Below are 144179 nucleotides of genomic sequence, written 5' to 3'. Positions count from 1 at the left end.
TACGACTGAGCGTCTTCACTTTCATTTTTCACTTTCATGCATCGGAGAAGGAAATGGCAACCCACTCCAGTGTTCTTGCCTGGAGAATCCCAGGGACAGGGGAGCCTGATGGGCTGCCATCTATGGGGTCGCACAGAGTCGGACACAACTGAAACGACTTAGCAGCAACAGCAGCATCCAGTTTTCCCAGCATCACTTATTGAAGAGACTGTCTTTTCTCCATTGTATATTTTTGCCTCCTTTGTCATAGATTAGTTGGCCAGAAGTGCATGGGTTTATCTCTGAGCTTTCTGTCCTATTCCATTGGTCTATATTTCTGTTTTTGTGCCAGTACCATACTGTCTTGATTACTGTAGCTTTGGAGTATAATCTGAAGGCAAGGAGCCTGATTCCTCCAGCTCCATTCTTCTTTCTCAAGATTACTTGGGCTATTCAGGATGTTTTGTGTTTCCATACAAATTGTAAAATTTTTTGTTCTTATTCTGTTGGGGAAAAAAAAAGCTATTGATAATTTGATAGGAATTACATTGAATCTGTAGATTACTTTGGGTAGTATAGTCATTTTGATAATATTGACTCTTCCAACCCAAGAACATGATGTAGGTCTCCATCTGTTTGTGTCACCTTTGATTGCTTTCACCTTAGAGTTTTCTGAGTACAGGTCTTTTGCCTCCTTAGTTGGTTCATTCCTAGGTATTTTATTATTTTTGATGTGATGGTAAAGGAGACTGTTTCCTTAATTTCTCTTTCTGATCTTTCATTCTTAGTGTGTAGGAATGCAAGAAAATTTCTGTGTATTAATTTTATATCCTGCAACTTTACCAAATTAATTGATGATCTCTTTGCTTTCTGGTAGCATCTTTAAGATTTTCTATGTATAGTATCATGTCATCTGCAAACAGTGATGGTTCTACTTCTTTTCCAATTTGGATTCCTTCTATTTCTTTTTCTTCTCTGATTGCCATGGCTAGGACTTCCAAAACTATTTTGAATAAAACTGGAGAGAGTGGACATTCTTGTCTTGTTCCAGATCTTAAAGGAAAAGACAAATGTGTGAATAGCACCATTAGTGTGTAAAACTAAACCAGAGGATTGAGGGTGGGAAGCACATTGAAAATGTCGATAACCAGCCAAACAGTGCAGACTTATTGAAGTATTTGACAAATATAATGGTTTCCTCATTTACTATGAAGTTTGAGAGGACCTCCCAAGTAAGGCTAATCTTTTCTGAAAAGACTTTAGCCACAAAAGAGTCAATAGCCTCTCTGTAAGGAAAGGTTTCTCAGTCCAGCGTGAAAATGTACAGATGATACTAAAACATATTTGTAGCCATAAGATGGAGAAAGTTGTATGAAATCTTTTTGCCAGACTATGAATGGTTAAGTAAGCAATTTTAAATGTCCAGGAGTAGCAGAAACAGCCTTCCCTGGATTGTATTGTTGAACAAGTGAGATAAGTCATTTTTGCATCATTTTTAATGTTCTCTCAGCAATACTAACTCACGAATGCTATCATTTTGTCAGTAGACCAATGGTTTAACGCACATAAAATGGTGAGAAACAAGAATTTTAGAGTCTCCAGTTAGGAGTGGATCCTTTTGGTTCAAACCTGAGTTTTCTCTTTTTATCAAACCAACAATTGAATTTCCAATCTTGTTTTTCCTTTTCTAAGGCCAACTGTTGGGCTTCTTTAGCCAGTTTTTCTAAGTTATCATTTAAAGAAATATCCCTTTGCACCATGACAGGTTTTCCTGATGTTGATCCATTTAAAGATAGCATTCCTTGTGAAAATATCAGCAAGGCATATTCCTTTAGCTTTCAGAGAGCCAAGTTTAGAATTCACCAGAATCTTAATACTGGATAAAGCATTCAGTAAAATATCGCATCTAATAATTCCTGACCAAAGAAACAATTTTTAATTTTATTTCTTCTGGAAGTAAGGAAACCACGTTGTTTCCACAATATTCCAAAATCCTGAGGTACTCCAAAATCATAACTACTATCAGTATAAATATTGGCAGTTTTGTCCTTCACTAAAGTACAAGCCTGTGCTGTTGTTTTTGTCATTTAGTCACTAAGTTGTGTCCAACTCTTTGGGACCCATGGACTGTAGACAATTGGCTCTTCTCTCCATGGGATTTTCCAGGCAATAATACTGCAATGTGTTGCCATTTCCTTCTCCAGGGGCTCTTCCCAATCCAGGAATCAAACCCATATCTCCTGTAAATCTCCTGCTTTGGTAGGTGGGTTCTTTTGCCACTGAGCCACCGGGGGAGCCCACAAGCCTGTATAGCAATGTATAATTCAGCTTGTTGGCCTTAAGTAGCTATAGGTAAAATGCAGCCTCAACAACATCAAAAGGAGCTATAATAACATCCCTTGCCCAGTACTGTTCCTTTAAATAAGAACCATCAGTGAACCATGAGAAGTCACTGTCATCCACAGAAGCCTCTTGTACATCACCATGAGGAGTCAGAGGTTATCTGCCATGAACAGGCTCGTCATATTTTTGTGAAGAAGTCTAAATTTTGTTTCGATCCACAGGCTTTGGAAAATCCCAACAATTGCCCAGTGAGGTCGCTTGAGCCTCATCATAAAAGTTAGCGGGCAGGTCTTTTGGTTGTAGTTCTAGACCTTTCATGATATTCACCATTAGTGGTTTTCTTTTTTTTAATAATTTTATGTACCTATTTATCTTTGCCTTCGCTGGGTCTTCACTGCTGTGCTGGGTCTCTGTGGCCGTGAGGGCTTTTTTCTTGTTGCAGAGAGCAGGGGCTATGCTTTGCTGCAGTACACGGGCTTCTCATTGCAGTGGCTCCTCTTGTGGAGCACAGGCTCCAGGGTGCGTGGACTTGAGCAGTGGTGGTGCATGAACTCAGTAGTAGTGGTTCCCGGGCTCTAAAGCACAGGCTTAGTAGTTGTGGTGCATGGGTTTAGTTGCTCCGAGGCATGTGGGATCTTCCTGGACCAGGGATTGAACCCGTGTCTCCTGCATTGGCACACATATTCTTTACCATGATTTACCAGGAAATCCCCATTAGTGGTTTTCATCAATTACTTGGGCTGGCCTTCACTGACAAGCATATAAACTAGCTGATATATGTCAGAGAAACCAGGTTGATAAACCTGAATAACTATATTAAATTCCTCAGTAAATCTGTAAGGATCTTTTGTTACTTTGGGGAAAATTGTGACCATGGCTAGAGTTTAGCTTTAGTCCTGAGTATAAGAAATCAAGAGTTCAGCTTCTGGATCCTCAGAAGTCTTTGTTTTAAATGACAGTCTCTGATAAATTCAGGGGACTTGCAAGTGGGAAGAATTTCAGATAAAAAGTTCAGGGAGAGAGTTAGTAAGGGGGAACTAAAGGTATAGAGGAGGGTTAGGCAGCATAGAAAACAAAGAAGATGGCACCAGAGATGGATCCTTAGACAAAGAAGCTAACGAAACAGTCTGAGGTTTCAGGATCCACTTACCTTTGTTAGTTTGTCTCAGGTAATCTTAAAACTTTATTTTGCATAAAGGCAATTTTAGGCTTTAGATAAGTTTGTAATTTTCAAAATACCAATCTAAATAGGTACTCCATTCAGTTTTGGAAATTTTAGAACTATGGTGTCCAATTCAACTTTAAGAAAAGTAAATTTAGGGGATTTGGAAATTTCTCCATAATGGCCGTTGATATGTTAGGGTGGTCCATTTAATTAGAAATGTGCATTAGAAAGATTGTGGTTATTAAATATATAATGCTAATGCTATGCTATGCTAAGTCACTTTAGTTGTGCCCGACTCTGTGTGACCCCATAGACGGCAGCCCACCAGGCTCCCCCATCCCTGGGACTCTCCAGGCAAGAACACTGGAGTGGGTTGCCATTTCCCTCTCCACTACATGAAAGTGAAAAGTGAAAGTGAAGTCACTCAGTCGTGTCCGATTCTCAGCAACCCCATGGACTGCAGCCCACCAGGCTCCTCCGTCCATGGGATTTTCCAGGCAAGAGTACTGGAGTAGGCAGCCATAAAGTTAAAAGACACTTGCTCCTTGAAATAAAAGCTATGACAAACCTAGAAAGCATATTAAAAAGCAGAGACACCACTTTGCCAACAAAGAGCCATATAGTTAAAGCTATGACTTTTCCAGTAGTCGTGTATGGATGTGATAGTTGGACCATAAAGAAGGCTGGGTGCCAAAGAATTGATGCTTTCAAAATGTGGTACTGGAGAAGACTCTTGAGAGTCCCTTGGACTGCAAGGAGATCAAACCAGTCAATTGTAAAGGAAGTCAACCCGAATATTCATTGGAAGGACTGATGCTGAAACTGAAGCTCTAATGCTTTGGTCACCTGATACAAAGAGCAGACTCATGGAAAAGACCCTGATGCTGGAAAAAATTGAGGGCAGGAGAAGAAGGGGACAACAGAGGATGAGATGGTTGGATGGCATAACCAATTCAATGGACACGAGTTTGAGCAAACTCCAGGAGATAGTGAAGGACAAGGAAGCCTGGCATGTTGCAGTCCATGACTTAGCGACTGAACAATGACAAGGGTAACTGTGGAAGGGGGTGCCCTCAAAATGTTTAGATAATTAGGATCCCATTTTCAGCAGATTTTCTCTTCAGTAAAAGAATAATTTTCAAACAGATTAAATAGCTTAATCTCAGTTTAAACAATTCAAATAGGGAAAATACTGTGCAACTCCAATAGTTCAAACACACTTCAGGCTTAATACCAGCCGGTTATAAGGGAACAGCTTGGTCCCAGAGCCAGACTGACGTTTTCTAAGCCTGGTTCCCATAGACCAGCCCCTATTACAAATGAATAGGCCCAAGACTGAAGTTGCATAGTTCCAATGAAATAGCCTCTGTTCCTGAAGGAATGGGTCAAAGGCTAGCCAGTTCCAGTGAAACAGTCTGATTTCAAAATCAGACCAAATTGCCAAACATGTACTCACATACAGAACCTAGCCTTAACCAGAAGATGAAATCTAAACCTGGAGAATTCAAAACACAAAGAGGCCAGATGCTCAGCTTCAGGAAAAAGATGAACCTTTCAACTCCAGAGTTAGTGTGGAAAGCAGGAGCAAAATGAGCTCAGGGTGAGTACTGCACAAGTTTACTCACCAGTCACAGAATCATTGGCTCTTCTCTGGATCCCCATACTGGCCATCAAAATGTTGACCTAAAATAAATAGACTGCCAGTTTTTTCTTGCAGGAAAAGTGGGTTTATTGAAGATTAGCAAGGAATTGCAACTCAGTGTCTGCAACCACAGTGAGCCATGAGCAAGTCTCCACACAGCCAGGGAAGGAGAGCACTTTTATAGTGGGGAAAGGAAAGTTGAGAGGGCTACAGTAAGCAGGCAGTTCATGGCTTCTTACCAGAAGAGCAAAGGAGTCTTTCTTTCTTCTTCCTAATGGTTTCTGCTATCATCACAGGGTCTCCTGACTCTATTTACTTGAGATATCTCTTTATTCATTTCTTTTAAAAAGGTTATATGGAAAACTCATTCTCTTGCTGCTTTAGTTGTGTGTATTGTAGGATACTTCATGGTAAATAGAAGGGGGAAAAGTGGAAGCAGTGACAGATTTTATATTCTTGGGCTCCAAAATCATTTCAGACAGTAACTGCAGCCATGAAATGAAAAGATGCTTGCTCCTTGGAAGGAAAGCTATGATAAATCTAGATGGTGTATTAAAAAGTAGAGACATTGCTTCACTAACAAAGGTCCATATAATCAAAGCTATGGTTTTTCCTGTAGTTATGTATGGATGTTATAATTGGACCATAAAGAAGTTCAGTTCAGTTCAGTTGCTCAGTCATGTCCGACTCTTTGCGTCACCATGAACCGCAGCACACCAGGCCTCGCTGTCCATCACCAACTTCTGGAGTCTACCCAAACCCTTGTCCATCGAGCCGGTGATACCATCCAACCATCTCATCTTCTGTCATCCCCTTCTCCTCCTGCCCTCAATCTTTCCCAGCATCAGGGTCTTTTCAAATGAGTCAGCTCTTCGCATCAGGTGGACAAAGTATTGGAGTTTCAGCTTCAACATCAGTCCTTCCAATGAACACCCAGGACTGATCTCCTTGAGGATGGACTGGTTGGATCTCCTTGCAGTCCAAGGGACTCTCAAGAGTCTTCTCCAACACCACAGTTCAAAAGCATCAATTCTTTGGCCCTCAGCTTTCTTCACAGTCCAACTCTCACATCCATACATGACCACTGGAAAAACCATAGCCTTGACTAGACAGACCTTTGTTGGCAAAGTAATGTCTCTGCTTTTGAATATGCTATCTAGGTTGGTCATAACTTTCCTTCCAAGGAGTAAGCATCTTTTAATTTCATGGCTGCAGTCACCATCTGCAGTGATTTTGGAGCCCAGAAAAATAAAGTCTGACACTGTTTCCACTGTTTCCCCATCTATTTCCCATTAAGTGATGGGACTAGATGCCATGATCTTAGTTTTCTGAATGTTGAGCTTTAAGCCAACTTTTTCACTCTCCTCTTTCACTTTCATCAAGAGGCTTTTGAGTTCCTCTTCACTTTCTGCCATAAGGGTGGTGTCATCTGCATATCTGAGGTTATTGATATTTCTCCTGGCAATCTTGATTCCAGCTTGTGTTTCCTCCATCCCAGTGTTTCTCATGATGTACTCTGCATATAAGTTAAATAAACAGGGTGACAATATACAGCCTTGACGTACTCATCTTCCTATTTGGAACCAGTCTGTTGTTCCATGTCCAGTTCTAACTGTTGCTTCCTGACCTGCATACAGGTTTCTCAAGAGGCAGGTCAGGTGGTCTGGTATTCCCATCTCTTTCAGAATTGTCCACAGTTTATTGCAGTCCACATAGTCAAAGGCTTTGGCATAGTCAATAAAGCAGAAATAGATGTTTTTCTGGAACTCTCCTGCTTTTTCAATGATCCAGCGGATGTTGGCAATTTGATCTCTTTGAACTATAAAGAAGGTTGGGTGCCAAAGAATTGATGCTTTCAAACTGTGGTGCTGGAGAAGACTCTTGAGAGTCTCTTGGACTGCAAGGAAATCAAACCAGTCAATCCTATAGGAAATCCACTCTGAATATGCATTGGAAGGACTGATGCTGAAGCTGAAGCTCCAATACTTGGGCCATCTGATGCAAAGAGCTGACTCATTGGAAAAGACCCTGGTGCTAGGAAAGACTGAAGGCAAAGGGAGAAGAGGGATGCAGAGAATGAGATGTTTAGCTAGCATCACTGACTCAATGGACATGAAGCTGAGCAAACTCTGGGAGACAGTGAAGGACAGGGGAGCCTGGCATACTGCAGTCCATGGGGTCGCAAAGAATCAGACATGACTTAGCAGCCGAATGTCAACAATTGTAGGATACAGGTGCTGGTGGAAATGAGAGGGGATGGAGTTTCAAAAACTTTGGAGCCATTAAACACGACATCTGTGTGAAGTTCTTTTCTTTGAAACATTCAGACTCCAATCTTTTGGGGTTCTATTGCCTCTGTCTCTGCTATGTTACCCCATGTTCCAAGAAATTTCCAGAAACAAAAACACTATTGGTGCTATTTTTAATAGATGAAGAAAAGAAGCTGCATTTAATTAAAGTCTGCCCACATTTAGTGGCAGATAGAGTCAAGGTTCTAATTCAAGTTGAATCCAAGTGAGTTTGAATCTGACTCCAAGGCCAAATTCATCCCTCTTTAAACAAACTGCCACAGTCCACGTATTACAAAGCTTATAGCAACCACCGAATATCTCTCCCTTTGCTTCTCTTAACCCACTCACATCTCAATGATTTCCAATCCTGTGGTTCTTGAAAATACCTGAAGCTGAATTCCTGAGTGACAAGTGTGGCAAAACTTCTTACTCATTGTAAAGATGGGAAAGCAGACGTCTGTGGTAATGGGTGCTTGCTTAATTATTTAAGAATAAAGTCTAATCCTGAAAAAAAAAAGAAAAGCAGGATGAATGAACCCATAAGAAGTGTTAAGCATAGAAGTAAAATAAGCTGGTAGCTCAAGATGTAGACAAAACACATAGGAAGTATCAAATATGGATCATGGGTAAACAGGGAGTTTGGAGACAGAGAAACAGATTATATTATGCATTAAGTTATACAGTAAGTTTACAAAGCCAGGACATGGAAGCACCGACAGAGAAATGGATAAAGATGGTGTGATACATATATATGATAGAATATCACTCGGCCATTAGAAAAGAATGAACTAATGCCATTTGCAGCAACAGGGGTGGACCTAGAGATTGTCATGCTGAGTGAAGTAAGTCAGACAGAGAAGGAGAAATACTGTATGACAATCCTTATATGTGGAATCTGAAAAGAAATGATACAAATGAACTTACAAAACAGAAAGAGACTCACAGACTCACCTGCCATTTCCTTCTCCAGGTGATAGGTGATTGGTGATACCCTAAATCAATGAGGAAAAGATGGATTGTTTCGGATATTGTGTTGGGACATCTCATTCAAGTCATGGGTAGAAATAAAGATTGGCTAGCACTTTACACTATAAACACTTTCACTGAAGAATTGATGCTTTTGAACTGTGGTGTTGGAGAAGACTCTTGAGAGTCCCTTGGACTGCAAGGAGATCCAACCAGTCCATTCTGAAGGAGATCAGCCCTGAGATCTCTTTGGAAGGAATGATGCTAAAGCTGAAACTCCAGTACTTTGGCCACCTCTTGCGAAGAGTTGACTCCTTGGAAAAGACTCTGATGCTGGGAGGGATTGAGGGCAGGAGGAAAAGGGGACAACAGAGGATGAGATGGCTGGATGGCATCACTGACTCGATGCACGTGAGTCTGAGTGAACTCCGGAAGCTGGTGATGGACAGGGAGGCCTGGCGTGCTGCAATTCATGGGGTCGCGAAGAGTCGGACACGACTGAGTGACTGAACTGAACTGAACTGATAGAGGTGGAATCCAGATGGCCTAAGAATGCAAATAGGAGAGGTGAAACCATAAACTTACTAGAAGAAAATGTAGAAGGATATTTGTATGGTATAGAATTGGCAAACAACTTGAATAAAACATAGAAAAGGATAAGCCACAGGGTTAAAAATGGTACGTACTGGTTACATAGAAATGGAGAATTTCTGCTCAAAAGAGACACCATAGAAAAATCATCAGAAAGATAATAGTCTCAGAGAAAAAAACATTGATGTCTGAAAATAACAGGAGTTGTCCAGGATACATAAGGGATTCCTGAAACTCATCAGAAAAAACAGAACACACTTGCCTAAAAATGGGTAAAAGATGTCATGGGTGACTCACAGAATGGAAAATATAAATGCTATGTGTATATGAAAAAATATTCAAATCCATTTTAAATAAAAAATGTAAATTAAAACAATAGTCAGGGACTTCCCTTGTGGTCCAATGGCTAAGAATCTGCCTTTCGGTGCAATGAATGAGGGCTTGATCCATGGTTGGGGAACAGAGATCCCACAGGCCATGGGCTAATTAAGCCTTCGAGCCATGACTACTGAGCCTGCACTCCACATCTAGGGAGTCCATGCACCAATTTGAAAAGATTCTGCATGATGCAGTAAAGGTCCTACCTGCTGCAACTAAGACATGACACAGCCAAAGAGGTTAAAAAAAAAAAAAAAAAAACTCAGTGAGAGTTTAAAAATATAACAAAGTGAAAACAACAACATAAAATTAATGCTAATTTAAAAATGGGGCTTCCCTGGTGGTCCAGTGGTTAGGACTCCACCTGCCAATTCAGGGGTCATGGATTCGATCCTTGGTCTGGGAAGATCCCACATGCCCGAGCAACTTAGGCCATGTGCCACAACTACTGAGCCCATGTACTCTAGAGCCTGTGTTCTGCAACAAGAGAAGCCAGTGCAATGAGAAGTCCCCTTGCTGCAGCTAGAGAAAGCCTGTGTGCAGCAATGAAAACCTTGCACAGCCATGAATAAATAAAAATACACAAACAATACAATGTGTTTTATAAGGCATAAAAATATGTATTCATGGACATATTTCAAAATACTTGGGTGAGTGCCTATGGGAGAGGAAATAGAAACGGGGAATAGTAGAAGTAAAAGGGAACAAATAGATAAAACAAGCAGGAGACCATGTAAGGATGGATGATGGTTTGCTGTGAGCATGCATGCATGCATGCTAAGTCGCTTCAGTCGTGTCCGACTCTGTGAGATCCCATAGACTCTGGAAGCCCACCAGGCTCCTCTGTCCCTGGGATCCTCCAGGCAAGAATACTGGAGTGGGTTGCCATTTCCTTCTCCAATGCATGCATGCATGCTAAGTTGCTTCAGTCGTGTCCGACTCTGTGTGACCCCATAGACGGAAGCCCACCAGGCTCCTCTGTCCCTGGGATCCTCCAGGCAAGAATACTGGAATGGGTTGCCATTTCCTTCTCCAGCTGTGAGCATGGTCTCCAACTGAAAACATTCTTTAGATGTAGCAAGCAGGAAGCTGAGTTTCGTGAGGGTCAGGAGGCTCTGAGCAGGATGGCCAGCCTTGGATTGGAACCTGGGGCACGTGAAGCTGGGGCACATCAGGATGGGGGGCGATGAGTCATGGACTCTCAGAAACTGCTTGGTCTAACTGCCTTTTTTTCCCAGAAGGTGTCTGTGATCTGGGGACTTAAGGGTCCCATGAGTGGCAAAGGTAGGACCTGAAGCCAGCTTCTGCTTCCCACTGCTTCTGCACTTCATCTCTTCAGCCACAGGGGAATGCTTTCATAAGGATGGAGGCAGAAGGATGCTGGAGGCAATTCTCTGTCTCCCTACTTTTAAGGATGGTGGATGTATTAACCACATAGACAGCCCCATAGCTGCTTAAAAGAGTAACTGGCAATGGTGAGATGGGCTAATAATCCACCAAGGACTATATTAATAAATAAGCAAAGCAACCAATAATATCGATTGAAGTAATAGGCACACAGCAGTAGAACATCTTTGCTGGCAAATCTGTACTGAGATGTGACACAGTAGAAAAATATGATGGTGGCACTATCTATGCAGGGCAGTGGTTAAGTACTAGTTTTACTGTAAAACACAGGTGGCCTTGGGCAATGATCTACCTGGCTCGATAATGCGTATTGAACACCTGTCACCCACAAGGAATTATCCTATCACATGGCATGCATCTGTGAATGAAGCCAACACTAACAACAACAAAAACTCCTTTGCCCTGTGAAAGCTCCCATTCTAGCAGGTTCCTGAACAGTTGGTTCACATGGAACCATCCCAAGTCGGGGATACCTTTTCAAGTTCTGGAGTTGGACACTGAGTGCCTGGAGGTGTCTCCTGGACTAGACACTTACCTGCCAAGGAATATGTGGCAATGACTTTGAATTAGTCACTGGTGGCTTTTGATCTTAATTACAAATCCTTTACAGATGTGGTCCCATGAGTTGACATTTTCCCCTTAACTTGACAACACCTAGTTTCCTGAAGACATTTGCTGCCCCAAACCTACCTCTTTGTTAACTTGGACAGCACTATTTCCTCCTAGGTTTTGGCCAGCTTTCCTGGGGCTCACCTAGCCATTTGGGATATCTGTTAGAGCCATCCCTGGCCCTCTGACTTGGGAGCAGTTGGTCTTCTTCATTTGCTCAAGCCAAACAGTTCTTCTGACATTTATCCTTGCATATTTTCTTTGAAGAAAGACACCATTGTTAAGTCATTCTTTGAACCAGAAGCGTGTAGTTTGTTGGCCCTGATCACTAGGCCTCCACCATGGGAGGTAGATGGTTGGTTCTGGGGATCTAACTTAGGATGAGAAAGCAATGCCTAATTCATTGTACACGTTCAGTTAAGTGTCAGAGTCATCAATATAATAGCTTCGTCATCATTGACATCATCATTTAACTTGGACTTTCCCTTGAATTCATTAGGATCTTTATTGTGTTATACGGGTGAAGCCAAACAAATTCCAGGGAGTTTTAGGTGTGCCTAAAACTCTATGTTCATTCAAATGGAAGAGTGCAGGGCCTCCCGTGGTGCTTGTCCTTACTCTCAGCTCCTCCTTCTAGCACTTTCTTGTTGCTCCTGGGGGTCTTCCATGTCCTCTCCTTCATTTTCAGTCTCCAAACTCTTTGCCTCTCCTTCTCCCTGTCCAGTAGGCCACCCTCCACAGAGTTGAGTCAATAGGGATAAGCTAGTATTTATAATTTTAATAGTAATATCTCAAGTATGGAAGAGACAACTTCTGAGAAGCATTTGAAACATAGTAACAGTCCCTTAAGGATGACACCACCATTATGGCAGAAGAAGTCGTGCTCTGTAGATCAGTCGAATCCAACTCTTTGAGACTCCATGGACTATAGCCCTCCAGGCTTCTCTCTCCATGGAATTCCCCAGGCAAGAATACTGGAGTGGATTGCCATTTCCTTCTCCAGGAGATCTTCCCAACCCAGGGATTGAACTTGAGTCTCTTTTCTCTCCTGCATTGGCAGGTGGATTCTTTACCACTGAGCCACCTGGGGATACGGCAGAAAGTGAAGATCAACTAAGGACCTTCTTGATGAAAGTGAAAAGAGAGAGTGAAAAAGCTGGCTTAAAACTCAACATTCAAAAAACTAAGATCATGGCATCTGGTCCCATCACTTCATGGCAAATAGATGGGGAAACAGTAGAAATAGTGACAGACTTTATTTTCTTGGGCTCCAAAATCACTACAGATGGTGATTGCAGCCATGAAATTAAAAGACACTTACTCCTTGGAAGGAAAGTTATGACAAATCTAGGCAGTGTATTAGAAAGCAGAGACATCATTTTGCCAACAAAGTCCATCTAGTCAAAGCTATAGTTTTTCCAGTAGTCATGTATGGATGTAAGAGTTGGACCATGAAGAAAGCTGAGCACTGAAGAATTGATGTTTTTGAACTGTGGTGTTGGAGAAGACTCTCACAAGTCCCTTAGACTAAAAGGAGATCAAACCAGTCCATCCTAAAGGAAATCAGTCCTGAATATTCATTGGAAGGACTGACACTGAGCCTGAAACTCCAATACTTTGGCCACCTGATGGGAAGAACTGGCTCACTGGAAAAGACTCTGATGCTGGGAAAGATTGAAGGCAGGAGGAGAAGGGGACAACAGACGATGAGATGGTTGGCTGGCATCACTGACTCAATGGACATGAGTTTGAGCAAGTTCCAGGAGTTGGTGAAGGACAGGAAAGCCTGGAGTGCTGAATTCCACGGGATCACAAAGAGTTGGACATGAATGAGTGACTGAACTGAACAGAACAGTCCCTTTAAAAATTATAGAATCTTTTAAATAAATGAAAATGTATATGGCATCTTGATGTATAAAACAGAAAAGCACAGTTGTCTGGTTGAAGTAAAGAGAGAAGGTCTATCTACTTAGCATCTGCCTTGAACCCATGGTCTATAATCATCAAAAACAGCTGTCAAGGACAAGGTGAAGCTGGTGGCATTTATTTCCATGTCTACTTATAGAAGACCAAAGTTCTTTTCTGTTTAAGTCTTGGGTCCTTGCCTTTGGGCTTTCGTTGCCACCAGCTTTCTCTGTAGCTATCTAATCAGTTACTGGCCAAGAGTTTCTGGCTCTACCATTAGATCCCCCGTCATCTCCCTTTCTTCACTCCTTCATGGATGGATAGACAGTCACACTTGAGGTTCCACTGCCACTTGGTGGCAGTGTACTCCAAACAACAGGTTTAAATAGCTAAGCTAAGCTAAGCTAAGTCACTTTAGTCGTGTCCGACTCTGTGTGACCCCATAGACGGCAGCCCACCAGGCTCCCCCGAACCTGGGATTTTCCAGGAAAGAACACTGGAGTGGGTTGCCATTTCCTTCTCCAATGCATGAAAGTGAAAAGTGAAAGTGAAGTCGCTCAGTCATGCCCGACTCTTAGAGACCCCATGGACTGCAGCCTACCAGGCTCCTCTGCCCATGGGATTTTCCAGGCAAGAGTACTGGACTGGGGTGCCATTGCCTTCTCCGTTAAATAGCTAAGCAGCACATTTTTGAAGGTTGACTCTACAACCTTAAACTAGAGATAACAGCATCAAGATGATAGATAGAATGAGACACAAACAGATAAGTTTTGGCAAAGGAGACAGTGTATAGAAGAAAGAAAATTTCATCACCTGAGGAAAGGGCCAACTTTGATGGAGGGAACCCAGCTGACTAAGGGGCAGCATATAAGCATAAGAAAGAAGGCAAGTGAAAAAGTTCATAGACAAGTTTGTAAATCACAGTCTTAATATCAGCCACGAGTACAGTGGGTTATTATCCTGAGGCAATAGTAGGCCCAAATATTACCAGGTAAGGAATTCTGAAGGATACTGAACAGAAGGGGTCACAGACCAAATTAAGATGGTCTAATTCCAAGGCTTAAGTCCATTTAAAAAAGCAGCAAGAAGCATGGGGAGTAAATTAGCCCATGTAAATTAAGGTTCCCAGGCTTCCCAGGTGGTGCTAGTGGTAAAGAACCCATCTGCCAATGCAGGAGACATAAGAGACGCAAGTTCAATCCCTGGGCCGGGAAGATCCCCTGGAGGAGGGCATGGCAACCTGCTCCAGTATTCTTGCCTGGAGAATCCCATGGACAGAGGAGCCTGGCTGCCCACAGTCCATAGGGTCGTGAAGAGTCAGACACGACTGAAGTGATTTAGCACACACACAAAGGTGCCAGAGGATGGAAAGTTCATACTTGCTCCATACTGGATTATGCAATATTGGCATGTCTTCTCTCTGTTGCATGCACCTTCCCCTCTGTAATGTGGCCAAGAAGACCAGAGAGGTTCCAACAGATAGAGGGTATCTGGAACCAACTCACATACTTGCTTCATCAGAGAGACAGAGGAACATGTATACCTGGCCACAGCAGTAGCTCACCTATTAGCCTGCTAGATATCTAAATTTTATCTGCATATTTTGGGAAATGACACGTAGGGCCAGAATGGGGCCATACTAGGTGTTACCAATGGGTGATCAGTTTAGAATGACATGGCTGCTGTGTACACATGGCGTGCTCATGCCTTCTGACTTAGTCTTTGCATTACTTTCTTTCTTTAAGAGGTACTCTTAAAGTACTCCTTAATACCACATTTGTTTCATCAAATGTTTTATTTGCCTACTCTTTTTTTTAATATGGTATACAGTTACTATCTTACTGTATACCCTTTAAATATTTTTTAAATGTTTTAAACCTTTTAATTTTGTACTGAGGTATAGCCAATTAATAATGTTGTAATCATTTCAGGTGAACAGAAAGGTACTCAACCATACATATGTATCCATTCCCCCAAAAACTCTCCTTCCATCCAGGCTGCCACATAATGTTTAGCAGAGTTCCATGTGCTATAAGTTCTTGTTGGTTATCCACTTTAAATATAGCAGTGTATATGTGTCCATTCCAAACTCCCTAACTGTCGCCTCCTCCATCCTTTCCCTCCAGCAACCATGTTTGTCCTTTAAGTCTAGCAGGCTATAGTCCATGGGGTCGCATGACTTGGACACAACTGAGCGACTAAACCACCACAACCACCAATCATCTACTGGGGCTTCCCAGGTGCCCCCAATGGTAAAGGATCTGCCGATCAATGCAGGAGATATATGAGACATGGGTTTGATCCCTGGGTCAGGATGATTCCCTGGAGAAGGGCATGGCAACCCATTCCAGTATTCCTGCCTGGAAAATCCCATGGATAGAGGAACCTGGTGAGCTACAGTCCATAGGATCACATAGAGTTGGACAAACTGAAATGACTTAGCATTGGACAAACTGAAATGACTTAGCACGTGCACACACAGTCACCTATTGAGTCTTTCTCTAAGCCCTTTACTCTGCCCCATGGGTCTATTAGTTCCTACACTGGTGTCACGCTGGTTGTATGACTATGTCCTTCCTTTGTAGTAGGTTGTTATGGTCAGGTAGGAAAAATCCCTCCTCTTTACTCTTCTTGCTCTGAATTGAGCTAACTATTCCTTCCTAATTTCCCTTTCTTGATGATTTGGTCTGCTGCTGTTGACTCCAAGGTATGGAGGTCAGTTCAACTTAGCATGAAACTCAAATAGGAAGACCTGAGCCCTTTCTTCCCTCCCACACATTCCTAGCTCATCAGCATCTCACCCAACGCACTCCCTCTCTTATTCAATAAATGGAAGTAGGGAGTCACACTCCTTAATAACCACTTAGCTCATGGTAGACTCTGGAAAACAAAGAATAATCAATAGATTCAACATCAAAAGAAAAAAAAAAAAACTAAGATCTTGGTATCCGGTCCCATCACTTCATGGCAAATAAAAGGGGAAAAAGTGGAAACAGTGACACAGTTTCTTTTCTTGGGCTTCAAAACCACTGTAGATGGTGACTGTAGTCACGAAATCAAAAAGACACTTGCTCTTTGGAAGGAAAGTTATGATAAACCTAGACAGTGTGTTAAAAAGCAGAAATATCACTTTGCCATCAAATGTCCATACAGTCAAAGCTGTGGTTTTTCCATCAGCCATGTATGGATATGAGAGTTGGACCACAAAGAAGGTTGAGCAACAAATTTGATGCTTTCAAATTGTGGTGCTGGAGAAGACTCTTGAGAGTCTCTTGGACAACAAGGAGATCAAACTAGTCAATCCTAAAGAAAGCAACCTTGAATATTCATTGGAAAGACTGATGCTGAAACTGAATCTCCAATATTTTGGCCACCTGATGCAAAGAGCTGAATTATTGGAAAAGACCTGGAAGATTGAAGGCAGGAAGAGAAGGGGGTGACAGAGGATGAGATGTTAGATAGCATCACTGACTCAATGGACATGAATCTGATCAAACTCAGGGAGACAGTGAAGAACAGGGAAGCCTGGCATGCTGCAGTCCATGGGATCACAAAGAGTCGGATATGACTGAGAGACTGAACAACAACAATCGGTAGACTCAGCCCTATATCCTAGAACCAGGACAGTACCTGACATACCACATGCAGTCCATAAATATTTGTATGGTTGAAAAGAGGGCAAAAATAAATAGCTTCATTCTTCTGTCAAAGCTTCTATTTATTTTCTGCCTTTGAGCTTTTTGCATAAGTATCTGAGCAGAACCACATCTAGGCTTCCTCTTCCAGAAGATGTTTTACAACTTCAATGGGCTCCATTGCATTCATTAATGAGAGTGTAGAATTAACATCAGACCTATGATGGTTATAATACAAACTGATGGAGGAACCAGCGCTAGGTAAAGGAAAAAGGTCTAAAGTAAGTTCCCAACATATGCAAGAGTTCCACTCTGAGAGTGTGTTCGGTAGTCCAGTTTGTAAATCCAACAAAGTTAGCCTAGGTACCCAACTAACAGAGTCGATTTACATAGCACTGTACTATAATAGACTCATAATACTTTTCACGCAAATAATACATAAAAACAAGCACAAAAATCAACAGTTTTAATCTTATAGTGCAATACCTTGAGAAGTATAATAGTACAGTACCACAGCTGGCATACACAGGCTGGCATCGAGTTACTGACTGGAGGAGGGAGATGAGGGAGATGATGGAGTTGAAGGATCATCAGCAATAGGAGACAGAGGGCATGTTGCAATTTCATGCATGCCTGATGATGACACAATGTCCTTGTTGGAACCAGATGCATGTTTCCATCTTTGAAAGTTCTCAGCTTGAAGGTTCGTTTGTACGGGACTTTCTGTATTCGTAGGACACAGCCCTTTCTAGAGCTGCTTAGAGCTTGATTGTTAAAATAAAGGTTTAAAAGCTGATGAGAATTTCAAAGTAACTTTGCTAATTGCTGGTGGGGACAGGGGAAAGAAAGATCCAAAAGCCAAAATCATCAAAAGCTGATTCTGTCAGCAAGTCCAGGTTTTTAGAGCTGTATGTTTGAAACTATCTGTTTTTGAAGACCTCTGTTATTAGATATACCAGAATGGCTACACTTTACATTTCCACCAGCAATGAATGAGTAATCCAGTTTCTCTGCATCCTTGGCAACATTTGATTTTATCACCATTTTTTATTTTAACTAACATGATGGAAGTATAGTAATAGCTCATTGTGATTTTGTAGGTGTTTCTGCTCATTTAACAGCCATGACATAATAAGAGGTGCATATATAGTATATATAGTACATCATCCCAGGAGGACACAGGCAAATAATTCCACTGTTATACATATTGGGCTTCCCTAGTGGCTCAGTCAATAAAGAATCTGCCTGCAATGCAAGAGACTCAGGTTCAATCCCTGCGTCGGGAAGATCCCCTGGAGAAGGAAATGGCAACTCACTTCAGTATTCTTTCCTGGGAAATCCCATAGACAGAGGAGCTTGCCAGGCTACAATCCATAGGGTCACAAGAGTCAGACACAAGTTAGTGACCTAACCACCACCATTACACATATTAATACTTCTGCAGCTAACCTAAGAACATTCACATAAGACAGTAAACAATGTAATAAGGATTCTCATCCTAATTTCAATCTGAATATGCAAATGAATGTTTACCTAGTACAAGTTTGTTCTGCTCGTTGCACAACAAGTTAATTAACTGAGAAACAAGGTGTTGAGGCAAGAAGTGTTGCAGTGAAAAGGAAAAAAAGAGAAATGAAGGGTTTTTTTTCCCTTTCCTGAGAACAAAGAAGATAAAGAGAACAGTGAGCAAGAAACTTTCTTGGGTTTTTTTTTTCACTTTAACTGCTCCTAACTCTGAATGTCTGCAACTAAGTATGCTTTTCTGCCCCCTAACTCTGCAGGAGCTACACTTTGCACCTATTTTCCTTTGACTCTATGCAAAATATATCCTGTATCTGATGTGTTCCCTTACAACACCCTTCCACTTGTAGTTACATATTAGAAAGAAGGTCAAGAGCCACTGAACTGCCAGACTGAATTAATGGGTTACTGATGCCAGCCTATGACTGTTTTTGACAAGATCCTTGGTTCCTCATCACCAACTCCTGACTGTGAGCCCCCTTCTTACATAAGCCCCTAGATCTCTCATGAAGAGGAGCACAATTCTTGAGGCATAAGCTTATTGTGTTCCCTGCTTCACCAGCTGAGAATTAAGGCCACCTTTCTATTTCCTCCAAACTCTGTCTCTATAATTTTTATTTGGCTTTGGTGGGCAGAGAAAGCCAAGATTTTGGCCAGCAACAGATATACAACTTTAAAGTCAGCTGACCAAGATGGCAGACTAATGGCTCAAAATAACCACCCTATGGGAGTCTGGATGCTAGGTTCTTTTATAGAACAGAGATAGGGGAGGTGAGAAAATAAAGTGAAAAGGTTGTTAATCTTGGAAATGTCTCTTCAAATGGAAAGTCCTAGGGAGGGATATGTTAATGTCTTCCTTCCTATAGCTACCCACAGGTGGACAGGGTCCCAAACAAACCACTTTGATTTAATATTCAGGCAGAGGGGCAGGGTTCCCTGAGGCAGGCCATTATATATAAACAGTATCCTTTTAGTGAACAAAAGCAACCAGAAGCAAAGGTTAAAGTAAAAGAAACAACTAACTGGAGTCAGAATTGGCTCTTCTCTGCAATAAATAAGCTGAGGTCAAATAAATACCAACAAGTTGTGAAAAAATTCTGTTTTCCCAACTGTCTGGATATTGGAGTTGCAAATAAGGAATTTTGGACCTGTTAATAAATAATCCTAAATGGCCTAATTCCATTAAGGCATCACTGGAATTGAATCAATAGACAGTAAAGAAGATAAACTTGGAGAAGACGCTGTTCATTCATTCTCTTTTCCATCTGTTGGAAAAATGCTTATTGAGTACCTACTATATGCCAGCAAGGGAGCCTCTTTCTATAAGAAGCTGAGAAAGGGAAGCACCCTATCCAGGCTCTAGGATGCCCCCTCCCCTCTGAAATAGAAGAAGTTGCTTCTCTGGGTCTGGGAGACATGACCTTGGGTGGGAACAGCCTCATGGGTATAGTACAGGGTCCTTTTTATTCTCACACTGTCATGTACAAAATGGACAAATCTGGGCATGAAATGAATTCCCAACTTCTCTAAAATATACCCCTATTTGAAATCTAGAAAAATGGTACAGATCATCTTATTTGCAAAACAGAAACAGAGACACAGACATATGGACACCAAAGGGAGAATGGGTGGTGTGGGAGGAGCTTGGGATTGACGCATATACACTATTGATACTTTGTGTAAAATAGACAGAGGCTTCCCTGGTGGTTCAGTGTTAAAAAATCCACCTGCCAATGATCCCCGGGTTGGGAAGATCCCCTGGAGAAAGAATTGGTAATTCATTCCAGTATTCTTGCCTGGGAAATCTCATGGACAGAGAAGCCTGGTGGGTTACAGTCCATGAGGTCGCAAAAGAGTCAGACACTAAACAACTAAACAACAATAACAACAGAATAAAATAGACAACTGAGGGGACGATACTGTATAGCAGGGGAACTCTAGTTAATGCTCTGTGGTGTACTAAATGGGAGGGAAGTTCAAAAGGGAAGAGATATACGTATATGGCTGATCCATTTTGCTGCGCAGTAGAAGCTAACACAACATTGTAAAAACCAACTATACTCTGTTAGAAACAAATTTAAAAAATAAATAAAATATGTCCCTGTTTGAAAGCAGGACAGAGACAGACTGTCAATTAGTTGCAGGATGAAGGATTCTCTTCACTCAGCTTGTACTGCCTAGTTCAGATTGAGGCAGATTGAGGAGACACGGGTTCAGTCTTTGGGTCGGGAAGATCCCCTGGAGGAGGAAATGCAACTCACTCCAGTATTCCTGGGCTTCCCAGGTGGCACTAGAAGTAAAGAATCCGTATGCCAATGCAGGAGACTAAGAGACAGGGGTTCAGTCCCTGGGTCTGGAAGATCCCCTGGAGGAGGGCATGGCAACCCACTCCAGTATTCTTGCCAGGATAATCCCATGAACAGAGGAGCCTGGTGGACTACAGTTCATGGGGTCGCAAAGAGTCAGACAAGATTGAGCCACTGTGTATAAGCATGAACTTTTCACGTGGTTTCCCATCTCACTCAAGGAAACACTAAATGCCTTAGATATACTCAGGTGGTAGTGGTTTAGTCACTAAGTCATATCTGACTCTTACAACCCCACGGACTGTAGCCCACCAGGCTCCTCTGTCCATGGAATTCTCCAGACAAGCATCCTGGAGTGGGCTGCCATTTCCTTCTCCAGGGGATCTTTCCAACGCAGGGATCAAACCCAGGTCTCCTGCACTGCAGCAGATTCTTTACCAACTGACCTACCATGGAAGCCTAGTATAGCCGTAGGGCCCTACACAATTCCCCACCCGCTCATCATTCCCTCCCTGCCCCCTACTCTGGGACCGATTCTGTCCTAGCCAAGCTGGCCTCTTTGCTGTTCCCCAAACACACATGTGCCTTCTGGACCACTCTTCCCCCAAGATGCTCATGAGCCTCACTCCCTCACCTCCTCTGGCAATCCCTCAAAGTGCCACTCCTCATCAAGGCTGTCACAGGCCACATATTTGCAGTCCCCCGCCTGCCTTTTCTCTTCCACGGCACCTGGCCCCACCCAGCACATGGGCCATGGTCTCCCTTAGCTGGCTTCGGAGAGCACCCATTAGTTGTCCATCTATCACAAGCAGGTAAGCTCCATGAGACTTGTATCCTTTTCATTCACCATTGTGTCCCTAATACCTTGAGCAGGGTCTGGCCCAGAGTATGGGCTCTATACATATTTGTCAAATGATATACAACTCAACTGCTCTACATTCATATCCTGGAAACTTGTGTGAGGATTGCATTTAGCACTGCCCTTGGCTCAGGAAATATGCAACTTCATTTTCATTAAAAAAAAAAAAAAATAGGAAAATGGTCCGTGTTTTCACTTTCTTTCTCAGGTTGTCCTGAGGACAGAATTTTTCCTACACCTAGTCCCAGGATTGGGCTATTGAGGCCTCAGCCTTCCTGCCACTTATTTCCAGATTACCCTTCACTTTGCCCTACATTCAGCAGAGTGCCCCTGCAAAGAACAGGTGCCTGATCCATACATGCGTGCTAAGTCGCTTCAGTTGTGTCTGACCCTTTGCAAACCCATGGACTGTAGCTCACTAGGCCCCTCTGTGCATGGGATTCTCCAGGCAAGAATACTAGAGTGGGTTACCGTGCCCTCCTCCAGATAATCTTCCAAATTCAGTGATTGAACCCGTGTCTCTTACGTCTCCTGCATTTGCTGGCGGGTTCTAGCACAGTTGGTAAAGAATCCACCTGCAATTCAGGAGACCCCCGTTCAATTCCTGGGTCAGGAAGATCCCCTGGAGAAGGGATAGGCTACCCACTCCAGTATTCTTGGGCTTCCCTTGTGGCTCAGCTGGTAAAGAATCTGCCTGCAATGCGGGAGACCCCAGTTTGATTCCTGGGTTGGGAAGATCCCCTGGAGAAGAGAAAGGCTGCTCACTCCAGTATTCTGGCCTGGAGAATTCCGTGGACTGTATAAGATGGGGATGCAAAGAGTTGGACACAACTGAGCGATTCTCACTTCCACTTTCTTTACCACTAGCTCCACTTGGGAAGCCTGACCTGTTTATGATAAAAGATTATTGTTGTCTTGTTCCTTGATGATGACCAAGGAAAAACTGTCACCTGGAGAAAGGAGCAGCCTTGGTATAACTCTCTCCCCTGCAGATCCCTGACCTTATAATTTGTAGGGTGTCTCCAAGGCTTGTCTCTGCCTTACAGGCAGAGGCTTTGGCAAATTCAAAGTGTCCCCATGTTAAGTGTCAGATTCATACCTGAGGAGATCCCGTCCCCGCAGGAGTTGAGTCCTGTCACCTTGTCCCCAGGGGAGGCGTGCTAAATCACACCATCCTGGTCAGGAGATGGCTACAGGGGGTGAAAAGCCTGGAAGATTGGGAAACCTTGTAAAAGTTACATCAGATGGTCTGTGACTCTTTACTCAGTTGTCAAATCAGAGATGGGAGAGCCAAGTTCAGCCTGAGTAAGAAAGAGCAAACCCTGGTGATGCATTCCACTTCCCCATTCTCACCTTTCCTGTCCCACTGACTTGATCTTCTTGGGTTAAGGAATTGCTTCCCACTTATTTCTATATTAACCAGGTATTTTATTTTCTGTATGCTGATGCTTTGACCTCTGACCCAACAGGTCCCCAAACGGGACCTGCTGACCCAACAGGGAGCCCAGCCCCCAAGTTAGCCAGTTGCAAAAGATGGTAAACACTCCCCTGTGAGCAAGCTTTTCAGATGCAAACCAGCCCATCCAGAGCCCACACCCACCAACCACCTCTTCAAAACAGCTTCAGGGTCTGGACCACTGCCCTCCTGCCCCAACCCAGCCCTGGGTACCAAACAACTAGGGGAAGCCCCTATGCCCCAGAGGCCACTGAAATTATTCAAAATAGCCAATTCTAAACCTGCTCACCTGGCCTGACCTGTTCCTTCCCATGAAAACCACAATAAAGGCTCTGGCTCATCATTCCTCCATCTCCTTCTGCCTCCTGATCAACACCCACCCCCTCAAATCCGGATCCAGCTGTCACACTCCAGGGGCCACTATCTTTCCACCTTAAGCACCAATACCAATGCTTCCTCATGTGGACCAAAAACACTACTTTGTCCCCCACACAGAGTGGGGGCCCACTGTGACCAGTTGACAAATAAAGCCTTGCCTTAAGTCCAGCTCTCAGGGAGCCCCATTTGTCCACAGACTCCGGCACTTGTATCCCTGATTCCTGAATGTTTGATTGGAATGAACTCCCTAGGAAACTGACAGAGTCCCCATGTCGGCTCTCTGACCAAAAAGAGGGGGTCAAGGGATAGGAAAGGCTCGTTGGAAGGTCTTGGGTCTTCATCTCCCTATCAAGATAATAAACCACATCCCACAGGGAACTGGAGCCATAAAAGACATGAAAGAAGCACCTATCACACCCCAGTTAAACTCACAAACCCAGAAAGATTTGGGGAGTGGATGATCCTAAACTTCCTCATGCGGTGACTCCAGTTGCAGCTGCTCTCCCAGCTGTTCTTCTGTACTGGAGCACATCAATGCAGCCCCTCGTGTGGATGCAACCTTTTTCTCCATAGTGGTCTGTAAGGGATACCGGAGCCATTTACCTTTATCCGGTAGTGTCAACAGTATACTTTCATGGTCTCCCTTCAGGGCTTTGTCGAATCTACTTTTGCAGGAAAGCACATGGCATGTGGGTAGATAGATATTGCAAAGGTATACAGTGTGCAGAGATCACGATCATGACAGTCATGATCATGATCCACTACATTGACGACATTGTACTGATTTGACCATCTGGGCAGAAAGCAGCACGTAAGACTTTATATGCTGTGTTAGTAAGGGTTAGTCAGGGCTTCCCACGTGGCTCAGTGGTAAAGAATCCGCCTGTCCATGAAGGAGCCATAGAAGACACAGGTTTGATCCCTGGGTCAGGAAGATCCCCTGGAGGAGGAAATGGCAACCCACTCCAGTATTCTTGCCAGGATAATCCCATCAATGATATCCAGAGGAGCCTGGCAGGCTACAGTCCATGGAGTCACAAAGAGTCAGATACAGCTGAGCATACATGAGAACCCACACATAGTCAGGGTCCAACCAGGAGACAGAGACAAGGAATCACAGATGTAATGAACAACTGCTACTGCTAAGGCAACTATTCTTGTCTTGAGAATTCCATGGACAGAGGAGCCTGGCAGGCTACAGTCCGTGCAGTAGCAAGAGTCGGACATGACTTAGCAACTAAACCACCACCATCACCCCTAAGGCAAGATCCAGACTTTGCTTTAGAGCCATAGCTTTAGCTAACTGGAAGGGGTGCCATGGAAGACAACCATGGGAAAGTGCCTTGTTAGTAGCATCCTGCTGTAAACTGCCTGAATTGTAACAAAGGATCTGCTGTCCTTTGTTGGGTGTGATGGCTGCTATGTTCTGTGGGAGCCAGGCACTGGAAAAACCGTTCACTGCAGAACCCCTTTGCTGGAGAAACTGCTGCAGGAGCCCAGTGCTAGAGAAGGCAGAAACCGCGGAAGTCTGGCTAACAAGAGCACACTGAAACCAGGAAAGGACTCATTCTTTTTCACTATTCCTCCAGCGCCCTCTACTGACAAATATTAACATTGTTAGAGACGGCAAAGGAGAAACAGGTAGAGGGCATGTTAAGAAGTGTGAAATAGGTCTGAGGTTTTATCCTACTCTCAAATCAACAAATTAGCCTGCCCCCATTTCATGGACGCTGTCAGAAAACCTAGGATACCTTGCTCAATTCAAAGACTTTTACTGTACCCTTCTTTTTTTTTTTTTTTTTTTTGCCACACCACAGGGCATATGGGATCTTAGTTTCCTGTGTGGGGGTGTATGTGAGTCTGTGTGTGTGTGTGTGTGTGTGTGCGCGCGCGCTCTCAGTCGTGTCCAACTCTTTTGCGACCCCATGGACTGCAGCGGAGGAGGTTCCTCTGTCCATGGGTTTATCCTGACAAGAATACTGAAGTGGGTTGCCATGACCTCCTCCAGGGGATCTTCCCAACCCAGGGATCGAACTCGCGTCTCCTGCAGCCCCGACATTGCAGGCAGATTCTTTACCGCTGAACCACTGGGGAAGCCCATTGAGCTGGCTATTCTTTGACTTTTGCCTCTTCATATAAAATTCAGAATCAATTTGTTGACATACACAGAGTAACTTGCTCATACGTTTTTGGAGTTGTCCTTGAACCTATAGATCAAGTTGGAAATAACCGGTATCTTGAAAATATTTAGTCTTTCTATTTATTCATGAACATGGAATATCTCTCTCCATTTATTTAGCTCTTTGACATCTTTCATCAGAGTTTTGAAATTTTCCTCAGATAGATTTGGTCCATATTTTGTTATTTTCATATTTATGTATCTCATCTGGGGGGAGTAATTTAAAGTGTAGTATGCTTTTTATTTCAAATTCCTCTTTGTTCATGGTGATGTATAGGAAAGCAATTGACGTTTATATATTAATGTTTATCCTGAAATTTTGCTGTAATTGCTTATTAGTTCCAGGTTTTTTCAGTTAGTTTTTTCAGATTTTCTACATAGAGAATCATGGCATCTGTGTACAGAGACAGTTCTGTCTCTTCTTTCCCAATTTATGTCCCTTTTATCTCCTTCTTATTATCATAATGCATTTGCTTTAGGACTTGCCATACAATGTCAAGTAGCCATGGTGAGATGTTCTTGGCTTTTTAGATCTTATGAAGAAAGCTTCAAGTTTCTCACCATTAAGTGTGATGTTAGATGTAGATATTTTGAAGATTTTCATCAAGATCTACAAGATGTTACCCTCCACTCCTAGTTTGCTGAGTCTTTTTTCATGAATGAGTGTTAGATTTTGTCAAATGCTTTTTATGCACCTATTGATATGATCATGTGATTTCTCTTATTTATCCTGCTAATGTGATGGATTATAATTATTTACTTTTGGATGTTGAACTAGCCTCTATCTAGGAAAAATGCTTCTCAATTCTGGTGTATAATTCTTTTTACACATTTTTTGATTCAATTTTATAATATTTTGTAGAGGATTTTTTCATCTGAGTTCATAAGAGATAGTAGTTGTTTGGGGGGAATTAGGGGGAATTTTGTAATGTCTTTATCTGGTTTTGGTATTAGGGTAATGCTGGCTTCACAGAATAACTTAGGAAGTATTTCTTGTGTAATGTTGCCTTCACAGAATAACAGGAAGCATTTCTTGTTCTTCTATCTTCTGGAAGGAATTGTAGTGAACTGTATAACTTGTTACTTAAATGTTGTATAAAATTCACCAGTAAAGCCATCTCAGCTTGGTGCTTTCTATTTGAAAGGTTATTAATTTAATTCAATTTCTTTAATTGATATTAGCCTATTCAGATAGCCTATTTCTCTAGTTCTCTTTGTGTGAGTTTTGGCAGCTTACGTCTTTAAAGGAATTCAATTCATTTCATCAGGTTATCAAATTTGTCAGCATATAGTTGTTTATTTGTTGTTGTTGTTTAGTTGCTAAGTCATGTCCGACTCTTTGCAACCCCAGGAACAGTGTCTCACCAGGCTCCTCTGTCCATGGGATTTCCTAGACAAGAATATTGGAGTGGGTTGCCATTTCATCCTTTAAGGGATCTTCCTGACCCAGGGATCCAACCAGCAACTTCTGCATCTACTGCATTGCAAGCAGATTCTTTACCACTGAGCCACAAGGGAAGCCATAGTTGTTCATCCTTTTAGTATCAGTGGAATCTGTAGTAATATCCCCTTTCTTTTCTAATGTTAGGAACTTGTGTCCTACCTCTTTTTTTCTTAGTGTGGCTGGGGGCTTATTTATTTTATTTATCTTTTCAAAGAACTAGTTTTTGTTTTCTCTGTTGATTGCCTACTTTCAATTTCATTTATTTTGCTCTAGTTTTTATTATTTCTTTTCTTCTTCTTACCTCGGATTTAATTCCCTCTTCCTTTCCTAATATCCTAAGGCAGAATCTTAGATTATTGATTTTAGGTCTTCTTTTCTAATATGCATATTCGGTTGTATAAATTCCCCTCTAAACACTGTTTTCACTGCATCACACATATTTGATAAATTGTATTGCTATTTTCATTTATTTCAAAGTACTTTAAAAATCTGTCTTGAGATTGATCCTTTGATCCATGTCAAAGGATTTTGGAGAATTTTTTAGTCATTATAGCTTCAAATTTTGCTTCCTTCCCTCTCTTTTTCCTTCTGGCCTTCCCATCACACATATATTCGTTGCCGTTGTCCCACTGTTCTCAGATATTCTTTATAAACATGTCTTCAATCTCCAAGTATTTGGGGACTTCCCAGCTGTCTTTCTGTCGCTGATTGATAGTTTAATTCCATTGTGGTCTGAGAGCAGTCAGTGTATGATTTCTATTCTTTTAAACTTGTTAAGGTGTGTTTTATGGCCCAGGATGTGGACCATCTTGGTGAATGTTCCATGGGCAAGTGCCTTACAAATGTTTCTAATTATGCTCTATTGTCCCTTGTATCATTGCTGTCATTCATTTCACTTACATATAAGCATATGTCGGATAAGGCAATGGCACCGCACTCCAGTACTCTTGCCTGGAAAATCCATGGACAGAGGAGCCTGGTAGGCTGCAGTCCATGGGGTCGCTAAGAGTTGGACACGACTGAGCAACTTCACTTTCACTTTTCTCTTTCATGCATTGGAGAAGGAAATGGCAACCCACTCCAGTATTCTTGCCTGGAGAATCCCAGGGACAGGGGAGCCTGGTGGGCTGCCGTCTATGGGGTCGCACAGAGTCGGACACGACTGAAGCGACTTAGCATAGCATAGCATATAAGCATATGTAATTAAATATATTATCGCTTTTTAAATTTTGAACAAATTGTTATCAGTTAGATCAACTATGATTAAGAAAAATAGGCATTTTACCCTCACTTATTCATTCTGCAAGTCTCTTCCTTTCTATATGTAGATCTGAGTTTCTTACAGGTATAATTTTTCTTCTCTCAAAATTAAAAAACAAAAACAAACAAAAAACTTCTTTTAACATTTCTTATAAGGCAGGTCTACTGGCAACAAATCCCATCTTTTTTTTTTTTTTTGTCTGAGAAAGTCTTTACTTCTCCTTCACCTTTGAAAGGTAATTTCAGAGTATGGAATTCTAGGTAGATGGAGTTTTTTTTTTCTCTTAATTCTTTAAATATTTTAATGCATTCTCCCTTTGTTTACATGATTTCTTAAGAGAAATCAGATGTACTTCCTATCTTTGCTCCTCTATAGGTAAGGAATTTTCGCCCTATACCTTCTTCAAAGATTTTTCCTTTGAATTTGATTTTCTGAAGTTTGACTATGATCTGTCTAGGTGTATGTTTGGGGCATTTATCTTTCTTGGTGGTCTCTAATCTTTCTGAATCTGTAGTTTGGTGTCTGACATTATTTGGGGAAAATTTTTGTTTCAAATTTTAAAAAAAAAAAAATTGTCCTGAACCTTCCAAATTTGTTTTCTTATCCTTCTGGTATTCCTGTTACATATATGTTATATCTTTTATAGTTGTCCCACAATTTTTAGATATTCTTCTTTTTTGATATCCTGAGAAAAATATAATTCAAAAAATACATGTACCCCAATGTTCATTGCAGCACTATTTATAATAGCCAGGACATGGAAGCAACTTAAATACCCATCAACAGAAGAATAGATTACGAAGGTGTGGTACAGGTATACAAAGGAATATTACTGAGCCATAAAAAAAGAATTAAATAATACCATTTGCCGCAACATGGATTGACCTAGAGATTGTCATACTGAGTTAAGAAAGTCAGACAGAGAGGGACAAATATCATGATATCACTTATTTGTGGAATCTTTTTTTTAAATGCTACAAATAAATTTATCTACAAAATAAAAATAAAGTCACAGGTGTAGAAAACAACCTTATGGTTACCAGGACAGGGAAAGAGAAAGAGATAAATTGGGAGACTGGGATTGACATATATACATTCTACATATGAAACAGATAATTAACAAGATCCTACTATACAGCATAGGAACTCTACCCAATATTCCATAAAATATTTCCTATATGGGAAAAGAATCTGCAGAAGAGTGGCTAGATTTATATGAATAACTGATTCACTTTGCTGTACAGCAGAAATGCAGTTGGTAAAGAATCTACCTGCCAATGCAGGAGACAAAAGAGATGTGGATTTGATCCCTGGGTCAGGAAGATCCCTTGGAGAAGAAAATGGCAACCCACTCCAGTATTCTTGCGTGGAAGATTCCATGGACAGAGGAGCCTGGTGGACTCCAGTCCATGGGGTCATAAAGAGTCAAACATGACTGAGAGACTCTCACTCACACTAGACTAGAAGAGCAGTGTCTTTGCCCAGCCTTTAAACAAATTGTTGGGTAGAACGATGAGGGGTGGCCTGGATGAAAGGGATGATCTCTAAAACCCATCCCAGACACATCCAGGAGAGCTCACAGATAAGCTACAAAATAACCACAGAGGCTTTTCCAACCCCTGTACATGCCCCGTAGGCACAAAATAACCAAGGAGCTTCTTAAGTAACCTTACGCATCTAGGGGCCCAGTTGTGTCCAAACTCTTTATGACCCCATGGACTGTATAGTCCATGGAATTCTCTGGAGTGGGTAGCCTTTCTCTTCTCCAGGGAATCTTTCCAACCCAGGGATTGAATCCAGGACTCCTGCACTGCAGGCAGATTCTTTACCACCTGAGCCATAAGGGAAACCCAAGAATACTGGAGTGGGTAGCCTATCCCTTCTCCAGCAGGTCTTTTTGACCCAGGAATTGAACTGAGGTCTCCTGCATTGCAGGCATATTCTTTACCAACTGAGGTATCGGGGAAGCCTTCATAAAGATTCTACCTCTGATTATAACAGACTGAATTATGGGAAGACATATACAACACTGCCTGCTGTTATATAATTTGCAGTTGTCGATTGGCCTTGAGCGTATGTCCATTTGCATTCCCTTTCATTGACTGGTAGTGGGTACAAATCCGATTACGCACAGGGCATAACCAAGAGGAAGAAACTTATAAAAAGGGGGAAGCCAACAGGGAGGAGTAGGACTTGTTTGGGGTCAGCCTGCTCCCATGTCACAGGACTGTCTGTCTAATAAAAGATCTGTCTGCTTGAGCTGAACTGAGCTGTACCTTGTCTGTTATTTTAAACCTTTCAACCCACTGCTCTAGATTTTTGTTGCAATGAGACAAGAACCAAGGAAGAGAAATAAACTGGCATGACAGAATCAATAATTTTGACTTTTTACTTATCAAATGTTCTGTTGTTATGTGTTTAGCTCTCTGGATCCTTTGTATGCCCACAATATCCTGTAAGTGCTCCTGGATGTAATTTTTCGGTAGATCCTTAAAGGCACAAAATGTCTTCAGAAGATTTTATTGTTCTTGAAGTTAATAAATACTTGCAAAAAAAGTCTGGTGGTATGATTTCCTTCTCCTTATCAGACCGTGATTAATACAAGAGCATAGAGTTCACCATAAAAATAGACTAAGAATAGACTAAAGACAGGTCCAAATTACTGCCCTCTAGGGAACCAAATGATAGTTACGTGGTGGGAATTAGGACCAGGGAGAAATGAGGACCTTTCCTCGGGAACCCTATGGGGAAGAGTCTCAAGAGACAGTCCAGAACTGTCATCACTAGCACCAGAAATTCAAGCCAATGGCTGCAGAGCATCCTGTATTTCTTAGGCAGAGAAGTTTTCCATCCCCTTCCCTCTTTCCATCCCCTTCTGGATATACCTTTTGTGGTAGACAGACTCTATAGGGGCCCCCAAGCTCTCCACCCACTGGTGTTCACATGCTTGTGTGATCCCCTTGTACAGGCAAGACCTATGATTTGCTTCTAACTAACAGAATAAGAGGGTTTCTCTGGTAGCTCAGCTGGTGAAGAACCTGCCTGTAATACAGGAGACTCTGTTCAATTCCTGGGTTAGGAAGTTCCCCTGGAGAATGGATAGGCTACCCGCTTGAGTATTCTTGGGCTTCCCTGCTGGCTCAGACAGCAAAGAATCTGCCTACAAGGTGGGAGACCTGGGTTCAATCCCTAGGTTGAGAAGATCCCCTGGAGGAGGGCATGGCAACCCACTCCAGTATTCTTGCCTGGAGAATTCCCATGGACAGAGGAGCCTGGCGGGCTACAGTCCATGGGATGAAAGAGCAAGACATGATTGAGCAACAGAATAAGGTGGGGGGTGGGGGTTCCCAAGCACTGCAGATCTACCTGCCAGTGCAAGGAGACTTAGGAGACGCAGGTTTCGATCCCTGGGTCAGGAAGATCATCTGGAGTAGGAAATGTCAACCTGCTCCAATATTCTTGCCTGAAAGATTCCATGGACAGAGGAGCCTGGCGGGCTACAGTCCACGGGGCCACAAAGAGTCAGACATGACTGACTGAGCACATGCACACAACGGAATAAGGCAAAGGTCACAGCATATATGTGATAGCTTTTGTGATTACATTACTTTAGAATTTAATGGCTATCTTGCTTAAGTCTTTCTCCTTTGCTCACTTTAAGGAAGAAAGCAGACCTTTATGGACCACCTGGTGGTCCAGTGGTTAAGAATCTGCAGTGCAAGGGACACGAGTACCTTCCCTGCTCTGGGAAGATCCCACATGCTTGGAGCAACTAAGCCCGTGTGCCACAAATACTGAGCCTGTGCTCTAGAGCCCGAGAGCAGCAACTGCTGAGCCCACGCACCTAGAGCCTATGCTGTGCAACAGGAGAAGCCACCACAGTGAGAAGCCTGCGCACAACAGTGAAGAGTAGCCCCTGCTTGCCACAACTAGAAAAAGCCTGCATGCAGCAACGAAGACCCATCAGAGCCAAAAAATATAATATAGAAATCAATTTTTAAAAAAAAAAGAGGTAGAAAGCAGCCATTTGGGGAAAATTCACGTGCAAAAGAAACTGTGAGTGGCTTCTAGAAGCCAATAGTGGCCTCTAGCCAACAGCTAGCAGGAAACCGAAGCTCTCTGTCTTCAACTTCAAGGAACTGAATTCTGCTAACAAGCGGACTAAACTTGAGCCTCAGATGAAATGACAGCCCCAACACCTCAGTTGCAGCTAAGTGTCCATTCTCAGTGTCCTGACCCACAGAAACTGGAAGATAATAAATCTGTGTTGTTTAAGTTCATGACAGTGCTGTTACACAGCAGTAGGTAATTAACACACCTTTCCATCAAAGCTACTTACATATAGCACATAGATCATGATACCTGTCCATGCTCCCAGGAGCCCAGTCCAAAACTGCCTGTGTAGATATCTGCACCTTTTGCAAGGATCCAAGGCACCAATAAGACTCCTACCTCCATCAGTCATAGCTGAGGTCCTTGACACCAAGAGATGCTATAGCTGCAGAGAAGAGGATTCTTCAACTTTAGCACTTGGATGGGACCAGACAGCAGGGAGGCCCAGTGCTATTACAAATATGGCTAGGAAACACGAACCCAAACTAATGTGGACTGCCCCCAACATGCAATACAAATATTCTCTTCCTATTCTCTTCCTCTTTTCCCTGCAAGCAGAGAAAGTGGTATGGGCCAAGTGAAGGCAAGATTCTTTGTAAAAGTGAGACCAAGATATAAGTTCAGTAGAGAAAGAAGGCTGACATCTTACTGCTTTAGGAAATGCAGTTTCCATATCTCAGATGGCATACAGAGATTCCCAAGATAGCCCTGGCTCTAAGACCCTGCCTTTTGATAGCTAGTGACCTAATTTTGGAATTCAGATCAAAGACTTAAGCCCAGGAGAAGCCCCCCGCCCCCAGAGCCCACCCTTTTCCTCACTGCCTTCCTCTTGCCTCTTCTCACCTCTCCCTTTCTCATAAGCTCCTCTAAAATGTCCCTTTGCTGCTGCTGCTGCTAAGTCACTTCATTCGTGTCCAACTCTGTGCGACCCCATAGATGGCAGCCCACCAGGCTCCTCCGTCCCTGGGATTAGTCCAGATCAAATGTGGTTACGCTGAGGGCAGAGTTTTGTTGCAACAGCATCTCTCAGGCCAACTGGAATCAATCTGTAAACAAAATGTTTGAATTTGGCTGATGAACCTTTGGCCCCAGGAACAATTAGTTGCCCCCTCCTCCAAAGGAGATGTTAGCCCCAAGCAATACTTCAGCTTTATGGGTATATACCCATCACGGACAGTTGTCAACATTCATTCAGCAGAGGTCTTGTGTGTCAGAGTGTTGAGAAACTTTAAAGGCATTTTTTTTTTCTCCATTGAGTATTTATTTCACTTGAATGAGAAGGTTAGAGAATGTTGCTAGATCCAGAATTGAACACTGTTGGCACTGAAAGGAAACAATTTGGATTTTCTCAAATACTAAGCATGACTGTTCTTAGCTTCCTTCTCACCCTTCCCTTGCAGAGTAAGCACTGACTGAGAATCTCTTGTAGCAGAATCCATAATGGCTATGCCCTACTCAGAGCCGCAACCTTACATTATGCTCTTTATATAACTGACTATAGCATTCATAATTTTCAGGGAGCATGGGAAAGAGAACGACTTCTTATCAAACAACATCAGTGATCCATGAAAGCCATCCTCCACATGGTACCACTTCACAGGGACCCCCTGATCCTCCAAACGCTTCTTATAGAGCAAGGCGTCATCACGGAGCATATCATTCTCACAGCTCACCAGGAAGGCCTCCGGAAGCTGGCCTATGATCTCATCATCCCTTACAAGGGGTGAATTTTCCACATCTAACAAGTGTTTGTTTTCTAGATAGGCAGCCCCATTAAAAGGGGCAGGAAACACAGGTTGGCAGCCTGTCTTCTTGAACCTGTTGGGTAGGTTGTCAGTGCTGAGCCACTTTCGGTACTTCTTCCAGACTTTGGGGGGAATAAAACCCCGGTCACGATGGCATCCCACCAGGAGGAGTCGATAAGCAGGTATCTAAACATGCAAGTTATCATGAACTTCTGGGTGAGGAATGGAATGTGTGAGTTCTGGTGAAAGGATGGCAGTTGAAAATTGATGATTTGGAGGAGAGGATAAATCAGGACCTGGGCCCGGATTTGAGGAAGATCCAACCTGCCCACCAAGATCTGGGAGATCAAGGCCGCTACTCCTGCCCCAACACTGTCTCCACAGAGCACAACCCGGGAGGAATCCACCCCATATGTTCCCAGGGTCTTCAGGAAGTGAATGGAGGCATTCAGGCAATCATTGGAAATGGTATGGTAATGGTGATCAGGAAGCTTGCAGTACCTGAGTAAGCAGGGGACAGAAGCACACCTGTGTGAACAGGGGTCGCTGGGAAGCCATGTTACTTTCCACTCCCTCTTGCAATGGTGTTTCTAATTACACCTTCAGAATGGCCCTCTGAGGTAAGGGTGCTTACCCCTACTTTTTGCATATGAGGATGTGAAGAACCTTTCCTTAACTTGTGGGCAGGGATCCTTGATTCCAAAACTATGCTCTGTCTACTTTCCATAGATGGAAACGCTCCATACAAGAATGTGCAGCTTGTGCTATGCAGCACAGGGAGCCCTGCCTGGCACTCTATGATGACCTAGAGGAGTGGGATGGGGGGTAGGGGGGTCAGGGGAGGAGGCTCCAGAGGGAGGGGATATATATAATTATGACTGATTCAGGTTGTTGTATGGCAGAAACCAACACAATACTATAAAGCAATTTTCCTCCATTTAAAAAAATAAGAGATTTGAACAACAAGGAAAAAACGTGCAACTTAGAAAGCTGTTCACATCATAAGTAAAACGACCAGCAGTGTCGAGAAAGGCCGATGAAGCTGCTGCCACTCATGAAAGAAAAGGATAGGAGAAACCAAAATGAAAGTCAAGGGCAAGTTTCTTTCAGGTAGAATTTTTTTTTAAAGAAGAATGTAATGGACCAAGGTTTGTTCCCACCAATGACTCAGAGTTGCCTTCTTTTATGGGGCTGCAGGAAGGGAAGAAGGGGTTTGGGAACTGTTCTGACACTGAAGGTATAGCGAAGGTAGGCAGTCAGAAAACAGACACAACTGGGGCTGTGGCAGACCCAGTGCCAGAGACTGATGGTCAGCGTCCTGGATGTCTGTCTAAGCCCCCAAATGTGTCTCCTCACAGGAATTCAAGGGCACAGAGAAGGAGCTTTAATATGGACTTCTAGATGTTCCAATGGTGTGATCACTGACCTACAGCCAGACATCCTGGAATGTGAAGTCAAGTGGGCCTTAGAAAGCATCACTATGAACAAAGCTAGTGGAGGTGATGGAATTCCAGTGGAGTTATTCCAAATCCTGAAAGATGATGCTGTGAAAGTGCTGCACTCAATATGCCAGCAAATTTGGAAAACTCAGCAGTGGCCACAGGACTGGAAAAGGTCAGTTTTTATTCCAATCCCAAAGAAAAGCAATGCCAAAGAATGCTCAAACTACTGAACAATTGAACTCATCTCACACACTAGTAAAGTAATGCTCAAAATTCTCCAAGCCAGGCTTCAGCAATATGTGAACTGTGAACTTCCTGATGTTCAAGCTGGTTTTAGAAAAGGCAGAGGAATCAGAGATCAAATTGCCAACATCCGCTGGATCATGGAAAAAGCAAGAGAGTTCCAGAAAAACATCTACTTCTGCTTTATTGACTATGCCAAAGCCTTTGACTGTGTGGATCACAATAAACTGTGGGAAATTCTGAAAGAGATGGGAATACCAGACCACCTGACCTGCCTCTTGAGAAATCTGTATGCAGGTCAGGAAGCAACAGTTAGAACTGGACATGGAACAACAGACTGGTTCCAAATAGGAAAAGGAGTTCGTCAAGGCTGTATATTGTCACCCTGTTTATTTAACTTATATGCAGAGTACATCATGAGAAACACTGAACTGGAAGAAACACAAGCTGGAATCAAGATTGCTGGGAGAAACATCAATAACCTCAGATATGCAGATGACACCATCCTTATGGCAGAAAGTGAAGAGGAACTAAAAAGCCCCTTGGTGAAAGTGAAAGTGGAGAGTGAAAAAGTTGGCTTAAAGCTCAACATTCAGAAAACGAAGATCATGGCATCTGGTCCCATCACTTCATGGGAAATAGATGGGGAAACAGTGGAAACAGTGGCAGACTTTATTTTTGGGGGCTCCAGAATCACTGCAGATGGTGACTGCAGCCATGAAATTAAACGACGCTTACTCCTTGGAAGGAAAGTTATGACCAACTTAGATAGCATATTCAAAAGCAGAGACATTACTTTGCCAACAAAGGTTCGTTTAGTCAAGGCTATGGTTTTTCCTGTGGTCATGTATGGATGTGAGAGTTGGACTGTGAAGAAGGCTGAGCGCCAAAGAATTGATGCTTTTGAACTGTGGTGTTGGAGAAGACTCTTGAGAGTCCCTTGGACTTCAAGGAGATCCAACCAGTCCATTCTGAAGGAGATCAGCCCTGGGATTTCTTTGGAAGGAATGATGCTAAAGCTGAAACTCCAATACTTTGGCCACCTCATGTGAAGAGTTGATTCATTAGAAAAGACTCCGATGCTGGGAGGGATTGAGGGCAAGAGGAGAAGGGGACGACAGAGGATGAGATGGCTGGATGGCATGACTGACTCAATGGACGTGAGTCTCGGTGAACTCCGGGAGTTGGTGATGGACAGGGAGGCCTGGCGTGCTGCGATTCATGGGGTTGCAAAGAGTCGGACACAACTGAGCGACTGATCTGATCTGATCTGATCTGATCTAGATGTTCCATATAAATTGAAACATTGTTTAGCCATAAGAAAGAAGGAAATCCTGCCATTTGCAACAACTTGGATGAAACCAGGATGTTATACTGGGTGAAATAAGTCAGAAGAGAAAGACGAACACTGTATGACATCACTTATACATAGGATCTAAAGGAGCCAAAACTCAGAGAGACAGAGAGTTGAGTGGTGGTTACCAGGGGCTCTGGGCTGGTGAGGGAAATGAGGAGGTGGTGGTCAAATGATACAAACTTCCAGTTATAAGATCAACAAGTCCTGGGGATCTACAGTACAGGATAGTGACTATAGTTAACAATAATATTTTATATACTTGAAAGTTGCTAAGAGAGTAGATCTTAAAGGTTCTCACCATGAAAAGAAATGCCAATTCTGTGATATGATGGTAGCAGTCATACTGCAGTATGTAAGTATATCAAAACCAACATGTTGAACACCTTAAATTGACATCATGCATATATCATTATAGTTCAATAAGGCTGGGAGAGCAGGTGAACTTCTAAAAATAGTAAAGTGAAAGTGAAGTTGCTCAGTCATGTCCGACTCTTCGCAACCCCATGGACTGTAGCCTACAAGGCTCCTTCATCCATGGAATTTTCCAGGCAAGAGTACTGGAGTGGGGTGCCATTTCCTTCTCCAGGGGATCTTCCTTACCCAGAGATTGAACCCCGGCCTAACACAAGCTAACTAACACATGAATCAAGACTGGAATAACGGAAAGGAATACATTTAAAAAATAGAAACAGCTTGGCTAAACCAGTTAACAGCTTAGCTAAACTAGGATTAGAGAACTTATTTAAAATATGGTTGTTATCTTAAATTTTTATTTGAGGCTGTTGCTAGTTGTCTTTTCAGTTCTTGCAACCGATCACTTAAAAGCATTAAAAAAAAAAAAAACCTCATTCTACTTGTAAGATTAAATTGAGAATTCCATAAGGAAAAATGACACCTTAGGCTAGTGACTTTCAAACTTATTTAGAACAAAAAAAATTATTTTTTTATTAAAATGATACCTGGAGCTCCACCAAATAAAAAAGGTAGATGCAGTTGTTCTTGTTTTGCCCAAAGATAAGACACCTGAATCCCCCACTACTTCTTTTTCTTTGACCTCCGGACCCACCTCTGAGACAGTGAGGGAAGCCCTAGTGCTCCACGGAACCCAGTTTGAAAACCACTACCTTCTATTTGACCTTGGATTTTATTTCCTATAAAAGGTTTCCTAAAGCATCATTTTTAAGAACACAATTTGGGGACTTCCCTCGTGGTCCAGTGGTTAAGATTCCATACTCCCAGTTCAGGGGGCCTAGGTTCCATCCCTGGTCAGGGAAATAGACCCCACATGCCACAACTAGGACCTGGAGCAGCCAAATAGATAAATATATTTAAAAAAAATAAAGAGTAGGGTGGGTTGATTGCTTATAACTTTGCCACATTTCTGCAATAAGCAATATAGTGATGAATAATTCAGTGTTATCAGTATGGGTTCCCACTTAAACGCAGGTAAGGCACATGCGCCTCTGTGGAGTCCTCACGGTGAGATGGGCCCAGCACCTGTAAGCAGCAAGCACAAGCTTCAGCTTGCACTTTGCCACGCCTAGAAGCGAATGCTGCTGCTTAGTCATTTCAGTCGTGTCTAACTCTATGTGACCCCATGGAGTGCAGCCCGCCAGGCTCCTCTGTCCATGGGATTCTCTAGGCAAGAGTACTGAGGTGGATTGCAATGCTATCCTCCAGGGGATCTTCCCGACCCAGGGATCAAACAGGTCTCCTGCATTGCAGGCAGATCCTTTACCACTGAGCCACGAGGGAAGCCCCAGAAGTGAATGTGACTCATCAAATGTCAAACATACAAACCTGACGTCATGAAATAGCATGCGCTTTCTATTGCAGAACCCCAGGCCTGCTAGAGTAGGAAACAGAAATGCCTACACCTCCTTGGACTCTGTCTTGCCCGCCCACCTTCAGGGATGAAGGCTCTGCAGAGCCAGATGGCTAAAAGACAACTCTTTCAAACACATACTCTCCAGGATCTTACTTAAGACACTCCATTATGTCTTGACAAAAAATCAGGGAGCACCCAGACCATGATCATGTCCCCTTAGGGTTCTCGGGGCATTTCCCCCCAGGCACCATCCACCTGCAGCCCCTGGCAACCTGAAGAACCTTACCTGCCTTTCTTCCTCCCCCAGCCTAGCTTATCAAAACCTGTATGCCAAGCCTTTTCAGCTGTCTAGAATAACAGTACAATATGCAGTACAACAGTGTGCTCCGTCATGTCCGATTCTGCAACCCATGGACTGTAGCCCACCAGGCTCCTCGGTCCGTGGGATTTTCCAGGCAAGAATTTTGGAGTGGGTTGCCATTTCCTCCTCCAGGGGATCTTCCCAATCTAGAGATTATATCAATAACCTCAGATATGCAGATGACACCACCCTTATGGCAGAAAGTGAAGAAGAACTAAAGAGCCCCTTGATGAAAGTGAAAGAGGAGAGTGAAAAAGTTGACTTAAAACTCAACATTCAGAAAACTAAGATCGTGGCATCCGGTCCCATCACTTCATGGAAAATAGACGGGGAAACAATGGAAATAGTGACAGACTTTATTTTCTTGGGCTCCAAAATCACTGCAGATGGTGATTGCAGCCATGAAATTAAAAGACGCTTGCTCCTTGGAAGAAAAGTTATGGCCAACCTAGACAGCATATTCAAAAGCAGAGACATTACTTTGCCAACAAAGATCTGTCTAGTTGAAGCTATGGTTTTTCAAGTAGACATGTGTGGATGTGAGAGTTGGACGATAAAGAAAGCTGAGTGCCGAAGAATTGATGCTTTTGAACTGTGGTATTGGAGAAGACTCTTGAGAGTCCCTTGGACAGCAAGGGGATCCAACCAGTCCATCCTAAAGGAAATCAGTCCTGAATACTCACTGGAAGGACTGATGCTGAAGCTCAAACTCCAATACTTTGTCCACCTGATGTGAAGAACTGACTCATTTGAAAAGACCCTGTTGCTGGGAAAGACTGAAGGTGGGAGGAGAAGGGGGCAACAGAGGATGAGATGGTTGGATGGCATCACCAACCCTATGGACATGAGTTTGAGTAAACTCCGAGAGTTGGTGACGGCCAGAGAGGCCTAGTGTGCACAAAGGGTCCGACACAACTGAGCGACTCAACTGAACTGAACTGCATTGGCAGGCAGATTCTTTAGTATTAGTGCCACCTGGGAAGCCCAAGAATAACATCCTCAGCAATTTCCTACAAGGTATTAGCGGAGGTGCTTATTAACACCTTTATGTGTTCAAGGCATGTTTTTATTATCACTAAGCCCTCAGAGATGTAGAGTCTGGTGGACACTCTAACTGTGGAATGTCGGACATGAGGCTCATCTGGCCGGGAGGTACGATGATGAGGACCGGAAAGATGCTATCTTCCTCCATCTCATCAAGGAAACCAGGGATACTGAGGAAGTTGCTTTGTTTGAGGGGGCTTGTTTTAGAGGTTGAATCTAGAGGGGGCATTTTTAGCTTCTCTCACTTGTGTTCTCTAAACAGTTTCCCTGTGACTTGTGATCTGTTGGATTAAGAACCAGAATTCTGGTGAGTGGTCCCCACAGCCCCTTCCATTCACTCAAAAGCCCTCTCCTATTTTCAAAGAACTCCAGGTGCCCAGAGTTATGGCTTCCTTGAGATGCTTCCAACATTAGTCCCTTCATGGTCGGGAGTTAATTAGCTAGCTAGTTAGTTCATAAGTTCGTTAGTTATTCATTTTAACAATGTGAAAAGCATCATTGCCCCAGAGAACAGCTAGGATATTAACCAGAACCTTCAGAATCTTCAGCCAACCCTCTAATACCCCCAGCACCATCCCATCTCACTGCCTGCCCCATTTGAGGGAATGGTTACCCTGAATCACGTAACCATCATTCTTTTTCTTCCCTTTTTACATAATTTCATTGTGCCTATGCATATTCCTTAAAAGTGTTGCTCTGATTTTAATTGTTTTTCATTCTGTAGACAGAGTATCTCGCTTTACGTAATTTTTTGAAAATTTTCTCACTAAATTTTATACTTCCAAGATTCATCCACATTATGGGTGTGCCTTCTGGTTCACTTATTTGAACAGCTCCACCATATCCCATAATGCCTCAGTGAGTGTAACGTGACGCTGACAGCACCACCGTTGATTCATGTACTCCCTGCTGATGGGCTTTTGGGCTGTTTCTGGTTTAGGCTGTTTTGAATGCTACCGTGCCTGTCTCCATGGACGCATGTGCAAGAATGTCTCTCCAGGATTAGGACCTCTGTTCTGCAAATCATCTGGGGCCTCACCCTACCTTCTGCCACCAGGTAACACCCATTAACTTTCTCCAGCAACTCACCCAACTGCCAGCAGCACAGAGTCGGTCTCCCGGGCTAGAGAACCACACAGGCTGTGGTATATGTCTGCAAGACAAAACCAACACAGCAGCAGCTGCCTGTGAGTAGCCTGTCCCAGGATTGGTGCCCACGGGGCCCAGCACTGCCCCCCAGCTCACAGGAAGAGCTACCAGCAATGCTGGCACTAGGTGTGACAGCTCCCCTCTCTTCCTGTTCTTGCTTCCCTTGAAGTGACTCTGGCCACTTCTGCCTGGACAACAGAAAAAGTTTAAAATCAGACACCTGAATCCACCCAAGTCTCCTGAATGTCGGGGAGCAGATATGCCTTGGGGCTCACCAGCCACAATGTTTTCTTTGACGGGAGGGGAAACCTTGGAGTTAGAAGGCTTGGTGCTTTGAAACAGACAAAGCCAAGATGAGGGAAGGCGGGCATGTCTGCCCTGGAATGTGAATAATAATTATATATATATACATATATATATACCTATATATATATATATATATATATATATATATATATGTGGGCTTCCCAGGTGGCTCAGTGGTAAGGAATCCACCTGTCAATGCAGGAGATGAGGTTCGATCCCTGGGTCGGGAAGATCCCTGGAGGAGGGCATGGCAACCCACACCAGTATTCTTGCCTGGAGAATCCCATGGACAGAGGAGCCTGGCGAGCTACAGTCCACGGGGTCACAAAGAGGCGGACACGGCTGAAGCGACTGAGCACACACACACTTGTTTTTCTTTCACTGCTCGGCCCCATTGTTTGGGTAAGCTCCATGAGGACCTTTCTTGTTCTCCACAATGTCCCCTGGGCCTCAAAGAGGGTCTGACACATAGTAGGTCCTTAAAAAATATTTGCTGAGTGAGTCCTGCTGTTACTTTTGGCAGTAATGTCATTCCTCTGCAGAGGAAGAGGAACAGTCACAGACAAAAAATGGAGTGCTCCCAGAGGCCTCTGAAAGGGAAGAGTGATCTTGGACAAGGGGGCCAGTGCAAAGGAGATGTGTGCATGTGTGCTCGCCACAGACTACAGCCCACCAGGCTTCTCTGTCCAGGGAATTCTCCTGGCAAGAACACTGGTGTTGGTTGCCAGGTTACCATTTCCTTCAGGGGATCTTCCTGACCCAGGGAATGAACCGTCATCTCCAGTGTCTCCTGTATTGCAGGCAGATTCTTTACCACTGAGCCACCAGTGAAGTCCCACAAAGCAGATACTCAGCATCCAGGCAGCAAGTTCAGATATTATATTCTACCACCAGGTGGCGGTACAGCCTAATGTCAGGGAACATGTAATGGGACAGCTAATCTCTTCACATGGGCAAATTTTCCCCTGTGTGGCCATCTCTCCATCCTCCCGTTTGACGGTTGGTTTATATCCCTTTACCCAGTTATTCACCCATCCATCCATCTATGTATTCATGTGTTCATTGTTTTTGTTCAGGTCCTAAATTGTGTTTGACATTTTGGGACCCCCAAGGACTGTCGCACACCAGGCCCTCTGTCCTCCACTATCTCCCAGAGTTTGCTCAAATTCATGTCCATTGAGTTGGTGATGCTATAAACCATCTCATCCTCTGCCACTCCCTTCTTTTGCTTTTAATCTCCCAGCATCAGGGTCTTTTCCAGTGAGTCAGTTCGCATCAGCTGGTCAAAGTATTGGAGCTTCAGCTTCAGCATCAGTCTTTCCAGTGAATATTCAAGGTTGATTTCCTCTAGGATTAACTGATTTGATCTCCTTGCAGGCCAAAGGATTCTCAAGACTCTTCTCCAGCACCTGGAGAATTTGAAAGCATCAATTCTTCAGAACTCAGCCTTCTTTATGGTCCACCTCTCACATCCAGTACATGACGACTGGAAAAGCCATAGCTTTGACTATATGGACCCCTGTCAGAAAAGTGATGTCACTACTTTTTAATACACTGTCTAGGTTTGTCATAACTTTCCTTCCAAGGAGCAAACATCTTTTAATTTCATGGCTGCAGTCACCATCTTCAGTGATTTTGGAGCCCAGGAAAATAAAACCTGTCACTGCTTCCAATTTTTCCCCTTCTTTTTGCCATGAAATGATGGGACCAGATGCCATGATCTTAGTTTTTTGAACATTGAGTTTTAAGCCAGCTTTTTCATTCTTTTCTTTCACTACCATCAAGAAATCCTTTAGTTCCTCTTCACTTTCTGCCATTAGAGTGGTATCATCTGCATATCCGAGATTGTTGATATTTCTACCAGCAATCTTGATTCCAGCTTGTGATTCATCCAGCCTGACATTTTCCAAGATATACTCTGCATATAAGTAAAATAAGCAGGGTGACAATATATAGCCTTGACATACTCCTTTCCTAATTTTGAACCAGTCCATTGTTCCATGTCCAATTCTAACTGTTTCTTCTTGACCCACATATAGGTTTCTCAAGAGACAGGTAAGGTGGTCTGGTATTCCCATCTCTTTAAGAATTTTCCACAGTTTGTTGTGATCCACACAGTCAAAGGCTTTAGCATAGTCAAAGAAGCAGAAGTAGATGTTTTTCTGGAATTCTCTTGCTTTTTATATGATCCAAGGGATGTTGGCAGTTTGATCTCTAGTTACTCTGCCTTTTTTAAACACAGCTTGTACATCTGGAAGTTCTTGGTTCACATACTATTGAAGACTAGCTTGGAGGATTTTGAGCATTATCTTGCTAGCATGTGAAATGAGCACAATTGTCCAGTAGTTTGAACATTCTTTGGCATTGCCCTTCTTTGGGATTGGAATGAAAACTGACATTTTCCAGTCCTGTGGCCACTGCTGAATTATCCAAATTTGTGTGCAACACTTTAGCAGCAGCATCTTTTAGAATTTTAAATAACTCAGCTAGAATTCCCCATCACTTCCTCTGGTTTTGTTTGTAGTAATACTTTGTAAGGCCCACTTGACTTCATACTCCAGGATGTCTGGCTCCAGGTGAGTGACCATACCACCATGGTTATCCAGGTCATTAAGACCTTTTCTATATAATTCTGTGTATTCTTACCACTTCTTAATCTCTTCTGCTTCTGTTAGGTCCTTATCATTTCTGTCCTTTATTGTGCCCATCCTTGCGTGAAATGTTCCCTTGCTATATCCAATTTTCTTGAAGAGATCTTATGCTTATACATTCATTCAAAAAATAAAACCATGGGTCTGGCCCTGGAGTCCTGCAACAAGCAAAACAGAAGTCTTTCTTGCACTCTCAGACTTTCCATTCTCAGTTGGGGGATGCAGACAGTAAATAAGGAAACACCTGGAGGAAGGAGATACATTCAGATTGTGACAACTGCCATGAAGAAAATGTTAAAGGATGATGTCAAGGATGGATGGACCCTGGGCATAGTGCAGGGCACTAGAGTGGGTAGGGAGAGTTCTTTAGAGAAGATGTCCAGGAGGCCACTCTGGGGAGGGACTTTTGAGATCGAACTGGAAGAATAAAGAAGGGGTCACCAGTCCTGCAAAGTGAGGGAGTGCAGGGAGACAACTCTGGAGGTCGGGAAACAGCAAGAGAGAGAGATTCCGAGAGAAGGAGCCTGGACTGTCTGCTGCACAAGCAGCGTGGTTGCCACAGAGTGATCGCTCCAAGCCGCTGGGAGGCCCAGGTGAGCAGGCAGGAGAGGTCTGAAGGGCCAGCACCAGCTACTGGGGGAGTTCAGGTTTCATCTAAAGACTCTGGAGGGGTCTTGCCTGGTGGGCCAGTGGTTAAGAATCTGCCTTCCAATGCAGGGATGTGGCTTCGTTCCCGGGTCTGGGAACCAACATCCCACATGCCACAGGGCAACTAACCCCATGTGCCACAACTACTGAAGCCCAAGTGCCCTAGAGTCTGTGCTCTGCAACAAGAGAAGCCGCCTCAGAAAGAAGCCTGCACACTGCAGCACAGTGGCCCACGCTTGCTGCAACTAGAGAAAGCCCGCACATAGCCATGAAGACCTAGCGCAGACAAAAATGACAAATAAACTTATCTTTTGAAAAAAGACCCTAGGGCTTCCCTGGTGGCTTAGTGGTAAAGAATTCACCTGCCAGTGCAGGAGATATGGGTTCGATCCCTGGTCCGGGAAGATCCTGCATGTCGTTGAGCAACTAATTCTGTGTGCCATAGTCATTGAGCCTGCTCTCTAGAGCCAGTGAGCCAGAAGAAGAAGGCACTGCAGTAAGAAGCCAATGCACCACAGCTAGAGAGTAGCCCCCACTCACCAAAACTAGAGAAAAGCCCGAGCAGCAAAGAAGACTCAGCACAGCCAAAAATAAATAAAAGTATTAAAAACAAAACAAAACAGCTGGAAAGCCACAGGAAGGGTTTCAGTGCAAGACAGACAAGTTCCAACTTATGCTTTTATGAACTCCTTCTGGCTACTGGGTGAGGATGAGACCATGAAGGGCCAGGAGTGATGGGGGAGAGCAGTTGCTGAGATGTGGGAGTAAAGGGATGTGGCAAGAGAAAGATCACAGTGATCTTGCAGAGCCTGCAAGAAACGTGTGCATTTGAGAAATATTGTGGGGGAAGAACAGATAGGACTAGCAATAGCTGTGAGTGGTGAGCAGGGGGAGGGGAGCAGAGTCAATACTGCAGGGCCATAAATGCCATCTCCACCCCCCTCACCTCCCCAGCCACTTCACCACCCTCTCCTTGACCTAGACTATCACAGTATAAAAAAGAACATTTCCACACCATCTGCTGACTTGAGCCCAAAGCCCATAGTCTGGACTCCCAATAAAAATCTCCAACTGCTGATTTTTTTTTCTGGAGAAGGAAATGGCAATCCATTTCTGATTTCTTGGAGAAACTCCAACAAGGTTCCCATAGGAGGGGTAGGGGGCAAAGCTGTGTGTGTGGATGAGGCTCTTCCTTGGTGAAGCCACAGCAGAGGATCTTACCCAGGCTCCCCGCTAAGGCGGCTCCTCCATGGAAGAAGATGATGCCTCGCTGGGGGCTGGGGGAGGGTGTCTTGGGCTGGAACAGCCTGACTGGTATGGTCCCAAAACGCAGGTTGGTTACCACGAGCGCAGGATCCTCCTTGATTCTCACACTCTTCTGCAAAAACTGGAGAAATCTGAGCAGGGAGCAAACCCCTATCTTCTTAAATATATTCCCCTGTTAGAGGTAGGAGAAAGAGAGGGAGAGATTAGGGAGGTTAGGGTCTATCTGAATGGTAGATGACTCCTGCTCCTTGTAACTGCTAGGATGTTCTTGCAGTTTCTCGTGTGCCTCAAAGCATGGCCCCAGGGCTCATCAGCAAGCGACAGGCTCTGCAGAGCGTGTCCAGATAAAGGGTCGGGTTTGCAGAATTTCCTCCCAAAAGCTCTTGGTTGAACAGTGGTAAGAATTTGCCAAAGAGCTAGCCCACGTTTGGGCTGAGTGGTTGGGCACTGAGCTCATCAAAGCCAATGTCCAAGGCAAGATGACTGGCAACCTTGCTCTCTTTGGCCCCCAGCTTGAGATGGCAGAGACAGGTTAACACCTGGGTTAACACCATCATTGCCCCCGTGGATTAGGACAGATGCTTAAGCCACATTTGTGTTCAACAGAAAAAAGTAATGGGACCAATTAGGGATGTCTGCGGAGAAGGCGATGGCAGCCCACTCCAGTGCTCTTGCCTGGGAAATCCCATGGACGGAACAGCCTGGTAGGCTGTGGTCCATGGGGTCACGAAGAGTCGGACACGGCTGAGCAAATTCCCTTTCACTTTTCACTTTCATGCATTGGAGAAGGAAATGGCAACCCACTCCAGTGTTCTTGCCTGGAGACTCCCAGGGACGAGGGAGCCTGGTGGGCTGCCATCTATGGGGTCACACAGAGTCGGACACGACTGAAGTGACTTAGCAGCAGCAGCAGCAGCAGCCATGGGTTCAGGAAAGAAAGTGAAAGTCATTCAGTTGTTTCCGACTCTCTGCAACCCCATGGACTATACACTCCATTGAATTCTCCAGGCCAGAATACTGGAGTGGGTAGCCTTTCCCTTCTCCAGGGGATCTTCCCAACCTAGGGATCAAACCCAGGTCTCCCACATTGCAGACAGATTCTTTACCAGCTGAACCACAAGGAAAGCCCAAGAATACTGAAGTGGGTAGCCTATTCCTTCTCCAGCAGATCTTCTCAACCCAGGAATCAAACTGGGGTCCCCTGCATTGCAGGTGGATTCTTTACCAACTGACCTATCAGAGAAGTCCATGGGCTCAGGAGGAGGGATCAATGGTACCAGGGCCATCTATCTGCCAAATGTGAAAAGAAGTCCATTGTTTTTAAACTTATGGTCACTCTGGTTATAAGCAAACAAATAGTGAAATATTTCATGAGATGTAGTTACATGGTATTGTATCACATGTAATAAATGCATTTCAACCATGTCAGATCATCTCTTCTATGGACCTCACATGGAATATGTATGTGTCTATGTCAGAAAGAAAATAGCACGGGATGATAACACTGAACACAGTAAGAACAGCTGACACTTACCTGTCACCTGCGACATGCCAATCCTGGCTTTAGGTTATTACCTGGCTCAAACTGTTCAGCAACCCTTCTAAGTCAAGCACAATTATCAGTTCCATTTTGCAGATGGGGCAAGTGAGGCATACCAAGGTCAAGTGCCTTGCCCATCAATGAGTAAGATACAGAATTTATGTTCTCAATCACTAAACTAGAAACAGCTTGGGTTCTGGAATCAAGCAGATTCGAATTCAAGACTTAGCTCTGCTGCTGCTGCTGCTAAGTCGCTTCAGTCATGTCCAACTCTGTGCACCCCATAGATGGCAGCCCACCAGGCTCCCCCATCCCTGGGATTTTCCAGGCAAGAACACTGGAGTGGGTTGCCATTTCCTTCTCCAATGCATGAAAGTGAAAAGTGAAAGTGAAGTTGCTCAGTCATGTCTGACTCTTAGCGACCCCATGGACCGCAGCCTACCAGGCTCCTCCATTTATGGGATTTTCCAGGCAAGAGTACTGGAGTGGGGTGCCATTGCTTTCTCTGAGACTTAGCTCTACCTACCGCTATCTCACTGAAAGACCTCAAGCGTTCCCTTCTCTGAGCTTCAGTGTTCCTCGTTTGTAAAATAAAAGAATTGGGTCTACAGTCCCCGAGGATGAAGCTTGGGAATCAGATGTGACCACCCATGGGGAGTGTGTCACTGGTGGGTTCTGGCAAGTGTGAGCTCACAGCCATTGGTGTGACCTTGCCCAAGGTCTGTGGGATGCCCCAGTGCATTCCCTCCATGGAGACAACCCCACCCCTATGCCAGCTGCCCCACTGCCAAGGCTAAGGTTTCTCAAAAGGGAACTCCCAACAAAACCACTACTTTTCTGCTTAAGTTGGAGGAGAGCAAGGTTCCCAGGGCCATGAGGATGACCTCCTTTCCCACCACTTGGCCCACATCCGAGGAGCCCATCCCAGCATCTTGAAGTGGAAATGGTTCAGGGATCTTGAACAATGCAAAGTGGTGATAAACATCTCTTAGCACCACATTCTGAAAGGTCACTAGATACGACCAGGAAGTCAGATTTGTTTTTGTTTTTGTTTAATATTTATTTGGCTGTGCTGGGTCTTCATTGCTGTGCATGAACTTTCTCTAGCTGCAGAGAGCAGTGGCTATTTTCTAGTTGCGGTGAGGGCTTCTCATTGTGGTGGCTTCTCCTGTGGTGGGGCACGGGCTCAGTAGTTGTGGCACATGGGCTTCGATGCTCTGTGGCATGTGGGATCTTCCCGGACCAGGGACAAAACCAGGTCCCCTGCATTGCAAGGTGGACACTTAACCCACTGGACCACCAGGGAAGTCTGGTTTGGTTTGTTTTTCCCAGAAATGAGTTCACATTTGCCAGAGCTAGTCATTTAGGACAGAGGCAATTTAGGAAGATTGATTACTGTCTATTATTATTTATAATATTATAAATATATAATATTTATAATAGGCTTTATATTTATATAAGTATATAATACATATAATATAAACATAAGTACACAAATATTATATATCTATATTATATTGTTTGCATAAATGTTATATGTATATATAAATACTATAAGTATAATATATTATTTCTGTAACATTGTCTGGAAAAACACAAACAAACTTTTTGGCCCATCTAATATTATTTATAAGAATGTATCAGAACTTCCCTGGTAGTGTGGTGGATAGAAATCCACCTGCCAATGCAGGAGACACGGGATCAATCCCTGGTCCAGGAAGATTCCACATGCCTCGGGGCAGCTAAGCCTGCACACTGCAACCATGAAGCCCGAGAGCCCTGCAGAGCCCATGCTCCACAGCAAGAAAAGGCACCACAATGAGAAGCCCGAGCATCTCATTGTGAGATGTAGTTCCCACTCCCTGAAGCTAGAGAAAGCCCACACACAGCAGCGAAAACCCAGTGCAGCCACAAATAAATAAGTAAATAAATGGAATGTGTTAGTAGTATTGCAAATGGGACCATCAGTAGTTTAGGAACGCCTGAGGTCTAGAACTTCAGATGAATATTAAGATTCTTTTACAAAATATTCTAGCAGAGCTTAACTTTTAAAATGAACCCTATAGCATTTTCTATATTAATCCTCATATCTTATAGGAAGGCCGAAGTCATTTGTGTGTGTGTGTGTGTTAGTCGCTCAGTTGTGTCCAACTCTTTGTAACCGCATAGACCGTAGCCCACTGGTTTCCTCTGACCATGGAATTCTCCAGGCAAGAATATCGGAGCAGTTTGCCATTCTCTTCTCCAGGGATCTTCCTGACCCAGGGATCGAACCCAGGTCTCCCGCACTGCAGGCAGGTTCTTTACTGCCTGAGCCTCCAGGGAAGCCCGAAGTCACTCATGGTAGCGGTTTAGTCACTGGGTTGGGTCCGACTCTTTGCAACCCCATGGACTGTAGCCCACCAGGCTCCTCCAACCATGGAAAATTCATCCATGGATTTTCCAGGCAAGAATACTGGAGTGGGCTGCCATTTCCTTCTCCATTCATATTATGAAGTCATCATTATAGCCTTCAAATCGATAATGATTTTAGCAATTGCTGTGTCTTTGCCTTCAAAGATTTTATATATATATATATATATATATATATATAATAATAATCTATTTTTATGGAGTCCTTTCTAAGCACCCAGCACTATACCCTGCACCTTAAATGCATTTCTCACTCACTCCCCACCTCACCCCTATAAAAAGCATCTCCAGCTATCCTCACCATTTTAGAGGAGAAAATAGAGTCTCAAAGACATTAGTCCACAAAACTAGCAAGTGGAGATTCAGTGCTCAGACCCAAAGTTGTCTGACTACAAAACTATGCACCTGATTTCTGGGCTGTAGAGTCTTTTAGGTTTTTGCCTCCTTCTCCTTAAAATTTGTTTGCCTTCTGTATCTATCTGTCTTCTGGAACAAAATGAACCACTTGGATATCACCATGCTTATCCCTGTCACCTGTGGTGAGCAGTCTGTTCTAGGAGGGCTCAGGGCTGGGGGGACCAGGACGGAACTTCACAAGCTGGATTCAGCCTCCACAGCCAAGCTCAGACCCATCTCAGAACCTCCCAGGAGCAGATGTCATCAGGAGATGTTTGGCTTGTGGACTACGCCTGAGGAGAATCACCAAAGGCTGGAAAGATCGCAGGTTTTCTGGGCCACTTGGACATCGTTTTCAGTCCAAGGGCCTCAGACTAGCCTGGAATTTCATGCAGATTGCAGCTGCTGGCTTGAGACAACCTGACCTCCAGCAAAGTGCATGGCCAAGATTAATACGAGAGATGTGCATACCACTTCCTCAGCCTGTCTCCTTGGGGCAGTAGCATTCACCTAATTATAAACTAGACTTGTTCATTTCTCTGAAAGTCATCTGTATCCTTGGTGAAACAGCCCAACAGCCCAAGAAACACATTTGACTTATTTACCAAATGCGCTCAGTGCTCAGTCACGTCTGACTTCTTACAACCCCATGGACTAGAGCCCACTAGGATCCTCTGTCCAGGGAATTTCCCAGGCAAGAATACCAGAGTGGGTTGCCATTTCCTACTCCAGAGGATCTTCCCAACCCAGGGATCAAACCCACGTCTCCTGGTTGGCAGGCATATTCTTTACCATTGGGCCACTTGGGAAGCCCATTATTTGCCAAATATCACCAAACCCTTGTCACCTGGTACCTTAATCTTCTTACCAACCTGATGGAAGAAACACAATTATTCCCGCTTCAGAGATAATGAAACTAAGGCACAGAGGGGTGAAGTTAATTGCCCAAAATCACACAGCCAGGGAGTAGCTCTCACTTCCTTCAACAGTTGTTCTCCCCGCAGGTCATCAGTGTGAACTGGTTGATCTCCACCCATGGTTGGGACATTGTAATTAAATCAAGTTTCCTGCCTCTTACTAGATGCCAAATTATTCCCAAATCTGCTGCTCTAGGCATGTGCCATTTCATCCCAAATCTCAAACCCCTGCTCAGAGTGAGCCCAGCTGGGGTGGCCACTCTTAAATGTTGGGTGAATTCCCTGGATTGATCAGCACATGGTAAGTAAGCATGTGCTAGGTGCCAGGCCCTGGGATAGATAAGGTGGACCCTGCCTTCCAGGTGCTTGCAATCTTTGCTGGGGGTGGGGGACACCTGTGTGCTATGAAGTGGAAGATGCTGTAGGTGAAGCAGGTTCGTTCTGTCGGGCTCCGAGCCATTTCAGGGGAGGGGCTGGGTCTGGGATAGTTTGGGAAGCCTCAGAAATGAGCCCGTTGATTGGCATTCAGTAAATGCTGTTGAAGGAAGGAAAAAGAGGTGGGGGGGGGGGTGGTGAGAGGAAGGATGGGAAGGGAAGAGGGAGAGAAACAGAATAGCAGACACAAAAGAGAGGGCTGTCTCCCATCTGTCCTTCAGTGTCCTTGAAGGCTTGGTTCCAGGACCCCCACGATACCAACATCTTTAGATGCTCAATCTCTTGTAGTCGACCCCCCTCCTCCACGGATGCAGGACTTGCAGACAGGGAGAGCCCACTGTGTAGCAAAGTCTGTCTTTCTTGGGAGGGTCTGAAGACAGAGAGAGAAAGCAAATGAAAGAAGAACAGGCCCTCCTGTCCCCCCAAGGGACCTAGAGAGAGGAACAGAGAGAGAGAGAGAAAGCTCACTCCAACTCGTGAGGGTACTGAGTGCCAACTCACCAAAGTGACCACGTAGACGAATATGCAGTGCAGAAATCGGAACTTGGCAGGATGTCGTAAAGCAGAGGGGACATCAGTGGTGAGGAAGTGCTCAAAGACAGCCCAGACAAAGACCCCCAGGAAAAAGGTGCCTAGCGCAGCTGGAAGCACCAGCCACAGGACAACCATGTTCCCAAGGTTGTGAGGAGCTTGGGTCTGGCGCTCAGCAGGACCTGAGCCAGTCACACGGGCTCTGTCCTTCCTCCCACTCTTGGATTAACTTTGACTTGTGACTTGAGACACTCACGGCATGACCAATGGGAGCAAGAGTGACCCACCTCCTCAGGGAATACAGGGACCAGGAAAACTAATTCCGCTTGTCGGGGCAGCGGGGAGTCTCAGGAGAGGGGCTTCCCAAATGCTCAGTAAAGATCAGGCTCAAACAGCACCTGCATCTGGGCCCCAAGGGAGGGGTTGCCTACAGGCTGCATAGGAGTCTGTGGCCTGAACTTTTCACTGTCAAACAGGACACATGTGGCCAATCTTCCTCATGGGCATCTGGTCAGGGTGGGCAAAATGCATCGTACACCAGGTGGTTGCCCTGACCCCACTTGGATGTTCCAGTTTACCTTAGGAGAAGCAGCACAGCCCAAAGTTAAAAAGACCCACTCAGAGGCCAGCCCTCCTGGGTTGAATCCTGACTTTTCCACTTACTGGTTCTGTCTTAGGTCACTTAAGTCTGTTCTCTGCATGTCCATTTCCTTTCCTGCTCATGCATGCATGCTAAGTCACTTCAGTCATGCCTGATTCTGTGTGACCCTATAGACTGTAGCCCTCCAGGCTCCTCCGTCCACGGGGATTCTCCGGGCAAGAATACTGGAGTGGGTTGCCATGCCGTCCTCCAGAGGAACTTCCTGACCCAGATATTGAACCCTGGTCTCCTGCATTACAGGCAGATGTTTTACCATCTGAGCTATCAGGGAAACCCTTCTTCTCCTGTAAGGAGGGGTAATTAGAGAACCTAACTGAGGAACTGTGAGTAGTGCTGCAGTGAACATGGGTGTGTAAACATCCTCTCATTTGTCAAGTCAATTTTGCTGAGCTATAATGAATAAATATATGCATACATAGGCATACAAAAATGTGCTTCATTCATAAGGATCAGTTCGAGGAATTCTCACAAGACTTAACACACCCAGGTAACCAGCACCCAAACGGGGATAAAGAGCCTCTTCTCCCCATCACCATGCCCCCTCCCCCAGTTACTACACCCAATAGAGGTAACTACGATCCTTCTTTAACAGCCAAGACTCATTTGTCTGGTTTCTGAATTTTGTATACATGGAATCATGAGTGTTCCTTTATATGCAGCTTCTTTCTTTGAACACCATGTTGTATGTAATCTTTGTGTTGTATGTATCAGTTCATTCATTCTCATTCTGGTATAGCATTCCATTGTATGAATATACCACAATTGTTTACCTTTTCTGCTGCTAAATGACATTTGGATTTTTGCCAGTTGTCGGTGCATTGCCTCTTAACTCCAAACTCACAATTTTCGCCTGCTCTTTGAAAATGGGATGGAACCTTTCAACATCTTTCCTTTGTCCACTGGCAGCAAAGCACTGTCAAGAAAGAGTACTGTGAGACATCTCAGATGAGAAGGACTCTGCTTCCTAGTTCTAGGTACTCACACTGCAGTATCCTGCAGACTGCCTGGCAGGTTCAATCCCTGGGTTGGGAAGATTCCCCTGGAGAAGGAAATGGCAACCCACTTCAGTATACTTGCTTGAAGAATCCTATGTACAGAGGAGCCCAGGGTCCTGCAGTCCAACAGGTCACAAAGAGTCAGACAGGACTGAAGCGAATTAGCACGTAGGTACGTTAACCATAACAGGATATAGGAGTCATACGAGATTGACGGGCAAGAAATAAAGAAAGCTCAAAACAGTTGCAGATATAAGGATCAGCTCTTACCCAAGGGCTGAGATAGCACACCCAATGAAAAACCCACCTCTCACCGCTTTGGCTTGAGGTCCAGAAATTGCTAGCAAGAGGGCCTTGTTGAATTGGCTAATAGTTGCTCTGCTGCTATACCAGCAGGACTGGCTGGCGTCTACCCCAACCCTCACCCAAAAATCTTGCTGGAAATCTATCCTCCTGGGTGCCAGGGAAAGGCCTTTGTTCACAGGGAGGTGTCTGGCAGAAGGCACTCTGCAATGAAACCACCCAAGGGCCTGAAAGGCAAAGCTACTGCAGGAGAAGCCATCTGAACAGCAGGAGTTGGAGCTGATAAAGCCACACATGTAGCAGGATCTGAGCTCTGGGGAAGCCAAGCACTCCTCAGGAGCTGGGCCTAGAGGAGTGTCCAAGGCACAGTAATGACCAATAATGGCTCACGTGAGTGACTGCTGCTGCTTAGGCAAGTATAGCTTCAGTTTCTGTCTAGCCTCTCTGCCTCTTAATAAGGTTTATTAAGAATCGCCCAGCTTCCTGAGAGCCAGCACCCAATTCAGGGTAAAACCCCTACTTCCTAAAACCTTGACTTTTCCTTCTTCTTCTTTCTAGTCCTCCTGCATGTGTTGGATCATGTTGTCCAGACTTAGCTCTGCCTCAGCCTCCAGTGATTTCTGCCACATGAAACCCAGTCACTATCAGCATCTTTTGAGTTCAGAAACTTCATGGAGCACAGCAGATGAGAAGGAGGGTCCTGCCGCTCCCACCCCATCTGTGGCCTCCCACAGTCTGTGGCCCCTTCCATTCCCCTATATGCACCCTCCCCATGCCCAGCCTCCAACCCTCACTCTGACCTGAATGACCAGGTGGACCTGACCTCTCAGTCCCACCCTGAAACCCTGGGACCTAAACTGACTCCATCTGATGGCATGTTTTTGTTTTTCTGACTGTACTACAATAACCACAGGATTATAACTTATCATCATGAAAGAATTTTATGGGGCTTCCCGGGTGGCTCAGTGGTAAAGATTCTACCTGTCAGTGCAGAAGACACGGGTTCGATCTCTGGTCCAGGAGAATTCCACATGCTATAGAGCAACTAAGCCCATGTGCCCCAACTACTGGGTCTGTGCTCTAGAGCCCAGGAGCTGCCGACTACTGAGCCGTGTGCTGCAGTTACTGAAGCCCTCTCACCCTAGAGCACGTGCTTCACACCTAGAGAGTAGCCGCCACAAAGAGAAGCCCATGCACCGCAACTAGAGAAAGTCCACACAGCAACAAAGGCCCAGCACGGCCAAAAACAAATAAGTAAATAATTTTTAAAAAAAGAGAAGAATTTTATGATTTTCTTATACTCAGTGGGACTCTCCAGCTCTGCATTACAATCAGGCTTCCAACACCTGCCCATTTCTCTTGGGTTTTACTATCAGCTGCAGTGGGTTGGAGAGGAAGAGTAAACATCTAAAATATACAGGTCCTGTGACTGATGCTCCTACATTATTGCAAGTTGGTGGGTGAGGAAAGAGACAAAAGCAGTATTATTGTCATTATAGGGTTAAGTTCTACTGAGCATGTATTCATGTGACGAGAACTGAAGCACAAGTGGACATGGGTTCTCCCAGCAAATCCTCACAACGGCCCACAGTTCTGCTGTCAGAGAGCAGAGGCCACTCAGCGTAACCTGGTGTTTATGAAGAAGGAGAGGTCTGGGGATAGAGCATGGGGTTTGTGTCAGGCTCCTCCTCTGACCCTATTTGAGCCTTTGAGCAAGCTGCTGGATCCCTCTGTGCCTAATTTCTTCATCTGTTAAGTGGGGATAAAGGTGCCTTGTATCAAATAAGGCAAAAGACAATGGGAAACACTGTACTTACACTCCTACTTCTCTGAGCTCCTGTACCAACCACTTGAGTTTGCATGTAGTTAACTAGATGAACAAATAACCTCCAACATGCAAGCAGAGGGATTTAGCAGTTGTGGGTGGTGAAAGGCCCGGGAGGGGCATGGTACTGGAGTCCACTCTTGGCAACACTGGCACAGGTATTAATTCTCATCTGGCAGAGAAGAGAAGTCAGGAAGTAGAAAAGGCAAGAAACTAGATCCGGAGGGACCAGCAGACTGCAAAACCTCAGCCAGGTCATCCCCCGAGAGGGGAAAGGGGAGGGGTCAAACTTACTGGAGAATAATCATATTTGCTGCACCCCTACTATGTGCCAGACACCAGGTGCTTTAGGAATATTGTCACATTCACTCTTTAACCGAAGCCCATAAGTAATGTAGTATCATTATCCCCATTTCACAGACCAGGAAACTGAGACTTATAAAGGGGAAGCCCTAGACTAACAAGCACTGGAGCAGGGGTTTGATTTAAGCAGTTTAGTCCTGAGTCCACAATCTTAACCAGTATCATTCCTTCTTCCTGATGGAGGGTCTCTGGGGCACAAACAGGACAAGAAGAGCTCAGAGCTTTGGGGTTTTAACTCCCAGACCATTCTGTTCCCAAGCCCTTCACCCCCAGGTGACTTCAATGAGACTATGGATTTATCTTGGCAGAAATGGGGCTGCAGACCCTGGGGAGCTGTGAGGACAATGTTGTGAGTATTCGAAGTCATCCTGAAATTCCAAAGGCAGAGGAGATTCAAAAGCAAATGCTGTTGGGCACATTCCGTGGAGCTGCTTGTGGCTGAAACTCTAGGTGCTCAAGGCAATAATGCAGCTATGAAATAGTTGCCACTTACTGAGACCTGCCAAACCAGTGCCCTACGAAAAGCCAACTGAGATAAGTGCACAAACATGAAACAGACTCTGGTGCAAGACCTCAACATCTTCCCAAGATCACTGCCAAAGGTGAAGGAGTTTCTGCCAAGCGTGTGAGGCTGGGTGTTAATTTCATGCAAATTCCAATAACGTCCTAATACGAACAGCGATACCAAAAACAGTAATAAATATGGTCCAAATATGGTCCAACCCTGGTTTTGGAGAAAGCAATGGCACCCCACTCCAGTACTCTTGCCTGGAAAATCCCATGGACGGAGGAGCCCCGTGGGGTCGCTAAGAGTCAGACACAACTGAGCAACTTCACTTTCGCTTTTCACTCTCATGCACTGGAAAAGGAAATGGCAACCCACTCCAGTGTTCTTGCCTGGAGAATCCCAGGGATGGGGGAGCCTGGTGGGCTGCCATCTATGGGGTTGCACAGAGTCGGACACGACTGAAGCGACTTAGCAGCAGCAGCAGCAACACTGGTTTAGTGCCTACCGTGAGCTGGCACAGCTGTTAAGTCCCTTGCTGTGCTGTGCTTAGTTGCTCAGTCGTGTCTGACTCTTTGCAACACCATGGACTGTACCCCATCAAGCTCCTCTGTCCATGCGATTCTCCAGGCAAGCATACTGGAGTGGGTTGCCATTCCCTTCTCCAGGGGATCTTCCCAACCCAGGGATCGAAGCCAGGTCTTCCACATTGCAGGAGGATTCTTTATCATCTGAGCCACCAGAGAAGCCTGTTAAGTCCCTTACCTGTGCAAATTTTATTAATGCCAGTCACCACCTAAGAGATAGGTACTGGGATCATCCCCATATAGATGAGCACAAGATTACCTAACTTGCCTGTGTTTACAGAGCCAGGAAGCAGGAGGACTCAGCCCATCTAATCCACCATGGATAGACAGACTGGCAGACAAATGGACCGATGGACAGACATGTAGAAGAAGGCTCACCCTCCAGGGCCCTCGTGCCTCCCAAGGCCAGTGTGTGCTCAGAGGTTTGCTCAACATACCTGAACTGATGGATGGGTGCCTTTCTGGAATTTGAAATCTGGAGGCATGTGGAGCATCACTGGTCACAGCAGAGTTTTGAACCAAGTTTCTGAAACAGGACTCCAGTGAGGAAAAACAACAGAGGGCACTCTGGGTGGCAAACTAGTGGCTCCTGTACTCAGCCACCTGAGGTTCCCATGAGCCGTGAGGACATGGCATCCAGACTGGGCTCGGATCACCCTCCGTCTCTTGGGGACACCAAGTACGGCAAGGCAGTAGCCCCGAATTCTACCCCACGCTGTTAGGTAAATGCTAGGAACCCCATTTTACCAGTGAGAAAATGAGTTCAGGGAGACTGGAACCTACCCAGATCATGTGAGAGGTATTAGGTGCCCCCCTGAAGGGCTCAGGGTCCCTCCCATCTCAGGCTGAGTACCTGGAGAGGGGTGCTACATTTTCTGGGGCATGCAATGCGGTACTGCCAGCCCCTCCACCCTCTGCAAAGGGCAAAATTCTGGGATGCTAGCTGGCTGGGGAAGGTGAGGTGGGGCCTGAGCCTCACCAGGATGCACCTAGCCTCACAGGACAGTGGGAAAGTCCACATCCCATCAGACTGCAGCCCAAGCTCCCTGCTGGGTGAATCAGCCCAGCTGACCCAGAGCCCTTGGGAGATACTCCCATTAGCCAAGAATTCCAAGAATTCGGAGGGCAGGGCCCTTGAGAAAACAGGCCCTGTGATGTGTTATTTGGGTTGATGCGGCATTTTGGTTGCACAGAGTCGGACACGACTGAAGCAACTTAGCAGCAGCAGCAGCATTTCTTTCGTGGCCTGAGAGGGCTCACAGTGCGAAGCTGGATACGTCTTCCAGAGAGAAACGCAGACACACAGGGCCAAGAGCAAAGGCACGCATCCACCCTCCCAGCCTTCAGAAGTGTTACCTGGGAAAATCCTGAGTAACGTGCTGCCTGAGAGCTCTCCTGGGGGCGAGCCTCCACTTGGAGGCAGGGTCGGGGCAAGCAGCAAAGAGGCAGTTTTGCCTCAAGTAGAAACTTGGTTAGTTTTCAGATCCAAAGGAATGTCCTCCTAATTGAGTCTGTCCTTTAGTTAACCAGCACTCAACATCTTCTAGCACCAGTCTATGCATTTACAAATTCTGAAGGGTGGCTGAGACGGTAAAGCGTCTGCCTACAGTGCAGGAGACCCGGGTTCAATCCCTGGTTTGGGAAGATGCCCTGAAGAAGGAAATGCCAACCTATTCCAGTACTCTTGCCTGGAAAATTCCATGGACTGAGGAGCCTGGTAGGCTACAGTCCATGGGTCACAAAGAGCCGGACATGACTGAGCGACTTCACTTCAGTAGCATGATGTGGAAAACGGGGGATACTCTCTAGTCGAGGTCCGTGGGCTTCTCGTTGTGATGGCTTCTCTTGTTGTGGAGCACAGGCTCTAGGCACTTGAGCTTCAGTAGTTGCAGCAAATGGCTCAATAGGCTCGTGGGTTGAGGGGTTGTGACATATGGGCTTAGTTGCTCCATGGCGTGTGGAATCTTCCTGGACCAGAGATCAAACCCGTGTGCCCTGCATTGGCAGGCAGAGCCTTATCTACTGGACCACCATGGAAGTCCAGCGTGTCTTTTGAGGGAGCTACCTATCAACTCACTACAGCAGAATTTGAACCAGTCTGGCTACCACCCAGGGTTTTAAAAAGCATAAGGCATCCTCAGGTGGCCCTGTGGTAAAGAATCCTCCTGCCAATACAGGAGACCCAGGTTCCATCCCTGGGTCAGGAAGACCCCCTGGAGAAGGAAATGGCAACTCATTCCAGTATTATTCCTGGAAAATCCCGCAGACAGAGAAGGCTGGAAGGCTACAGTCCATAGTGTCGCAAAGAGTCAGACACGACTTAGTGACAAGGCAATACAATACAATAAAACATCCTCACAAGTGCCATCCCCTATGGAGGGGCTCCTGCCTGCCCCAGGTGGAGCTTCAGTACACAGTATGCCTGGCAACAGTACGGCCTAGGCCTTCCAAGTGTTTGGGACAGGGAGCCTGGGTGGTCTTCTCTCCTCCAGTAAACTTTCCCCAACCTCATCTACTTTGTTGTTGATCAATTGCTCAGTCGTGTCTGACTCTGTGACCCCATGGGCTGTAGCACACTAGGCTTCCCTGTCCTTCACTGTCTCCCAAAGTTTGCTCAAACTCATGTCCATTGAGTCAGTGATGCCATCCAGCCATCTCCTCCCCTGTTCCCCCGTTCTCTTCATGCCCTCAATCTTTCCCAGCATCAAGGGCTTTTCCAATGGTCGGCTCTTTGCATCAGGTGGCCAAGGTATAGGAGCTCTGACTTTGCCCTGGGCAAATTCCCACTTACCTGCCCTGCACTCTGCACCCTGCATCTCCTCCTCCTTTGGGACATCTCCACAAATGTGAATTTGTTTCTGTGACCAATGACTTCTTTCTGCCTCCCCACTGCTAATGATGAGAGAGGCAGGATCCATGCCTACTTTCACTGGACATCTTATCCCTCCAACACCCGGTATGGAGCCCCCATGGGGTTTTTCTTTTTTAAATAACAGCTTTATTGAGACATGGGCTTCCCGGATAACTCAGTTGGTAAAGAATCCACCTTCAATGCAGGAGACCCCAGTTCAATTCCTGGATTGGAAAGATCTGCTGGAGAAGGGATAGGCTACCCATTCCAGTATTCTTGGGCTTTCCTGGTGGCTCAGCTGGTAAAGAATCTGTCTGCAATGCAGGAGACCTGGGTTGTATCCCTGGATTAGGAAGATCCCCTGGAGAAGGGAAAGGCTACCCACTCCAGTATTCTGGCCTGGAAAATTCAATGGAATGTATAGTTCATGGGGTCACACAGACTTGGACACGACTGAGCAACTTTCACTTACTGAGATATAATTCACATGCCGTACAATTCATTTTGTTGTTGTTGTTATTGAGCTGCTAAGTCATGTCCAACTCTTTGTGACCCCATAGACTGCAGGATGTCAGTCTCCTCTGTCCTTCACTGTCTCCCAGAGTTTGCTCAGAATTATGTTCACTGAGTCAGTGATGCCATCCAACCATCTCATCCTCTGTCTCCCTGTTCTCCTCCTGCCCACAATCTTTCCCAGCCTCAGGGTCTTTTCCAGTGAGTTGGTTCATCACATCAGATGGCCAAAGTACATGCTGAAGGCATCAGTCCTTCCAACAAATGGTCAGGGTTGATTTCCTTTAGGATTGTCTGGTTTGATCTCCTTGCAGTCCAAGGGACTCTCAAGAGTATTCTCCAGCACCACAGTTCGAGAGCATCAATTCTTCAGTGCTCAGCTTTCTTCATGGTCTAACTCTCACATCCATACGTGACCTAGAGTATAAGATTCAGTGGTGTTTAGCATATTCACAGAGTTGTGCGACCATCAACACACTCAACTTTATAGAATATTTTCATCACCCACCGCTGCCAAAAATCCTGTGCCAGTAGCAGCCACTCCACTCAATCTCCTCCCCATCTCCAGCAACCACTAATCTACTTTCTATCAGTATGGTTTTGCCTACTTGGGACACTTCATACAAATGAAATCGTATAATATGTGGTCTTTAATGTCTGACTTCTTCTTTTTTTTTCCAGACAAGCCTTTACTGGAGGAGGTGGCAATGAGAGTAAACAACAGGTGCCCTTGCTTGCTCACTTCCTGTGGTCAGTGGGCAAGTTTGTTCTTTATATCAGGTGAGAGTAAGGGTATGTCCAGGGATCAGGCAAGTTTCAACAGTTTGAGGTAAGGCTCACAGTGGCTCAAGGAATTCAGAGCATCCCAGCAGAAAGTGACCCTGGTCACTATAGGTCCTTGGAAGAGTCAGCAAGGGACTTCTACACATCTAGGGTAGGCTAAGTCTGTGGCCCCTGATCAGCAGGAAGAAGTCTCAGAAGAAGAGACCTTCAGCGCCTTATCCCCTAAGAATAAGGATGTAGAGTCTCTCAGCAGGGAATGAGACAGGTTGGGAACCTGGGACCCTGGGACCCTTTGCTGCAGTGCTTGCACTTGGACACACCTCTCCTTGAGCAACAAAATACAAAGAAACTGTATAGGACTGAAAATAACTTCCAACAGGTGTGGCTGGGGCAAATTCTGGACAAAAAGATACAAAGAGACCAAAAAACCCAACTGTCACTTTTGAAGAGTGTCTGGATTCTTTCATTCTGGCATAATGTTTTTAAGATTCATCTCGGCCTGGCTTGCTGCAATTCATGGGGTCGCAAAGAGTCGGACACGACTGAGCGACTGAACTGAACTGAACTGATGTTGTAGCGTTATGTATCAGTACTTGATTTCTTTTTATAGCTGCATACCATTATATTGTATGGACTCCCCACATTTGTGTTATCCACTTATCAGTTAGTTGATAGACACTAGTTTTTGGCTATTGTCAATAGTGCTGCTACATACATTCATATAAAAGTTTTTGTGCCAACATAGGTGGCACTGGTGGTAAAGAACCCACCTGCCAGTGCAGGAGACATAAGCGATGTGGGTTTGATCCCTGGGTCAGGAAGATCCCCTGGAGGAGGGCACAGCAACCCACTCCAGTATTCTTGCCTGGAGAATCCCAGGGACAGAGGAGTCTGGTGGGCTACGGTCCATGGGGTCCCAAAGAGTCGGACAGGACTGAAGCGACTTAGCGTGTATGTTTTCATTTATCTTGGGTATATGCCCAGAAGTGGAATTGCTGGTCATAAGGGAATGCCATTTTTAACATTTTGAAGCCCTGTGGGTTTCTAATGAAAGACTGACTGCCCCTCACCAGCCACATGGCCTGGTGACTTGACTTTCCCAAGCCTTAGTTTTCTTACTGGTAAAACGGGAATCAGCCCACCCCATAAACATTTATTGAAACTTACTAGGGGCTGGGCCCTGTTCTGGTCCTGGGACACAACAGAGATGAGCAGACAAATTCCTGTGGTCAGGGAGCTGATACCCAAAGGAGGGACACAGATGCTAAACAGGCCAGATGAGAATTGTTAGTGAGGAAAACGAGGAAGAGAGGGAGATAGAGGGTGAAGGGGGGTGTAAAATGAGAGCGAGTTGATGTCACAGGGTCAAGGGGCTTCCAGGAAGGCCTCACTGAGGAGGTGACATTGAGTAAAAATCCAGAGGGAATGAGGGACTGAGGTTTCAAAGATGGAGGATACAGATAGAGTATGTTGATTAATAATCCTTATGTTCTCACAGTCTTGGGGATCAGTTCCTATAAAGGGAACCCCAAACCATAATTTAAAATTCATTAGAAACCCAACGTGTGAACACACAGTTTGGGATGAACTACTCCGCCCGGGGACAATCTGGGGCGGCGGGGTGTTGGGGGTGGTGTGTGGAGGGGGGACTTTGGGAAGAGGTGGCATTCAACTGGGGCTTGAGGGGTGGGTAGAAATGAGGGACTGGCGGCTCTCCAGGAACTCTCCAGGTGGCTTCTGCACCTTCTGAAAGGACCATCTGTGTGAGTCCTTGGTGAATAACCGGGCTTTCTGAATCCAGGCAGCCTTTGGAGAGTGACTGCGGTTTAGGTGAACTGAGTTTTTATGCAAAGCAGCAGGCACTTCCCTACCCCACACCTTCCCCTGTCTACAACAGAGGTCTTTGTTTCCTTCAGGGGTGAAGCCTTTCTTTCCAGCTGGTTCTCCTCCCCCTCCTCCCCAGCCTGCCACAGTCACAGACAAGGGGCTAATTTGAAAGTCTGAATCTGGGGGCAGGAAGGAGGCAGAACGTGATGAGCTGCTGCTCAGCTGCCAGGACCGCCCTGGGGGAAACCTCCATCTTGGGCACCTGGCCCTCTTTCATCTCAGTTGTGTTGACCCAAAACAGACTATCAGCTATTCCTCCAGCAAAGATGGTTTATTCGGGATGAGCAGAGAACAGCAAGTCAAGGTCTGCAAGCTCGCTGGGCGACATACAAGTCCCCTCACTTCAAGGGAAGGAGATGCTTTCATTGAAGGGAAGAGGAAGCTGGGAGGGGGGCTTTCCAGGTGGCGCTGGTGGTAAAGACCCTGCCTGCCAATTCAGGAGATGTAAGAGATGGGTTCGATCCCTGGGTTGCGAAGATCCTCTGGAGGAGGGCATGGCAACCCACTCCAGTATTCTTGCCTGGAGAATCCCCACGGACAGTCCATGGGGTCACAAAGAGTCAGAGGCCTCTGAAGTGACTTAACACACATGCATTATAAATGAAGAGTCATGGCTTTTCATCAGCTGATTTGGCCCCAGGAAAGAAGAGTCTTCTTCCTATTGCGTTCTGCTATCTTTACAGGGCGTGAGCGCTCCCCCTTCTGGTCTCTTGGCTCTATGCAACTGAAGTTTCTGTATATTCCTTTTCTAGAGCTGAATCTATAGCCTGTTAGACTATTAGTCAGTTTGCACAACAAACATTTCCTTCACTTATCCACTGTGCTAGGTTCTGTGCTGGGTGCTTAAGACACCACTCAGGCCCCTCGTGGTCCCCAGGCTGGGGATGGAGACCAATGTGTAGGTGAACACATGCAGGAAATTGTCTCTGGTATTCTGATAGCTGTCTTCAATGGGCACAGAGAAGCTGTGCAAGGTGTCCAGAGCCAGACACAGGACTGGCTGCATCATTTAGAGGGCTAAGTGCAAAATGTAAGGTTTATTTTCCTTGTTCAAAAACTATTAAGAATTTAAAGATGGTAATGAAAGTGAAAGTGAAGTCGCTCAGTCGTGTCCGACTCTTTGCGACCCCGTGGACTGTAGCCCACCAGGCTCCTCCGTCCATGGGATTCTCCAGGCAAGAATACTGGAGTGGGTTGCCATTTCCTTCTGCAGGGGATCTTCCCGACCCAGGGATTGAACCCGGGTCTCCCGCATCGCGGGCAGACGCTTTAACCTCTGAGCCACCAGGGTCAAGCATTCAACCAAGTGTGGGACCTCGTGTGACTTGCACAGGTCACAGGCCCACAAAGCCAGCCCAACCCAGACCCTCAAAGAGCTCTCAATTTGACAGAAGATTTAGACAAGTTATTTCACCTGTCATCCATTTCTATATCTGTAAATTGGGTTTGTGCCCACCTCTGTCATTGGGTTGCTGTGAGCATTAAATTATTATGAAAACAAACTGTAACTGGTAAATTTGAAGATCTAATTGACTTAATTCACCAATTCATGATTCAGGCATCTAAAAACTAGAAGGGGGACTTCCCCGGTGGTCCAGTGGTTAAGACTCCACACTTCCAATGCAGGGAACTAAGATCCCACATGCCACACTGTGCAGCCAAAAGAAAAAGACTAGGTGTTTTAAAATATAAAATAAAAATTATAAGGGGGTCCTGAGGAGTGGTACAAAGTGGAAGGCTTTTATAGAGAGAAGGCTGGGGCAAGGAAGTCATTAGCAAAAGGAAATAAAAAGGGGCTTCCCTGGATGCTCAGTGGTAAAAAATCTGCCTTTCAATGAAGAAGACATGGGTTCAATCCCTGGACCATGTGCCCTAGAGCCTGGCTCCGCAACAAGAGAAGCCACCATAATGAGAAGCCCGCACACCAAAACTAGAGCGGAGTCCAGGCTCTCTGCAACTAGAGAAAAGCCCGCGTAGCAACGAAGACCCAGTACAGCCAAAAACAAATAAATGAATGTTTTCAAAATATATTTTTAAAGAGGAAAAAAAGCTATATTTGGGGTCAAGACATCTTCTTTTGGGGAAGCAGGGTCTTTATCATATTGATTGTCTGATCTTGGTGGGGGCGGGGAGTAGAGACGGCCCACATGACAGATTCATTGGCTCTGTCCAGAGGATTTCAAGCTGATCGATTAAGGTTACATCTCTGGAGAAGGTCAGAACTGCAACTAAGTCAGATTTTAAGTCTAGGTTTAGCATCACAGGTTTTAGCACAAGTGATGAAACTTGAGGCCTGTGGTTTTCTCTTTGACAAATGAGTTCTATTGATAAATCTACTAGGGGGAAAAAAAACAGCATATGATATATACTTAATAAATAACAGCTATTATTGTTCCTATAGGTTCAAAAAGGAGAGAAGGGTCAGTTGGTGGGTGGAAGGGGCGAAACTGCCATAAGAGCTTCATTGGAAGTGATGTTGGGTCAATTGAGCCTTGAGATACACACACCTAAATATGAGTTCCCTACAAACAGAGGCAGACTCCATGGCTTCTGCCCTTGACCTACAGGACTCTGGTGGTTGTGAATTCACCTTCTTGGCTGTGCTTCATGTAGTTGAATTAGTCTTACATTTCCTGGACTCATTTTTTCTGACCCACAGGCTCTGGGGCCAAATTGCCTGGCTCCTCCACCTCTTAGCTATGTGGCTGTAACATGTGGCTGTAACTCTTCCATGCTCAATTTTCCTTATCTGTAAAGTGGGTACAATATAACCCACACCTCAGTGAGTTGTTCTGAGGGCCGTGAAAGTAAAGCCCTCAGCACAGCCTGGCATATAGGAAGAGCTTCTTTTTCCAGATATAAATAATTTATTAACAGCACTCCAAATTTAATGAAATAGCAGTATTTTCAAGGTTTTGCTTATAGCTAAAATACAAAGTCCCCATATTGCTGTATGAAGTATGTCCCTGGAATGAGTAGGAGGTATCAGGCTGGTACCATCAGATGAGGCCATTCATCTTTACACTGTTTGCCTGCTACTTCTGTGTGAATACTGGTACTTTCATTGGGTGATTTAGCTCCAATAAGTAGGACTTCTTCATGTACAAAGGAAAGAAAAGTTATTAATACAAAAAATATGAAACATGTATTTCAGCACTTTCTACAAAAAAAAAAAGTATCTCCTTAAGAAGATGGCACATACAGGCATAGTTTCTACTTTGCACGTGTGTGCCTGCTGAGTCGCTTCAGTGTCTGACTCTTTGCAACTCCTTGGACTGTAGCCCACCAGGCTCCTCTGTCCATGGGATTCTCCAGGCAAGAATACTGGAGTGGGTTGCCATGCCCTCCTCCAGGGGATCCTCCTGATCAAGGATTGAACCTGCAGCTCCTGCTTTGCAGGCAGGCTCCTTACCACTGAGCCAGCAGGGAAGCCCAGTTTCTACCTTATTTGCCTGAATATGGCAGAATGAGTCAAAATGAGTGAAAACCATCTAGGGATATCCCTGACGACAAGAAGAAATGACTAAGAATGAGGCACAACCAAGTGGAGGGATGTTTACAAAATAACTGACCCGGCCGCCATATTAAGTATTTATGTTTACAAAATACTTTGCTCCGGCCGCCATAATAGAACACCACAGACTGGGCAGCTTAAACAACAGAAATGTATTTTCTCAAAATTCTGGGGTCTAGAAGTCCTAGATCAAGGTGTGGTTTCTCTCAAAACCTCTCTCCCTGGCTTGCAGATGACCACCTACTCCCTGGGTCTTCGTGTGGTCTCTCCCCCATGCAAATACATCCCTACAGTCCCTTTTTCTGTCCAGATTTCCTCTTCTAGACACCAGCCAGACTGGATCAGAGCTCACCTCACGGCCTCATTGCAACGTAATCACCTCATGAAAGGCTCTGCTTCCAAACGCAGTTCACATCCTGAGTTCCTGGTTATTAGGGCTCCAATGTATCTATTTAGGGAAGACGCAAGTCAGTCCAGAAGAACCTGTACTTTTCAAAAATGTCAAGGTCATGACAGACAAAGAGAAGCAGAAGACCAGAAACTGAAGGAGCCCAAATAGACATGGCAAGGAAGTACCATGTGTGCCGCTGGACTGGATCCCAGACCAGAAAGATTGTTTTTCTTTTGTTATAAAGGATGTTAGTGACACAACTGGCAAAATCTGAATAAGTCTTGTAGATTACATAATCGTATTGTATCCACGTCCACTTCCTGATTTTGATTTAAAAGAACTGTAGTTATGTAATAGCAACGTCTTGTTTTTAAGACGTATATACTAAAATATTTGAGACTCTCAGGCAATCAGGTTCACAGCATATTCTCCTGAAACAAGTATAGAGAATGGACAGATAGATGGATGAACGGACAGATGGACTTACAGATAATGCAAATATAAAATGTCCAGTTCAGTTCAGTCGCTCAGCCGTGTCTGACTCTTTTCCAATGTTAACATATAGTAAAGGCTACACAGGGATTCTTGGTTCCATTTTGCAACTTTCCTGTAAGTCTTTTCAGACTTACAGTTTAAAAGCTTTTAATATGTGGAATGTAGAAAAATGGTAAAGATTATCTTATTTGCAAAGCGGAAATAGAGACACAGATGTAGAGAACAAACGTTAAGGATACCAAGGGGGCGGAGGGCTGAACTGGGAGATTGGGATTGACATGTGTACACTATTTATACTATGTATAAGACAGATAACTAATGAGAACCTACTGTATAGCACAGGGAACTCTATCCAGTGCTCTTTAGTGACCTAAATGGGAAGAAACTCCAAAAAAGAGGGGATAAACGTAAGCACAGAGCTGATTCACTTCGCTATACGGCAGAAACTAACACAAGGTTGTAAAGCAACCATTGCTGTTGCTGTTATTCAGTCACTAAGTCACGTCCAACACTTTGCAAACCCATGGATTCAGCACGCCAGGCTCTCCTGTCCTTCACTATCTCCCGGAGTTCCCTCAACCTCATGTCCATTGAGTCAGCGATGCCATCCAACCATCTCATCCTCTGTCATCCCCTTCTCCTCCTGCCTTCAATCTTTCCCAGCATCAGGGGCTTTTCAAATGAGTCAGCTCTTCGCATCAGGTGGCCAAAGTATTGGAGCTTCAGCTTCAGCATAAGTCCTTCCAATGAATACTCAGAGTGGAGTTCCTTTAGGATTGACTGGTTTGAACTTCTTGCAGTCCAAGGCACTCTCAAGAGTCTTCTTCAACTCTAGTTCAAAAGCGTCAATTCTTTGGCGCTCAGCCTTCTTTATGGTCTGGCAGGGGTGGGGGGACAAGAGAGGGAAAGAAGGTCACCAATCAAGTGTCAGGCAGCCTCAGTGGTTTTACAACAGCCCAGAAAGGTGATTTATACAACCCTCCCTTTCAATCTGAGGAAGTGGAGGCACAGAGTGCTTATCTATCTGGCCCAAAGCTGTGTCAGTTTTATAGGGGAGAACCCTCTCTCCAGTACCACTACCAGGGGGCAGCCAATGTTTACTCCACTCCAGCCCACTCTTGTCACCTGCATCACCCAGAGCAGTTGCAGCAAAGGTCCAGTCTCTCAGGGAGGCGGAGGGCTGGAGCTGGGAGGTAGGTCACCATTGCTGGATTTACAAACCTGTGGTTTTCTCTGGGTCCCAAAACTCCAGGACCAGCCTCAGCCCCTTCCAGCCTCCAGCCATTCACCATTCAAGTAAGATGAAATAGAAGCCCAACGTGATCCAAACAAAGTGTTTTTTATAAACTCATGAAAAGAGTCCTTATTAGAAAGGGCTTAGGTGGGAGGCAGGCATGGGGGCTGTGACAGGTCTGATCCTTCTGCAGGCTCCTGGCAAGCTGTGATCATTAGCAGATTTTGTTCTGGGTAGGCTCAGTGTCAGCTCCACATTATGGGATTTTATGGGATTTATGTGCAGAACTTTCCTACAAAGCCCGGTATTATAGGACGGATTAGAGAGCTCCAAGAAGCAAAGGTACTGGCTCCTCTGTCTTATTTTTTAACAGATTTTTAAAAAGAGGCCCACAGCCAGAGGCTCTGAAGCCTGACACCAGAACTTGAATATCCTGCTGACTCGAAAACATGCATATTTGTACAAAAAAAGATCACTGGATAGAGTTTTCTTAATATAAACTCATTCTAGAACACTGAGAATATGTAGAAAGACATAAAAGAAGATAAAATGACATGTGCTGCTATGAGTCAGAGACAGTCACTGTGACTCTTCTGTGTTCCCTTTCTGCCTTCTTTCTGTGTGTGCATACTTGCACGTGTGTCCACATGCGTGCGTGTCTGTGTGTGTCTATGTGTGTTTAGAGAAAGAAAGACAAATGTCCAGAGCAGAAAGAGAAATAAGCAGAGAGAATGGCTTTGAAGTAAAACTGAGCTAAATTTGAATTCCATACCTGCCACTCACGGGTCCCCTGACCTTGGCCAAGCTGCTTGATGTTCAATTCCACAGATGTACATGGGGAATATAGATCCTACCTCAAGGGAACTGTTTTGATTAAATGAGATTAAATTAAATGAATACAAAGCATTTAATATTTTGCCTGACACACAGTAAATCCCGACTGAATGGTAACTAAATAAATATGAACATGGACTTCAGGGTTTTTCTTTCCAAAAGTGGAATCATCCTGGCAACACAAATTTGTATCCTAACACTTTTAAGTTGTTTTTTTTTTTTTTTAAATATAACTGTGGGAAAACAGACTTCTGTTCCCATCGAGCCAAAAAAAAAAAAACCAAAACCAAAAAAGTATAAACTCCCCAGTCACACCCTGCTCTTCAGGCTAATTTTTTTTTAACAATTTTATTTATTTATGTATTATGGCTTCCCTGGGTCTTCACTGCTGTGTGAGCTGTCTCTCATTGTGTTGAGCAGGAGCTACTCTATAGTTGCGATGCACAGGCTTCCCATGCAGTGGCTTCTCTTGTTCCAGCACTCAGGCTTAGTAGTTGTGGGACACAGGCTTGGTTGCTTCGCAGCATGTGGGATCTTTCCTGACCAGGGATCGAACCCATGTCTCCTGCGTTGGCAGGCAGATTCTTAACTGTTGGACCACCAGGGAGGTCCCTAGGCCAAATTTTTCATGATGTGGTATATTGTCAATATTGGGCTTCCCAGGTGGCACTAGTGGTAAAGAATCAGCCTGCCGATGCAGGAGACATAAGAGATGTGAGTTCGATCCCTGGGATGGGAAGATCCCCTGGAGGAGGGCCTGGGCAGGCAACCCACTCCAGTATTCTTGCCTGGAGAATCCCACAGACAGAGAAGCCTGGTGGGCTACAGTCCATAGGGTCACAAAGAGTTGGACGCAACTGAGGGACTTAGTGTGCACATGTGCGCTTGCACACACACACACAGAGTCAATATCGTGCACATGTTTTGGAGGATTTTAAAATTTCTTTTGGCAATACCCAAGGTATGCGGGATCGTAGTTCCCTGACCAGTGATCACACCCTCAAATCCTGCCTTGGAAATACAGTCTTAACCACTGGACCACCAGGGAAATCCTGCTTTGCAGGCTTTATTTTTTATCTTTTCCTTCTAACTGACCATTCAGCACATGCTGAGCAAGCATCTGACTGAGGCCACAGATTCTCAACATCCAGAAGATTAGATTATTTAGTCTATGTCCCAGCAACACTTAAAACCACATGATATGGACAAATTACTCCTCTGGGCCTCTGTTTTCTCATATGTTAAATGGGGATGCAATGATCACACAGACACACACAGAGCAGGTGGCTGTGACAGCTACACCAAGGAATCTACATGAGGCAGGAGACCTGGTGCCTACTAAGTGTTCAGCAAAAGTTAAAATGATAATACATATTATAAGTTTCTTACGTTTGAGAGACATAATCCACAGGTCCAAGCTTGACACACCAGGAGGCTGGCCCTCTTCAGCCACTCCTCCTGACCAGAGCTTTTGGAGTGCGGTGGCTGAGGAGAAGCCATCACTATGCCGCCTCGGGGCCGAGTCAGGGTTCCTGTCGCGCCGTGTCACCCCCTGCACCACCTCCTGGCCTTCAGTGGCAGGGGCACTTCTCGTGTGAAGCACTCCCCGCAGCTCCATGAATGGAAATTGGCTCCAAAGTAAAGGACATTTAAGATGGCAGAGTAGAAGGGTGTGCACTCATCTTCTCCTGCAACAAGTCCAAACTTACAACTCGCTGCTGAACAACCATTGACAGGAGAATGTTGATCCCACCAAAAGAAGGTACCCCATGTCCAAGAGCAAAGGAGAAGCCCCAGCAAGACGGTGCTGTGCTAAGTCACTTTAGTCATGTCCAACTCTTTGTGAACCCATGGACTGTAGCCGGTCAGGCTTCTCTGTCCATGGGTTTTCCAGGCAAGAATACTGGAGTGGGTAGCCACTTCCTCCTCCAGGGGATCTTCCCAACCCAGAGATCAAACCAGTGTCTCTTAGTTCTCCTGCATTGGTAGCCAGGTTCTTTACTACTAGTGCCACCTGGGAAGCCCCACAGCAAGACAGTAGGAGGGACGAAATCTTGTTAAGAATCAAACCCCATACTCACCAGAGGTGCTCAGAGGGCTCAAACAAAACCTTGTTCACACCAGGAGACTCCAAGAGACTGAGCTAGACCTGCTCTTGAGTGTTTGAGTGTCTTCTGAGGAGGTATGGGCCAGCAGTGGCCTGCCGCAGGGGCAGGGGCTCTGGGTGCAGCAGACCTGGGTGTGGCATAAGCCCTCTTGGAGGAGGTCTCCATTAACCCCACCATAGAGACACCAGATGGAGAAGGAAATGGCAACCCACTCCAGTGTTCTTGCCTGGAGAATCCCAGGGACGGGGGAGCCTGATGGGCTGCTGTCTATGGAGTCACACAGAGTCGGACACGGCTGAAGTGACTTGGCAGCAGCAGCAGTAGAGACACCAGAACTTGCACAGGACTGGGGAAACAGACTCTTAGAAGGCACAAACAAAACCTTGTGCACATCAGGACCCAGGAGAAAGGACCAGTGACCCCACAAGAGACTGACCCAGACTTGCCCTTGAGTGTCCAGGAGTCTGCAGGGGAGGCAGAGGTCGGCAGTGGCCTGGTGCAGGGTCGGGGGAAGGAGGTCACCATTATCTTCATTACCTCCACCATAGTTTGGCCTCAGGTCAAAAAACGGGGAGGGAACACAGCCCAGTCTGTCAACAGAAAATTGGATTAAATATTTACTGAGCATAGCCCTGCCCATCAGAACAAGACCCAGTTTCCCCCTCAGTCAGTCTCTCCCATCAGGAAGCTTCCATAAGCCTGTTATCCTTATCCATCAGAGGGCAGACAGAATAAAAACCACAATCACAGAAAGCTAATCAAACTGATTACATGGACTACAGCCTTGTCTAACTCAATGAAACCATGACCCATGCCATGTAGGGCCACCCAAGATGAATGGGTCATAGTAGAGAGTTCTGCAAAAAGTGGCCCACTGGAGAAGGGAATGTCAAACCACTTCACTATTCTTGCCTTGAGAACCCCATGAACAGTATGAAAAGGCAAAAATATAGGACACTGAAAGATGAACTCCCCAGGTCAATAGGTGCCCAATATGCTATTGGAGAACAGTGGAGAAATAACTCCAAAAAGAATGAAGAGATGAAGTCAAAGCAAAAACAACGCCCAGCTGTGGATGTGACAGGTGATGGAAGTAAAGTCCAATGCCGTAAAGACAGTATTGCATAGGAATATGGAATGTTAGGTCTATGAATCAAGGTAAATTGGAAGTGGTGAAACAGGAGATGGCAAGAGTGAACATTGACATTTTAGGGATCAGTGAACTAAAATGGACTGGAATGGATGAATTTAACTCAGATGACCATTGTATCTACTATTGTGGGCAAGAATCCCTTAGAAGAAACGGAGTAGCCCTCATAGTCAACAAAAGAGTCTGAAATGCGTTACTTTGGTGCGATCTCAAAAACGACAGAATGATCTTTCTTCATTTCCAAGGCAAACCATTCAATATCACAATAATCCAAGTCTATGCCTCAACCAGTAATGCTGAAGAAGCTGAAGTTGAACAGTTCTATGAACAGACCTATAAGACCTTCTAGGAAAAAAAAAAAAAACACCCAAAAAGGTGTTCGTTTCATCACAGGGGACTAGAATGCAAAAGTAGGAAGTCAAGAAACACCTGGAGTAACAGGCAAATTTGGCCTTGGAGTACAAAATGAAGCAGGGCAAAGGCTAACAGAGTTTTGCCAAGAGACCACACTGGTCATAGCAAACACCTGCTTCCGGCAACACGAGAGAAAACTCTACACATGGACATCACCAGATAGTCAATACTGAAATCAGACTGATTATTTTCTTTGCGGCCAAAGATGGAGAAGCTCTATACAGTCAGCAAAAACAAGATGGGGATCTGACTGTGGCTCAGATAATGAACTCCTTATTGCCAAATTCAGACTTACAGTGAAGAAAGTAGGGAAAACCTTTAGACCATTCAGGTATGACCTAAATCAAATCCCTTATGATTATACAGTAGAAGTGACAAATAGATTCAAGGGATTAGATCTGATAGACAGAGTGCCTGAAGAACTATGGACGGAGGTTCCTGACATTGTACAGAAGGCAGTGATCAAGACCATCCCCAAGAAAAAGAAATGCAAAAAGCCAAAATGGTTGTCTGAGGAGGCCTTACAAATAGCTGAGAAAAGAAGAGAAGCAAAAGGCAAAGGAGGAAAGGAAAGACATACCCATTTAAGTACAGAGTTCCAAATAATAGCAAGGAGAAATAAGAAAGTGATCATTGATCAATGCAAAGAAATAGAGGAAAACAATAGAATGGGAAAGACTAGAGATCTCTTCAAGAAAATTAAAGATACCAAGGGAACTTTTCATGCAAAGATGGGCACAATAAAGGACAGAAATGGTATGGACCTAACAGAAACAGAAAATGTTAAGTAAAGGTGGCAAGAATACACAGAAGAACTATACAAAAAAAGACCTTCATAACCCAGATAATCATGATGGTGTGATCACTCACCTAGAGCCAGACATCCTGGAATGTGAAGTCAAGTGGGCCTTAGGAAGCATCACTACAAAGAAAGTTAGTTGAGGTGATGGAATTCCAGTTGAGCTATTTCAGATCTTAAAAGATGATGCTGTGAAAGTGCTGCACTCAATATGCCAGCAAATTTGGAAAACAGAGCAGTGGCCACAGGACTGGAAAAGGTCAGTTTTCATTCCAATCCCAAAGAAAGGCAATGCCAAAGAATGCTCAAACTACTGCACAATTGCACTCATCTAACATGCTAGCAAAGTAATGCTCAAAATCCTCCAAGCCAGGCTTTGACAGTACATGAACCGTGAACTTCCAGATGTTCAAGCTGGATTTAGAAAAGGTAGAGGACCAGAGATCGAACTGCCAACATCCACTGGATCATTGAAAAAGCAAGAGAGTTCCAGAAAAACATCTGCTTTACTGACTATACCAAAGCCTTTGACTGTGTGGATCACAACAAACTGTGGAAAATTATTCAAGAGATGGGAATACCAGACCACCTGACCTGCCTCCTGAGAAATCTAATTGCAGGTCAGGAAGCAACAGTTAGAACTGGACATGGAACAACAGACTGGTTCCAAATAGGGAAAGGAGTATATCAAGGCCGTATATTGTCACTCTGCTTATTTAACTTATATTCAGAGTACATTGCACAAATGCCGGGCTGGATGAAGCACAAGCTGGAATCAAGATTTCCAGGAGAAATATCAATAACCTCAGATATGCAGATGACACCACCCTTATGGCAGAAGTGAAGAAGTACTAAAGAGCTTCTTGATGAAAGTGAAAGAGGAGAGCGAAAAGTTTGGCTTATAACTCAGTATTCAGAAAACTAAGATCATGGCATCAGGTCCCTTTACTTCATGGAAAATAGACTGGGAACAATGGAAACAGTGAGAGATTTTATTTTCTTGAGCTGCAAAATCACTGTAGATGGTGACTGTGGCCATGAAATTAAAAGACGCTTGCTCCCTGGAAGAAAAGCTATGACCAACCTAGACAGCATATTAAAAAGCAGAGATATTACTTTGCCAACAAACGTCCGTCTAGTCAAATTATGGCTTTTCCAGTAGTCATGTATGGATGTGAGAGTTAGACTATAAAGAAAGCTTAATGCCGAAGAATTGATGATTTTTGTGGTATTGGAGAAGACTCTTGAGAGTCCCTTGGACTGCGGGGAGATCCAACCAGTCCATCCTAAAGGAAATCAGTCCTGAATATTCATTGGAAGGACTGATTCTGAAGCTGAAACTCCAATACTTTGGCCAACTGACTCATTGAAAAAGACCCTGATGCTGGGAAAGATTGAAGGTGAGAGGAGAAGGGGGCAACAGAGGATGAGATGGTTGGATGGCATCGCTGATTCAATGGACATGAGTTTGAGTAAGCTCTGCGAGTTGATGATGGACGGGTGTCACAAAGAGTCAGACTCAACTGAGTGACTAAACTGAACTAAATCTTCAGATTGAGCTTCCCAGGTGGCAGTAGTGGTAAAGAACCTGCCTGCCAATGCAAGGGACATAAGAAATGCAGATTCGATCCCTGGGTTGGGAAGATCCCCCAGAGGAGGGCATGGCAACCCACTCCAGTATTCTTGCCTACAGAATCCCATGGACAGAGGAGCCTGGCGGGCTATAGTCCATAGGGTCGCAAAGAGTCAGACATGACTGAAGCGACTTAGCACACACACATGCACACTCAATCTTCAGATAGTAAATATATATACTTCCATTTGTTTGTTTTCTCCTTTTTTTATAAACTAATCAGGGCAGCATGCAATAGGTCACTGAAATAACTGCCCAAGCAGGGATTTTCAACTACAGAGCTAGGGCTGTCAGCATCCTCTCTGTGCAAACAGCAGACCAGACACGGCAAAGGAACCAGAGGTCCTGCTAGTCTGGACACATGTGCAAAGCCACGGGCCCTCTCCTCTCTCTCCCCACCTGAAAACAATCTGAGCTTTCTTTGTCATCTTTGGACGTCTTCAGGATAAATGGCAGAGATGTAATAAACCTCAAAGGAAGTTCGTTGCTGAGAGAGAATGAAGGGTAGTCACCAGGATCCCGATTTAGACCCTGCAGGGTTTGCCTTCTGCTGGAATGTTTATCATCCTGTGGTCTCAGGCGACGTAACACTTGGGGTCTCCGTGCCCTACTTGATGCGACTGAATGAGCCAGAAATAGCACCAGGGTGTGACAGGCACTCAGTAAACGTCCGTGAGTTGTGATGATTTCCGTCTATCATTAGACTCTCATGTCTTAGTGGTTTTTTTTTTTTTTAAGTTTTAAAAATAACATTTATTTCTTAAAAGTTAACATGTGCATAATAGAAAACCAAAAAACACAAGAAGCAAAAAACAAAGTCATTTATAATCACAAGCAGTTTACCATTTGATGTGTCCTTCTAGGTCTCATTTGTGTATTTTCACAACTAAGCACCCATTTTTATGTAATTAAAGTCATACAGTTAAGTATCATGCTGTTTCACACATGATGAATATTTACCATTTCAAAGTCCCAAAGCTATGAGTATTTTGATAACCAAGAATACACGACACCAACTCAATCTGGAAGGGAAAAAATTTTTTTAATTTAAAAACAATTTTTCAGTAATACCTTGATCTAATACATTGAATTATTTTATACTTTGTGTTTACTATTATTTACTGAATTGACTTTGCTTTCACTTATTTAAATAAATTTTAATTACTTCTTATAAATATTGAACTTTGCTTTCCTCCTAATGAAAAAAAAAATCAGTGAACTTGGTTTCTCCAGTGGCCCTCTACTTCTTTACAGAGGACATTAACTTGGGTCAATTCCTATGAATACACTTCCAGAAAGAGGCCAAAAACACAGATTCTGCTCACACCTCATTTATTTCTGGAGTCCTGAGAGATTGATGTTTGCTTGATGGTGGTGGAAATAGTCAACTACAGTCTACAGACAGGGTCTGGCCCCTACCTTTTTGTGTGCTGCCTGCAAGTCTAAGAATAGTTTTACATTATTAAATGGTTGGAAATTAATCAAAACAAGAATACTTTGTGAAGGTATGTGAAATTCAAATTTCAGTGTCCATAAATAAAGTTTTGGACTTCCCTGGTGGTCCAGTGGTTAAGAATCTCAGGGGATATGGATTCGATCCCTGGTTCGGGAAGATTTCACATGCCACAAGTCAGCTAAGCCCATGAGCTGCAACTGCCAAGCCCGAGTGTTGCAACTACCGAAGTCTGCATGCGTAGAGCCTGTGCTCCACAACAAGAGGAGCCGCCGCAGTGAGCAGCCCAAGCACTGCAATGAAGGGTAGCCCCTGCTTGCCACAACTAGAGAAAGACCCAGCGCAACCAAAAATAAATAAACGTTTGTTACATAAAGTTTTATTGGAACACAGCCATGCTCACTAGAGAGGGTATATTATAGCTCCTTACATGTTGTCTATTTACCTGTAAGGAGCTATAATACCTATAACATATTTACTATTGCATTATTATACACACATATACATTATATGTATAATACATATTAACATATAATATACATGATACATATAATAGTATGTATAGTAAAAGCTATTTACACACTATCTATTTACATGCCATCTATTTACATATTGTTTATATATCATCTATTGCTACCACAGCAGATTTGATATTACAACAGATGTTTTATGTTCTGCAAAGCCCTTTACAAAAAAGGTTCAACAGCTTCTGGCCCAGGGTAAGGAGTTAGCATTCCTATGGCCCTTGCTCTGGTTCCAGCGAAGAGTTTTTACACATAGGCCACTCAGTTACCCTCACCTTTTTTACCTCCCCCACCTCCTGCCCCAGACAGGGTTAAAATGGATAACCCCACTCACCCTAGATAGCGTGTTCTTTGGGGACATGAAACCAGGAGGAAGAACACCTAATGGGCACCCTCTTCTTGCCAGACATCAGCCCACTTAAATACATGATCTCACTCATTGACTTAGAGAACGAACTTACGGTTGCTGGGGAGGAAGAATGCTGGGGGAAAGGGATAGGGAGTTTGAGATGGACATGCACACACTGTTGTATTTAAAATGGATAACCAACAAGATCCTACTGTATAGCACAGGGAACTCTCCCCAGTGTTATGTGGCAGCCTGGATGGAAAGGGACTTTGGGGGAGAATGGGTGCATGTGTATGCATATGTATTCCTGAATCCCTTCCCTGTTCACCTGAAACTGTCACAACATTGTCTGTTAATTGGCTATACCCCAGTACAAAATAAAAAATTTAAAAAACAAAGACAACATCCAGTGGGTGGCAAAATTCCCATTTCAAGGATGACAAAACCGAGGCTCAGAAAAGGAAATAATCTGCCCAAATTTGCACAGCTAGTAAGTGGCACAGCCTGGATTGGAACACAGCCTTGCCAAGTCCAGAACCATCCTGACAACAATACCCACACCCTGGTTTAGAATTATTTGACCAACCAGAAGGCAGAAGGAGGCAGGTGATGACTGCTGGGTGCCCCCCCACCTCCCCACTCCCACCCTTACCCTCACCCTGGGCCTCCACCCGAGCTCTCTTGGGTTACACCCCATCCACCCCACCCCAGCTGTGTTCCTGCCATATTCCCAGCCTTGGCTCTCGCCTGCATTTCCACCCAGCCCTGGCAGCCAGAATAAACACGGCCTGCCCCAGCGTCCACTCACACGGAGCCCGAGAGCCCACCTCCCTGGACCACAGCCTGGGATTCGGGACAGCGAGGCAAAGGACAGCCTGCAGGTGTGTGTGGACAGCGGCCCTGGACCGGCCAGGAGACGTGAGTCCACGGACAACACTTACCTGTGTGGGGTGGTTTTCCTGGACTGAAACGAGCCATTCTACCTGCCCTTTTTTTTTTTTAAATGTATCCTGTCCTATTAGCCAGGCCTCACCAAGGAGAAAAGGGGCCCTCTTGGCACACATTCTGCATTAGAAAGAGAAGGTATTTTATGAGGTCTCCAGCCTCTGCAGACTGTGGTGTCCTCTCCCCACCGAGAATCTCGACTGTCTAAAGCCTACTTTCCACTCTCGGTCTCCTCTGGCCAGGCAGACCTCGGGCCATCTCGCCCCGTTCCTGTCCTCCTGAGAGTCTGTCCCCATGAGGTGCCCCCCAAAGCAGCCCATCTTACCCTTCAGGGAACACTGGTTTCCGCTCGACCAGAGGTTCTTCAGTCCGACTCCTCAGTCAACATTGCCAGCTGTTCTGCTTGGGGCAAAGTCTCCAGTTGCCAAAGAGAGCCATGTGTGTGTGTGAGTGTGTGTGTCTCCATGGGAGTATGTGCATCTGTGTGTGTCTGTATGTGTCTACTTGTATATGTCTGTGTGTGTGTTTGTGTTTATCTTTGTATCTATGCATGATTGTGTCTGTGTGTTTCTCCATTTGAGTGTGTGTGTGTGAGTGTGTCTGTGTGTCTATCTGAATATGTCTCTTGCTTATCTTTGTGTCTGCATATGAGTGTGTCTGTGTGTGTGTTTGTGTTTATCTTTGTGTCTATGCATGATTGTGTCTGTGTATGTATTGGTATGTGTCTGTGTGTGTCTCCATTTGAGTGTGTGTGTGAGTGTGTCTGTATGTCTATTTGAATATGTCTCTTGTTTATCTTTGTGTCTGCATATGATTGTGTGTGTGTGTGTGTTTATCTTTGTGTCTATGCATGATTGTGTCTGTGTGTGTCTCCATTTGAGTGTGCGTGTGAGTGTGTCTGTGTGTCTATTTGAATATGTCTCTTGTTTATCTTTGTGTCTACATATGAGTGTGTCTGTGTGTGTTTGTACGTGTCTGTGTGTGTCTCTGTGCAGGTGTGTCTGCATGTCTCTGTGTGTGTCTGTTTATCTTGGTGTCTGTGTGTGATTGTATCTGTCTGTGTGTGTCTGTATGTGTCTGTGTGTGTCTCTGTGTATGAGTGTCTGCATGTCTCTGTGTGTGTCTGTTTCTTTGTGTCTGTGTGTTTGTATTAATGTGTCTGTGTGTGTCTCTGTGTGTGTGCATGTTTATCTTTGTGTCTGAACGCCTGTGTGTATCTCTGTGTATGTGTGTCTCTGTATATGTGTGTCTCTGTGTCCACACATCCATGCAACAAGTTACAGTTTGTGAAGCCTTGCTCAGAGGCGTGTCCCTCTCAGAGCGGGGACCTCCCCGAAGGTCCCCGCACTGGGCGCCCGTGGCAGCAGAGCTCCCAGTTACCTGGCACCTGGAGCCGCCTCACACCTGAGCATCCCACAACCTGCTCACCAGTCACCCTGCACCCACTCGTGGTTCCCCGCAGGGCCCATCATGTCTCTCTCTGTCCAGTCACGCTGAAAATGGAACCCGCAGTCACCCTTATGCTAGGGGACCCTGACTCAGCGCTCCTCAGATGTACACAAAAAGGACATGGGGATCACCGTAAGTAAAATGCAGAATCTCTTCGGGAGGTCTGGGGTGGGGCCTGGGAATCTGCACTTCCCACGAGCACCCAGGTAACACCAGGCTGCGGGTCTAGGAACTCAGTGAGCACAGAGACCTCGGGTGAGCTACCCTGCCCACCCTCCCCCAGGGCTGCTCCAGCCCAGCAGGCATCCTCCCGTCACAGATATTCTCTTCACTCAGATTTCCCTGGGGTTCACTCCTCACTCCTACAGGGTCTCTGCCCCTACGCCGCTTCAGGGTGGCTTTCCCAGCCACTCCATGAACAGCTGTGAACTCCTGCATCTGTCTGTTCCCAACCCATTCCCTCCTGTCTCCCACCTGCCCTCATCACTCTGTGCCCCACCTTGCCTATATTCCTCATGGCACTCTTCACCGAGCAGTGGGGGAATGCCAGCCCCATGAAGCAGAGCCTGGCACACAGTCGCTGCTCAATAAATATCTAGTGGATGAATAAGTGGATGAATGAATAAATGCATGAAGGAAGGCACACATCTGAAATCCTTCACCGCTTTTGCTCCCGAGGTTGTGTCCCAGCAACTCTATTTCCTTATTGGTGGGCAGCAGGTCATCCTGTGTTTTATTATGAAACACAGGGTCAAGACGAAATGACCGATTTGAAGGTGGGGACAGCAGAGCCTCAGCGCATGCTCCACTGCACAGATCACACGCCTACCAGCCAGGCCCTGTCCCTACCCTTGAGAAGCCCCCAGGGTGCTGTGAGATACAGAGGAAACCAGCAATGACAGTGCAGTGTCACTGTGTGGGGAGGTAGGAAAATATAGGGGCCAAGAGCAGAAACCCCTGGGCCAGCCTTGGCTGGGGGAAGGGGGCACCAGGGACTGAACGGGGCAGTGGATAGAGCTTTCTGGAAAACATACCGCATGAGCTAAAGGAAACCGTACAAGATGAATAGGGGTTTACTCAGCCAAAGAGGAAAGGTCCTGGAGCAAGTGTGCTGGCGGGGGTGGGGTGGAAGGTAACCAGGTGAGGTGAGGAAACACCCAGCAGAGGCCAGTCCTCAAGGCCCGTCCAGAAGCCCTACTCTGGGGCCATCCAGGAACACCACTAACAGAAGCCCTGCATCTTGTTTGTGGCTGAACTGGCTTGTCAGCAAGCAGGCAGCACCCCCATAGAAACAAGAGCTGGCATTTACTGGGCTCTTGTATGGGATTTTATGAGACCTAATCCCAGCCTCGCTGCTGTCCTCCCTTTTCAAATGAAGAAGCTGGAGACAGGAAGTGGGGAGTGCAGAGCTGCGATCTGAACCAGACCACCAGACCCCAAAGCCAGCATCATCATCCTACTGCCCCTCTCTGACACATTCGGCCTTACCCCCAACCCCGTGGCCCCTACAGGTGGTGGCCAAAAGGGAGAGACTCCACAACCAGTGGCTGACTGGCTAACCAACTGAAGGCACCCTCTGCTCCTCCAGCTTCTGGTGGCTTCCCTGTTAGGTGTCTGTGGAGCCACCAGCCCAGAACAGGCCATGGGTGAGGGTTCAGTGCCATGACACTTCCTAATGACAAAGGAGAGAAGAGCTCGCGAGGTGGTGGGAGAAGTGAGAAAGGCTTCGTGAAGGGGCTGTTACCAACCAGGGGCCGCCCTGAGGCTGGGAGTGATTGAAGGCAAAAGGAGAAGAGGGGGCCGAGGGTGAGACAGTTAGCACCACCGATTTAATGGACATGAACTTGTGCAAATTCCGGGAGATACTGGAGGACAGGAAGGTCTGGCACAGTGCAGCCCATGGGGGTTGCAAAGAGTCTTAGTGACTGAACAACAGCTGAGAGGCAGCCCTGGGCGGTTCCCAAACACTGGCCAACACACACATTCTGGGGCTCCCGCCCTAAGATGTTGGCCCGGGACATCTAGGCTGGGAACCCAGGAATCTGCATGTTGACAAGCTCCCCCAGTAGATCTTATACATTCTGGAAGACATCCACAGATAAATCCAACAGAGCTGAGCACTTGACCAGGGTTCAAATCCCACCTCCAGCTCTGGGCTACATGATCTTAAGTGACTTTCTTAACCCGGTAAGCCTCAGATAAGTAGAAGGCAAGGCTTGAACCCTGTTTGTTTTTCCAGCTCTCAGCTGGGATGGTGATAGGGGAAGTTCCTGGTTAAAGGACTACACAAGAGCATTCATGTGCTTGGCACTGTGGATGCAATGCAGGTGGGGGTAAATTCAGAACTGGGGCTTAACAGACACACACCATTATATAGAAAACAGATAAACAACAAGCGCCTACTGTATAGCACCGGAAACTATATTTAACATCTTGTAATAACCTATAAAGGAAAAGAACCTGAGAAAGAATATGCATGTGTGCTGGGTCGCTTCAGTCGTGTCCAACTCTTTGAGACCCGATAGACTTCACTCCACCAGGCTTCTCTGTCCATGCGATTCTCTAGGCAATACTGGAGTGGGTTGCTATTTCCTCTTCTAGGGGATCTTCCCGACCCAGAAATCAAACCTGTGTTTCTTGCATCTCCTGCATTGGCAGGCAGGTACTTTACCACTAGCACCACCTGAAAAAGAATATATGTATATAAACAGAATACTTAGCTGTACACCTGAAACATTGTAAATCAACTATGCTTTAAAAAAAAAAAAAGCATAGTTTTTTTCCCCCCTCTCCGGGGGAAAAAATGGGACAGAGCCCTGAGAGCATGGGGCGTGTACAGTGTGGTGGCCCATCCAGGGCCAGCAAGTTCCCCTGCAGGTAACAGGGCTGGCTCTCTGGGGGGGCCCACCTTTACCCGTGAGCTGCTGGCTCTGGGTTGGAAGGCGGCTCCAGCCTGCCCTGCTGGGTCCTTGCACCTCCTGTGCCCGCCCCACACCGGGAGAGCTGAGTCATGGAAAAAGTTAGTTCTTTGGGCTACAGCTTACCTCCCTCCTCCATCAAGCCTACAAAGGCTCCTTTCACGTCTCCAGAAGTGGAGAGAAAACTGTGGGGCCCTCTCCCAGGCTGGGATGTGAAATTTCAAACTTCACCCTGGAGTTAAATTCTCCACCCCCTGCTCCCAAGTAAGGGAGGAGGGGGTACCAAGAGCCAAAAACACAGGTAGGAGGAGGTGGGAGAGGAGGGGGAGGGGTTGTGTCCCATTTAGTTCCTACTGAAGCCAGGTCACGGGGACCCTCTGGACCAGCCCACTGGACTGTGCATCCCCCAGCCCAGTACCCTCCTTACCTCCATCTTCCCTGGGAAGTTGGGGGACACAGAGGAGATGACAGACAGAACCTCTCTGGGAAGCTGATGATGGAAGAGGCCTGAGTCCACAGGATGCAAGGCTAGTAAAACTCACATCCTGAAGTCCGTGGAACAAGTAGAAAAAAGGTGTCCTATTCCCAACCACAGTTCATCTTTTAGGGCTACCTGACATGTTCCTTTATGGGCTTCCCAGGTGGCGCTAGTGGTAAAGAATCGACCTGCAGGAGACAAAAGAGACATTGGATCCATCCTGGGTCAGGAAGATCCCCTGGAGGAAGCCATGGCAACCCACTCCAGTATTCCTGCCTGGAGAATCCCATGCACAAAGGAGTCTGGCAGGCTACAGTTCATAGGCTCACAAAGAATTGAACACAACTGAAGCGACTTAGCATGCACACACGACATATTCCTTTATACTGTGATTTCACTCTAAACCTGACGTTTGGGAGAGGTTAAGGGAAGCCCCGTGTGGCCTTGAGTTGAATGAGTCACTTACATTGCTGAGCCCAGTGTTAACACAGTGGCATCGTGACGCCCACCCCTGGAGACTGTTTCAGAGATGAAGTCAAAGTACGTGTAACGGTCCTGATACGCTGAAGGTTAATTTGGGTTCTCAACCCCCTTGCCACTCAAACTTACACCCAAGGCAAATGTAAGTGGGACCTAGAGGTCTCCCAGCTGATGTGGTATCTGAACAGGGTTGGCTGGCTGGTGAGCATCAGTGGATTTCGGTGAACACACTGCTGGGTTTAAGAGTTGCTTCACATCCCTGTGTTTCAGTAACCTACTCCACACAACAGCGAGTGTGTGGGGAAGTGGAGCTATGATACTTGCAAGCCTTTTTAGGCTTGAAGTATTCATCTTAGGTAGGGAGAAAAGCCTGGAAGGAAAAGGGTGCCTGGTAGGGTAGAAGGAACACTGCAGTATCGCATCCACACCACTAGGCGGCGTCGAGGATAACAGATGAGAACAGGCTGCGCGCAGGGGTTTCAGCGCCAGACTTTCCCCAGTTGTCTTGGCGGGCCCCGCAGACACCCGCCACCTCTGGGTGGGGAGAGCCTCTCCAGGGCTGGGATTTCTTTCCCATTTTTACAGACCTCCTAGGTGGGAGGAGGCCGTCATGTTGACCAAGTCCTGCCTTTAGCCGTGGCCTGGGAGTCTAGGAAGGCAATGGCCTGCCTTGGGATCCTATTTTTGGAGGGTTGGATGGAGGCAGGAGGGAGCCTGGTCCTCTCCTCCTGCCAGAATAGGGTGGGGTGGGATGGGGTAGGAAAAGGAATCATGTCTGATCTGGAGCCCTCCCTCCTGCACTACCTGGCAGACCGGGATAATGATACCCGCCCTTGCAAGGTCAGTGGGAGGATTCAGTTTCAGATTTGAAGCCCTCAGTGTAGGATAGTCATCCAGCCACTCTTCCTACCCTTTTTTGCTCTTCCAGCGGGTGACATAATGACTTCCCAAATTCACCTGGAAGGAAGATCCACGCGGGCAGGAGTTTCCTCCAGAGCGACAGGGTCTTTGCAGCCCCGGGCGGAGTTAAACCCCCAGCCACCCCCTCCCCAAACCAGCTTTTCTCAAAGTGACATTCTCCCCGGATCCTCAGCAGATCATTAAACGGCACTGATTCCAGCACACCCAGCCCTGTTCAATCAGAAGGTCTGGGGGTGAGGCCCTGCACTCCTTGCCTGAACAAGCCTCTCTCTGGAGAACCGCTGGCCCAGATTACAGGGCAAGCTCCCTGGCTCATCCTCCTCTCTTCCTCCAGGCCTGGGACCATCAGGGGCAGCAGGAGGCAAGTCCGATCAGTCATTTTCACTGGCTCTGCTCTTTCGTGACTCACCTCCCAGACTTTCTGCAACAGACAACTCTAAATAGCTGGGTCCCACCCTCCGGCAGGGGAGACATTCTGGTTGGGAGAAAGCAAGAGGTTACAAGGTGGGCCCACCCAACCCCGCGGAGGGCAGCCCAGGGAGACCCAAAGCGAGAAGTCCCCTGCACAGCATGGCGGGGTGTTGGCGGGGCGGGGGGGGGGGGGGGGGGGTAAGGGCGGGGGCTTGTAGGGGGGTCAGGTTTAGCAAGTTTTGTTTACAGGCGTTTGTTAAGGAAATTGCTGTCAGTCAAGGTAATTCTAGCCCAGATGAGCAATAAATACGCTTCCAGCTAATCTTATGGGGATTTTATTGACACCTCGGGGGCAGAGGTTCCCTTACCCTGCCCACCGCCACCCCTCAAAGCAAAACCTTGCTACCCAGCTGTTTCCCCCCGCCCCCACGCCAACGCCCCGGCCCTTACAACACGACGGACTTGGGTCAGACTTAGAAAGTGCTCTCTAAGTGAAGACAGGAGGCTTCTGAGTAAGGGTCAGAAGTGGCTTCCTGGTCCTACCTGGAGGCAGGGGATGATCAAATGACCTGAAATAAACCCTGGGCGACCTGATGGATCAAGGCGAGCGTAAGCTCCCCCGGGTCTCCCCGGCAGGCACACTGGCGGTCACCTGGCCCGCAGGCTTCCCTGCTCAGGCCGACCGAGCCCCAGGCCAGAAGGCATGTCTCGAGGAGGGAGCCGGTTCGCTGGAGTCGGTTCCAGCGTGTGCGAGTTACTGCGGCGAGCCCTCAGGGACACAGCCGGCAAGCCCCTGCTTGCAGCTAGGGGAGCCGGCCCGGGGAGAGCGGAGTCTCTGAGAGCCCGTGTGCGCGCCCGGGCGCGCACCCCACCACTGCGCAGGGGGAGGGGAGCCCGCGGCAGCCACTCAGAGGAACCGTGGCGAAGCCTCAGAACAACTTTAACTGTCAATCAGACTTAATGGGGTATTATTAAAAAAAAAATGGGGGGAAAAGGGCCGCCCTCCCGTTCTGAGCCGCGGCTGTCCCGGGAGCGAACGGATAAGGCGGCGTAGACCCAATCGTCCGATCCACTCGCGCTCCGCACCCGGGCCCTCTCCAAGTTGGAAAGGACAAAAAGAAGGCAATAAATGCTAACAAGGGAGAGAGAGGGAGCCGGATCGAGCGGCAACTCCCAGCCTCCGCTGGAAGAGAGAGGGAGGGAGGGAGCCGAAGAGAGCGGGCGCGCGCGAGGGCGAGCCATGCACGTAAAGAAACTGACACCCGGACCCCCCACTTCTCCTGCACGTTGCTGGCAATCAGATCGCGTTTAAGCAATTTCCTGAGCCCAAGAATAGCAATGAGTCTGGAGACTTTCGCGGGCTGAAATTGGGAGCTCCAAGCACTTTTCCCCCCTACTTTCTTTTTTTTTTTTCCTGGAAAAGGGGGGGGGGGCGCTACAATTTGGAGACGGTTGTTTTTTTTTTTTTTTATCTTGCACTTTGAAACCGCGGGACTGTAGCAGGGTGCGCGCGTGTGGTTGGTGCTTTTTTTTTTTTTTTTTCCTTCCCCTGCCTAAACTCCTCTGTCAGCCTGTAAACATTACCTGAGAATTCCCCAGCCGAAACGGCTGGCTGCCGGGGCAAGAAAGTTCTTGTTAGAACTTTCCACCTCTGGCTTCCCCTCCACCCCTCTTACTGTCCCAACCTTCGGAGACGCTTTTTCTCCTCCGGAGGATTTATCTTTTTTTTTTTTTTTTCCCTCCCCCTCTTTTTCTCACCGGGTGCTTGCTTTGCATTTGGGAAGAGGTGATTTCAAGAGTGGCCAGGTGGGACGCCTCTCTGCCCCCTTATTCGGTTTATTTATTATTGTTTGGGGGTGTTTTCTTTTTTAAGTCCTGTTTTGTTCGGTCCGGGGAGTTTCGCCCCCGCCGCCCGGCTCCGCGGCGCGGAGGATGGTGTGGAAACGGCTGGGCGCGCTGGTGGTGTTCCCTCTGCAGATGATCTATCTGGTGGTGAAGGCTGCGGTCGGACTGGTGCTGCCCGCCAAGCTGCGGGACCTGTCCCGGGAGAACGTCCTCATCACCGGCGGCGGGAGAGGCATCGGGCGCCAGCTAGCTCGCGAGTTCGCAGAGCGCGGCGCCAGAAAGGTACCGGGACCCCGCGAATCCAGACTGGTGGGGGCCGGAGGCGAGGGGGGCCCAGGGGACAGGGGGTGCGCCCACCTGCTGCCGCTGCCGGAACCCGCGCCCAGGGTCTGAAAGTCGCCGACCACCCTACTTCTCTGCGCCACCCGCGAGTGCTGAGCTAGTTAGTTTCACCTTGTACATTTCCCGGGCAGCCGACTGTCTGTCTTTTTTGGCAGGTCCGGAGCTGCCCCTCTCCTTTGGGATCTGTGGCTGGCTGTTCACCCCCACCTCGAAACTTAGCAGACCCACCCATTTCCCACATTCTTCCCTCCCAAAGGAAGGTGTTGCGTTTTTTCCTCCCCTCGCTTTCCCTCTTTGCCGCCACCCTGGTAAGGCAGGGTGTGTGCGCTCCTGGGTAGAGCGGGGAGCCGCCTGCTAGCTGGCGCTTCGTATTTTCCTTGGCAACCCGCTTCCCAGCCCCAACCTGGACGGCTGCGGCTCTGGAAGCTGGGAAAGAGGGGGTACTCGGTGTGGTTTGAAAAGCGGGAAGCGGTGGTGGATGTCTAGCCTAGCCTGATAGGCACTCGGAAGCCAGGTGTTCCGAAATCTAGAGAGAGGGGACAGGCTAACCAGCAGCTGATCAAGAGTTCTTGTTCTAGCTTCAGTGCTGCCTCCGCACACCCACCCCCCACCACCACCCAAATACAGCCCGGAAGGGGATCCCTCCCCACTAAGAGGAGAGGTGGCACTGTGGTGAACCACCCCTCCCCCCTTCCAACTACCAAGCCCTGCCTTTAACTTTTTGCTAGTTCCACCACCTCTTCCTCCAGTTTTCCCAGACCTGGTGCCTAAGAGTGGGGAGGCTGAGCCAGCTGTCACCCAACGCCAACCCAAGCCAGGCTGACTCACCCAGTGACTAGAGCAATAGAGAGAGAGATTTGAGGCCAGCAGGCTGGGCTGTCTCCAGCCAGCCCTGTGAAGAGGAAGAGCAAAAACAGGGAATTAGTTTGAAATTTAAACTGCTGTGAGCGAGGGGGGTGAAAGGGCCGGCAAAGCCAGCTGATCTGACATGGAGCCACATACCTAGGGGATTAAGTAAATATGTACTGTAGAAAACCAAACCTGCATGTAATTCCAGGTTGCTTTTGTTTTGTTAAATACTGCCCTGAGATTTACAATTCCTCCGGGGTGGCTCTGACTGGGACTGAACTTTGGAGCCTGAACTATCAGCCAAAGCCGATTGCCGATTAACTCTTCCTTCCCTGGGTGGCGTTTAGAAGGAGGTGGTGGCTGTAGGTTGGAGGCTGTCAAGGCTGAGTAAGTTAGCTGGGGTCGACTGTCTCCCAGCTCCTGCTTCTCCTTGGGTGGCTTGGACAGCTGCTTGACCTTGCAGTTGGAAGAGGAGTTCAGAAGTGTTTTTTAACCCTTGGACACACCGAAAAAGGAGAAGCAGAAGTTGCTCTCAGCAGTTTCATTTCCTTGGGAGTGATGCCCTCCACCTGCCCCCCCCCACATCTGTTATGGAGGAGTGGCAGATGAGGGTGCCCTTGTGGGGAGGGGGAGCCTGGAGGGTTTGGGACAATCGCATGTGATTGTCATTCCCTAGCTGTCTGCATCCCACAGAAACTTTTCTTCTGGCTCTTCCAGCTGGCCCAAGTCCTGGGTCTCTCACTGCTCTTGTAACTGGCTGCAGTAGGCATATGAAGAACTCTTTTAGTCAATCTGGAAAAACTTGACTGACTATAAACAAGCCTAAATTGAAAGAAGTGTATGGCACTGGGGTGGGGGAGGGGCAGAGCGGCACCATACACTGGGAACCATGCCCCACTGAATTTGAAATGGGTATCTTCTGAAGAATAAAGCCAGGACCATTGAGTGATATGGCTTAATTGGTATCTGGTCACCAGAAACAGGAACCAGGGGCCCTATGAACCTTCCAGTGCCATTCACCACGGGTTCAGTCCTCAGGCCAGTCAGAACGACCAAGAGCCCTCCCTATAACTTGTAATTATCAGACCAATTACTGGAGCTGCGTTTTAATGAGCCTTAGGCTCGCTGTCATGGCTGGGAATTTAGAATCAAGGTTTCTTGCCTGAATCCATCTGGGGCCCAGTGAAAGGGCCTTGGGACCACTCCCAGAGCTGGGAGTGTTTAGGGGGCTGGTGGGCTTGGGGACACAGGGCTGAGTGTTGTGGAATGGGGACTTTGGGGCAGATGGCTGAGAGAGTTAAGTGGATGGTGGGCTCAGGGTGGTCGTGGAGCAGCTGGAGAGAGCTGGGGAGCATGGTGCCCACCCACAGCCTACAGCAATGTTAGGCAGGCCACCTCCGTGGCCCGCGTGACCCTCCTCCCCTGGTGGAAGGAGAGGCAGGATCCATGGGGAAAGGCCCCCCTAAAGAGAAAGAAGGGAGGAGAATCAGAGTCTGCAAATTGCTTGCATGTCTGAGAAAGGTCTGTTAGCTTCTGGGGGGGGCAACAACCCAGTTTCCAAAAAACAACCTTGAGTCAAATGATTTGGTAATATTTTGGGGCAGTGGTGCCCTTAGGCTGCAGAGATGACCCAAATAAGGGTTTTTCTTAAAGAGACCCAAAGGCACGAAAGTTGGAAAGTTCCTCACCTTGAGATATCTCTGCTTAACTACCTTGTACGAGGTTCACCCGGACAGGGCCAGTCATGGCCCAGGTCTCCGAGGCAAAGACTCTTGCTGGGTAATTGCCCATTACAACCCCTTTATACTTGCTGTGTCCTTCTGGAACTCCTTCCATGGAAGCATTCACAGAGCTTGGGCTCAGCCCTACACCTCCAAGGCTGTGTCTGGGTAGGCTAGAGGTAGACCTAGCCTCTGCTTTTTGACTTTGACCTGGTTTTAGCAACAGCCCCCTGAAGGACAGAAGTGAACTGTTTGGAAGTATCTGCAGGGATTGTTCCAGCCTCTGGCCCAGTAGGAGGCAAGTGGCTGGATTAGAGCCCTGGGCCATGATGGCAGAACCCTTGAGCAGGGACCCAGTCCCTTCATGGAAGAGAGAGCCAGCCAGGACTCCGGGACGCGTTTTGCAGACCCAGTCTGAGGACTGGTTCAGAGTTGCACCTGCTTTGTTATTGAATTTATGGTCCATGGGTCTGTAGCCTTTTTCTTAAAGAAGCTCACTAGGAATAGACCCTTCACCTAGTCTGGTGAATCACATCCATTCAGCAAATCCTTCCCATCCTGGCACTGGGCCAGGCCCAGGCCCAACTACCCCTTGATGACCACCTCAGAGAGACCTAGTCCAACAAACCTGCCCGAGGTGTCTGTCAAGTGTTGAGTGCAGCGCTGGGCCTGGAGAGGGGTGGGTAGAGCAAAGAAGGCTCAGAGACATGGTCAGGTGCTAACTGTCAAGGCACAAGCTATAGCGTATGTTTCCTGTAACTGCTGTAACAAATGACCACCAAGTTGGTGCCTTGCAGCAACAGAAGTGTATTCTATTTCTAATCTGGAGGTTAGAAATCTGAAATCTGGGGGTTGGTGGTGCCCCCCTCATTCAAAGACTCCGGGGAGAATTCTTTCTCCTCCCTCCCCCTCCCTCCGCACTCCTGGTGGCTCCTGGTTGGCATTTCTTGGCTTGTGGCAGCATCACTCCCATCTCTGCCTCCTTCTTCACGTGACTGTCTGCTATCTGTGTCTGTGTGTCCTCTCTTCTCATAAAAACACCAGTCATTGGATTTGGGCCCACTCGAATCCAGTATGACCTTGTCTTGGGATCCTTAACTAATTACATCTCTGAAGACTTTATTTCCAAATGAGATCACATTCTGAGGTCCTGGGTAGACACAAAGTTGGGGGGGTACACTACACAGATGGCTTCCCAGGTGGCTCAGTGGTAAAGAATCTGCCAGTCAATGCAGGAGACACAGGAGACGCAGGTTCGATCCCGGAGTTGAGAAGATGCCCTGGAGGAGGAAATGGCAACCCACTCCAGTATTCTTGCCTAGGAAAGCCCATGGACAGAGGAGCCTGGCGGCTACAGTCCATGGGGTCGCAAGAGACAGACACGACTCAGCACAGCACGGTACAGCACACTACACAGAGAAACCCAGAGCCATTCATCTATAACAAGAGTACGTGGAAGGCTTCCTGAAGAAGGTGGCATTTGAGTGAGGCTTAGAGCACATCAAGAGTTTCAACCAGCAGAGGTGGGGGAAGGGTAACCCACAAGCAAGAAACCAGTGATGAGAGATTGTACACCTGGCTGAAACTGGGGATGGGAGGCAGAAGGGAATGAAAGAAAAATAATGTTGCATGGACTAGGGATTAGGGGAAGGAATAATTTGTGTCTCACACTCTGAATTAGGCCAGTACTGATGAGATTAGGAAAAAGGAGAAAGGGGAGAGAAGGGTCCAGACAGGTAATCTTGCAATCCAGAGTCATCAGGCCAAAGTAGCTGCATTAAACAATTGATATGTCATGAAAGTCACACAGCTAGGGTGACATGGGAAACAGCAGTGGTTTACTTCTCCCCTTCTCACCCAGAATGCAGCCTTTGCCAAGAATTTCTAGGAAAAGTACCAGGTTCTCATCTAATGCAGTTTGGGAGCAGGAAAGTAGGCTACCTGTCCTAACTGTGGCATCTAGGAAATTCTTTCAGCATGCAGCGTCTGGTCCTTGGGTTTCAAACAATGGGCTTTACAATTTGGACTGTCAGCTGAATAGACAAACACCTCCCTTTTACTGCCCCACCCACTTCCCCTGGGGAACAAAGGTGCCCACATCTGGGACCACGCCCCTTGTGACCAGGCTCACCTGGGTTCTAGACCTGACTTTGCTACAACCCTGAAAAAGTCACTCCCTTCTCCAGGCTGCAGCTAAGAAGCACACCTGTAAAAATGAAAGGGGACGCAATGATCCCTAAGACCCTGGCATGCTCTAAAATTCTGTTACGGCTCCTGTTAGTAGCTTCCCTAGTAGCTCAGATGGTAAAGCATCCGCCTGCAATGCAGGAGACCTGGGTTCCATCCTGGGTTGGGAAGATCCCCTGGAGAAGGAAATGGCAACCCACTCAGGTATCCTTGCCTGGAAAAGCCCATGGACAGAGGAGCCTGGCAGGCTACAGTCCATGGGATCACAAAGAGTCGGACACGACTGAGAAACTAACACACACATGGCTCAGCCATCCCCGGAAAGCAACCTTGTGCCAAGTTCTCTGCAAAAGACATTTGTCCTCATCACTGCAGATCTGAGCCTTTTGTGCTGTGCATCAGATCCCACTGAATGAAAAAGCAGCAGCTCAGAGTTGGAAAATGTGCCCTCAGTTTGTAGACAGCCTCACGTCCATTTCTAAACCCCTTTAACAGCCACCAGGTAGCCGACTCTGTGATTTATTTCAACTCTTGCAGGAAATGTTAGTGTTTTCAACTTGTGGCTTCCAAGAGAACGAAGGGCCCGAGTTTCCCAATTAACACGTCAAGTGGAACTTGCAGGGTATATCCTAAAATCAGAGCATGCTCCCTAACCTGGAAATACTGACCCTGGGTCAGGATGTCCATCGTCCATCTACCTGGGCATCTGCTCATTCTTGGGCAGATTCCAAGTTCTTCTGAACTTTCTGCATTTCAGAGCCTTGGCCATTGGTTTATCCCCCACCCAGAGCCCTTCCAGTCTCTGTATCAAAATAGTTACTTTCTCTGTACCATCTTTATCTTGTTATTTGCTGAGAAACGATCCTTACCACTTTGAGAAAACTATCTTGGCCATATTGATGAGAAGGGAGCCATTAGCCATCCTTTCCCCCAAGGAAAGAGATCCAGTTGTTGTCCTCACTACAACTTGTCCCTAGAGTCTTCATCCCAACCTGCCACTCTCAAAAGCCCACATAGTTATGGGCACCTGGGCTCGAATGGTTCCAGACCCAACCTGTTCTTCTGTATCCTCAGGCCGAAGCACAACCTTACCTAGAATGTTGTAAGATGTTCTCCTTGCTCCCTTTAGAAGACACACTCAAAAAAAAGCCCAAGTATATACGATGCTTGAAAGGGAGACATTTGAAACATATTATTCAGATGAACCAAGAAGGTTGGGAAAGAGTTGAAGCCAAATGAAAAGGAGACAAGCAAATCTGTTTAGATACTAGCGTTCCCAAATGCACACTCGTCTGCCGTGAGATGAGTGAGGTCCCTTAAAAGGCATGAAGTCTTATTAAAGTTCTGGATTCTCGAAAAGAAAGTGTTAGGGGACTTCCCTGGTGGTCTGGTGGTTAAGACTCCGTGCTTCCACTGCAGGGTGCACGACCTGGTCTAGGACGTAAGATCCCCTGTGCTACACGGCACAGCCAAAGATAATTTTTAAAAAATTATAATTAAAATTTACAAAATTTTTTTTAAATGCCAAATACCAGAATAGTTTAACAAATGAGTGGTTGGTGGGAACTCATTCATTCATTCCACAAGTCTGTGGTGCACCCTAGGTGTGCCCAGCACTGTTCTAGGCATAGAGATATGGCAGCGGTGAGCAAAGCAGACACCAGTCCCCACCCAAGTGGAGTCGGCAGTTTGGTGAGGGAGACAGATAAAAACAGGATACAGAAAACAGCCCGTTACATCACAGTAAGGAGGAAACAAATGAGGTCCAGTGACAGACCTGATGGGAATGGAGGGAGCAGCGTTCCAGGTAGAGGGAAGAGACAGACAAAGAAATGTACCTGGGATATCTGGGGAGCTGGGAGGGGGCCACTGTGGCTGGAGCAGAGTGAGTAATGAGGGCTGCAGTGTAGGGGGCAGGGGATGGGCCAGTAATGGGGGGTCAGGGAGCAGAACAGGAAGGGGTGGGGTGGGAGAGCAGGGCAGGAGACTGGGAGCAGGGCAGGGGGCGGGCTGGGGGAGCAGGGCAGGGCAGGTAGGGCCAGCAGTCTCTAGAACCGGCTCTGGCTTTGGCTCCAAGTGAAGCTGGGAGCTGTTGTTCTGCAAAGGGAAGTAGAAGTGACAGGATCTAACCCAAGTCTCTGCCAGGTCACTTAGGGAGGTGGGGTCGGGGGGGGTGGAGGGGGTGGCAGGCCAAGGGCAGGAGAGGGGTTGGGGTGCTTCTTGGGCTCCTCTAAGTACTTGAGACCAGACTTGCCTGGCTCCCTTCTGAGGGCATTCTAAAGCTTGAGTCTGCTCTCAGCTTGGTGCTTGGATCTGAGAAGACACTGCTGTTGATATCTTTAGTCCAGTGGAAGTATGTGGGCTGAAGGGAGATCTGGGTAGGCTGGTGTACCCCTGGAGGGATGGGTGCGAGTCTTCCGGGATCCAGGCCTCAGAGTCTGCTGGGGAAAGCTCCGCTCAGCAAGCCGTGATCTGTGCTTGCGGATGCCTGGGGTGAAAAATGGTGACACGGCTCTTGGGGAACTGTGACTATGTCAAATTCATTCCTCGATTTAGGCAGCTGGGCTTAGGGCTGCCACAGGGAGCCACATTAACAAGGTTTTCTCTGGTGGCACTTACGTCCTGGTGTGATGATCGTCTCCAATAAAGCCCCTGATGCTCTGGAAAGAGGAGTCAGCTTCAGTAAGATGACTTTAATGGCAACAGAAATTTAACTCCCTCTGCAAAGAAAATGAAAGCAACTGTATTGGTGCCCTGAGCAAAGCATCCTGGTGTGATGATCGTCTCCAATAAAGCCCCTGATGCTCTGGAAAGAGGAGTCAGCTTCAGTAAGATGACATTAATGGCAACAGAAATTTAACTCCCTCTGCAAAGAAAATGAAAGCAACTGTATTGGTGCCCTGAGCAAACTCCCTCTGCAAAGAAAATGAAAGCAACTGTATTGGTGCCCTGAGACACTTTTCAGTTCTACTATGTCAAGGGAGCCCAGGAGCATTGTAGGCAGTATCGGTCAACACTTTGAGAAGGTCCTTGAGCAACTGGGGGGCACCCAGGGAGCAGGCTCCAAATGACAAGGACCAGAAGCCATGACTTAGGTGGGATGGCCAATCCAGAAGCATTTGGTTGACTGCTTCAGGGGCTGGAGACAGTATCAGCTGCCTTCCAGGTGGATGGAGGTCCACACGAGGCTGGGGCCCGGGAGCACCTTCCCACCCTCTAGAGCTTTTCTGGGGTCAGCAGGCTGCAGTGAGGGAACTGTGGATTCTTGCATCAGGAGAGGTTGGGTTCTGGATGATCACCTGGGTCCCTTCCACCCCATTGATTCTGTGAACCATTGGTACTAGAGTGATGTCAGTGACCCAGACAGAGTCAGGGGCCAAGAGGAAGAGAGGCCACCAGCTTCAATCGACCAATGCTCAAAAATTAAAAGAAGACAGCCCTTCTCAGCCTGACCTCAGCAGAGTCCTTCAGGGGCTGGGTCATTCCTTTGGTGGGGTTTTTCCAGGATGCTGGAGAGAGAAGAGGAGGAATAGGAAGGTGCAGGCCTGTGTTCACATCCTTCATTCTGGCCATCAGTCATAACTTAGACCCGAAATGGATGCTGAGGGCTTCCTTGGGCTCCCCAGACAGCTTGAGACATTGGTGCATACCCTGTGTGACTGTGGTGGCCTACAGGATTGACTCCACAGGGCTTTTTCACATTCATTGTCCTGTCTAGGCCCAGAGGCAGGTGTGATCAGCAACCCATTGCTTTTCTTCTTTTCTTTTTTCCAATTAAAAAATAATTTTTAAATTTTTATATCCTTTTTAAAGGTTACTTTCCATTGACCATTATTGCAAAATGTTGGCTGTATTCCCCGTGTTATACAGTACATTCTTGAGCCTGCCTTATACCCAATAGCGTGTACCTCCCCTCCCCCATCCTTATATTGCTGCTCCCACCCAGTGGTAACCACTCATTTGTTCCCTATATCTGTGAGTCTGCTTTTTGCTGTTATATTCACTAGTTTGTTGTGTTTTTTAGATCCCACATGTAAGTGATATCATATAGTGTGTGTCTTTCTCTGACTTATTTGACTTTGCATAATGCCCTCCAAGTGAGAACATTTCATTCTTTTTTATGACTGAGTAATATTCCAGCGTGTGTGTGTGTGTGTGTGTGTAGATATGGATATAGATATAGATATACACCACATCTTCATCCACTCCTCTGTTTATGGACACTCAGGTTGCTTCTGTATCATGGCAATCGTAAATAACACTGTTATGAATATTGGGGTGCATGTACCTTTTCGAATTAGTGTCCTTGATTTTTTTTTCCCAGATATATACCCAGGAGGGGAATTGCTGACTGATAGGGCACCCCACTCCAGTACTCTTGCCTGGAAAATCCCATGGATAGAGGAGCCTGGTCGGCTGCAGTCCATGGGGTTGCGAAGAGTCGGACACGACTGAGCGACTTGACTTTCACTTTTCATTTTCATGCATTGGAGAAGGAAATGGCAACCCACTCCAGTGTTCTTGCCTGGAGAATCCCAGGGACAGGGGAGCCTGGTTGGCTGCCGTCTGTGGGGTCGCACAGAGTCGGACACGACTGAAGCGACTTAGCAGCAGCAGCAGCAGCAGGGTAGTTCTATTTTTAGTTTTTTGGGAACCCTCCATCCTGTTTTCCACAACGGCCATCAGCAAGTGAAGTGAGTTGCCCTGGATGGTTGGCCTAAGGCAGATTTCAAACCCAGGATTTTAGCTTCAACACTAGGCCCTTTCCCTCTGGGTCAAATATTATCAGCCTGGCCCAGCCCACCCCAGTCAGGGTTATGGAGAGGTCAAGTGACAAGCTGTTCAATAATGGGAACTACCTAGTACACAGAGGGTTCTGGAAAGAGAATTGATGAGCAGTCCAGGAGTCAACAGGATGTACTTAAGTTTGACCTCACCAAAACATTTTTTTAAGCACTGAGCAGCAGTATTTGCATACAATGAGTGGGTTACTTTCCAAAGGATTAAGGTAGTCATTGGTTATCAGGGTTTGCTTTGAACACGTAACTGATAAGCAGGAAAGCAGCACAGTTGTATTTCATGCATTTACAGCCAGGGTGGCACCTCTAGCTGGAAGCCAACTTTGAGGAATGAGTGAGTGCCGGCTTATTCCATCTAAACTCGAGGTCACCCAGCTGGATCCTCCCAAGTGACCTAGAGCTCTGATAATTCAGAGAAGGGAGAGATCACTGTAAATTAAGGAAATCTCAGAAGACTTCTTGAAGGAGGTGGCAACTAAAGGGTTTGCAGTAAGTCTTAAACTTTTGCTGGTTGTGGAGCCCTTTGAGAATCTGGAGAAAGTAATATAAACCCAGTCTGAAGAAGAATGCACAAAGAGACAAATTTTTATACTTTTAAGAGATCATTGGGTCCCCCTGATGCCTGTTCCAGACACCAGGTTAAGAACCTCTGGACTGGATCCAATCAAAACCCATCCAACAACTTGAGGCTCTGATTCAGGGCCCAGAACTGGAGCCTATGTCAGAGGCAGGAGACTCTGGAGTACTGCAACCCAAAGCCAAGGTCAAGCCAGAGTGGACAATACAGATTTGTGGCCCGGTAATACTTAATGCCAACAAGAGTCAGCCTGGCAAAGGTCACTGGGCTCAAGCTTTCCTGACTCTGTTGGCCACATCCTGTTTTGGGGAAGTCGATCTTGAAACCCCTTTTCAGTAGCCTTTCAAGGAAGGGGCTAAGAAAGCACTTTGAGCAATGAACCATATGATTATTTTGTCCACATTGAAACATACTCCTGGGAAGTGCTTACAGATACCTGTCTGCATTTCAGTCTTCTACAGAGCTCTGGGCCATCTGAACCCCAGCAGCCTCAAGGCAGACCCCAACACCAGTTGAGGTTTTAGGACCGAGTTTTCAAACTGGGTTCCAAAGCACCCAAGGGATTCCAAGAAGGTGGGACCCCATGGGAGGTGGAACAGATGGGATTCCCAGGGGTCCTCATCTCCATTTAACTCACTCAGCTTCCTTAGGTCTTGTAGCTTAGAATTCTGTGTGAGATTTTTGTGTGTATTTTGAAAGGATGCCATTACTTAGAAGGAAAACATAAGGCTTGAAAGGAACTATTCCGGGAAGTTACTTAGGACACACTTCTCTTGTCGTTCAGTCGCTAAGTCCTGCCTGACTCTGCACCCCCATGGACTGCAGCACGCCAGGCTCCCCTGTCCTTCACTATCTCCCGGGGTTTGCTCAGATTCATGTCCATTGAGTCGGTGATGCTATCTAATCATCTCATCCTCTGCCTCTCCCTTCTCCTTTTGCCTTCAATCTTTCCAAGCATCAGGGTCTTTTCTCTTAGCTGCTCCTTACTTGGAGCTTCATTGGAAGCTCAGCTGGTAAAGAATATGCCTGCAATGCAGAAGACCCCAGTTCAATTCCTGAGTTGGGAAGATTGGCTAGAGAAGGGATAGGCTACCCACTCCAGTATTCTTGGGCTTCCCTGGTGGCTCAGATGGTAAAGAATCCACCCACAATGTGGGAGACCTGGGTTCAATCCCTGGGTTGGGAAGATCCCCTGGAGTAGGGAACAGCTACCCACTCCAGTATAATGGGAATCTGCCATGTGTCATTTCATTGGGTCCTCAACTTTGGGTTCTTTACTCCAAGGTGAAGAAGCATGCCTTTCTAGCTTGTGCCTTTGCCCCTCAAGGGAGGGTTCCCTCTTCTCGCCCAGGCATATAGAACCCCAGGCCCTGCTCAGCCCTCAACCAGGCCCCCCACACCACCACTAAGCAACCCAGGAGCTAGAAGCCCTAATTACTCCACCAGGACTGAGCCAGCCTCCGAAGGGAACCCAGCCCACATTCAGCTCCCAGCCTGGGGGAATGCGACTTGGCCACTCCAGCCCCAAAGCCAAGGACTGGCCCGTGGACAGTGTCACAGCTGCTGAGGTCTTTCAAGTTGTGGAGACCAGCCCACTGGCCAGAGCACTCTTGCCATTCATGATGCTAGCCAGGGCTGCTGGGAGCCAGTTCCTAATCCTTTAAATCCTAGGAAGCCTCCCAGCAACCTGCTGTGTGACCTTGGGTAATAACCATCTCTCTGGGCTTCCCCCATCTGAAAAACGAAAGTATGAAGATTCCGTGAAATAATATATGTAAACCTCCTAGTTCAGCACCAGAGGTTTTGCAAGAAATGATGGCTCCTTCTGGTTGGCATGGGGGCGGAGAGAAAGCGGACACCCCCAGCCCTGGCTTGTTGGCCCAAGTGCTCTGCTGGGCACAGAGGCAAAGAGCCCGCTGGCCAGACTCAGTCTGGTTCTGGGAGTCGGCAGGAAAGGGAGAAATTTGCTCCTGTCACAGAAGCCCTTGGGAATTTTAGCTCTTGACCCTGTCTAAAAGTCAGTAAGAATGAATCACTCTTCCCCAGGGAGGGCTCAGAGCCTGGCATCGTCCCTCATACTGGAGGCCCCTTTCCTCGTGTTCAAGGGCTGGTCCAATACAGGCCCCTCTCCAGTCCAGGCACAGAGGCTGGTCAAAGGCCGGGCCTCTGCTCTGGTCCTGGCTGCCCACTCCGCAGACAGCCACCCAGCTTCCCCATTAGTCATCTTCACCTCTGTGTCCAAGTAGCTCAATTGGTCAGGGTTGGGCTGCGGTGAGGCCAAAGTCATGGGTTACCATGGCAACTCCCCATGCTTGTGGCTGCTTGTTGCCATGTGTCTTCTCCAAAAGGCTGTGAGATCCTTGGGAGGCCAGGGATGTGTCCTCTTACTCCCTGAGTGTCCTGAGCACCCAGCAGTATCTGGGACTCAGTAGGCACTTCATAAATCTTTGTTGCTTGCGTGAAAGCATGACTGATCCATCATAGCGAGTTAGAATCCATGTCTACTGAGCACCTACTATGTGCCAGCACCTGACACGTAATAAAGTCATTTATTCCTCACAGTGAGCTCTAGTGTGGGCAGTGCTGTCTTCTTTTTTTCCCAATTGGTATCCCCCTTGTTTTTATTTATTTATGGCCGCGCTGGGTCTTCGTTACTGCAAACGGGCTTTCTCTAGTTACAGTGAGCAGGGGCTTCTCTTGTTACAGAGCATGGACTTTAGGGCACGCGGGCTTCAGAAGTCGCAGCTCCTAGGCTCTAGAGCTCAATGGTTGTGGTGCACCAGACTTAGTTGTGCCAAGGCATGTGGGATCTTCCCAGACCAGGGATCGAACCCATGTCCCCTGCGTTGGCAGGTGGATTCTTAACCACTATACCAACAGGGAAGCCCTATCATCTTTTTCACTGGTCCAGATTCTGAGGGTCCATAGCAAGATCACACAGCTTGTGACAGACCGCGTGGGATTTGAACTCTGGGCGTCTGCTCTTGAACCAGTGAGTTTTGTGGCCTCTCAGTTAATCATTTTACAGAACAGATCACATTGACAGCCCTGAGCAGAGTCCATGCAACGTGTGCTTTTAGCTGCTGGGAATTTAAATGGGTCTAAAGGACATGAGCACAAGCCTGGCTCCCGGAGATCAAACAGTGTTGTCCGGACTCAGTCTCGCCTTAGGCAGGCCCTCCCCACCCTGGGACTGCTCACATCTGCCCCTTGCTGCCTTAAACCCCCTCAGCTCCCAGTGGAGCAAGCAGATCAGTATCTTCCTCCCAACTTTTCCAGGGTCCAGGAGTTGAGTCTCTCTGATTGTGGCTGGATTGGGCTGAAGCAGACACTGGCAATGGTGTAATCGCTAGTTGGCCAGCTGTGGGTCTCGCGCGTGACTCTGAGCTAGAGGAACAACCAAGCCACAGCATGTAAGTGTGGAGGTGGACTTCTGTGGGGGACATGGGGCTGCTGCTGCCAGGAGCAAGGGGATCAGGAGTGGATGTCTAGTATTCCTTCTTAAGGAGGAACCAATTCAGTTTTTCATCTCAGGCACAAACGTCCAGGAGCTCCAGGCATTTCTTAGCCAGTCCTCCCAGGTCTAGTCCTGAAGACCTTATCAGGTCATTTACTGACATGCGTGTTAAGTCGTTCAGTCATGTCCAACTGTGCGATCCGATGGACTGTCGCCCACCTGGCTCCTCTGTCCATGGAATTCGCCAAGCAAGAATACTGGAGTGGGTTGCCATTTCCTGCTCCAGGGGATCTTCCGCACCCAGGGATTGAACCCGAGTCACCTGTGTCCCTGAACTGCAGGCAGATTCTTTACCACTGAGCCACCAGTCCTGCAGACCTTATCAGGTCATTTACTGACACTTACCAACAAAAAAGACAGGATAGACTTTTCTGGCTTGAACTGAAACCTGTCTGCTCTCAGGGAGTTTGCACCTCAAAGAAGCCTTCTGAGCAGCCACTTATGGTGGTCCAGCAGGTTGTCAACAAACTTTCTTGGTATCCTTTTCTGGAAGATGTAAGGCCACTTGGACAGGAAAGTAAAGGAGGCCCCTTTGCTACTGTTTCTACTCACGCTTCCCCGGGTGTGAGAAGCTGGCTCTCTGATGCAGAGTCCTTCCAAGGTTGGAAGCAGAGTCTCTGGGTGCCTTTAGATCTCTCCCAGGGGCCTGGGGACAGTGTCAAACTCAGCTGGCTGGTCCAGCATGCCCTGAGCTCTCACAGGCCCCATCCCAGGTCATCATGGGGAGTTGGGGCTGGAGCCAGCGTGACCACAAAGGGCAGCGTGACCTTCCTGCAGGCAGGCAGACACACCCACATGGAGTCAGGCCACCCTCGACTCCCACATGCCATGTCCTCATGTCTCACTTGGCAGAGGGGGCAGCCTTGCCTCACCTCCCCAGGCCACTTCTCTGGTGAACCCACAGCGAGGCAGTAGGGGTCCTCCTGCCAGGGTCACGGGGCAGTGTGGGCTGGGAACAGCTTTGCCCTCCTCCTCCTCCTGACTGGCTGTGCTGGTTTGGGGGCCAGCTCTTGCGCCTTCAGGTTGGCAGGTATGTGTGTGTGTGTGCATGAGTGCACATGTGTGTGCACCTAAGTTTAGCTTTATTTCTTTTTTAAGGAGCTGGTATACAGTTGTGATTCAGATTTTGAGCTCAGGAGTCAACAAACCAAAATTCACATGCATGCTCTTCCACTCACTTGCTAAGTGGCCCTAAGCAAGTTATTAGACCTCTCTGAGCCTTAGTTTCCTCATTTATAAAAGGAGATTTCAATGAGATACTGTATGAAAAGTCCTGGTCGTGAAGATGAGGCTGTGGCTCCTGTTTGACTGTTCCTTGCAACCCCTCTCGTGCACCCTCTACAAAAGCCTCTGGGGCATATCTTTATGACAGAGAGTTGTTGTTGCTGTTGTTTTTTTAAATATTTATTTATTTATTTATTTATTTATTTAGCTGTATTGGGTCTTAGTCGCAGCTGCATGTGGAATCTTCCCAGAACAGGGATTGAACCCGCGTCCCCTGCACTGCAAGGCAGATTCTTGACCACTGAGCCACCAGTCGTGTCCAACTCTTTTACCACCCAGTGGACTAGCCCACCAGGCTTCTCTGCCCATGGGATTTCCCAACCACCAGGGAAGTCCAATAGAGGGTTTGTTTTAAGTGATGCTGACAGGTTAGCATGAGGGAGGGCCTGCCGTGCCACTGGAAGCCCACAGACTTGGGAGACAAACTCCAGTTTCAGACCCAGCTCTCCGGCTCTCCACCTCTCTGCCTGAGCTTCCCGCAGCTGTGCTAAACAAACCATACACTCAGCGGCTTAAAAATCACGTTCATTCTCTCGCGGTTTTGGAGGTCAGGAGTCCAACAGTGGTCTCACGGGCTAAAATCAAGGTGTCAGGGCTATGTGCCCTCTGGAGGCTGGAGTGAAAAATCCATGTTCTCGCATCTTCCAGCTTCTAGAAGCTGCCCACATTCCTTGGCTCATGGCCCCTTCCTCCACCTTCAAAGCCGTCAAGATTGCATCACCCTAACCCGGCTTCCGTGGTCACATCTCCCTCTCTCTTCTGTCTCTTTCTGCCACTTCTCAGGCCCCTTGTTATTACACTGAGCTCACCTGGATAATCCAGGACAGTTTTTCTATTTTAAAGCCAGTTGATTAGCATATTTAATTCCATCTGCAGCCTTAAATCTCCCTTTCCTGTGTAAGTTAACATAGTCCCAGGTGCTGGGGTTTAGGATATGGGCATCCTGATATGCTCAGGGCTTCCCTGGTGGCTCAATAGTAAAAGAATCCACCTGGCAACGCAGGAAATGTGGGTTCAACCCCTGGGACTGGGAAGATCCCCTGGAGAAGGAAATAGCAACCCATTCTAGTATACTTGCTTGGAGAATTCCATGGACAGAAGAGCCTGACAGGCTACAGTTCATGGGATCCCAAAGAGTCAGACACAGTTGAGTGACTGAAAAACAAATTCTGGTGTGCTCAGTTGCTAAGTCATGTCCAACTATTTTGCGACCCTATGGACTAGCCCACCAGGCTTCTCTGCCATGGAATTTCCCAGGGAAGAATACTGGCATGCGTTGCCATTTTCTCCTCCAAGGGCATCTTCCCGACCCAGGGATTGAACTTGCATCTCCTGCATCGCCTGCATTGGCAGACAGATTCTTTACCACTGAGCCACCTGGGAAGCCTTTGACGTTCTGGAGGAAGTCATTATTCTGCTGGCTACACTCTCTGAGCCCCAGTTTTCTCATCTATTATATGACAGTGCTAGTCTCAACCTCCCAGGAGACTGTTGCCAGCCAGGGGCTCAGAAAACACTGGCTGGATAAGCCCCGAATACCTGCCGAATGCAAACTTCTTTTCCAGGTGCCATCCACCCTCACCAGGCACACAGAGAGGCTGGCAGTGTGGCTAGGGCAGTAGAGTGTCATTTGTGGGATTTGTCCTTGGAGGACAAAACGGCAACAGGGGATCTGAACTGACCCCACGCTGGGTTGGCAGCTGCTCCACAGAAAAGAAAACTATGGGTCATCCTGGAAGGCTTCTTATGGGGGTGGATCTGACAGTGGGGAAGGGTGTGCAGGGGGCTCTCCTAGGTCACAGGGACCGGGTGGGCATCGCAGGGGAAAAGCACAGGTCCCTCTTCTGGCTAGCTGGGAGAACGGACCCATGGCTCTCAGTGACACTGAGGCATGATAGACACTTTGATGGAGTGGGATGCAGCTCTGAGCAAAGGGAGGGGTTTCCAATCAGTCTTTGCCATTGTTAATAAAACTCTTCCTACACACTAAGTGGAACTTCCCTGGTGGCTCAGACGGTAAAGAACCCACTGGCTGATGCAGGAGACACAAGTTCAGTCACTAGATTGGGAAGATCCCCTGGAGAAAGAAACTACAACCCACTCCAATATTCTCGCTTGGGAAATCCCATGGACAGAGGAGCCTGGCGGGGCTACAGTCCATGGGGTGGCAAAGAGTTGGACATAACTTAGCAACTAAACAACAACAACACATTAAGTTGTTTACAGGAACAATCTGATTTGCTCCTCAGAACAACTCAATGAGGGAGGAACTATGTCCCTATTTTATTTTTTTTTAATTAAAAAAATATTTATGTATTTGGCTATGCCAGGTCTTCATTGCAGCACTCGAGGTCTTCAGTTGTGGCATAAAAAATCTTACTTGCGGCATGTGGGATCTAGTTCCCTGACCAGAGGTGGAACCCCGGCCCCCTGCATCAGGAGCATGGAGTCTTAGTCACCGGACCACCAGGGAAGTCCTGTGTCCCTATTTTAAAAATGAGAAAACAAAGCCTCACAGAAGTTAAATGCTTGCTTAACAGCACACACAGTCCTGAGATCTGTATCCAGGCAATCTGGCTTCTGGGGAAGGAAGGCTGGCAACGGCTAGGAGCAGGGTCTAAAGTGAGGCATCAAGACTGAGGTGGAGGCCATGGAAGGCGAACATTCCAGGCAGAGGGGATGAGCATGTCTGGAAAGCCGGAGATAAGAGAGTCTGGCCTGGCAGAGCTCATAGAGCCCGGTGGCCATGGGCTGGAATCGGGGCTTGATTAGAAGAGCACTGTTGCTGTTTAGTTGCTAAGTCGTGTCTGACTCTTTTGCAACCCCATGGACTGTAGCCCGCCAGGCTCCTCTGTCCATGGGATTTTCCAGGCCAGAATATTGGAGTGGGTTGCCATTTTCTTCTCCAGGGGATCTTTCCGACCCAGGGGTCAAACCCATATCTCCTGCCTTGCAGGTGGATTCTTTACCAATGACTCACCCACCTGGGAGGCCCTAGAAGAGCATTAGGGAGCTACGAAGGGTTTCTACAGGTTGCATGACCAGGCAGGTGAGGGAAGCCTGAATTTCCAGCAGGATTCTCTGCTGTTGGAGGGCTGGGGCACTCTCTGAGGACCACTGAAATCCACTTTCTGCAGGGCTGGTGCTAAAGGGAAACCCCACCTTGCCTGGCTTCCTGGGCCGAGGCCCACGTGGCTTTGCTGTCAGCATCCTGGCCTTTGCAGGATGTGCTGACCAGGTCATTTCCCGTTGCAATGTCCTGCCACTTCCCCTGAGTCCCCCAGCCCTCCAGGCCCAGATCCTCAGTCTGATAGTGCGACGCCAGCCAGCCGGGTCAACTCCATAGTGTTTGACCTTCGTCCAGCAGAGATTAAACTGATTCCTAATTAATAGCCGGTAGGATAGACAGTTACCTTGGCACAGCCTGCAAGTAATTTAAAGCTTGTCTTCAAGAGGCCAGTCCATAAATAATGCTTAATTAGCTGGAGGCTTCCCTAGGACACACCAGCTCAAGGGCCTCTAGGCTTCAGGTTGGGGTCGGAAAGGGGATGCTGAAAGAGTTGCCCCTATAAAAAGGCCGTCATTCTCTACCCTAAACAACAGCTGTATTCTCACCTTCACCAGCAGCTCCCAGAAGTGATGCCAGGGTCCCAGCTCAGCCATTTCCTGGCCGCGCCCTTGATATTGCCAGGACCTTGGTGCCTTATCTCTAAAGTGGGCCAGCAGCTCAGGTCCACAGCCCCTTGTGGACTTGCCTAAATGTATGGGTCTAATTAAGGGGGGATAAAGGATTTTAGAGCTTTTTGGATTGTGGGCCTCACTGTAGCACTTTAGAGAAGCTCCTGACTAAATGCTAACCAGGGCAATGACCGTTACATGCTTACCGTTGCCCCTAAATCCTACATGCCTCCATATTGCCTGCTTTTGCTTTTCCATTGGGAGCACAGACAACCCTCAATTAGCTAGCTGTTGTCAGCTGTCTGTGTGGGAAGTGTCATCCATTCTGCAACAAGGAGAAACTATTGGATTGAGTTTCCTGCAGCCCAGTGAAGGTGTGGAAAGCCCAAGACTTGGCATTCAATCCCCCCACCTCCCCACTCCCCGCCTATGTATGAACACCCTGTCTGGATTCCTGGGTGTGTGACCCTAGCTGTCACACACGACCCCTGGCTCACAAGGGCCCTGGACTTGTCAGTACCCTGCTGTCACCATCTTGAAATTCTCAATAATTTTTTCACCTGACAGCCACACAGTTTCTTTTTTTCTCAGGCCCAACAAGTGGTGTGACTGGTCCTCATGATAGCCATACATCCTGGGCTGTCAACTTTATTCCTCCCAAGGTCCCCTCCAGGGATGTCAGTGCCCATATCACACGTGAGGCAAGATGATTTCATTCATTCCACTCACATATTCACCAGGTACCTGATGACCAAGCCAGGTGCGGGCGAGTGCATGGTGAGCTTACATTGTCGAGTGCGCATTGGGGGAGGGGGACAGACGAAGCAAGCAAGCAAATAACTATTAAACTTTCAGATAGTGACAAAATGCTGGAAAGACAAAACAGGGTGATGCGAGAGACAGGGATTTAGCTATTAAGTCCATGAAATTCTCCAGACCAGAATACTAGAGTGAGTAGCCATTCACTTCTCCAGGGGATCTTCCCAACACAGGGATAGAAGCCAGGTCTCCCACATTGCAGGTGGGTTCTTGACCAGCTGAGCCACCAGGGACCCCAAATATTAACTTCAGTAAAAGAGAAGCTAGAATGGGCTCTGGCGTTATGAGCTGGGTTCTTGGGATGCTTTTGAAAGATCCACGGTCATTTTAGGCTCTCCCAACTTCTTAAAGGACTTGAGTTAGTGGGGTCCACGTAGGGGAGCCAGTGTGTGGGCTCCTTGGGCCCCGGAGACTGTTTACCAGTATGTCCCCACAGCCCCAGCTTCTCACAGTGAAGGCGGAAGCCTGAGTTTGGGAGCAGGGAGGGCTGGCCCCGATTTCCCTGAGCAGCTCTACCTTCTCAACAGGCCAGGCCCCTGCACCTGAGGCTTCTCACCAGCCCTGGCAGCCTGGTGAGGGTTTCTTGCACTTTTGACCTTCCCCACACTAGCAGAGGGAGGCAGGTTTCAAACCTCCCCACTTCCCCAGTGGGATTTGGTGAAGCCCAGAGATGCCAAGTGACTCATTCCAAAGTCACACAGCAAATCAACTCCAGAACAGAGTACTGGCCTTCCTGGCCCCAGCCAGGCGGATTTCCATCCCCAAGGGCAGTTAAGAGCCAGGGGGCTGCAAAGGGTAGGCAGTCCAGGGCCGAAAGGGTGGCCCCCTGCCCTGTAGAGTGAGGGAGAAGCTGGTGGGCAGCCAGGGGACTCTTGGGCATGGGCTTCCACCTGGAAAAGGGGCCTCCAGCGCCCCCGGCCTCGCGTAAAAGGAATGAGCTTCCCAGAGAGCCGAGAGCAAAGGCAGGCACTTCCGACCTGTTGGGCAAAAAGCCCAAAGTCGAGGCCCAGCTCTCTGGTCTGGAAGCCCCCTGGGGAGGCAGACGGTGGGGTGCCTAGCGGAGAGCTGACCCCACATGAGTGGAAGCTGCCAGCCCCCAGGCGTGCTCCGGAGGAGGGAGGCCGCGCTCCAGCTGGGCCGGTGCCTGCCGGGGGGCGGCGGAGGAGGCGGCGGGAAGGTTCACGCCGCGGCCAGCAGACTGGCTGCGTGTTGCAATGTCTGGTGGCGTTTGCAGCATCCTGTCCGTGTGTGCAGCTGGGGGAACCTCGGGCCGGCGCGGAGGAGCGTGTGTGGCTCGCAGGCCGCGCGGCCCGGAGGCTGCTGGCACCTTGCATCTCATTTACAGCTCCGGGTTCAGCCGCAGGTCAGCGGCGCGGGTGACATCACGGCGTTTGTTTACCGCTCTGCCGGAGGGAGGAAGCGCGGGCGGTCCCTGGAGCGGGAGGGGACCTTTTCCTTACCCCGCCCCCACCGCGTGCGACCCCAACCTGGCCCCTCCCCCTCCGCCCTGGCCCCATCCCGTCCACGTCCCGACTCCCGCCCGCCCCCTCCCCATCCACGCCGCGACCCCAACCCCGTTCTCTTCCCCACTGTCCCCTGCCCCTTCTGTATCCCCAACCCCATCCCAACGCGAAGCCCCTTCTAACCCTCCCGAGCCCCCACCTGCGAAGCCCCTCCTCACCCGGCACCTCCGGGACGCAGCCCCGCCCCACACCCTCCCCATCTACCTCCCAGCCCCCTCCCTTCCCCTTTCCACCCTTCCCCGTCCGCCTGCTGGGAGCCCAGCCCCATCCCCACCTAGGAGGACTGCAGCCCTGCCCCACCCACCCCCTCGCGGGCCCCCCGCGGGCCCCACCCTCCGCCCGGCTCGGGGCCCACTTTCAGAAGGACTTCCTGGAGCCTCCTGCCAGATTCGTTGAGGTTTCCCCCCGGCGGCTCCTCCTGCCACCCCCTCACTCCATCATGTGAGCACGGACCGCCTCCCTGCGCGCGGAGCGGGCTGGGGTGGCCCGCCACTTTGTTATTGGAAACTGGCGTGTTTACCCGGGCACGCTAGGTGGGTAGCTGGCCTGCGTGGACCGCCCCAGGCACCCTCTTCCTGAGGAGCCTGGCCACCTGGAACTGTTTCCTCCGTCACCGCCCCCTCCTCCCCCTCCTTAAGCTGGGTGTTTTGGAAGCGGAAGGAACCTGGGGATCATTCTTTTCCTCCTCCGAACCTGGGACTTGCCAAAGCCGGCCTTCCCAGGAGAGGGAGGCCTGGGGTCTCAATTCATGGCAACCCTGCCCTTCCATTTTTTCAGGTCAAACACTTTAGGGTCCTCTGGGCACCCCTCTTCTCCTGGCAGCCCAAACCTGCAGTCTTGCTGAATCCTCCTCCTCCATCACCTTCACCTAAGCACACACCCCCTCCCCTCGGCCCGTTCCCCTCCATCCATCTCGTGGCTGTGGTCACTGCCCTGGTTCTCGACCCCATTCCAAACCCCCAGTGTTGCAGTGGAAACTTGTTCCAGAGTCCAGGTGGAGCTGTCCACTCTCTGTGCACAACCCTCTGAAGGACTTACGACCTCACTAGGAAGCCCCAGCTTCATGTCTCCCACTCAGCTCTTCCACTTGGCCTCCTTGCTGTCCCTTGAACACATCAAGCTTATTCCTACCCCAGGGCCTTTGCACTGGCTCTTCCCTCTGCCTGGAATGCTCCTTCCCCAGATGTCTGCATGGCCTCCTCATTCACTTCCCTTGAGTCTCTGCCCAGATGTTAGCTTATCAGACAGGCTCTCCCTGTCCCCATACCTGCATGCATGCTAAGTTACTTTCAGTTGTGTCCAACTCTTTTGAGACCCTATGGACTGTAGCCTGCCAGACTTCTCTGTCCATGAGATAATACGGGCCATATGGGAGTGGGTTGCCATGTATCTTCCATACCCGGGAATTAAACCCATGTCTCTGATGTCTCCTGCATTGGCAGGCAGGTTCTTTACCACTGAGCCACCTGGGAAGCCCCTCCCTGTCCCCATTCCTGGCTAAATACCACTCCCGCTGCATGATCACTCTCTTCACCCCCCCTACAAAGCTTCCTGTTCCTTTCCTTCACTTTTGGCCACCTTTATATATTGTATGGTCCATCATTGATTGTCTCTTGGTCCCCTTGTTCCCCATACACACCTGAAAGCAAACACCAGGAGAGTGGGGTGAATTTCTTTCCTACTGTACCTCGGAGCCTCCAACAGTGCCTAGCATCCAATAACTATGCCTCACATGAGTGAGTCAAAGAACAAATGAGTGAATGAGGCGGGACGGGGAATAGTGAAAAAGCTTGGCTTCAGAGTTCAGGCTCAAGTGTTGCCTTGAAACTTCTGGCGTCACAGCCTGCAAGGGTTACTCAGCCTGCCTGAGCACTGGAAGTATGGCCCCATTTCTCAGGATGGTAATACTGAAGACATACACTGGGTTGGAGAGTGGTCTGCAAATGCTGCCCCTCTTCTCCCCTTCTTGGCAGCGCCCCCAAGGTCACCTGGCGTTCACCATCAGGAAGTCCAAGTGGAGGAACTGGGACAGTGGTCATGGGGCTTCCGCCAGTGACTCTGGCCTGATTTTCCCCACCCACTCAGTTTTGCCATGTGTGGGCCGAGGGCAGACAGTGGGGAGGCACAGCCCTTGGGTTTCTGGCTGGAAGTGAGACGTTACTCGGCTTTCCCTTAGAGTCAGTCTTGGTTTCCCTGGAGGATTTTCCCAGTGGTCTCAGAACCAGAAAGGTTCACGAGAATCACACTCAGGGATGAGATGGGACTTAACTGAGTTGTCACACTTGGTTTCTGAACTGTAGCTCTTGGCAGGTGGCCGTGTTAGGTTTTGACAAGGGCGCCCTCTGTCCTCAGGGACATGAGGCATTCAACGTGGAGGCATACATCATGTGTCTCAGGGACTGAGAAAAAAGAGATCTGGGAAGTTAAAAAAGCGGGGACATACACAAGGGATATTTATAGCCGCTTTATTCCTAATTGCCAAACCTTGCAACCAAGAAGTCCTTCAGAAGGTGAATGAGTGAATAAACTGTGGGGCCTTCAGACAGGGGCATATTATTCAGTGCTGAAAAGAAATGAACCATCAAAAAGAAATAAACCATCAAGCTGTGAAAAGACACGGAGGAACCACAAGTGCATATTACTAAGTGAAGGAGGCCAGCCTGAAAGGGCTACATCCTAGATGATTCCAGCTATATCCCATTCTGGAAAAGGCCAAACTATAGAAACAGTAAAAAGATCAGTGGTGCCAGGGGTAGGGGGGAAAGATAGGAAACCCTGGAGGATTTTTAGGGCAGCAAAGCTACACTCTCTGATACTACAATGGTGGGTACATGTCATTATATATTTGCCAAAACTCAGAAAATACAACAGCAAAAGTGAACCTCACTGTAAACTATGGTCTTTGGGTGATAATAATATGTCAGTGTGCGTTCATCAACTGTAATGTAGGTACCCTTCTGGTGAGTAATGTTGATGGTGGAGGAGGCTGTCCATATATGCAGGCAGGAGTGTGTAGGAAATCTCAAGGCTCTAAGAAATAAAGACTATTAATAAAAAACTATCCTAAAAAAGCAGAGGTAGTGTTGGGGAGTGAGTCTTTGGGGATCAGGAGGACTTTACATGAAGGTCCCTCATGTAAAGAGATGTTTGAGCAGAATCTGTAAGAAGAGAGGACGTGAGAAGAGGGCTACTTGGGCAAAGAGGACAGAGAACAGCTGGTGCAAAGTCCCTGGGGTAGAAGCGGGCTGGGTGGTCATGCAGGAAGGAGACCAACGTGGTAGAGACCAGCCAGCCCTGAGAGGGGAAGAGCTGAGGACAGAGAGGTGGGGGCACATCCGAGCAGGAGAGACTTGTGGTCACTCTAGACTTCACTACAGTGGAACTAGTGAACTAGTGTTCTATAGTGAATACTGTAGATTTCACTCTGGGTGACACGGGGAGCCACTGGGAGTTGTGAGCAGAGTGACAGGGTCTGACAGTTCTGGAAGGATCTCTCTGGCTGCTGTGTTGAGATAGACTGAGGCAGGGGTGGGAGCACGGCGGCAAAGGTCAAAGCTGGGAGACCTCTGTGGGCCATGGCTGTGATCCAAGTGAGGGATGACGGGGCTCAGCCCAGAGTGGCAGCAGGGGAGGAGGCGACAGAAGCAAGGATGCTCCCAACCACCAGCCCTGGGCACCATCCTCAGGGGAGCAGCTCCTGTCCCCTTCTCCCATCTCAGCCTCTAAAGACCCCCAGTGTCCTTACAGCAGGGCGAGGATCATCACTGTCATCACTGAGCAAGTACTTGGTCAGCAAGGCCAGGCACTGTACCAGGACAAGGCAGCGTCTTTCCTTCTTTCCCCATTGTCCAGTCCTCGCCCCTTGGATGTGCTTGGTGACACCTGTGCAGTGACTGGACCCATCCTTTTAGGGGGTCCCTTCGCACCTGCAGGTGAAGGACAGAGGAGGAGGGCTCAGGATGGGGCGTGTAGGTTAGAGTTCTAGCTCAGCTTCCTACCAGCTGAGTAACTTTGGGTATATCGCACAGCCGGTCTTGTAACCCTGTGCCTCGGTTTTCTCCTGGACGAAATGGGTACAATGCCCCCCCTCCCCCGCCAGAGCTGTCAGAGGGCGAGGTGAAAGACCACGGCAGGTGTTGAGCTTGGCGCAAGCCCTAGTGGTCATCCCTGTGCCTCCCAGGGGACCCGTTCCAGGCTGGACCGCGGCCGGGAGGAAGTCTCTGCCCGGCTCCAGGCTGTGGTCAGCGACTTGTGGGAGGAGGACACCGCTGGGCGATCTAATTTGAGGAGCATCAAAACAATCCTCTCCAACAGCTGAGCCAGCAGTAGCCAGAACATTCTCGGCAGGCCCGGGCAGGGGACGAGCCTGTGCGATCCGACCACGCGCAGCTCCGTGGGAGGCCTGCTCTGGGAGCTCAGCGGTGCCGGAGCGGGAGGGGAAGGCAGGCTGTGGCCTAAGTCCTTAAGAGAGAGGCCCAGTGGTGACCTGCCAAGGTCTCAGGTCAACAGTGGGACACAGGTAATGAACTCGAGGCCTCTTAAAGAGCAGGGTGCAGTCAGGGCTTGTAGAGTCTGGAAACAGGGCTCCCAGGAGGAATGGCAGAAAGAAAGTCCAGGAACCGGGACTTGCCTGGTGGTCCAGTGGTTAAGACTCCTCTCTTCCAATATAGGAGGCACTGGTTCGATCCCTGGTCAAGGAAGTTGCACATGCCTCAGGGTGTGAACAAAAATAGATTATTTAATTAATTTGAAATCCAGGAAGGAGACACCTGGAAGTGCTACACAATCTCTGTTGTCAATTTTGAAGGGGTGCCTTTTGGAAGAAGAAAGGCTGCTGGCTTGTTGGGGAAGCAGGAGTGGCAGGCTGGCAGTCCCAGTAAGGGAGAGCTAGAGGCTTCCAACCTGGGTTCATTTCTAGTGGAAAAAAAAAAGTCCATCCTGGGAGCAAAAAGGCTATAATCCAGAGTGGTAACATTCAAACTCTATTCTTTTTAGCAACAGAATCTTTGTGGAAATGGCTATTATGGAAGCCTAATGAAAGTGCCACTGCTCTGCGGGGTGGAGGATGGGGGGGGGCGGTGGGTTGGAACTGTGTCTATCAAGCTCCCCACCCATCAGCAACCCCTGAAGCTCCTCACTAGAACCCCAGGGTCCCTAGAGCTCAGCTTGAAAACCTCTCCTTCAAGAAATCCTCCTAACAGGTGACGGGCAGCCTGCTTCGCAGCTGGATGCTTTTCATCCTGGTCTCCTCCTTCCTAGGTCTTGGTCAGGAGTGTGAACTCGGGAGGGTCCTCTAAGTCTGATAGAAGGATGGGAACGGGCACTTTCTAAGATTTGGGGATTCAGCCCTGGTCAAGGCTGTGTCCACAGGTGAGGCAAAGAGGCAAAGAACCCCAAGTTGGAGTCTTCTAGGCATCCACCATTATTATTATTGTAAAATTCAGACTTAAGTTGAAGAACATAGGGAAAACCACTAGGCCATTCAGGTATGACCTAAATCAAATCCCTTATGATTGTACAGTGGAAGTGACAAATAGATTCAAGGGATTAGATCTGATAGAGTGCCTGAAGAACTATGGACAGAGGTTCGTAACATTGTACAGGAGGCAGTGATCAAGACCATCCCCAAGAAAAAGAAAGGCCAAAGGCAAAATGGTTGTCTGAGGAGGCCTTACAAATAGCTGAGAAAAGAAGAGAAGCTAAAGGCAAAGGAGAAAAGGAAAGATATACCCATCTGAATGGAGAGTTTCAGAGAATAGCAAAGAGAGATAAGAAAACCTTTCTCAGTGATCAATGCAAAGAAATAGAGGAAAACAATAGAATGGGAGAGACTAGAGATCTCTTTAAGAAAGTTAGAGATACCGAGGGAACTTTTCACACAAAGATGGGCACAATAAATGACAGAAACTGTATGGACCTAACAGAAGCAGAAGATATTAGGAAGAGGTGGCAAGAATACACAGAAGAACTATAAAAGAAAGATCTTCATGACCCAGATAACCATGATGGTGTGATCACTCACCCAGAGCCAGACATCCTGGAATGTGAAGTCAAGTGGGCCTTAGGAAGCATCACTACAAACAAAGTTAGTGGAGGTGATGGAATTCCAGTTGAGCTATTTCAAATCCTAAGAGATGATGCTGTTCAAGTGCTGTACTCAATATGTCAGCAAATTTGGAAAACTCAGGACAAGAAAAGGTGGCCATAGAACTGAAAAGGTCAGTTTTCTTTCCAGTTCCAAAGAAGGGCAATGCCTAAGTATGTTCCAGCTACCACACAATCGCACTCATTTCACAAGCTAACAAAGTAATGCTCAAAATCCTTTAAGCTAGGTTCAACAGTATGTGAACCAAGAACTTCCAGATGTTCAAGTTTGATTTAGAAAAGGCAGAGGAACCATAGATAAAATTACCGACATCCACTGGATCATAAAAAAGTGAGAGAATTCCAGAAAAACATCTGTTTCTGCTTCAGTGATTACACTTTGACTGTGTGGATCACAATAAACTGTGGAAAATTCTTAAAGAGATGGGAATACCAGACCACCTTACCTGCCTCCTGCAAAACCTGTATGCAAGTCAAGAAGCAACATTTAGAACCTTACATGGAACGGTGAACTAGTTGCAAATTGGGAAAGGAGTACGTCAAGGCTGTATATTGTCACCCTGCTTATTTAACTTATATGCAGAGTACATCATGCAAGATGCTGGGCTGGATGAAGCACAAACTGGAATCAAGTTTGAAGGGAGAAATATCAACAGTCTCAGATATGCAGATGACACCACCCTTATGGCAGAAAGTGAAGAGGAATTAACAAGCCTATTGGTGAAGGTGTTAGAGGAGAGTGAAAAAGCTGGCTTAAAACTCAACATTCAAAAGCTGGGATCATGGCGTCCGGTCCCATCACTTTATGGCAAATAGACAGGGAAACAGTGAAAACATTGACAGACTATTTTCTTGGGCTTCAAAATCACAGTGGACAGTGACTGCAGCCATGAAATTAAAAGACGCTTGCTCCTTGGAAGAAAAGCAATGATGAATATAGACAGCATATTAAAAAACAGAGACATTATTTTGCCTACAGTGGTCCATATAGTCAAAGCTATGGTTTTTCCAGTAGTCTTGTATGGATGTGAGAGCTGGACAATAAAAAAAGCCAAAGAATTGATGTTTTTGAACTGTGGTATTGGAGAAAGCCCTTGAGAGTCCCCTGGACAGCAAAGAGATCAAACCAATCAATCCTAAAGGAAATTAGTCCTGAATATTCATTGGAAGGACTGATGCTGAAGCTGAAGCTCCAATACTTTGGCTACCTGAAGATCTGACTCATTGGAAAAGACCCTGATGCTGGGAAAGATTGAGAGCAGGAGGAAAAGAGGATGACAGAGGATGAGATAGTTGGATGGCATCACCGACTTAATAGACATGAGTTTGAGCAAACTCTGGGAAATGACGAAGGACAGGAAAGCCTGGTGTGCTGTAGTCCATGGGGTCGCAAAGAGTCAGACATGAATGAGCCACTGAACAGCAATAACAAAGGTATCCATCACCCCATGACTCCAGTTTTCTGGAGGATGCATTGCTCATGTACTCAGTTATGTCCAACTCTTTGCAGCCCCATGGACTGTAGTCTGCTAGGCTCCTCCGCCCATGGAATTTTCCAGGCAAGAATACTGGAATAAGGTGCCATTTCATTCTCCAGGGGATGTTCTCCACCCAGGGATTGAACCCTGGTCTCCTCCACTGCAGGCAGATTCCTTACCATCTGAGCCACCAGAAAAGAACTTTGAGGAGGATAAAGGAAACTTCTGGGAGCAAGGCGGATCTATTTCTGCTCCTGGGTTAATAATAATAGTAGTAGTAATAGTAATAAGAAAGGAGAAGGGGGCACAGAGGATGAGATGGTTAGATAGCATCACTGACTCATTGGATAGGAATCTGAGCAAACTAGAGAAGATCGTGGAGGACAGGGGAGCCTGGCCTGCTGCAGTCCACGGCATCGAAAAGAGTCGGACAGAATTTAGTGGCTGAACAATAACAATGACAAAAATAATAGCCAGCATTTATCAAGTCCTTCCGTCATCTTCCCAGCCCCTTTCCAAGTGGATGCTTTACAACTTTAATTTATAGAGAAGTTAAGTGGGTTTTCCAGGTTTGTGTAGGTGGTAGATCAGACAATTGAACCCAGCCTTTCTTGCTCCTGAGCCCATGTTCTAGGCTCCTCTGCCCAAGAAAGAGGTCTCAGGACTTCCTTGGTGGTCCAGTGGTTAGGACTTCCACTTCCATGGCAGGGGGCACAGGTTCGATCCCTGGTTGGGAACTAAGATCTTGCATGCCATGTGGCCAAAAAATAAATAAATGAGATAAAAATTTTAAATTAAAAACAAAAAAACACCAGAGAGGTCCGTTTTTGAAAATAGAGAGGGATGTGAAACAGCAGAAAACTCAGAATGTAACCTGCTCTATATACGTACCTACTGGGAGTGTGTGTCAGTGTTTCAAATACTACCTGCCAGCCCGCAGGCACGTCCACTCAGCCCCTCCTTGCTGGCGCCCTGCTCTGCATCACACACTCGGTTTTGCTGCTCGCTTCTTCTCATTTGGCCACAGGGTGGATTTTTGTTCACATCTTCCTGCTGGAAGTGCTGAGTTTGGGGGAGAGCTATGTACTCTTCACATCGTGACCTTCCCACCCCTACCCACCCTGCCACGCTTTGGGGTCTCCGATGGGTCTTTTCTTTCCTTCTGAGAAGCCAGCTCAGCACTACTTTGCTCCAAAACCCGGGGCCCATGGGACACAAGCAGGTCTGCCAAAGACCTGCCCAGGGACTTGGATCTGCCAATTATAAACAGATGCTCCTCCTGGGAGCCACACGGAGACCACCCAGCTCACGTCTCTGGTGGGACCATGCGCCCCAGCTGAACTCCAGCTATGAACGCCAAGGCCAGGCATTCCTGTGAGCCCTGGGTGGAGAAGAGGCACTCACTGTTCTCTGGTCAGCAGATTTTTCTCAAGCCCTCCTGGGGCCAGTGTCACGTGATAGCACTTGGTTTTTACTCTGTACCTGGCCCATGCTGGATGCTGATTAAGGACTCCCCGGAGGACTTCTCAAGCTCATAGGGGAGGCAGGGTGTTCACAAATAGGCCCAGCGCACTCTCATCTGTGTGCTTTGCTGTTGTTCAGTTGCTAAGTTTTGTCTGACTTTCTGCAGCCCCATGGACTGCGGCATGCCAGGCCTCCCCGTCCTTCACTATCTCCTGGATTTTTTTTTCAAATTCATGTCCACTGAGTCAGTGATTCTGTCTAACCATCTCATCCTCTGTTGCCCTCTTCTCCTCCTGCCCTTAATCTTTCCCAACATCAGAGTCTTTTCCAATGAACTGGCTCTTCGCATCAGGTGGCCAAAATCTTAGAGCTTTAGCATCAGGCCTTCTAATGAATATTCAAGGTTGATTTCCTTTAAGATTGACTGGTTTGATCTCCTTACTTTCCAAGCAACTCTCAAAAGTCTTTTCCAGCACCACAGTTTGAAAACATCAGGAACATGAGTTCTGAGTCACCTATGCCGCTGTTTATAAGTAGTATAACCTTGGGCAAGTAATTTTACCTGTCTTCACTTCACCTGTAGAAGGGGGAGAGAAATCCTACCTACAGGTGGGACTATGGGAATGAAAGGAGGAAACATTTGGATGTACTCAGCACAGTATCTCGCTCATGAAAAATGCTCAGCAGATGTTAGCCAGTGTATAGTGGTGTTGTTATTGTTGTAGGGATGACGGAAAGAGAGCCAGGGAACTTCAGATTTGAGGGGCCATTCAAGCAGGGTTCTGCAGGATGAATAGGATTTCACAAGTAGCCTTGGCATTTAAAACAGTCTGTGCTGCGCACCAGGTAGGGTCTCAGGGAACCCAGGATAGGTGAGATTTAGTTCCTGCCCTCCAAGAGATCATACGCAGATGTGAAATGGAGAGACAGCACACAGTGCAGAATGAGTGAGTGTGAGGTGTTCACTGTAGCCTCGTGTATTCACTCAGCAGTGGGGAGAAGAGACATGCAAATAGTCACCTCACACTGGATGGGAGCCCAGAAGAGGTTGGACGAGCTGTGCTGAGTCACTTGTGTGAAATGGCCTGTTTTGGAAATGATGTATGGGGAAGCTGTTATTCTGTCCTCCTTTTTTGAAGATCATAAATGATGATATTTGTCTTTTAGAAGCATTAGATAGACAAGCACAAAGAAGAAAACCTAAGGTCCTACCCAAGACCACCCCTGTTCCTACGTAGCCTGGTGATGTCCATCAACTTGTTATGTTTTTAGAGATGAGATTATCCTATACGGGTGGTAATTCTGCAGCCTTTAATCCTGAGCATTTTTCCATGATGTGAACTCTCTTCATTCTATTGGCTGCAGAAGACAGTGTATCAAGAGGCAGTGCTGTGACTTTCTCAGCTCTTCTCCATGGGAAATAGAGAATGGGCTGAACACTTGGTGGCTGCCAGTTTCTGCATGCTTAATCCCCATGAGACCACATGAAGACAAGAAATAGCTTTTCTCCTACTGGGACAGGGAATGGTGGTGAAAAACCTCAGCTCAAATCCCAGCTCTGTCCTGTTGGTTGCTGTGTGACCTCAGATCACTTGTTTAGCCTCTCTGAGTTGCAGTTGCCTTAGATAACAACGGGCATAATACAGCAACCTCAGAAATGCTCCAATTTAAATGACGTTCCCTCTTTTATTTTTTTAAATGTAAATATGTAGTCATCTTTATTATAATTCATGAATACATTAGAAACTGACATGGATCTCTTGGGTTTTTTTTTTTTTTGGTTGTACTGGGTCTTTGTTGCTGCAAGGGCTTTTCTCTATTGAGGTGAGCGGGGGCTACACTCTAGTTGCAATGCTCTGGCTTCTCGTTATAGTGGCTTCTCTTATTGCAGAACACCAGCTCTAGGCCACGTGGGTCAGTAGTTTTGACACAGACTTAGTTGCCCTGTGGCATGTGGAGTCTTCCCAGACCAGGGTTTGAACCCATCGTCCCCTCTATTAGCAGGTGGATTCTTAACCACTGCCCCACCAGGGAAGTCCTGAATCTATTTATTAAAACATCTAGATTTTCATGGGCATCTGCTTTCCACTTGTTAGAAAGTTTACTTGAGAATGGTAAAAAAAAAAAAAAAAAAAAAATATCTTAGCATCAAGGTCTCAGCTTATTCTTTTTCCCACTCATGGCACTTTGTGTCCAGCTGCTTTCTCATTTCCCAGCTGTCTCCTTGAGACAGGGACCATGTGTGATTTGCTCTGTTAGCCCCCTTGCGGGCGCAGCGCCCAGCCCTCAACAGGCCCTCCGTGCAGTCCTGGTGAGCAGATTCATGGGGTGCGGACGTCGGGGGAGACGAATCTGAGGGCTGGGTGGGAAGAAACACCGGTATGAGGACACATGGGATTTGGGAGCAGAATCTTCAAAGCTCAGAAACCTCCCCCGACCCCGTGCCTTGGGTTTCAGGGGTGCATCTGCAGAGGACAAAGGCTCTGGATTCAAATCCTGCCCCCACCACTCACTGGGTATGACTTGGGACAAGCTAACTTAACACCTTTGAGCCAGTATTCTCGGCCATAAAAAATGGATCATGGTAGCCATCAGCTTTGGGGGCTGCTGGGGGGTTTCAGCCTCACTGTAAGGGCAGAGCTGAGGGAGAGGAGGGCAGGACCCTGAGGCCTGGAAGGCCAGGGGTCTTCACCTGCTTCCCTCCTCCTCTCTCGGACAGAAGCTAGCCTTTTGCCCCAAAGGGAGGGGAGGCCAGAAGGTGTCGAGCCTCTCTGAGCTCTTATTTTGTAAACCCGGCTTAGGAGTAAATCCTGGGCCGCTGACCCTCCCCAGCTGCTCTCTGTCCTGGAAGTTAATTCAGAGGAGGCCATGTTGGGTTCCCAGGGCTCATAAATCTGCCCCTCCCCCGGGCAGCTTACCCCACACTCCTCTCAGACCTCCTACCTACCCAGGCCTCAGTCTCATTCGGGCACCTGGTGTGACCCCTGTCCTGTTAGGTGTCTGGGGTCACCCCTGGTGACTCTGGTGAGGAGCCGCCTGGGCCAACCACCGAACTGTACCTGCCAGGTTCCTGGTCAGTGACTCTGGGGTCCCAGAGGGGTCTCTGCAGGGGGCTAGAGGAGGAGGAGGGACAGCAGCTGCGGTGCGCCCACCGGGCAGCACCTGCCCAGGAGGAACCCCCATCCTTCCCACTCCCAGTGGCTCAGTTACTTGAAGTCTCCATCAGGATGACCAGCCCTGCTCCCCGTCACCATGGAGACGCGCCTGGGTCCTAAGATGGGAACATGCCCAGCCTGATGGCCTGATGGTCAGCCCATCAAACCTTGACCAATCATTCAGCTTGGAGGGTCCCTGTCCCCTTTCCTCTCTTTCTGCCCTGGGCCTTCTGCAGCCCCGGCCTCACCTGTGGGGATGGGATTTCCTGCCCCACACTATCCCCACCACAGCAACTTGCCCTGGGCAGAATTGCTGTCAAAGAAGGTTGAGACCAATGATTTTAGGCCAAGAGGGCCCTAAGGTGGGTGGGAGAGAAGGGTCTCTAGGCTTGAAGTCTGGTTGCACCCATTCCTGTCCACAGGCTTCCTTTGTAAGCAAGTCAGCAGCTCAGGTGTCCCCACTGCCATCTGGACCTCTTTTAATTTGTTCATAAACAAAAAACAATATATATTAAAAAAAGTCCCTGGCTTTTCAGGAACTCTGAACATCCACCATGGGCCCAAGGAAGCACCTAGCAGTGCAGAGGCTGCACACACAACCCATGCAGAGAGAGACACATTCAATTAGATGTGCACAGGGACGCGTAGCAAGGGGCAACACACTGGCCTGGGCCTCACCTCGCAGCTCAGTCCAGGGTGGTTCTGAGTGGAACCCCAGGTCTCGCTGACTCTTGGTCTAAGTAGCCTGTGGGTAGAAGCTTCTGGGACCCTAAACAGCTCAGTCAAGGGAGCTGGGCTCATCTCAGCCTCAGAGAGGCTACTTAACCACCTTGCAACCCTTCCTACCTGCGGCCCTGAACTTTCATTCATTCGCTCAACAAATAGCATTTGCGTTGCCGGACACTGAGATATGAAATGAACAAGGCAGAATCAAGGCCCTCAGGGAGCTCCTGGCTCAGAGGGATGGGGTGAGGAGGACAGAAAGTAAACCCCTTCCAGCTCTCTGTCAGAGATGGGGGCTCTGAACATGAGGAGGCCAGTCTCCCAATCCAACAGGGGCATCCTCAGCAGACCCCTGAAAAGAAATGGCCAAACCTCAGCATCCCACCTGGGTGTGTCCCCCACGCACAGAAGACAGTGGGGCACAGCCTTTGCTTCACCTCCTTCCGTCCAGTCTCTGTTTTCCTCTCCAGGGTGTCCTTCCAGCCATGCAGACAGTGCTGCCTCCCTGGTTCTCTCTCTGCTGGTTTCCTTGTGCTCCCAGCTGTCTGGACCCCTGCACCTTCTAACCCGTATGCATCCCTGCTTTGAGCTTCCTTGCCCTGCCAACTAGTCCAGAAGTTCTCAGAGTCCCAGAAGTACCGCTCTTGTCCTCAGCCAGACACTAGGGAACTGTGCAAGCCCCCGGGTCCTGTTCCCCAGACAAGCTGGAGGTAGGAGGGCGTTAGGCAGGGACCAGGGCAGAAGAAAGGAGGCCAAGGGTTTCTTCCACCTGGATCTGACGTGCTCAGAAATTAGGTGTATGGATGGAGTGGGGTGGCATGGGGTGAGTAGAAAGAAGAAAGGATGGGTGGGTGGATGAGTGGGTGGATGAATGTGAAGGTCGGATGGACAGACGGATGGGGTGACAAGGGAGGGTGGGAAGAAGCTAGGGTGACAGTGACTACAAGACGGCGGTGAGGTCTGACGTGATGGAAGATGACGGAACACGCTGAACAGTTGATCTCTTTCTTCTTCACAAAGGAAATCTCTCCAGCCTTTCCTGGAGGAGCATATTTGAAGTCTGTTTTTAGTTCAACAGACAAGAAAATGTCCCTTGGAGCCTGTCTAATTGCAGTCCATTTGCTCTTGGAGGACTTTTGTCATCGTGGAGGGTGGCTGATGGAATTCTTCCTCTTAAAGCCCTTCCTGTATTTCAAGACTTCAATTAAAATAAATAAAGTGGTTGGACAAGGTGGGGTTTTCAAACTGGGCTTTCCCAGAGATGTTGCAGGAGTAGAAAGAACACTCTTATTCTCCTTCAAGAAATATTTCGAAAGTTTTAAAAACTCTAATAAAGGGGACTTCCCTGGTGGTCCAGTGGCTAAGACTCCATGCTTCCAATGCCTGGGGCCTGTGTTCGATCCCTGAGTAGGGAACTAGACCCCACACGCTGCAACTAAAGTTCTCAAATGCCACGACTAAGACCCAGCACAGCCAAATAAATAAATAAATATATATTTTTTAAAAAGTCGAATCCATGGGAGCCATCAACACATCTGTGTGTCCCACCACTTGCAGCCATTTTGCACCCTGTGTGGTATTGTGAATGTTCTGATATTTCAAGGTAAACAGTTGATAAACCGTTATCACCAACGACTACTTGTCTGTGTGACTTTCCTCCGTACCGAGTTGCAGAGCAAATAGATTCTGGTCTGGTGTGCCTCAAGTTACATCCATCACCCACTTGAAAACGTTCACCTTTCCAGCTCAGCCTTTTTGCTCTCATGTGTGGCTTTTCAAGTAAGAAAACATGGAGTTGGACATGTAATTTATTCCTTTTACTGGTTTCACACATGGGGTTTCCGTGTTGGGCTCTATTTTTAAAGGAGGAATTTCATTGATAATTTGAAAGAGAAGAAACAAAAATAGAAACCCATTAGATTAATCCCCAAGGAGCCTTTTATCTCTTCTTTTCTCTGATTCTCTCCAGCCCCCAGCCTTTCTGCCTTTGTGCTGATTACACTGGATCTTGGGATTATTAGCTCCCTGTCACCCAGCCCTGTTTTACCAACAGGGGCCCCTCTGGACTCAACAATGTGTCATGGAAAGGAGTGTCATTCTCCTGTAGGTCAAGGTTGAGAATTAGCCCACCCTCTCTTCTGAGCCTTTTATGGCCAGCCATTCATAAATTTGTCCAATTCCCTTTAAGAATTCATGTCTTGGTCCTGCCAGGGTCATCTCCTGGCATAATGAGTCCCACGTTTATTACCTGTGGGGTGAGGTCGTGTTTCTTTCTTGGCTGCCTGTCTTCCCTGCCCTCCTTCCATCTGGGACCACAGCTGGGTAGAAGGGAAGGCCTTGCTTAGTCTCCTGGTACCTTACGGCCAGAACCTTGCAGTCCATTCACCCACCAGGCTCTAGACCTCAGGTGAGAAGACCAGCTTGCTCCTAGCCGAAAGCGTTCTGGAACAGTGTACAGGAAGAACTCTGCTGCTACATTTAACTGGATAGGATTAGTGGAATGGGGCCGGCAGGAGATGTCCTCCTAGAAGGAATACATAAGAAAGAAAGTCCCTTGTGAAGGACTTCCCTGATGGTCTAGTGGTTAAGAATCTGCCTGCCAATGCAAGGGACACGGGTTCCATCCCTGGTCTGGGAAGATCCCACATGCTGTAGAGCAACTAAGCCTGTGAAAAGTGAAAGTGTTGTTGTTCAGTCGTGTCTAATTTGTTGTGACCCTATGGACTATAGCCTGCCAGGCTCCTCTGTGGGATTTTGCAGGCGAGAACACTGGAGTGGGTTTGCCATTCCATTCTCTTCTCCAGGGGATCTCCCTGACCCAGGGATCAAACTCCAGTCTCCCACACTGCAGACAGATTCTTACCATCTGAGCCACCATGGAAGCCCCATGTAAACCTGTGGGCCACAACTATTGAGCCTGTGCCTGAGAGCCCAGAAGCCACAACTACTGAAGCCCATGTACTGCAACTGCAGAAGCCCAAGAACCCTAGAGCCCATGCTCTGGAACAAGAGAAGCCACTGCAGTGAGAAGCCCCGCACTGCAATGAGGAGGGGCCTGAGCTCACCGCAACTAGACAAAGCCTGCATGCAGCAATGAAGACCCAGCACAGTCAAAAGTGCAATCAATTTTTAAAAGGGAAGACTTGCGAACCATGCATCCATCGGTGGGGCATCAGTGGGCTCAGAAACTCTTGGTTCCCTTCAGAGTAGGCGATCTCCCTTTAATAAGTCATATTGTGACTTTGCACGCTCTTTTCAAATGGAATCATGGCAGTCATGGGGTAAATTACCTACTGAATTTCTGATGGCTTCCTTAGCGACCACCTGTTCAGACCACTGTCTTCCTTCCAGATCGTTCTGTGGGGCCGGACTGAAAAATGCCTGAAGGAGACGACGGAGGAGATTCGGCAGATGGGCACTGAGTGCCACTACTTCATCTGTGATGTGGGCAACCGGGAGGAGGTGTACCAGACAGCTAAAGCTGTGCGGGAGAAGGTGAGCGGCCTGGGAGGCACTGGCCTCAGCTCTGTCAGAATCCTAGCCAAAGGGGACAGTCTCACGGGGCTTGGAGAGAGCTTTGCTTATGGTGGAATGGCTGTTTGCAGGGCATCTCAGAGGACTCTCCTGTGAAGCTGGTCCTGTGTGTGTGTGTGTTGCAGAGAGCAGGGACTAGGGACATAGACTGACTGAATCACCTGTTGTCCCCTTTGGAAGTTTAAGCCTGTGAGTGTCTGTCCTAAACCCTGGGGTAGTGGGGTGGGGGTGGGGTGCAAATGTCTCATGGTCGCCTGGGAAAATACCCCTGACTCCAGACATCTAGTTAGACTGAGTGTATTAGTGAGGTCCGAGAGAGCAGAAACCACCCTGTTAGATATCTGGCACACGGCAAATGTTAACTATGTCACAATAACCTCATTTATTATAGGTGTGCTCTGTGACAGGTATATTAGGTGCCATAAATCATTTCTGATCCCCAGAGCAACCCTGGTATGGTTATTAGCCCCATCTTACAAATCAAGACTAATGCTCAGAGAGGCGATGTGGCTGCCCAGGGCCAGGTCCCTCCTCTCCAGGGATAGGCCACTGGGGCTGGCTGCCCTAATGGCCCGGTGGCCCCTTCTTGCCCACAGGTGGGTGACATCACCATCCTGGTGAACAACGCCGCCGTGGTCCACGGGAAGAGCCTGATGGACAGTGACGATGATGCCCTTCTCAAGTCCCAGCACATCAACACCCTGGGCCAGTTCTGGGTAAGGTTTTCCTGAGCCAGAGCCAGCGCTGGGCATATCAATGACATGGTCTTCCCTTCCAGGGAGCCTGGGGCTATAGGGGAGTGGGGAGAGGCTCACCAGGGCTTGGGCTTGGGTCTAGAGGGTGGCTGGACAAGAAGAATGACAGGCTCTCCAGGAGTCATCTGGACTTTCTGAAATGTGGGGGTTGGTGCCCTCAGCCTCCACCCCATCACCTCCCCATCGCAGGAAAACCCAGTGGCTGGAGGGGTGCCCGTGTCAAGGGTAGTCTGTTCTCCCCAAGAGGGTAAGTCGAGGGGCTGTTGGAAGCTGTGTCTGCCGCACACTAACCTCCCCATCCACCCTCAGACCACCAAGGCCTTCTTGCCGCGGATGCTGGAGCTACAGAACGGCCACATCGTGTGTCTGAACTCCGTGTTGGCACTCTCCGCCATCCCTGGCGCCATCGACTACTGCACGTCCAAAGCCTCAGCCTTTGCCTTCATGGAGAGCCTGACCCTGGGGCTGCTGGACTGTCCAGGCGTCAGCGCCACCACCGTGCTGCCCTTCCACACAAGCACCGAGATGTTCCAGGGCATGAGGGTCAGGTCAGTGGCAGGGGACCCTGTCTCCGAGCCAAGTCCCTCTAGTCAATTGGACAAGGGGACTCATTATACCCAGAGAGACAAAATTTTAAAATAACCCAGAAGTGCTTTTTCCCTGGCTTTTTGGTCTCATATCTGAGTCTCCATCTGCAAGGCAGTGGGGTTCTATAGTGGTTTAGGGTCCTGCTTCTCAGGTCAGGGGCTTCACAGAGTACCCATGCTAAACGCATGCAATGGAATACTCACCCAACTATAAAAAGGGTGTAAAGTATTAATTACGCAAATGATATGGATGAATCTCCAAAGCATTATGTTGAATGAAAGAAATCAGAGACACAAGAGTGCATTTTGCATGGTTCAATTTTTCTGAAGTTCTAGAGAAGGCAAAGCTGGGTGGAGGTGATGGAGATCAGAACAGTGCAGTCCTAGAGGAGTGGGGACACAGCCTGGCAGGGAGCACCAGGGAACCTTCTAGGCTTTTAACAATGTTCTCTCTTCTTGGTCTGAGTAGGGATTACACAGGTAAAAACTGATCATGCTGGACACTTAAGATTTATGCCTTTTATTGTATATAAGTTATAGCTTAAAGAAATACCGAAGCCCAACCACCCCTCCTCCAGACCAATTAAATCAACAGGAAATGGGTACCACTGGTTTAGAGCTTACTTTGGAGCCAGACCCCCAGGATGTGTGTGACTCTCCAGCCTCTGTTGTTAATCTGCAGAATGGGATGATAGGAGTAGGAGTCTGTGATAAAAATAAAATGGGATCTAGCACAGAATACCCTATGTGCTACATTGTAAGTGCCCAGTAAATGGTGCTACACTGATGTGCACTTATGAAGGGACACAAGGTTGTAGGGAAATGAAAATGGGGAATCACCCAAAAACTATTTTCCTTGTTTTTTTGCAAAGCAACATATAATGATAGTTTTGCCTTCTAAATTACATGATCACCCTCTTCCAAACATGAGGATAGCATGGAAGGGTCATTGTGAGGATTGCATGAGATCGTGGAAGGCATGGAGCACAGTGCATTCATGTGGTGTGGGAATCACTCAGAAGACCTCAGTGATTATCACTAGGGGTGGTTTTGCTAAGCAAGAATCAAAACACCTGGCTTTGCAGACTCAGAGACATGCAGAACAGACTTCTGATTGCCAGGGGAGAGGTGAGGGGAGGGAAGAAGTAGGAGTTTGGGATTAGCAGACGCAGACTATTATATATAGAATGGATAAATAATGTACTGTGTAGCACGGGGAACTATGTTCAATATCCCGTAAAAAACATAATGGAAAAGAATATGAAACAGAATATATATATGTGTGTGTGTGTGTGTATAACTGAGTCACTTAGGGCTTCCCTGGTGGCTCAGACAGTAAAGAATCTGCTTGCAGTACAAGAGACCCAGGTTTGACCCCTGAGTGGGGAAGAGCCCTTGGAAAAGGGAATGGCAATCCACTCCACTATTCAGAGAATTCCGTGAACGGAAGAGCCTGGCAGGCTTCAGTCCATGGGGTCGAAAAGAGTCAGACACGACTAAGTGAGTCGCTTAGCTGTATACAAGAAATTAACACAACATAGTAAATCAACTATAACAATAAAATTTAAAAGGAAAAACCTGATCTTGAATTTCACCTCAGCTCCTGTATGGTGGTGAAACCTTTAACCAGTTTTGTTACCAGTCTGAGCTTTACTTTGCTCATCTGTCAAACAGTGGAAATAATATTTACCTTGTCAGATTATTGGGAAAATTAGAAATAACATATGTAATGTATCTAGTGTAAAGCCTGGGGCATATGAGATGCTCAGTATTATTATTTTTTCTAACAATAAACATCGTCATAAGTGCATCTGCTATTAATCTTTCTAGCAGACTTTAGTTGTTATGTGCTGTGCTGTGCTTAGTTGCTCAGTTGTGTCCAACTCTTTGCCCGCCAGGCTCCTCTGTCCCTGGGGATTCTCCAGGCAAGAATACTGGAGTGGGTTGCCATGCCCTCCTCCAGGGGATCTTCCAAACCCAGGGAGCAAACCCAGGTCTCCTGCATTGCAGGCAGATTCTTTACCGTCTGAGCCACCAGCTAAGCCCAAGAATACTGGAGTGGGTAAACTATCCCTTCTCCAGGGGATCATTCCTGACCCAGGAATCAAACAGGGGTCTCCTGCATTGCAGGCAGATTCTTTACCAGCTGAGCTACCAGGGAAGCCTAATTTCCAGCTGACTTATATGCAAATTATCATAGATTCTGAATTTAGAGGATGCTGGAATAATGACTATGAATGTTCCATATTGGTTTTTCCCTCCTACAGTGTCTTGGTTTAGTTTCTTCTCATCTGAGTATACAGGAAGTGCTCAATAAATATGTGAAAGTGAAAGTCGTTCAGTCATGTCCAACTGTTTGAGACCCCATGGATTATACACTCCATGGAATTCTCCAGGCCAGAATACTGGAGTGGGTAGCAGTTCCCTTCCCCAGGGGATCTTCCCAACCCATGGATCAAACCCAGGTCTTCCACCCTGCATGTGGATTCTTTACCAGCTGAGCCACCAGAGAAACAATAAATGCATACTGGATGGAAATGCAGCAGCAACGATTCATGGTTCTAACTGGGCGCCTTGAGCACAGAAGTGAGCAGGACTTTCACAGACCTTGCATTCCTGTGCCTGTTTTGCCTTCTGGCAAGGTTTCCTCTCCATCACTTTAAGAAGGAAATCCAAGGCCTCTCTCAAGTCATTTTTCCACAGTGGTTCAGAGTGTGGGCTCAAACTGCAGAGACAGGTAATGCTAGTGGTAAAGAACCTGCCTGCCAATGCAGGAGATGTAAGGGATGCGGGTTCGATCCCTGGGTCAGGAAGATCCCCTGGAGGAGGGCATGGCAACCCACTCCAGTATTCTTGCCTGGGAAATCCCATGGACAGAGGAGCCTGGCAGGCATAGAGTCGGACATGACTGAAGCGATTTAGCATGCAACCCCAGCTTTGTGTGATCTCAGGCAGGTTACTTAGTTTTCCTGTGCCTTGGTTTCCTAGTCCATGAGAAGGGATTGATAGTGATACCCTGACTTCAAAGGCTAGATGAGCTCCCATGTGTGAATCAACTAGTTGGCTGGCAAGTAGGAAGCACTAGGTGGAGCTTCATTACCTGTGGACAGCAGGTGAGCTCTGAGGGCTTAGGCTGCTGCTGCTGCTGCTGCTAAGTCACTTCAGTCGTGTCCGACCCTGTGCGACCCCATAGACAGCAGCCCACCAGGCTCTCCCGTCCCTGGGATTCTCCAGGCAAGAACACTGGAGTGGGTTGCCATTTCCTTCTCCAATGCATGAGAGTGAAAAGTGAAAGTGTAGTCACTCAGTCGTGTCCTTCTCTTCGCGACCCCATGGACTGTAACCTACTAGGCTCCTCCATCCATGGGATTTTCCAGGCAAGAGTACTGGAGTAGGTCGCCATTTCCTTCTCCAGAGGGCTTAGGAGAAGAGCAGTAAAAGTCTAATTTGTACCTAGTTTGTGTGGGTTAGTTGCTTAGTCATGTCTGACTCTTTGCAAACACTTGGACTGTAGACTGCCAGGCTTCTCTGTTCATGGAATTTTCCAGGCAAGGATACTGGAGTGGGTAGCCATTCCCTTCTCTAGGGGATCTCCCTGACCCAGGAATTGAACCTGGGTCTTCTGCATTGCAGGCAGATTCTTTACTGTCTGAGTCACAAGGGAAGCCCTGTTTCTTGAAAGGGAAAAAAAAAAGCATTGGCTTCCTCTCCAACCATGTTTAGCAACTTCTCAGGGTGGAAGGTTGGAGACAGGTGCTTAGGACAGAACTGATGGATTTTCTGGCAAAAGCAGCCATAACAGGGACTTCCCTGGTGGTCCAGTGGCTAAGACTCTGTACCCCCAATGTAGGGGACCCAGGCTCAGTCCCTGGTCAGGGAACTAGATCACACATGCTGCAACTAAAGATGGAAGATCCCACGTGGTCTCAGTCACAACCTGGCACAGCCCAATAAATAAATATTAAAAAAAAAAAAAGAGTGACCATATAGGTGAGTGCTGCTGTTTGTAAATTGCTATTTACTTATTTTTTTCTATGTTTGAGCCACCAGACACTTTATAAATGCTGCTGCATGTGGCCCTCTGCAAGCTTGTGAGAGCTCTTAAGCCCATTTCCCAGATGGGGGAACTGAGACTGAGAAGGGAAGGTACTTGCCCAAGGCCACATGGATAGAAGTTGGCTTATCACCCTCAGTCCTCCTGGTGCTGGAGCAACATGTTCTGTGGAAGTGAGGTCAAAGCCAGTAGCACCAGCAGCCCTGCACCTATAGGCCCAGGAGAGATGGGACAAGCTGCAAGCAGGGCACTTGCCTGGGGCTTCTGGGGGCTTGGCTTGAATCTCCAGGCCCCAACCAGCTCCCCAGAGCCCCAGCTTTCTTCTCTGTCGGTTGGAGTGAATAACGCCTGTTGATCACTCAGCACAGGTCTGGCACTTAGGGAGCATCACTACTGTTAGGGGTCTCAGGTCCGATGCTTCTGAACAATCATAAGAAGCCCCTGATGCTTGCTTATTCAGCCATTCATTTATCAACCCCATGAGACCGATCTGTAGCTGTGTGAATGGATTAGTGAGTGTATCCATGAATCAAGAGCTGAGGGAGTCGACCAGCAAGTGCGGCAGAGCTCCTGTCTCTGCACAGGATGCACAGGACACACCCGGGGAATGTCATGTCATTCAATGTCCACCCACGCAGCAAGCATTTATTAAGCACCTACGATATCCTGATGCTGCACTCAGGGCAGATAGCGAGGAGCAAGACCCACCAGACCTCTGCCCTTGGGGACTTCAATGGTGGAGGAAGAGAGACAGGTCATTCTCGATGGGGTACATTCAGTCAGGGGGACGAGATCAGAGGCCACTCTGAGGGGCAAAAGGAGGGAGCCTTGCTGATGGGATGGCTGAGATGGGAAGGATCTTAAGAGAGAGGATTGGCCAGGATTGCTGGGCAGAGAAGGAGGAGAGGTGGGCCCAGAGAGGTAGGGCTGAAGACAGCTTTGGGGCCCTGGGAGGGCTCAAGCAGGGCAGTGACAGAGTGTGGGTGAGATTTTAGGGAGCTCTCTGCCATGCTCTGAGAATCAGTCCCAGGGTATAGGTGGGCAGGAGGAGACCAGCTGGGAGGAGAGAGGGGATTCGGAACTCCTGATGCATCCGGGGTGGCAGGGAAGCAGAGAGAGTATTTCAAACAGGTCTTGAGTCTCCCCCGACAGGAGAAGCCAAAGGGATGACCCTGACATGTTAGAGAAGGGGCTTCCCTGGTAGCTCAGCTAGTAAAGAATCTCCCTGCAATGCAGAAGACCCCGGTTCAATTCCTGGGTCGGGAATGATCCCCTAGAGAAGGGATAGGTTACCCACTTCAGTATTCTTGGGCTTCCCCGGTGGCTCAGACGACAAAGAATCTGCCTGCAGTGCGGGAGACCTGGGTTTGCTTCCCGGGTTGGGAAGATCCCCTGAAGAGGGCCTGGCAACCCACTCCAGTATTCTTGCCTGGAGAATCCCATGGACAGACATGTTAGAGACAGAAATGGAGACAAGGGGCAGGAAGGGGGTTTAGCAGTAGCACTTGCTTTTCAGGAGAAACTCACACTGTCTCTTCCTGCATGCAGGTTCCCCAACCTCTTCCCCCCACTGAAGCCAGAGACGGTGGCCCGGAGGACAGTGGAAGCTGTGCAGCTTAACCAGGCCCTCCTCCTGTTGCCGTGGACAATGCATGCCCTCATTATCTTGAAAAGGTACAGGGCTGTGGGAGGAAGCTCAGAGTCAGGCTCCTGTGGGCCGTGTCCCCTCCTCCCAGGGGACCTTGGTGGTGAAGAGGCCTCAAACAAAAGAAAGAACCCACATGATCGATTAGTCATGTCTGCTGTGGGTGTGAAAATGAGAGTCGTGGCATATAGGTCATGGAGTTATTATCCTTAATATAGGCTTCCTAGGTGGCACTGGTGGTAAAGAACCCGCCCATCTAATGCAGGGGACGTAAGAGACATAGGTTTGATCCTTGGGTCAGGAAGATCTCCTGGAGAAGGGCACGGCAACCCACTCCAGTATTCTTGCCTGGAGAATTCCATGGCGGGCTACAGTCCATGGAGCCACAAAGAGTTGGACTCGACTGAATGACTGAATACTTACTACAGATTAGGGTAGTCAACCTTGTTGCTCTCAAGAACCCTTTACAATTTTAAAAGTTGTTGAAGAACCTAAAGTGCTTTTATTTATGTGAGTTATATCTGTTGTTTTAGAAATTAAAACTGAGGGGAAAAAGTATGGGATTTATACACGTATTCATTTATATATAGCAATAAAAAATCCATTTGGTGTTAACATAAACAATATTTTTGTGAAAAGTAAGCATATTTTCAAAAAAAAAGAATAGAGTATAAAGAATGGCATTGTTTTACATTTTTGCAAAGCTCTTTATTATCTGACTTAATTGAAGACAAATGGATACTTGTATCTGCTTCTGATTTTCATCTTTCGTGATGTCACATGTCATGTAGCCTCCAGAAAACTCCACTGTACACTCATGAGAGAATGAGCATTAAAAAAGTCGAATCCTACCACAGTACTATAATAAAAATAGTTTGCACTTGCAGACAGACCTCTGAAGAGATCTCTGGTACGCCCAGGGGTTCCTGGGCGACACTTTGAGAACTGCCAGTCTAGAGACTAAATGTTGGCCCCAGCCTTCAGGGAGTTCACCCTAACAGGGAAGACAGGAATCTCCTTGCCTAAGGCTTGAGATTCATAGAAACATCACAGTGCTCACTAGGTGGGATTTACCAGGGAGACCACCTTGGGAGGTGGGCTTTACAGAGAACTTGCTCCTCCAGAATTTGCCCAGCATCACATTCTAGAACTTTCCAGACTCTGGGCAGAAAACTCTTCCTGTCCCAGTCCCACACTACACAGGCCATTCCACATGCCGCATTCAGCACAGTTTTCATGAGCCTCTCCTGCTGCAGAGAGAGCTTCCACCCTGGAGCCCCAAGTGACCATGGACTCTTGGCTCCTCTGGGTCCCCAGCCCCCCACTGACTGAACCCCTCTAACCTGAAAGACCTTTTCTTTCTTTCTTTTTTAACTTTTTATTTTATATTGGAGTATAGCCGATGAACAGGCTTCCCAGGTGGCTCTAGTGGTAAAGAAGCCATGTGCCAGTGCAGGAGATGTAAGAGATGCAGGTTCAATTCCTGGGTTGGGAAGATTCCCCTGGAGGGCTTGGCAACCCACTCTAGTATTCTTGCGTAAAAAATCCCGTGGACAGAAGAGCATGGTGTTCTATAGACCAGTGTCGCAAAGAGTCAGACACAACTGAAGCAGCTTAGCACGCACGCACACGTAGCCTATGGACAATGTTGAGATGGTTCAGGTGGACAGCAAAGGGACTCAGCCGTACACATACGTGCATCCAAACTCCCCTCCCATCAGGCTGCCTCATAACATTAAGCAGAGTTCCCTATGCTGTACAATAAGACCTTGTTGGTTATCCATTTCAAGTATAGCAGTGTGTACATGTCCATCCCAAATTTCCTAAATATCCCTTTGTTCTGGAAGTCTGTATCTGTTTTGTAAGTAAGTTCATTTATATCATTTCCTGAAAGGCGTTTTTGGGAAGTGAAACACCCAAGTGCCTTTATCAGATGTCCAACCCCAGGAAACCAGGTCCCCCTCTGGCTACCGTGGACACAGTGGGCACCTGAGTAGCTGCTGTAACTTCAGGACCAGGGGGATACATCAGTCCATCCCTTCTCCAAATTCAAAGCCCTTCCAGGACACAGAGTGGGCGGGGGGGCGGGGGGTGCCGGGCAGGCAAGCCCCACCTCAGCCTCCCTCAGTCCATGCTGACTATTGCTCTGAGTTGCTCCTTGGCTGCTCCATGAGCCTTAGGAGTCCAGGGACTTGGATCCTCACCAAAGCCAAGCTGATTGTCCACCTCAGGGAGCTTCTTAGAAGCTTTTGGAGACATTCTAGAAAAAAGCTAATTTGTCTAGAACACCTCAGCACCGTCCACAGTAAGCCCCCAGCCTACATTTCCTGTTCTGTCCCCCACTACTTTCCCACAAAAAGCAGAGGCCAGCCCTTCCCCATTCCCTGCACTTGCACACCTCTCTCACCTTCCCCAAGAGAAATCTTCACAGGTTCAACTCTATTGCCACCATCCCCAGGAAGCCTTCCCGATTGCTCCAGCTGGAATGAGGCTTTCCCATCTTGCAGCTAGGATGGGCTGGAGCCCTTCAAACTTGATTCAACAGATGAACTGAGGGCATCTCTAAGCTGGGTCCTCTGTGCCAGGTGCCAGGATCAGAGATGAAATATCTACCACAGAGGCACCCAGGGGCCCAACGAGGAAATAGCAAGTACAACTCCAGGCCTTATTGGGGAAGCACAGGGCTATAGGGAGCCCCGGGGAAAGGCCTAAGGTGAGTCTGGGAAATTTCCCACAAAACAGGAAATTGTGTCATGCTGAAGGTCAAGGCCTGAAGGTATCGGTTGGCCAAAAATTTCGTTTGAGTTTTTCATATGGGGACTGAATGGACCTTTTTGGCCAACCCAATATATGCAGGTGTTTTATTATCTGGAGGGAAATAAAGGGTGAGAAGTAAAACCTGAGGTCCCATCTAAAGGAAGACACCATCCTGGAGTGGAGCAAACTTGGCTGAGAATCTTGAAATGGTAGATAGGACAGACTTTGGTAGCAAATGTATCAGGAACAGTGTGGCTGCTTAAGAAATAAGTTAACACATGGAGTGGGGGGAACAAGAAGGTGATCAGATCAGATCAGATCAGTCGCTCAGTCGTGTCTGACTCTTTGCGACCCCATGAATCGCAGCACGCCAGGCCTCCCTGTCCATCACCAACTCCCGGAGTCCACTGAGACTCACGTCCATCCAGTCAGTGATGCCATCCAGCCATCTCATCCTCTGTCGTCCCCTTCTACTCCTGCCCCCAATCCCTCCTAGCATCAGAGTCTTTTCCAATGAGTCAACTCTTCGCATGAGGTGGCCAAAGTACTGGAGTTTCAGCTTTAGCATCATTCCTTCCAAAGAAATCCCAGGGCTGATCTCCTTCAGAATGGACTGGTTGGATCTCCTTGCAGTCCAAGGGACTCTCAAGAGTCTTCTCCAACACCACAGTTCAAAAGCATCAATTCTTCCGCTCTCAGCCTTCTTCACAGTCCAACTCCCTAACTCTTCAGCCCCACACAGTAAATATTTGTTGAATAAGTGGCATTTGGAGTTCATAGATTTCTGAGATAATTATGGACCCTAAAATGCTCGGAATGTGGCTTTGAAAATTTGTTTATACCTACCCTTTGCCTTCTAAAAACTATTTATACTGGGCTTCCCTGGTGACTCAGATGGTAAAGAATCTCCCTGCAATGCAAAAGACCTGGATTCAATCCCTGAATCAGGAAGCTCCTCTGGAGGAGGGCATGGCAACCTACTCCAGTATTCTTGCCTAGAGAATCCCCACGGACAGAGGAGCCTGCTGGGCTACTGTCCACGGGGTCGCAAAGATTTGGACACAACTGAGCGACTAACACTTTCACTTTTATTTATCTACTTACTTGAAAGCCCTTCCTCCATGGAGGGGTGGGTGAGTTGGCTTGTTGGGGGAGCTAGTGTGTGTTGGAGAGAAGAGGTTGGGAGAGCTTATGGGAACCACTACTCAACTACATATCTTGTTTGGCTACCAGTCCGCTGGTCCCCCATTGACCGTCTTCTTTTTTCCTTTCTCCCTCCCTCAGCATACTCCCACAGGCTGCCCTCGAGGAGATCCACAAATTCTCAGGAACCTACACCTGCATGAACACTTTCAAAGGGCGGACATAAAGACAGGACAGAGAAACAGGCTCAAAGCCACGGAACCTGAGGGGGCACGGGCACCTGGGCACACGCCTACACGCCTGTCCCTCAGCACACTTCTGCTGGGTGAGCAGGACTGCTTCTATCCTGGGGAAGAATCCGGCTGCCCCCCTAGCCAGCCCCAGGACCTTTGCACAGGACTGATGGGCATAACTCTGACCCCCATGGGGAGGCAAGAAATCAGCCAGCAGCTGCCTTGACACTTTTGTACATTTCTGATTCTGTAGAGTTTATTGTTAAATCGCTTCTCAAGTCTAACCAGCCTTGGCAATGTGCATAGACTATTTCCGGGATGGTCTGTGCCCACATGCTCCTCCTTCGCCTCCAAAATTCACTCATCCTCAGCTTGTGCAAACTGGTTGAACGGCAGGAATATATAAAATAAAGAGAGAAAGCTTTTGCGAGTGTTTTTCTTGAAATCCTTGACCTCTGGTCCTTGGTGGGCAGTGGGGAGGGGACCAATCCCAACCATAACACCCAACCCTTTCAGAGAGAATTGGTCTGCTTAGGGTCCCCAGCTGCCATGGATGGAGTAGACAAGAAGGAGGCAGAGATCAGGAGAGAAATTGGAATCCAGGCCTGTGGGGGTAGGGAGTAACTGGTTTCTTGCCAGCTCTTTCAGGGCTCTCCCAACAGTCATGGGTTGGGGGGCACTTTGCCTTCCCACCTGCATCCGTGGAAGACCAGCAGGAATTAGTCTACAGAGGCATGCCCTCTGCCCTGCCATGGCCCCACCAGCCTCCAGGCCACCAACTCAGGAGAGAAGAACCAGGTTTTATCAAGCCCCTTCTGTCTACCTAGCATGTGCTGAGAGGGGAATGTTGCTGAGAAGCCAAAACTCTGAAGATCACCAGCACAACAAGGCCAGTGCTAAGTGGGTGCTGTGGGCCCCCAGGTCTGCAATCTGATCACAGGGGATAGAAGTGAAATAGCAAAGGAGAATGAGGAGTCTGGGATGGTAGAGGGGTTTGACGTGGATTCAGGCAATGGGGAAAATGACAGCCAAGGAGACATGGGGAGAGTTTCCTCCTGTGTGTGTTCTCTGTTACTGCCAGGGGACTGGCGGACAATGGAATCTCATCTAAGGCACCTCCATCTACACAGCTCTTGCAGGTGGTTGGCAGGGTCGGGGACAGAAGCAGGCAGTGGTTCCAGGAGATGACAGAGAAAATCACAGGCAAAAATTCAGTGGAGAAGCTTGCTGGAGCATCGCACAAAGCATGTACCTTCACACAACTCACATGCGAGGAAGAGCAGTCTTGCAGCTCAACAGTCATCAGTCTGGTCTGTGTGCAAAGATGCCAAGTCACGATCACATCCACTGTCTATTGAGCACCAACCAAATAGCGGCCAAGCTGCAAAGCTTAACATCTTAAGTGTTATTTATCCACTGTATCCAACAGTGGTCAAGACAAAAATCAGCTCTCAGGAACCCCTTTAAAGACTTTCAAGAGCCACAATATATATCAGACAAAATATGACCCCCAGAAGTCCACGGCTTCCAACAACAGAGCTTGTGTTACATTGCCTCTGTCCATAGATGGTGGATGCAGCTCTGCTCTGTGTCCTCTTCACTCTGGGGCCCCAGCTGAGAGAGAAGCCTCCTTCTGGGATGATGTCATCTTGGGGCAGAAGTAGACACACCTGGGAACCCATGCACTGGCTCTGAAATTTTCTGCCTGGAAACAATGCACACCACTTCTGCTCACATTTCTTTGGCCAGAGCAGGTCATATGGTCAAACACAGTGAGGATGCTGCTGGGTGTACAATCCCCCTGGAGGAATGGTCAGTGATTTTGAACTATACTGCAATCTACCACACTGTGGAAGGAGCTGTCTGTAGGAACTTAAGGAAAAAAATGGAAATGTAGGCAAAGGATGGGCTTCCCAGTTGGCACTAGTGGTAAGGAAGCCGGCTGCCAATGCAAAAGACACAACCCCTAAAAGACATGAGTTCGATTCCTGGGCTGGGAATCCCCTGGAGGAGGGCATGGCAACCCATTCCAGTATTCTTGCCAAGAGAATCCCATGGACAGAGGAGCCTGGCGGGCTACAGTCCATGGAGTCTCAAAGAGTCGGTCACGACTAGAGTGATTTAGCACACACACACACTCAGGCAGAGGGTGGAGAGCCCTGGGACTGGGGCTCTCTAGGTGTTACACACCAGGTTCTGAGCAGAACCCCAAAGAAGCACTGACCTTTCAGGAGGGTGGTATTAGAAAGACCACTTCAGTGGTGAGAAAACAGGCTCAGAGCAGGGAATAGCATGCCCAAGTTTGTAGCGCTTGTGAACACCAGAGCCAGAATTTGAACCCAGGTCTGCCTGACCCCCTGGCTTACCATAGCAAGTTGGGGGGCACCACTTTCATTTTGGTCCTTGAGGATCTGTGTCACTGAAGTGTGTTTTGGGGAGAAGCTGATGAAGGGGTCTGGCCTGCAGATGTCAGGCCTGGAAGGCCCATGCCTGCGCTGTAGCCCCGCTTTGGCATGTGAATACAATGTGGGTGGGTGTGCTGGGTGTGGCCTGCCCCCGCAGTCCTGGTGCCACCGACCAGGTGCTGGTCACCCCAGGAGATAGGCCCGGGCTGACACAGCTCAGTGGGCAAGGACAGATGAGGAAGGAGTGGGAGTTCAGTCTGTTGAGCCCCGACTTTTCTGAGCAACCTTGAGTGGCAGACTCATTTCTGGACTCAAGGCGTTGCAGAGAGGATTCAACTCCTGAGGTTTCCATGAAATTGCACTTGGCCTGCAGGCCAGGAATGCAGGGAGGACCCCAGGGGTCTGAGTGGATCTGGGGGTGAGGAGACCCAACCGGCCCTCCCCAAGGCCCACTGAGAACAGAATCGCTGTCTTGGCTTCACCAGGACGTCGCATCTTTCCAGAGCCCCACGGGCTCCTGACAGCCAGGCCCAGTCCCACCCTACCCCTTCCCTCTCAGCTGAGATACTTTCTTTTTCTGGATCTTTTCCCAGAGGAACCAGGGAAAAAGCCTTGGGCAGGTTCCCAGGAGGCGGCGTCCTCCTTGCTCCCCCAGTGGACACTTGGAGAGCTTTGAGAGTTGAAGCAAAGAGCTAATTCTGTCCCTTGGCTTAGCCAAGTGAAGGAGAGTGACAAGCACTGAACGCTGGCTCCTGGAATCTCCCGAGGGGCAGGACAGGGTGTGCCAACCCCGCAGAGAAGACTTAGGCCCTGGGAAATGACCCAGTTGCCCTGCCCCAGGCTCCTCCCCATCTCCCAAGAGAACCAGATTGGAGGTGGGTACGGGGAGGCGCCAGACGCGAGCCCATCCTGGCATGGTTCCAGGGGGACCAGGCTCTCTGGTCTGGCAAGGGGTCAAGAATTGAGTCCTGTGCCCACCATCCTGCTTCTGGGGCCAGAAGGCTTGGAAAAAGTGGGCTTTCTTCTCCTTGGGCCAAACTGATGGTCAGGAGGGACTAAGGTGACAGAATGCTCCTGGCCTGACCGCAGGGCTCAGTCCAGCCCCCACTAAGAGACCTTCTGATGGAGCGGACAGCCATGCCTCAGGGGACACCTCAGGTTGATAAGGGACAAAAGAGAACCAGGTCACAAGTATACAAAGTCTGCAGCCGAAGTGCCAAGCAGCACAGAGAGATGAGAACAGTCGCAGGACTGGTGGCGGGGAGGGGTGGGGCTGAGACCGGGGAGGATGAAGGTCATTTCAGAGCTCCTGTTGGGGGCGGGTTCCCTCACCCCCCTACTACCGCACCTCTGGATTTCTTCTCACTTTCCAGAAAGGCCTTCCAAAATGGAAGGTAGGGGCTTATTAATAAGAGCCCAGAAGTCTATATGAGAAGAATCTGTACACAGACACCCCTCATCTCTGTCAAAGCCAGGAGGTGACAGTGTCCCTTGACACAGAAGGAAGGCTGGGAGCGGCTTGTGGGCACCCTGGTCACTGCTCTCACTCCTTGTGAGTGGGGCTCTTATACTACAATTCCACTTATTAACATTCCTTAACACACTTCTCTTCATAAACCGAGGGCTTCCTGCTGTGGACCAGACCTGGGCCCTGGGAAGCCCTGTCCTTCAGCCATGAGGGGTCCAGCTGTACCCCCCCTACCTCCCTCATGGCCCCCCTGAGGCCCTTATCTTCTAACAATGCGGCAGACCCCTGGGTCCCAGCTTCTCACAGCCCAGTGTGAGGCCAGGAGGCTCCCTGAGAGGTGGGAGGCGCTGGTGTTTGGGGAGAGAAATCCAGACTCGGGGCCCCATTGGCTCTGAGATCTCCTGTGTGTGATGTCACCTTTCCCACCTGCAGAAGGGCCCAGACGTTCCTCCCCTCCTGCCTCCTGGGCTGGGAAACTCCAGCAGACGATGCGATGTCGGCAGCTCAGCTCTGGCAGCTCCCAGCCAGGATCCGGACACCCCCCACCAGGACCGTCTTGGCCTGGCCTGGCCTGGCTCAAAAGGAAAAGGGTGGCTCAGAAGACCCCAACAAGGCAGTGGGTGCAGAGGCTAGGGAGGCTCTGGGGTGGCTGTTGTTCAGTCACTCAGTTGTGTCCAACTCTTTGGGGCCCCGTGGACTGCAGCCCGCCAGACTTCCCTGTCCTTTACCATCTCCCAGAGTTTGCTCAGACTCACGGCCCTGGGGAGGGCAAAGCAAAGGAGCCCGACAGGGGTTGGTGGGGAGGTTCTTCACACAGGAGCTGTCATCCCCCTGCACACGGGGTGTGGCAGGGGATGAGGGAGACACTTATCTGGCACCTCCCAGCCTTGCTGGCTCTGGGCTGGCCCTTTGTGCCTAAGTCTCTCCATGGTTCTGGAAGAAAATAAACACAGAAGTCCCACAGGCTCTGCTGGGAAGCTGCTCTGGGTGCTCAGGTCCCCTCGGGTGGACAGGCTCAAGGGCTGAGCCCTCAAACAGCCACCCTCCCAGACTGGCTGGCAGGAGAGCAGGGTGCTCCTCCACAGTTGTGACCTGGGGGGTCACAGAGTTCTCTGGACTGAAGCTGCTGTGACTGAGGGTTTCTGCAGGGCCCGGAGGCCAGGTGTCAGGGGGCCAAGTACACAAAATCCAACCTGCATGATCAGGCGGAGGGCCCTCTCTAGCCTGGACATACAGACTGGCCTCCAGAAACCCTTGGGCAGCTACACACACCTCCCATCCCTGCCTGCCAGCCTCAGACATCACCTCCGCTGACGTCACCTCTGGGAGACGCCTGCACGCCCACCGTGGTCTACGTTGCTCCATCTCAGCCTTCACTTGCTTCCCTCATCACCCATCTCACATTTTGCCGTTATGATTATTACTTTCATATAGAATGGCTTTATTGAGGTTCAATTCCCAGACCACATAATTCACCATTGAAAGCATACAATTCAATGGTGCTTAGTGTAGTCACAGGGTTGTGCAACTGTCACCACAACTTTGGGAGCACACACACAGGATGTGGTCTTTTGTGTCTGGTTCTACTTTGCATAACGTTTCCAGGGTTCATCCTCCAAGTCGTAACTTGTGGCAGGACTTTGTGCCTTTGTGTGGCTAAAAAAAAAAATCTGTGTGTAGACTGTGTGTGTTTACCACAGTTGTTTCCAAGGATATCGGGGTCAGTATTATTTGCTTGCTCTCTTGGTCTGTCTGGCCCTCTCGACCATCCACCCCAGGAGCCCAAGGGCAGGTCCACCTCTCAGGACCTAGGAGAGTGCAAGACGCAGGCGACACTTGGTAAATATTTGCTGTCTGAGTGAAGAGGGGACAGAACCTTTGTCAGAGGCAACCAACACACCCTGTCCTCCCAGTCACCTTTCCGGATACATCCACATAGGTCCCCTGAGTAATAAAACCAACATTTATGATTACATGTTCAGATGCCACCCCAAGATTTCTCCCTATGGCACCCTCCACATCAATCCTCAAGTCAATCCTGAATGAAATCAACCCTGAATATTCATATGGAAGGACTGTTGATGAAGCTCCAATACTTTGGCCACCTGATGCGAAGAGCCGACTCATTGGAAAAGACCCTGATTCTGGGAAAGACTAAAGGCAAATGGAGAAGAGGACAGCAGAGGGTGAGCTGGTTGGATGGCATCACCAACTCAATGGACATGAATTTGAGCAAACTCCAGGAGATGGTGAAGGGCAGAGAAGCCTGGTGTGCCGCAGTCCATGGGATTGCAAAGAGTCAGACACAACTGAGCGACTGAAAAACTGGCATCTTGGTCGGGATGACTCTCTGTCGGTAGCTGTCCAGTGCACCACTGGCCATTTGGCAGCACACCTGGTCTCTACTCACTAGAGTCCAGGAGCGCTTTCCCTTCCTAGCTGTGACAACTAGAAACATTTCTGCAAATGTCCACAGGGAGATAATTCACCCCCAGCAGAGAAACACTGGTCTGCCCACATTTTCTCCATTTCTTTTCCATCACAACCTGGAACAGTGGGAGCCAGAAATATTGGCCGTTGAGGAGACGCCCAGAGTTTGGTGGTCTGACCACAGAGATACCAGCAGTAGAATTGGGGCCTGAAGCCTCTGCCCCCAGGGGTGGGTCCTGGGCCCCCAAGCGGGACCCAATGACCCAGGAGACCTCAGACTCCTCTGGCCAGCTAGGCCACCACTTGACTTTCTCTTTCTCTGGACTCAGTTTAAAACCTCCCTCACACCACCCTCTTGGTAGGTTGAGCCAAGGCTGCAGAATTTTCTGGGCCAGCCTACTTGCCACCCCCACTCCACCCCCCCCAGCCAAATCCTTATCATTCTTTTCATTTTTCAGTGTTCACAAGACAAAGGAAATAAGCACTCAGAAGGAAGCACAAGCTGTGTTTGTTCCTTGCTGCTGCTTCCATGTAACAGGATCCTGCTTGGGGAGGTCACACCGGGGACCACGAGCAGAGCCAAGGCCCGAGGCTGCCCGGGGCCATGTTTCTGTCCACAGTTCTGGCCCG

The 144179-nt window shown here is 47.6% G+C and overlaps 2 protein-coding genes and 1 long non-coding RNA gene across 4 annotated transcripts; 1 reads left to right on the top strand and 2 right to left on the bottom strand.

Moving 5' to 3' along the window:
• Positions 1–33897: 33897 nt before the first annotated feature.
• On the bottom strand, positions 33898–52837 carry AADACL4 (arylacetamide deacetylase like 4). Its single transcript, XM_005889204.2, is given in 5 exon segments — positions 33898–34310; positions 34313–34674; positions 41538–41601; positions 46424–46640; positions 52670–52837. Coding segments are annotated over 5 exon segments (1224 nt in total).
• A 24700-nt stretch (positions 52838–77537) lies between these two features.
• On the bottom strand, positions 77538–87336 carry LOC138991276 (uncharacterized). 2 transcript variants are annotated; one of them, XR_011467293.1, is made up of 4 exons: positions 87016–87336; positions 86471–86536; positions 84610–84848; positions 77538–83947 (listed from the first exon to the last, which is right to left on the bottom strand). It is a non-coding gene; the product is annotated as an uncharacterized lncRNA (long non-coding RNA). The 2 variants fall into 2 exon arrangements; XR_011467294.1 differs by lacking the exon at positions 86471–86536.
• Positions 87337–88005: 669 nt separating this feature from the next.
• Positions 88006–137671, top strand: DHRS3 (dehydrogenase/reductase 3). Its single transcript, XM_005889199.3, has 6 exons — positions 88006–88599; positions 125890–126033; positions 126669–126788; positions 127137–127375; positions 133017–133142; positions 137155–137671. Exons 1-6 carry the CDS (start codon positions 88405–88407, stop codon positions 137237–137239), a joined length of 909 nt encoding a protein of 302 aa, XP_005889261.1. The 5' UTR covers positions 88006–88404; the 3' UTR covers positions 137240–137671.
• Positions 137672–144179: the final 6508 nt, after the last annotated feature.

The sequence above is a fragment of the Bos mutus genome, chromosome 16, assembly GCF_027580195.1.
Source record: "Bos mutus isolate GX-2022 chromosome 16, NWIPB_WYAK_1.1, whole genome shotgun sequence".
Lineage (NCBI taxonomy): Eukaryota > Metazoa > Chordata > Mammalia > Artiodactyla > Bovidae > Bos > Bos mutus.
The sequence above is the reverse complement of the archived record's forward strand: the minus strand, read 5'-3'. Positions and strand labels throughout refer to the sequence as shown.

Bases quoted from the DNA above. Each gene is read 5' to 3' on its own strand.
- DHRS3 (XM_005889199.3), top strand. From the start codon at position 88,405: ATGGTGTGGAAACGGCTGGGCGCGCTGGTGGTGTTCCCTCTGCAGATG. The intron at 88,600-125,889 runs GTACCGGGACCC...TCTTCCTTCCAG, and splicing joins CAGAGCGCGGCGCCAGAAAG to ATCGTTCTGTGGGGCCGGAC. The intron at 126,789-127,136 runs GTAAGGTTTTCC...ATCCACCCTCAG, and splicing joins ACACCCTGGGCCAGTTCTGG to ACCACCAAGGCCTTCTTGCC.